Below are 122,920 nucleotides of genomic sequence, written 5' to 3'. Positions count from 1 at the left end.
GTAGGGAGGGGGACAATCAAAGCACAGCATAATCTACTTTTACTTTTCATGTCCTTTCGCTTCCTTGGCCTCTCTTCCCTTTTCGCCTGCTTTCTCTCAACTATTTAAAGATGTAAGAACACTTTAAACACAGTTTTCTAAAGTAGACAGGTAGATAAAAAGACAGGTAGGTAAAATAAAATAACAAGGCTCTCCAGAAACTGAAGAGACATTTTGGGAATAGGCTTACAAAATGTAGTGTGTAGGAGATTTGTTCTTAAAAAATGTATCTGCATAGATGAAAGGTAGAACTAAGACTAGGGGAAAAAAGACCAAAAAAAATTAATATTCATATAAAATGTTTACGATTAAAATGAAGCTATTTACTTCACACAGATGATTGTTTGCAATGATTTCCAATCATTCCCATACACATTGAGAATGAGCTTGCCGAGGTTTGTACATGGTAATAGTTTCAACATAGGTTAATTCCTTCAGCACTTGGAACTCAGAGCATCTCCATTTTGACAGAGTGCTAGTATACCTCCATCAGTAAAATCTTATTTTAAGAAGCTTTTTTAAACTTTATGTAATCAAAGGGATTACATAAAGCATGGATGTGTGCTTCCATCATGGCTTATTATTTATAAAACAGATCAGAAATTTTACATTACAAGAAATCCTAAACCTATTTATACCAATCTTCTCATTTCACTGCACAGTTATAGAACTGAAAAGTGTTAATACATCAGTGTCTTCTGAAGCTGTACCCATGACTTCATTTCCTGTGAAATATGTGGATACACAGTATGCCATTATGCTGTGACGACATAATTGTAATGACAAAACACTATAATTATGAGGTATATGGACCTCTAATTTGAGTCTAGATTTTTCACTGATCCAAAAAAATATTGGGAGGTTGCATCAGGTGATGCACATTGAACTGTAAGCACTTATGATGTTCCTGGTGCTTTACATTTCAGACAACAGGTATAGTGTGCAATCTTTAGGTTTAAAGTCAGCAGTACAACACAGCCTTGAATTTACTTGGTGTGCACCTCTACAGGAAAGGTTGCCTAGATTTGGCCAAAGAACCAGAAAGCACAAAAAATCAACCAAGTAACCAAGCAACCAAACAGAAACAACTTATTAAAATAAATGTAATATTTTATATCTGAGTGGATGAAGTACGGAAAGAACATGTCCTATTCAGCTCTCATAAATGAAAAGTTTCCAGCATGACCCAGGAAAGAATACAAAATGATCCTGTTACCTGTGCATCAGCCAGCATGATGTCCTTCAGCATGGGTTGACCCTTTGGCTCTCCGTTTTCCATCCTCACATAGTGGACCTGGTATCCTCGGATCTGGCCATGCTGCTTATTGGGTACAGGTGAGCGCCATGACACTTTAACAGCAGTAGAGTTGACAGCCTCTACCTCGACTTTGCGAGGAGGACCACTAGGAACTGGAACAACATCATTGGATAAAACAGAATTACAGGCACCTGTCCCACCCATGCAGAGTCTTTTCTTTTTCTTTCTTTCTTTCTTTCTTTCTTTCTTTTTTTTTTTTTTTTTTTTTTTTTTAAGGACAGACTCACTAAGATTTCTTTGAAGAATATAAATTGTTCAACAAATGAAAATGCTCAACCAATCTGCTCTACCTTTCAGTGAAAGATCAAAAACCATGACTGATGCAAAAAAATGGAAGAAAAAAGAGTATTAGAGAAATAGAAAAACATGTAAAAATGTACAAAAGCCAAGGAAGATGCTTTGAGAGTCAAAGCATTAAAGTACAAAGATATTTTAATCACTGAAATAATAATAAGTAAAAAAAAAAAAAAAAACGCAATAAAACACACAAAATATTTCCAAAAAAGCTTCCCTTGTTTTTGTTTGCTATTTCTTTGTTTGGACTCTTTCAGTAGTATAAAAAGAAGGTTGACAATAGGATGGTCTTCTGTCACTTTCATGCATGGAAGAAAAGAAAATGTATGCAGCATCAGTTTTCCAAGATTAAAAACAAAACTCAATTAAAAAAAAAAAAAGTCAAAACCAAACAAACAAAAAAGAAAAAAGAAAAAAGAAAAACCCTCACAGAACAAGAAAGAAGTTACAAAAATACCTGGAGAAAAGTTCATAGACATGTGTTTAAAAAAAAAAAAAACAACTACTACGTCAAGAATAATGCAGCAAGATTTTCCTGTGAGAATTATTTTTAGGTAGTAGTAGGAGAAAGAAGGATGTGTGCTCAAAGGGCAGCAGATTCACTTCATTCACAAAAATATATTTTCTCTTAATAAGTAAAAATCCCAAATACAAAAGTGATGTACAAAGGACAAGCCTTTGATTAAAACACTCAAATGGTGGTATTAGGAGTGGGAGAAAAAAAGAGGAGCAGAAAAAAGAACTGTTAGCCTACACAAAAGACAGTAGATCGATAGAGGTGCAACTGATGGAGTGGAGGCAACATACCATCTTCATCTGTCCGAATCAATACTGCTAAGCTCTCTGGGCCAGGTCCAACATCAGTGTGGGCAGTCACAGATATCCGGTACTCAGTCCATTTTTCCAGCTGTTCCAAAAGGTATTGGGTACTGTCCGAGGAAATTCCCAAAATTTCATGGGGCTTGACATCTTCTCCATCAATTCCAATGTACTTGATGGAGTATTCAGTGATAATGCCGTTCTGCTTTTCCACTGGTGGAGGTTTCCAACTTACCAAAATGCTAGTGGAGCTGGGACTTGTGCAACTAATGTCTTGAGGAGGAGCTGATGGCTCTAATTTCAGTAGTGGGTTAAAGGAGGATTTGAGTGAAAGGATAGGAGTGATTGAAAAAAAAAATGAACAAAAGAAAAAATAAAAATAAATAAAAGGCAACCAAATTAAAATAAAACTAAAAAAAATGTAGTAACTTAAAAAGCAAAATATTGAAGAATCATATGCACCTTGGCTTATTAATATGAGGAAACAGAAAATGAATAAATCAACCAAATGGTGAAAAGGATGTGGGGGAAATATATGAAAATGAAGCCTCAAAATAATATTACCTACCTGTAATTATAATTCTTCTTGAAATTAAACAAAAACGTGATACTTATGACTACAGACCTACCCTTGTAATAACTGCAGTTAGTGCAAGTTATAATTTAAATGTGTGACATATTCTTATTTCAAATTTGGACATTTTGACTCCAAGTGGATCTTCACTCTTTGAGAATATATATTTTTTTCTTTTAACGGAGTTCTAAAATACTTGCAGTAACTGCTAGAATTTACTCCAAAAACCACCAAGCATTTCTGTAGTCTCTCCATTCCCAAAAACAAACGATCACATTTTCAGCTTTCTTTTTATAACTGAGTCTGCCTAGAACAAGTCAACCACAAATAATGTTTAAATGGAAAGCATTTATTCAAACATTTATTGTAGCCAACTTACTGGAAGCATGCAGTCAATATAAGATGAAGAAAGTCTTATTCAAAGATTTACCTACCAGCAAAAAGTGACAGGCTTGTTGATTCTGACTGTAACTTGTACTTACCCTAGATCAGCTGTCAGTTTTATTTTTTTAACTCCTCTTGGAGACACCTTTGCTAGTAAAGAATTAAATCCTACCAGTAATATTGATAACTTTTACAGGAAAAAAAAAGAAAAAAAAAAAGGATCTACCCCCAAATACTATGTCAAGAAAACGGGAATTCAGTTTACAAAGAAGAGACTTACAACCAAAGTAGATTAGAAAAGTAAAAGATTCTGAACTTGTTCTTCACATGTTTTCAGTGGCACCAATCTTCCAGTGCAAAAATGCTCACCTTTGCTGACCTGTACTCAGAGGAGTCTGTCAGCTTATTTACCTTTTGCAAGCTCCAAAACATTTAAGCATGTATGCTAGTTCATGCTTTTACTGAGACAGTTCAGGCCTTGAAAGGTACCTATGCATTTATGAGCTTAGATGCACATGGACTTGCATATTGGACTTGCAATGTCCTTGCAATATCCTTTATTATTAAGCAAAATGTTTGGAGCATCAAAAAAAAAAGGGAGCCCTAGTTTAAATTCACTAGTGGAAGAAGAGCACATTCACTCTTGATGTTTTTCCTATTTCTGCCCTCCATTCTGTAAAGCAAAAAAACATCTTGGGTGCAAAATCTTTGCAACTTTTGAGACTGCTTTTTTTTTCCCCCATTTCTTAAGGTAAAAGAAGAAATAAATTTCTGGTACTTATTCTAGGCACATCAAACAAAATTAAAGGAATAGAGAAGGCCTAGGAGCCTGCTGTGACCTATTGCATTTACACATGTATCTTTTGGTTTCCCACAGTTCCTCTACAGGGATCAAAGACTTTCTACTCGGTATGGCACTTGGATTTCAACTGACTAGTGAAGGCAGATGGGGAGACAGAGCAGAATTATCTCATTTAGTTTTTTTTTAAGCTAATTTGGTAATCGAATAGTCAAAACAGACTGGTCTCTTTCTATCATGAATCTGTACTGGAAATAAAAGTGAAATACCCCTTAAGGATCTCACACAATAAGAAATAAATCCTTTTAGGATCTCGACCTGAAACCAAGATGAAAGGCCACAAAATAGTCTGGTGAATATTGGTAATGATCTGATAGAATTTTAATAATTTTTCATCCACTATAAGCTAAAAAATATAAAATATTGCAGTTACACAGCTGAGGATGTTCTGTAGCCTATAATGTGTAACCAATTTTATTAACGCTGTATATTCTTAAAACACTTTATATTAACACTGTATTCTTAAAATACACAGTTTTTAGCCTGCTGCATTTTTTTTCAGCAAAAAGAGTCTGCTTACATAACACCCAAATTAATTCTAATTTGCCACTGCTTTCACCCAAACTGACTGTCTCTGATCCTGAAAAAGTTGAGTCTAAAAAAGGCTCGACTAATTTCTCTTTCTACACAAACTTTCCAAATTTGTGTACTATCATCTGAAGACATAACTCTAAAAAAAAAAAAAAAAAAAAACACACAGAACACATTCTCACATTCCAGAAGGGTAAAATGGCAATTTAGGTACCCACAACCTTGGCCCCTAAATATTTCTTTCATATGCACAGTCTGAGTAATCTTAAGTAAGTATATTATAAAACAATAATTGTTATTAGTAACTGAGGTTCCCAGAAAAGATAGTCACCTTTTTTTTTTTTTTCCATCAAATTATCCAATTATTGAAACTAGATAATGAAAGTCAAGAGGGACATTGCCACTTCCTCTACAACCAATCTTGTGCTGTATATTAAGGTATTTTACGTTTATTCGGAATGACATGGAAAGGCTTTTGGAAGCCCATTTAGTTTTGGTCAAGCTAAAGCTTGACTGCACTCCTTCTCTAGTTATATGAATTTTTATTAATACATAACACTACTTAAAAATGTGATGCAATTACATCCATCAGACACTACAAACTAAAAAAATGTTAAGCATGTTAATTGAGAATCTGAATTTTTGTTTTGAATGATATTGCTTTAAGAAGAGTTCATTTAATTTTAAACAAATTAAGCCTTAAACTTACGTAGTGTAATGAAAATAGTTAAGAAAGCAGCTGTCATAACATGCCTATGCAAAATAATTACTAAAACTCAGAAGGAGTAGTCATTACTGAAGAACAATTTTAAGGATTTTTTTTGTACAGTCGGAAATCTTCATTGACCCAATTACAAAATGTTTGTATCACAAGCTTTGCTGCAGACATAACCTGTTGTTGCAGGAAACCTAGACATTGAACAGGGGAAATTTTAGGGATAGATGACTGTTACTTATACACATCTACCATGTGACAAACTATTATGGCATAAAAATAAAAGATAGTTTTGACAGCATAGTATTGTCTTGTTGGACACTGGCTTTTTACATACAAAGTCTCTTCCTGATGACCTGCAAGAGCTACTCATGTATTAAGCTGACCATAGCATATGTATAAAGTATATGTCTTAAGAGCCCTTTTGCTGTGCTAAGCATCACAAGTGCTGTATTTTGCAACATTTGGTCTTTTCCTCTGCTGTTTCTCCCCTGGGTTTCTGAGAGGCATCCCTTCGGCAAACAAAACAAAGCAGAATGAAGTTATCAGGGAAAGACACCTACTTGATTGCATGGTTCTGGCTGAGATTTCCGCTGTAGAAGCGCCCAGGCCTTGCGGAGAGCGGGCGGCTAGGCGGAATAAATACAGGCTGTTTGGCTTCAGTCCTTGTAGGCGGTAAGATGTGGCAGGCTCAGTGGAAACACGTTGCTAAAGGTTAAGCAATAAGACAACCGGATGTCTTGATTAATATTCTTGATTCTGAATTCTTTAGGTTCCCTATAGAAGAAATGCTGCTGACAGCCCCATTGATAAGAATCTAAGGTTGAAATTCAATAAAATGAACCATAACAGAAGAAAAATAAACCCCCAAATTAATACATTACTCATTATACCCTCTAAGAAACAATTTTTTGAACTAGACAGCTTAATAGGTGAAACTTACAGGCAGAAATACTTTGAGAGAGTAATAGCTGTGTAAAGCGTATAAAAGACTTTTCAAACACTAACACATGAATGAACAAATAGTTACCTCTGATGGCAGTGAAATACAGGACTTTATGACGTGAGTAGTCTTGGTAATCTTGAGTAAGTTTAGCCTATAGTTAAATTTGTGTTCAAAATCTTAAGAAGCAAGTTATTCTAAAGCACAAGACATCAATAAGTGCCTTCCTCTGTTTTGAAATACAGAATTTCCCAGACAGTGTTTCTGACAGTGCCTAAATGTACATGCCTGAAGCTGCCACAAGCTCAGGATCATTCGAACCATTAGCAATAATAACACAAGACTGCAGTAGAGTACTGACAATCTCCTGCTGCCACTACCAGTTTCCACTTTTGATGGCGTCGCTTAGTAATATCTTGCTTTTTCCTTTTTTTTAATATATATGCATACATATATATGTATATATTTATCTCTGTTTCCAGGTATTCATGGAGGAACAGCCTTTGAAAACCAGGATCATTACCATCTGAAACTGTGTGCAACTTCTACAAATGACTCCTTGCAGACAACCACCAAAGCTAACTTTGACAAAATACACGAAGTTTCCACCAGCTACTGGACATCAAGGGTATTTTTTGATGTCTACAAACTCCAAGTTTACCAATAGGCTGACTGCTCAATTTAACAAGCAGCTTAATATCAAAGTATTTATACTAAAGAAAGTAAATAAGAGATCAATTCTAAGCCACTGCAGCATTTAAAGTTTAACTCTTTTAAGAATTTAGGGTAATTTAAAAGATGTACAACATTTACCTCTTCCCCATGCTCCCCATCTTTGTAAACCAGTTCATAGCTGGAAATAGTATCAGAGCGTGGAGGCGTCCAAGAAAGTAATATACTTGTTTCAGACTCAGGTTCTGCTTTGAAGTTCAATGGCTGGCCAGGCACTAAGGAAAGAGTTGAACAGTATTGCCCATTGTTTATTTGTCCAGTATAACACATATTTTTCAAACTTCTGAAACTATTATCCAAATATTTCAGACAATAACAATTTTATTGAACACATTGAATATAAACAAATTGTTTAACTGAATTACAAATTAAATTATTCTGAACTCTGAGAAAATATATTTTTAATTTACACATTATGAATTACTAAGAATTTCAATTAAATATTTCAAACTAATTTTTGCACACATAATTGGAAAACAATTGAACAAAAGTCTGGAGAAGAATATCAGAAAGTTTAACCACTGTGTGAAATAGAAAATGCATTTGGATATATAGGTATATGTTGGAAATGAAAGTTTTAAAAAAGATGTAATGAAATAATAATAAAAAAACAGCATTCAAATCATTACATGTGTTTCCAAATGCAGAAATGGTTTGCTCAGTTTACGAGTAATTCAGGTACTATATACAGAAGTATCTCTTCACTAATGTTTTCACCAAGTAAGTGGCATGTTTCCATATTTTTGCTGAGAGATATGTTTATCAATATAGCTGACTTTCTAGTAACCTTTTCTAATTGCAATTACTGAAAATGAAACTTCGACTCTGACAGTCAAGGAAAATCTCTGTTGTTAAGTCTTGTGTAATGAGGTCACAGAGATTATCCAGACTAAATGCTACCCTCATTTACTTCTGTAAATCTACTGCAAATAATGAAGTTGACTAGGAAATGACAAGAAAATATATCCTGCCATTGGAATGTATAGAATCATTTTGGCACCCAAGTACTAAAATATTAGTTTCAGTTAATAGTGCTGTTGATAATGTATGAAACAGTCCTCTGTAGTACTTCTAGCTTTACTTCTAGAATAAAATGCACTATGTCTGATTTTTTTTCCATAAAGATAATGATGTAATATGATTCTTCACACATACTGAGAATAGGTGTCCTAAGTAGGATGTGATAATAATGACTGTTTCACAGTCACTGTGTAAGTATTCTTCTTTTGTAAACTAGCAGATTTAAAAATGACAGGGAGTGGAAAGTAAAAATAATACAACTTTGTAATTCTTCTCTTCCCCAGATTTTTATGTTCTACAAAGTGTCACTTTGAGTATTTCAGTACTCTTGTATATGTTTGCAGAGATTTGATATATAACATTTAAACATACAGATAACCTGTCAGCATGAGGTATACATTCAATCCATGGAAACCTGTCAACTCCCTACCATTCACTTGTATTTTTAACAGGACAGAATAGAAAAGGAAAGATGTAGGAGAAATGTTGCTTATTCTGGGGGAATGAGTGCAGGATAATAAGCAACCAAAGGCTGTCTTCACAGAAGGAAAAGGCGTAATTGAATATTTTTTTCTGAAAGAAAACCTGATGTAATAAAAGATCACTTCATGGGTTCTGCAAAATCTCAAAATGAAAAAGGTGACAATAAAAAGCACAGGAAACAACTACAGCAAATATCAACATAATTAATTCTAATGGAAAGACATTTAAGCCCATCCTTTTAAAATCAAATGGTTTTAAATTAACAAGGACAGACAAGGATAACTAAAATAATTTCCTAACTTTGAAATTGGTTCCAATACTACTAAGTCAAACTTTCACTCCACAAGTCCATAGCATACAGCTATACAAACGGATTTATTAGGTGAGCATTACAGGTTTTTAGATGAGCTGCTTTACAACTCTCCTGAAAAACACAGAAATTGATTTGCCTCAAATTGAACACAGTTCAAAGTAGATTTAGAGTTATACTGCAAGCTTTCCCAGGCTTAACAGTAAAATGTGGAGCCCAGAGGGCTATTTGGAAGTCTTCCATTGCCAAAGGTTTGTTCAACTTCATTGGTGTCTCATGAAACTCAAGAGGGTGCTTGAAGCTGTAGGATTTTATTTGCTTCATCTGATGATGTAATACGATAATACCGAATTGTTGAAAAAATACTTTGCTTCAGTGAGTATGATGAAGTAAGGGAAACAAAGAAGCTGAGCAACAAAGCTGTCATTGCAACACTACTTGGCCTGTAATCTACATAACACTTGCAAAATCTTCCGCTTCTTTTGGGGTTTTGTAAAAATAAGAAAGGAAAAGCAACAGCTCCTGTAAATTATGCAAGCTCCACAAAGAAAAAAAAAATCTCACATATGAAATAGCAGCTCGCAAGGACATGATAGATCAGAAAGAGGCCTCAGCAATTTGATAAAATCAGCACAGGTGTCTTAAGAAAGCCCTGAGACGTAAGAGCTTCTCATGCATCAAAAAGCATGCACAAGGACTTGCTTTTCTTCCTCAGGTTCAACCAGCTCTAGTGTACTTTGCTGCCTTATGTGAAACAGCACAATCAGAGACCCAGTGGAGGATCAGTCAGCAAGCTTGTCAGGTCAGAAGTGACACCAAATGGTGGGATAAAATGGAGGTCTCCACTGAACCAGGCCAGAGAGGGACAGAGATGCCTCTCTTTCCTCAGAGGGTGGCCAGCCCTGACAGGATAACTCCTGGAACAACTTGTTTTGCTTCCACAGGTGAGCCTGCTTTGGACATTGGTCTGGAGACCTCACAAGCTCCCTAGCAGCCTCAGTTGTGTTCTGTAGATCACAAGGTATGCCATCCATACATTACCTATAGATATATGAATTATGGGAGCTATGGCCAGTTAAGTGATCCATATGACTCTATGTTCATAAACAACTGTAATAATAAACTGGGCAGCAGATATAGACTACCAATCATAGTAGCCTCCTATTCACTATTATTTTAAAAAGTCAAATCAATAAATAATTGTACCTTCTCAAATAGTGTTTGCGATAAATACTATCTTGCAACAGATCCTAGTCTCCCCTGATATCCTACACCCACAGTTAGTTGGAAAAAAAAAAAAAAAAAAAGCGAAGGCATGTAAATCCAACAGAGAAGATGGGGAGGAGAAAATCATCACCTGATGAAAGATTCTCATTTTCACTAATACAGAAAAAAATATCTAGGGAAGCTGGAAAATCCATGCAAGCGGACCTAATAATCTTGTTGAAGCATTAAATAAATCACAATTTATTTTTCATTTCAGTGATATACATGGTCAACTCAGAATGGAATCCTTTTGCATGTATCTTTAGATACAATATTTCAGCACTGCCTTTTTGCCTTACAATCAGTATGCTCTGTAAACATACATTAAAATCCATAGCTTCACTGTGCAGCAAGTATCTTTTTTCTTATTTCATGCTTACAAACAAGACATAGCTTATGCAGCACACACAATAATTCATGATTACTGAGGGACAGAACAGAGTCCAGAATTATTCTTTTCAAACCTATATGCTAAATTCTACACATCTGCTTGCCTAGTCCTTCACATTCATTGCTTCACAACCAGAAACAAATGCAGAAAACTATATGATTGCTTGTCTTCATCATATATAAATAGCTCTATGTTCATCTTTGTTTCATGAGGCAAAATGGGATCATAAAATGGACTGAGGGTCATGTCTCTGTTCTGAGAGGAACAAGGTCATGACAGAAAAAACTGCAACTGAAGACTGAATGTGCTACAAATCTTGATTTTGTAAAAAGATATTCATACTTCTTGAAATACCAAATTCAGATAGAATACAATGAAAAATAAACTTGGATGATGTATTTGGGCACCCTCCTCTCCCTGTGACTTCTTGCTACAGAAATAATCAGATGAGTCTGGAGATTCTTGAGGCTTGCATTTCTGCACTATCAAACAGGAATGACAGGACTGAAAAAAAATAACTACACTACAGTTAAAATGTCTAAAAAGCATAGCACATTTTGTTAAAAATAACACAAAATCCAAGTCGTTTTTCCTTTCCTTTCCTTTCCTTTCCTTTCCTTTCCTTTCCTTTCCTTTCCTTTCCTTTCCTTTCCTTTCCTTTCCTTTCCTTTCCTTTCCTTTCCTTTCCTTTCCTTTCCTTTCCTTTCCTTTCCTTTCCTTTCCTTTCCTTTCCTTTCCTTTCCTTTCCTTCCCTTCCCTTCCCTTCCCTTCCCTTCCCTTCCCTTCCCTTCCCTTCCCTTGCCTTCCCTTCCCTTCCCTTCCCTTGCCTTGCCTTCCCTTGTCTTGTCTTGCCTTCCCTTCCCTTACCTTGCCTTCCCTTACCTTGCCTTCCCTTGCCTTGCCTTCCCTTTTCTTTTCCCTCTTCCTCTCCCTTTGCCTCTCCCTCTCCCTCTCTCTCCTCTCCCTCTCCCTCTCCTCTTCTTTCTTTCTAATATGTGTCAATAATAAGGGAGCTTACAAGAGTATAAAAGCTTTGGCCTTCTCAAAAGCTGAGTCAGCACTTCTTGTCTGAATGATTAGCAGACATAATGAAGAGAGCAAAAATAATTCCGCAGAGCACTTCAGTCATATGACTTACTATTACCGCACTGTAGTAATAGAGTTATTTTGAATTTATTACAAGCTGACCCCTTTCATACTGAAGTTCATGGTCAGAAATAATCTGTGATGCACATTTCCAACACTCATCAGCATATTTTCGAAACCAGAATTCAGTATACCTATTAATTCAATGCCTGTAGGCAGATACATTTTGTGTAAGAAAGAAGTCACCTTTTCCTTTTTTCTTTTTTTTTCCTTTTCACTACTTACTCACTGCATCAAAAAGGAGCAGAATGCAAATGTCAAAAAAAAAATACAAACCTCTAGAAATCTCTAGACTAAAGCATATAATAGAAAGAAGAAGGAAAGAGGTAGACAAGACTAAGTTGTGAAAGTGAGCAAGAGAAAAAGGGAGGTGAGGGACACACACACACACACACACACACAAATGCATTTAGCATTAAGAAGAAAAAGTAGTGAGTTAAAAAGCTTTCAGTGTAAAAATGATATTTAAAGAAGACAAAGCAACCTGCTAACTCAAGAAAAAAAAAAAAGATATTATATAAAAAAAAAATCCCATAGCTACATGTTCTTTTGGGTTCTAACCAGAAATAATAAAAAACTATACAGGTTAAGACATGTGTGAGGTTCTCAACATTGTCCTCATCATGCCATTTAAGTAAAATAAACACTGGAGTTCATTGCTTAACCCAAGTTATTTTGCTTCCAGTATAGGGGGCTATCAAAGACTGAAGGGGAACTCTGCCACTCCAAAAACATCCTCCTCCAGGGTCATCCCCAAACCAGCCCTATGCCAAATCATTTCCAGCTGCGCGTTCTCACCCTCTCCCATCCAGCGGCCTGCCTTCATGAAATGCTCAGCTGTGAGACGAGCCTCACCGTGGACTTCCAGACACGAGGCTTCCCTGTTCATGATTTCACGAAACATGTAGAAACGTGAGGCTAAGTAGATCTATAAAGCAGCTTCTATCCCATTGCTACCCATTCTTTTCCTCTGGATTTCTAATCTTCTTTCAGAACCCCTAGACCACTAACTCATTTCCTTTAGGCTAAGGCTCTGTTGACATATTCTGCAATATTTCTCGCTTTACCTTCATTTAAGAGACAGTCTAAGAGACATTTGACTTTCCCATTACTGTCCTTTTTCATTCTTTCAAAGGCTTAGGTTTTTATACCAAAATGGAATAAAATAACATAAAAACCCTCTGCTGCCAGTCCTCAGCCAGACCTTGGCTTAAAGTTAGCAGTGTGTTTATATTGCACTTTCTTGGTTTAAATATGCATATATTTACAGATGTACAGGTATATTCTAGATTTTTCTCTCTGTTTTTTTTTTTTCTCTTTCTCCATTAATCTAATTCCCTATAGAGTTTGGAATATCCTTGACTTTCCTTATTTCTGCCTAATCCAGGAAACTCAGGATAGAAACATATTCTCTAAATCATTAGAATAGCTATACTCTCTTTATGTATTGAAATTAAAATAATAAACTATAACCCCCAAACAGATTAAAGCTCAAGGATTTTTCTGACATATAAAGTATGTTACTTAGACAGTATCTGTAATGATCATACTGAGCAGAGAAAGGAAATGTGAGGAAATACCTAAAAAGTGCCCTGGGCAGCTGAAAAAAGGCCGAACAACAGAACTTTTGCTTTCTGTAGCCAAGTAAAAAAGGAATATTACAGTAAAGCTTATAGAGATACATCTTTATTCCAAAATCTGATGTTTGTGTGTCATTTCTCCTCAAAAACACACAGTGCTGGGCTCTGCCTCAGCAGGATCAGCTTCTTTGGCACAGGGCACAAAGTCACTCCGAAGTGCAGACTGAGTAACTGCAGCTTTGCTTTTCCAAAAGGCTCAGCTCTCTAGCTGGTTTTTGTGGCTGAATTTCTTGAAATGTGTTTTTATGGTTGAAAACCACTGCTGAAAACAGCAGAAAAAAAGGACACAGCTTTCACTTAAATAGAATACTGGGGAATACTGGGGATCAGGTTCTGAACATAAATTTGTATTTTTTAAATTTTGTTTGTTTTTGAAAAATGCTTACTTCCTCCCCAAATTGCATATTTCTAGTTTACATATTTATTTAGATATCTAACCTTGCTGTTCAACAGTTTTTGGCTGACCTGCAAAGTGAGATCACTCACACCATCTTTTCAAAAAAACTATTCTACTCTACTAAAAAAAAAAGTTTTTAAGAATAAAATTCTTAATTTGTATACTCTCTCGCTCCAAAAATCAGAGTAAACATAAGCAAGAAACCAAGCTAATGGTGGCTTTAAGTAACAACTGCCAATCAGATATATTGTATCTTAAATATAGATATCACATTCTACTATATATACACTCAAATATCCCAAAAGAAAGCATTGTTGTACCATATTTACTGATACATTTATTTCTGTTTAAATTTCATCAAAAGAAAAATAAAATCTTTGAATCATAACCTAATTAGTATCTCATTCCTTTTCTATTCTCTTACATATCTTTCCATTAAATCCTTTTGGTGAGAGACTTAAACCAAAATAATTTTATCCAGAGTAAGATTACAAGAAATCTAGAAGATGAAGGAATTTTATTCTGCAGTGTTCACTGAAAAGAAACTGTCATACTGAATGACTTATTCCCTAAGAGAAGATAGGGGAATTCCAGTTTTTGGTTTACATTCAGCACTATTTTTTAAAGATATCCTGAACTGGAGCATTTTCTTATCTTCCTTTATGTTATAATACTTTAAAAAATTTAATTCTTTCAAGCACTTAATAGCAGCATTTAAAAATACTTCATCTGCTAGTTTTTATAAACACAATCTCACATCAACTCTGCCAAGTCAACCCTGTGATGAAGTTAAAACACTTGCATTGAGAAACCCTCCCGTGTTGTCTTAATGTCTTGGGATTACTGCAGTAACCCAAAACAGAAGGGCATGTCTACCGGTGAGTCCTATAAATGTTTTAGCAGAGCTTTTCTGAAGGGATTAGGACAAGACACTTATCTTGGTCCAGCCCAACTGAGCCTCACTTTTTAAAACGTTTTTAAACTGCTCCATATTTCTCTGCAGAGGCCACTGACAAAGGTTCAAGGTTGTAAATTGGAGCACAGATGAAGAACTCACTAAATTGTGATCTTAGAAGACTTTTGAACATGGATTCAGAAAGAAAAGAGACAAACTAGTCTCTGATAAAGGATACAAAAGCCAAAATTAAAATACGGTACATATGTACACATATATGCATACAGGCACCATGTCAAGGAGCTCTTGAAAAATTAATTCAGTAACCACTCATTTAAGACACTGTGAAAGGCAACACTCAGACCTTTGTGTAACACACAAGCAAGGTAACAGTGGAATTTCTGTTATTCATTAAATGCATGCTAATATCGACTTTGAATCAACTGATTTGCATGCAGAAGTAAAAGCTGGATCCAGTATAACCGTATTCAGCTATACTTCAGCAACATACATATTTTTTACTGTATTTCTACAACAGGAACTTTCTAGTACTGACTGCAAGCACTATTATAAAATTTTGTTAGGCATCACTGGCCTACAGTAATACCTCATACACCTCTCTCTAAATCACTAGACAAAGGAAACTTTTATTCCTTACTGCTATAATAAAACATTTCCTGCAGTTTAGCTCCACCAGAATTTCTGGCTTTTGATTTCATAAAAATTCTCAGCAATGTATTTCACTATGCTTGCTAGCATTTGCTAATAAAACTAATTCATGGACCTAAAAGTCCTGTACAGAAACAAAGCAGCCCACCTGCAAACATAAATCAAAGAAATGGTTAGGTTGTTTTCTAAGCAGAATTGTTGTATACTCTTAGTAGGGTGGGGAAACTAGGATTTGATCAATAAATCAAAAATGTACAAAATTCCCGGTCTGAATGCACCCGAGGTCTCTATGCTTTCATGTTTTCTGTGTATTGATAGTTATGTGAACATGCAGCAGGACACAAATATTTTGATTTCCAAAACACAATTTACTAGAATAAGGTGGTAGAGGGGACAACCCACAATCTAAATAAAAAACAACACTGCAGAAAGACTTTAATGAAACCTGTGAAAAACTACTTAACTGGTGTACAACAGCACAGCCAAGCAGCAGCTGCAGCATTTGGGCACCTCAAGAACGACAGTTCCAAGAGAATACTATTGCTGCAGTTAAAGTTCTTGAGACTGATAAAAAATCAAAAGAGTGGAAAATTAAATGTGTGTGAGGAGGGATAAGGTCCTCTTGTCAAAGAAAACCTGTACTGTGTATTTGAGAAAAGGTGATGTGCAAAAGCAGCCCCAGGAAATTGTGGCTACTTCTGACAGCTAATCATTTCTGAACATTAGCAAACTCAAAACACAGCATTTCTGCATGTATTTAGGTTTTTTTTTTTCTCAAATTCTGTACACTGCTGGCTTACCTCCTGTTTGAGTGATGACTTGAATGTCACTAGAAAGCGGTCCATCCCCAACAGAAGTAAAGGCAAGAACCTTCACGGAGTATGTTTTCTGGGGCACTAGGTTGCCAATAGTGGTAATGTGGCTGTCGGCCACATTGTGTTTTGTCCAGCTGTTGACATGTTGAGTGGGGTCCATGGTGTAATAAACGCGGTAGCCTTGTATTTGTCCGTTAGGCTCCTCGGGTTCTTCCCACTGCACCAGAATGGTGGTAGAGCTCAGCATACGGGCTTGCACATTCCGTGGTGCACTTGAAGGTGCTTGCTCAGAGGTCCTGGTGGACACGGGCTCGCTGGGAGGACCTCGTCCAATGTTATTGACAGCAACCACCCGGAATTCGTACTCTGAATAAGGGCTTAGGCCAGCCACGCTGTAGCGTGTTGTGGCCACCCCATCAATTTCTTTATATGGCTCCTCAGAGTTTTTGGGTTTGTGTTGGATTATGTAGTAAGAGACTGGCTCCGGGTTTCCAGAATCCCAAGTCAAGGTTATGCTAGTTGCTGTGCTTTCTGTCACCATGGGAGTTCCAGGAGGTTTGGGTAAGGCTAAAGACAAACACCAAAAAATACAATCAGGACTACGTAATACCAATTATTACGCATTGAAACTTAAAAAAAAAAGAAAAAAAAAAAAGAAAAAAAAAGATTGAAATGGAGAGGAAGTGTTCCTTTATTTCCTTTATTTAGAATTTAAATTTTTCTTAGCACTCTTTCGGCAGTTGTGATTTATTCCAGAGGCCTATGAGAAGACCTTCTACAACAAAATGCTTCCATATAAATCCATGATACTGACTTTCACATGAGGTCTCTAGAGCATACACAGAAAAATGCCTTTACAGAGAGACAGTGCAGCACCACAGTGTGATTCTTGGATGTGTTTGGAGCACTTGTTTTCCAGTCACACAGTATATATTGTACTTAGACTCCCACCAGCCACAAAAACCAAATGACTGGTTTTCAGACTCTTGATGTTGACAGATATGTGAGATGGTCCTTCATTTACTTAAAATAAAGGCTAAAAGCTAAACACAAGTGAATGATGGAATGCTACAATTAATTTATTGATTAGCACTGTCTGAATCTTTTTTTCCTGGATATGCTAGTGATGGTCAGAATGATTACTTTCTTGATTTAAGAAGCACATAGTCTTTTCAGTGCAATATATTGACTCTGAATATGGAGAATGAATGAAAGATTGAAGCAAATCTCAGCATATACCTTTGACAGTTATCTGTGCTATTGCTTCTATAACACCAAGTGTAGACATAGCAACACAAGTATAGTTTGCCGACTGCCTGACATCATTAAGCTCAAGGACGTTCCTCCCTATTGGCATATCATCTTCAGGTGTCAAATCTTCTGCTCCTAGCATCCATTTCACATATGGCATTGGTGACCCCACCGCAACACAGGTGATATTTACACTCCCGCCAGGCATGATCTCATGATTGGTAGGGGGTATAGAGAACCTCGGTGGGACCCGTCGAACTGGAACAAAACACAGAAAAACGTAATAACATATACAAAAAGAGAAACTGAGTCTTGCATATAGACTACATGCAGTGTACAGACACAATTTAACATTTTAATGAATTATTATGATCTGCCAGAAAATATATATAAAAGAAATACATAACTAAACAAGAATATTGTCTGCACACGATGTGAATTATTCTATATTAACTTGAAGATATTACTAGGCACATTCACACAACAGCTGTTTCAGACCTATTAGGGCTCCACAGTTAACTAGCTATATACTAACAATACACAAACACCATGCAAAAGATACACACACACACACGCGCACACACACGCATGGGCGCGCGGGCACGCGCGCGCATACACACACACACACACATATATATGCATGTATTTCATAAGCGTATACATACATATATGCACAGAAAAAAACTGGAGGGTCAACAGCATGCTAGAGTTGAGTACCAAAACCAACTTCAATGCTGCGTACTTCCAGTTGATGTGAATAAATGTGCCAGGCCACATCGCCACATCACAGTCCTGGAACACATTGCCTACAGTACACTGAATGTGCAATTAGATTTGCTTTCAGACTCAAAAGTGGATGCAGCCTCAAGACCTCACACTAACACTGAAACAAACATAGAAAATATATATATATATAATTACACACAGATACAAATATATATATATATACATATATATACATATACATATATTTATATATATATGTAGTCACAGAAAAGGAACTAGACAAGGCCAGTACAAAGTACTGGATTTTTGTCATGCATGCAAGCAAATGGGAGAATTGACAGAGAACCATGCTGAGGAAAATGTTGGAGAGTAAAAATGGTGGGAAGAAAAGGAACTAAACTCAGAAAACATAATGGATGAGGAAAGAAAGCGTAAAAGAAGTGGAAATAGGATAGGCTGACAGAAACAGGAATTTAAGAGGAGGATAGAGTCTGAGGGAGAAGGAAATCAAATCAAGTTGAGGTGGTTAAAAAGCAACTGTTAGGCAAGGCCACTGGGAAAATAGCAGAACATTTAACACTCAGGATTCCACTGTGCTCACAATTAAGGAAAAGCAAAGTCAGCTATAAGGATCAATAATATCAGACATCTCTGCGTTGATAGTAAGGGGCAGCAGACCTTAAACACATAGCAGGACATTGCACTAACAGAATAGTTATTATTTAAGCAAACACAACACCGAGAAAATTACCAGGCAATAACAGATCAGTGTTCCTGCTTCAAATACTCTCAGTGGTGTGCGTGTGTGTGTGGGAGGCAAAGAGAGAGAGGTGGCTGAGAGAGGTAGGTTTGTATTTAGGCCTTTCATTGGAGAATGTACTTTAAACTGTATTTATTTGGGCTCAATAGAGGCTAATCATAGGCACGGCTTTAATTCAGCAAAAATAAAAGTAAAATAAAAGACTATGAGTGAGTAGAAAAAAAGAACAATAAACACCGTATTAGTCTGAAACCTTTCCAATGGGTTTAGTTAAATTTCTGTGATCTTCTATGGATTCAAAAGGGCTTACTGCGATGGCCTCATGAGTGAATGACAGGTAGAAAGGGAACAAGCAAAGAGCAAAACATGCCGTAAGCGGCCAATTCAGAGAGGCCACACAAAGCAAGCGGCAGGCAATGAGGAATTTGTTGTGTTGAACAGAATCCTTATAGACATAGGAGAGTTTAGTCTTCATGCTTGGGGTGTTTATAAAAGCGACTGCAAGAAACCATTCTTTGAGAAGCAGGCATCAGTATAAACAAGAAAATTAAAAGGGAAGAAAAAAGCAGGAACACTGACCAACTTTACCAGACACTAGTGTTAAAGCTAAAAAGGTTGCCATGCATCCAGGCTCATTCTCTCTTGTCATGCACAACAGTTAGATACTAGCACTCATCAAAAGCCATGAACAGGGCATTCTTCGCTTAAACGTAACATTAACTTAAAAAATGCCACAATGCTGCTACATTCATTTCATTTGTATTCTTTGTTATTGGTTTAATTAAGAGTTTTGTAAGGTGGGTAAAAAGTAAAAAACACACCAACCTTCTCGCAGCTCTGAGGGATGTAGGGGGTTTGATGCAGAACACAATGAAATGAGGAAAGGAGAAAAACAAGGGAAACACAGAGAGAGTAAAAAGGCCATATCAAGGCTTTCAACGGCTACTTGAACATCTCTACTCGTTCTAATTAAACCTTCCTACCTCATCTTGAAAAGTTAGCATTTTTTCCACAGCTACAACGGTGTTAGAAACAATAACTAGCATCATTTTGAAATTTTGCTTTGGATAAAAAGGTATGCATGCCTCATGCAGTACAGGAAAATCAGTACGTTGGAGAAGAAAAATAAAAAAAAAAAGGATCAAATAGCTTTCCAGGGATGTTGCAACGAAGAAACCTTTTTTATTTTTTATTTTTATTTATTTTTTATTTTTTATTTAGCCAAAAGACTTAGAACATACCAAACAGAACAAGCTGTTTGAAAAATGAGCTCTGACAAAAATTTCAAAATCAAGCTAGGTATTTTTGGTAAGCTCATCTACCCTACATTGCAATTTACAGCTGCTTATGTTTTCAGCCCTATTTCCCCCACCCATCCCTTTATATTGTAAACACACACACATATATGTATACATATGTATGTACGTATGTATGTATGCATATAGCTAACAAGTTACAGCCTTTATTGCACAGAAAAAATCTACAGCTGCTGGAAATACTGCCCGAAAGAAAGTCCTTCTTTCTATTTAAACCAAAGACATATTTTCATAAGTTAAAAAAATTAACCATTTCTACTACTTTACAGATGAAAGTAATTGCTTCCTTTTTAATCATGCCTGTTACACAGACAGCTCATTTTTTTAAAAGATATTGCCAATTAACCACTATTCTGACACATGCTACACTCACAAGTCTTACACTAAAGTTAATAAATATATATATATATACATACATATATATAAAGAAGATATAGAAAAGAAGAAAATACAGTCGTGCTCTGCATAAACGTTATTTTATAGTTAGAAGCTTGTCCTTTGCAATTAAGAAGCAGAGATCAGGTAGGCATACACCTCAATGCCTTGGGTTACACTCAGAGCTGATTAGTAGCACACCGAGCAGTCACCTCAGGAGTTTGAAAGAAAAGAAAAGAAAACAACAACAACAACAAAAAAAACAGTAACAGAAAATAAATGCAAAGCACATTCTAACCCAATGCAGGAAAAATAGAAGTCAAGATGTAAAAATATAAATATACTTACAAACCTTAACCCACAGGATAGACTGGACTCAAGAGTGCTTAAAAAAAGCAAAACAAATCCCAACCCTTTCTTCTACATTTTAAAATATATTTTGCTACTGACATATTTACCATGGCATTTGATTTTTACAGTGGTAACTGCACAGATCCTGAGAGTATCTTATCAGCCCTGAACCTGAATGAAACGTGGATGTCAGGGTTATGTCATTCCTACCTCTGACATATAGATTGGCAGGGGCAGAATAGCGTGTACCCGCACTGTTGGTTGCAACACATTCATATTTGCCTTGGTCAGATTCTTCACTGAGTTCAATTTGGAGAGCACCTGTATACATATAAAATACATTGCCAAAGAAACAGTCAGAGAAGGCTTTTTGTAACCATAACAATATACCGCTTAACAATATGAAAAGCTTGTATGCGAAGGTCCACTCAACGTCGGTTCACTTTCTTGCTAAGGTGCACAGACAGAAAATGATGCAATGAAAAAAACAAAGAGATTATTTTTTTCACATCATCAGTGCTAGCACAGGAAAACAATTTTCATTTGGCAAAACAACCCCTCTCTAAACAATACGTTCTTTCCTAGACCATTAAAATGAAGATGGGTGAGACTGCTTCAAGGAAGAATGGCTTTTAAATTAAACAAAAGAGATTAAGTATTTGGGTCATTATAGATTTTTGATTTTTATTTTATTGCTTTGATTTTGTAACAAAAGTAGTACAAAAGGTGGTACTCGCAAAAAAGCAGGACAGGCTTCAAGAACTCTTCTGCTGAAGAAAGCCAAAAATGTGCAGCAAGAACCAAAAAGGCTGCTTGAAGTGAAAAAAAGAAACCACATTAGTTATTTATAATTATCAAAATATTCTCTTAAAGAAACAAGACTCCCTTAAGACATGCAGATTGGTAAGAAAAGAAAGACAGTTTTCCACAACTTACAATCTTAAAGTACGCTTGCTGAAAAACAAAGAGCAGTTGAATTAGAAGATAAAAATGTTAAAAAGCATGGTCTATGCCAACAAGGAAGAACCAACCAACCACTGCTGTGGACCATAGAAGGGCCCCCCCCTCAGACACCCATCAAAATCCACAAGTGGGATTAGCAGTGTGGTGTCACAAAACCCAAAAAAAATACAAAACAAGAATTACAAAAGAAGTCAACATTTTTGCCAAAGTATCAAAAACCAACAATACCACATACCACCAAGAATTAGTCATCAACCTTTCAGTTCCAAAGCCTGTAGATTAGAAGTTCCAAAAATCCAGAGATGAGATAACTCCAAGAAAAAGAAAACCAAAAAAAAAAAAACAACAAAGGAGGAAAAAACATTTCTGCAATCTTGTAGGGGGGGAAACGGTTTTCAACTTTATGAAGTTAAAAGAAAAAAAAGCATTGAAGAAGAAAGAACAAAAACAAAAACCTTATTTGAAAGATAAGATAAAAAGAAGGTAATCCATGTTGTCTTCTGCATGTCTGCTACTGTTCTCCAGACCATCTTGGCTTTGGTCCAGGACAAGAACAGCTAAGGAAGAAAAAAAATGATCTTTTTTTGCTCCAGTTGGACAAAAAAAAAAAAGAAAAAGAGGAAGGAAAAAAAAGAAAAAAGAAAAAAAAAAAGAAGAAAAAGAAGAAAAAGAAGAAAAAGAAGAAGAAGAAGAAGAAAAAGAAAAAAGAGGGACAAATGGTACGCTGTGACTGGGCTATGGCCAGAAGACCAGGATATGCTTTCTTTGAAGCATATCACAAATTAAATTATCATTTCTTTATTTTTTTAATGAACAAACAAAAAAGGGAAAGGAAAGGGGATTGGGCAGAAAGAAAGGTCACAATATGAGAGTCACTGATCATAACCAAACTGGACAAAGGAAAAAAAAAATAAGATGATGAACATTTCTGTGTTTTTTTTTTTTTTTTCTAAAAAAAAAAAAAAACAGGACAAACATGAGATGGATGAAAGGACAGAAAGAATGAGTAAGATCATTCTGTGAACGTTAGTTCAGCACTCTTACCTCTTATTGGTGTACCACCTGGGTGGATAATATGAATGCAAATAAGATTAGAAAGAAGAAGCATTAGTACGAGAAGAAGGAGGCTAGGGCTTTGGAAGAAGAATCAAATTAGATTTACAGAATTAAATAAGGTCTTAAGAGAAACTTTTACTATACTGTTAAAACAGGAATATATTAGATAGTATTATCAGGTTATAAAAGCAAGTTGCATTGTACCACAAAGGGCAAAGGCTACAATTGGCTGCACTGCCATTCTCAGAGTAGCCTCTGAGCTCTTACGGGTTTGGTTATATTGGGTTAGATATATATTGAATATCCCTCAAGTACTTAAAGGAAACTTCACAATACTGTACTTATTACATAATTTGGGAAAATACTGGATATTCTATATTCTATTTAAATATATATATATATATAAAATCTATATATATATAGAAAGAGAGGATACACTGAAGGTTATCTGGAAACAAACACTGTAGTTTAGGCTGGATTATGGCATTTACTGTGCTACATCTATGTGATAAATGTGTATTGTCTCATCTAGGTGTTGCTAGTACTGATACGACAACATTTCTGTGGAGGTGTGCGTGTGCGCCACTAAAAGGATCTGGTGACTACACTGACTGTTAGTAAAATGCATGCCATGCATTTTAAGAATAATAATAGTAATCATAATATAATAATAATAATAATAATCTGAATATGGAAATTAGTGGGGTGAAGTGCGCTTCAGAACTAAGCACTTACCAATAGATTCTGGAGATTTAAATACGGAGAGAAGAAAGACAGCATAAAAATATTATTATATTCCTTATAATTTGGTACAAAGTTTTCAGTTAAAGCTTTATATACTAAATCACTATGTTACATGTGAAAAATTAATTCTTAATTTACATTAACAGAAGGTTAATTTACACAGTTCTGCTGACAACAAGCAAAGAGTCAGTTAACAAGACGATTTAACATCACAGGACAGGTCAAAAGCTGAGAATTTTGGGAAGACACGTGATTAAACAACTTAGATTCTACAATGATATCTACTACAATTGCCAAAGACAAAAGTTCATTATATCCCCATTATATTACTTAGGGATAAAGTTTAAGCTTTATAAATTTAGAGGCTTTTTGTTTTCATTTTTTGTTAATCTAAAGAGAGCAAAAGAATAAACTAGGGTGGGAGGAGAGTGAAAGGACTGCTAGGGAGGTCCAAGGGGCAAAGAGAAATAGAGCAGCAAAAGCTGGATTCTACACCAAAAGCAGGCTTCTGTAGATCCAGACAACATAGGATTTGTAAAGCTTTGCATGGGCGCGCACTACTGTGGCTAAATGTGTGGAAAAATGCTCAGCCAGAAAAACAAATAAAAACAAAAACAAAACAAATCTTAATTCCAAAGGTTACCCAAGAATTTCTTTTCCTTTTTTTTTTTTTTAATTTCCTTTTTTTTAAAAAAAAAAAAGATATAATTGTGCAGGGGAAAAAGTATTGTGTTTTATGTACTTGTGAGAGGAAAGAAGATGTGTCCAAACTGTCTAATCTTTGGTGGAGTCAAATGTGGAAAAGACAGCACAAAACACATTTAAAGTTTTAATTAAAGTGTCTAATATGCAGGTTTTGGTTTTGATGAACATAACCATTGGCACTCCTTGCAATATCTGAATGAAGTCCAATGTTGAAAGAAATTTGTTAAAAAAAATTAAAAGGAAAGAAGAAAGAAAGAGGAGAAAATGGATCTATCAAGTACTGCAAAAAGCAGTAAAGAAAAAAATTACCAAAAAGTACAGTCACAGCAGTGAGCAATGTGGAGTAAACAGAAGCTGCAAAACACACTGACAGACTCTAGAAAAGGCTATGACAACATCACAGACATGGACAACACACTCAGTAACACAGAAAAGAGAGGAGGAAGAGAAATTATTACCTATAAATAAAAAAAATTAAAAAGGAAAGAAGGAAAAGAAAGAAAAGGTGAGAGAGAACAACTCTGGGCGTTAGTGGAAACAGTAACAAGACCCTACCTGATCGTAACTGCTTGATGCGGCCGTTGTTGTTGCTTGTGTCGACAGGTAGGAAATCCTTGAACCAAGTTATTTCAGGATCAGGATTGCCACTGGCTGCACATAGCATAGTAGCTGTACGAGTCCGTTCAACCACCTTCAGCTGTGGACCCATATCAATGGTGGGGAAACCCCTGGGAATCTGATCCTCTGCAAAACAAATGCACGATTATGCAGGATTTCATTTTAGCTTTCTAGTGACTCCTGAAAAGCCTGCCTGCCTGACTGTTTATCGTGAAAACAACCCCTAGAAACAACCAATATTCAAAGAATTGAGGTAAAAACAGACCCTCAGGCAGTATTTTGGTCACTTACAGTGGTCCACATGTCGATACAAAATGAAAGCTCCATAAAACAAGCAGATTTTAGAATTACTTATACAAACTTTACAATTAGCTATAAAATGAATTGAAACAGCTTAGACTCTCCATATTGTGAATATTCATTTGATTTCCACTAAAACATTATTTTTTAACCAAGATGTTGCTTGGTAGTATGTGGAATAGTGTGAAAAATTCCCTTCTTCCTGTCAGATAAGCACAACAAGAAGCATGACGATGCATCTGGGATCTCGCCCAGAAATCAGCTAGTACTTTTGTTTTTTCACAAAATACCTATCTGTTGTTGGTCTTAACATTTAACATGTGTGTTACGGGCATCAATGACGGATAACAATGCTTTACAACCCCAGAGAAGTACTGTGAGTGTGAAAGTATTTCGAGTTTGCAAACCACTGAGATAACACAGACTTTGTGGCTATGCAAGTATCAAACTTCAGCGCTTTTAAGTCAATACAGTTATGTTAACCAAATCACTCTGTTACAGTCAAAAACACTTGTCCTAGTGTTGTCAATAGTGAAATATCACCTTGAGAAATACTGAACAACTGCAATTAGCCCTCTTAGAACCACTCATTCTAGCAGGTAAGACGAGAAGCACAGGAAGAGTTATTTCATGTCAACTTTCTTTGCATGGAAACTGCATGATCTTTATAAATAATGTCAGGGAAGTCTCCAGTTTTTTTGAAGAAGGTGTAGCAAGAAATTGTACCCAACTTGCTTTGCAGTCGCCAGGGACATAAACAGACTTAAAATAAATAAATAAAAATTGCTCTTGTATAGTCAGCCTAGCTCCCTGTAAGCCTGCTTTGCTCATCACAGCCAGTATCTCTACCAATCAGTGGTAAGTGTCAAATGCTTCACTAGCTATAGGCTCTTCTCAAATTAATGTACATTACAGATCCATTTATAAACACGAAGTCTTTACTTTGGGCAAAACTGACAAGATTTGACTTGTGACACAGATTAAGTGTTTAAATGCATTTTCACGACCTTTCGTTTCTTAGCTCCTAAAGAACACTCCTGAGTCCCTTTTGCAGATACACAAGTACACAACAAAGATAATCTATGTTGCATACTAATGAGATGGAGTAATAATGAGCTTTCTTTTCTTATTTTTAATAAGGGTAATTAAATTCCATCGGTCCCCCTTATGCATAGAACCTATTAGAATGAATGCTCTTCATTAAATTTTCATGAGAAATATCACAATGTAACAAATTCAAATACCCAGAACTGTTGTACTTTGACAGTTGTGGCTTATTTCCAATCTGGCTTTCAGGTATTTGGCAATAAAACCCAAAATTCAACGTAAAATGGACTGGGGAAAAAATGGAATTTCTAATTGGAATGCTTATCTCAGTGGATTTCATTTTTAAAATGTTAATTGCTTTTTTTCCCCCTAAATTTATTAGTGATTTGTATAAAACTGTCCTTACAGTTTCATGACACCAAGTTTGACAGATCACCAAACACACTGTGCAACAGAGTTGAGCATCATATCAATGAGCAACCGCCTCTCAGCCACAGTAATAGAGAAAATAAGTATCACAAATTTGTGATATATTGGTAGTTTTACGATTTTACACAAGGTGAAAAGAAAAATATTTTCTACTACTCACTAATAAGCTTATTAGGTTCTAAATTGCAGTATATACCACTGTTTCATATGAATATTCAGTTGTAGTGAATTAGTTTCTAATTCATCCACAATTTAAATCAGACTTGACCTCAACACCATTTGATACTGTCATTTTGAGAGGCCAGCAAAAGGCAGATTACTTTGTCCTTGTGCTTAGTGAGTCGGATATGTAAGCATATTTCGTTTAGAAAGACAGATACAATATGGCTTTATCTGAATCTGTTGGGCATTAGGTGTCTTACCATGAGTCACTATGAATGCTACATTTCTTTGTAGGTATTAAAGCTATTCTAGCATCATTTCCAATTGCTGGGAGAGCTCTATAAATTCAAAAAGCTACATGATCTAAACTATAGATTAAGGCAAAGACTGCTTACCCTTACAAGAGTATTATATGAAACTGTATTTCTTTGTTTTCTAATAGGGTTGTTCTTGGAAGGTATTTCTAAACCTCCTATTCATGCCTCAGTCTGTTTGCTCATATGTAGAAAAAAATTATCTGAGACTTTTACCTCTATTGCAAGTTATGTCGAAGTGCTTCCCTTCTCAGCTACAATTATGGACAAAGCACTTTAATCTCTATTGCCAAAACATAATTTAGTGTGACGTTGCACCTGGGTTAGAGCTCAACTTGCCTTCACCAAAATACAACATTATTTACACTAGTGGCTCAAACTCAACTTGTGCATAAGTAGTAATTTTGAAGATATGGCATTTTAGAATATCGTCATTTCAACTTAAATTAGGATGTATCAAAAAGAAGCGATACAAAAAAAGAAGACTTAGTTTAATTGGGTTTCTGTATTTTTCTTTGTTTTACCTGAAAATTCTGTTTTCAGCACAGATTTGTTCAATAACACACTATATGTTTTGCTGACAGTGTACAACTTAAAATTTTCACAAAAGGAAGTCTGCCCAGAGCTCCTTTTCTAGTGGCAAGTGCAAACATGGTATTCTCAATAATTGTAATTTCTGTAGCACAATTATTTTCTTTTCCTTCCCCCTCTCCTGTATTTCTACACTGCAATCACAAGATGACCCCATTCTGAAGGTTGTTATCTTGCCTGAAATCATGCACTAAAAGAACTAATATATTTTTCTATAGGACTGTTTTTAATGATTCCAATACCTAAGTGCACCAGCTACAGAGGATTCTCCTCCTCTTGGCCTACAGATTGTTCCCTTATCAGAGCTCCTCAGAAGAGGCAGTTATTAACAGTAAAAGGTAGCATCAGAAATAATCAGAAAATACTGAATTGAATCCAGCCATCATCTGACTACGTGTCCCTAAAGCAGAATCTATAAAGCATATACCTAGATGAATATGCTGTAAGATGTAGTCGAAAGGAGTAATTCTCACGTAGCATGTGTTTGAAAATAATGCATTATCTAACAGGAACCATCAAAAGTCAAGGGTATACTAAGATGTTAAGGAAGTTTCTTCACAGATTGTGTGAATCAAGGAAAAAGAAACAGCTTCCAATTTCATCACTGAAGATAGATAATTTCAAAATTTCAGGCCTTAAAAATACATGTCCAAAACTTCTCCAGGTACCTCAGGAGCCTTTGAAAAATCATTTTTTCCAAACTTCCCAATGGATATGGTTTTTTTAGATACCCTAGAAAATATTCTTATGAAAAAAATCAGGAGACAGTAAGGCTTAAAACCTGTGGTAGTAAAGGTAGAAGGAAAAAATAAATAAATAAAAGCAAGTCTTGAAACGCCTCTTTATCTTTAATCTACCCAGCCATATAACACTGGGCAAAGAAAGAGCAACACAACCAACTTTTCCCCATACTTATGACACAATGCTTTCCTGACATTTTGAATATTTTTTCCTGATCATGACTAGTCTGTGATGGAAATAGGAAGAGTGGCAGCTTTTAAAAACAGATTCAGCTTTAAAACCTTGATTTCTCTATGCCTACCTTGCTGATTGTCCCTGACAATCTGAGGAATTCAGAATGCTATGAGTATTTTTCTCACTTAAGATATATTTGTGCTTTGCCAGGAAGGCAAGGTAGTAACACCAGGGTATAGGTAGATGGTTGATAAGAAGCAATGGTTGATAGCAAAACAGATACATATCCTTCCCCATTAACTATGTGTACATGTTTCAGAATAGATGCACTGACCCATAGTTTAATCTGTGTAACTTAAGATAGTTCTGGACTGTATCCAGTATTTTACTGTGCCTTTCAAAAATGTTCCCTTATGTGAATCAATTACTCAAGATTCACTGATGGCTTTGCTACTGGCAAATTTTAGTCCTTCTGCAACTCATAGAATAAAAAGGCACACATGGAGTCTTCTCAGAATAAACTATAGATACTGAAGATAAATTGCTGCAATAAAGTTTATTATTTCAAAGAACAGTGTAAATAAAGCTTTTATTTTCACTATTCCAGATGGCAGCAGCATATAATTTGTCCTGTTTTGACATCATGACCATATTATTCAAAATCATTCTTCCTGCAATTTAACAGAGCACAGGATTGAAAACAGTAAAATAAAAAGGAGGGGGTGGGCGGGGATGAGAAGAGTAAAATCAAGATTTTGCAGCAAAGTTAGTATTCCGTACTACTGAGTTAGTATTCTGTGCTAGTATCGCACTAAATACGCATACAAATAAAATAAAAACTACAAATGAAGCAGTTTCTAATTATAAATAAGAGAGTAACTTGGATTGAAATGATTTAAAGAATCAGAAATTTGCCAGTTAATAAACATTATTCCTACTGAAATAATTTACAAAGTAAAATTCTGCCAAAAAAGAATAATTATGAACACACTATAAATTCTTTTTACGGGCTCTTCTGTTCAAAATTATTATATTCAGATGGATACTTTAACTTAGCTGTGCTTGCTATAAATAACTGCAAGAAGGTAATAATAACTGCACTAGAGGAAAAGGATAGGTATCCACAGGGATTTATCTTAAATTTCAAACAATTATATTACACAACTAAAGGAAATTGGATAGTGACAAGATGATCTGCTAACATTTGCCAGATATTCAACACAACACAAGTTGTCCACACCACCTGACTGAAACACATACATTAAAAAAAAAAAAAAAAAAAAGCTTCACATATTGAAGGGGTGGACCAAGCACTTTCGATGAAAAAGAAAACAATTTGTTTGATAGCTCTGTATGCAACTATCCCCCAAATTGCAAAATAATGTCTATATATAACAGAACACAGAGTCACTCAGACTGAATTAGCATTCGTATGAGTGTTGAGGCAGCAATTTCACATTGCATTAAGTCAGTTGACATTCACTGTTATTAGCATTTTGCCTTAAATAAGTCCTCTGTTTTAATAAATGAGTACATTGAGTCTTTGATATTAGTTATCTTTAGGAAGAATACAAAAATATAAAAGGAATTTGTACTTTCTTTTGCCAGTTCTCAACATGTGCTGAATTAAAGACTATGTAAGGCAAGCTCTTTTCTATGAGGCCTGTCTCTCATACCAATAGCTCTCATTTAACAATTAAACACTGAACAACAAGGATTAATATTTGGAAAGTCATAATTTAGGCTTCAACATAAGGTCTCACATTTGTGCTCAGCAGAAGTCTTGGTTTGCAGCAAAACATTATCACTAGAATGTTGTAAGCTCAAATTTGGGCAAGCCCGAACCTTTGGTTACCTCTGTATTGCTCACTGGGAAAAGAAAGGTGAATAGAAAAGGCGACATCTCAAAAGATGAAGAGAATTCTTCATCCTTCTTACGGGCCAGAGTTATGATAATGATAATGAAAAAAAAAAAAAAAAGAAGAAAAGGAAATAAAAAGCAGAGAAAATGTGAAGTAGTGTTTTAAGTGCATGGAATCATACATTTACAGAAAGATAATAGTAAATCTCCACACATACAGATATGGCATACAGCATGCCACATATTGTCATACAGAAATTCACAGAAATCCAACTACATGCATTTTGCATTGGAGAATAACATGTAAAAGCACAGCAAAGGAGAGTGATATAAATTTTCATGATTACCATTCCTAATTTGAGCCCTAGTTTCCAGACAGGGTTAGGATTAGGATTGCACTAAATCAGAGTTAAATTGGGGTTTGCCAAGAATGCGGATTAAGAGAGGGCATGATTGCTCTATCTAACCCAGTTTTTTTAACATACTAATATCTGCATTTTTATTTCCCTTTAATTTCATTTATACCAATAAAGGGGAAAAAATACAACAGTGTCATGACGGCAGCCTTGTCTATAATCTTAGATTTTTCCCACCACATAGATTTATGGTGCAGGTAAGTAGTGAGACCAGCAACATATTCATATGTGCATAAAGCCCTTTTCTCATGGCAATAGTTGGAATACGAAGTTTGGTCTAGAATACATATTCAAAAGGTATTTTTTTATTCTTCTTTTCTTTCTACTCAGTAATAGTCTACGTTAAAATACTGATATTAATAAATTCTTATAACAGCTTTTATTAGTAATTATATCAGATTGTTAAGCACTAACCAACAAATATCACACTAATGACATACTTATTAGAACTGAAAAAATAAAGAGCTAATACATGTTTTTTCTTGCTTCACCAAAGAGGATGATATAAAAAGTAAGAGATGTGTCTGGCAGAGGAGTTGTCTATTTCTCCTTCTTCTCTCTTCTTTTGAACTATATGCATTATCTATCTATCACAAACCTAAAAGAAGGATAAAGCAACCCAGGATAGTTGAATGGATTGGACTGCCTTAGGAGATTCTTGTGGTAACAGCTGGTGATTGCAGCCATATCTTCCACTGATTTTACACAGGTTTCAGATACAATGTATTATTAATTCTGTAATTTTATCGAATACTCTTCTGCAACCTAAATGCTTCATAGCCCAAACTGATAACTATAAACTATATTGACTGCATTAACATCACAGCTGCAAAATTCAAGTAGGTAGCAACGGAACTTTAGTGGAGAAACCATCCAATTTGCTTAAATCTTGTTTTCCTATTAGAATAATACTATCTTTCTGCATATCTGCTCCACGTCAAACTTGTGTATTTTGGAAAGAGAAAGATCTTCCTTTTGATAAGGAAAAGGGATAAAGGAAAAGGGAAAGATATCCCAGAATATCTCTAAGAGTTTCATCGCTTAGGAAAGAGAAATGAAGAATAAGGATGATGAAATTGTATCCCTTAAGCCTTAGTCAAAGATGCTGGGGTCATAAGCAGCAAGTTATTATGTAGGGCTATGCATTCCAAGTATTTTTTATGGAGTCTGGTATGACAATTCACCAATTCAGATATAGAGATTTAGATAGAACTGTAGTATTTCAATAAACAGCAAAAATAACGATAAAAGCCAATTGAAAACAAACAAACAAAACAGTTCTAATGCTAAAGAGAATGAGGAAAAAGAGAGATTAGATATATTTTCAAGCCAGACAAATAATACTGGAAAAGCTCAGCTGAAGTGGATGTCCTATAAAACTCAGTATTATTTAGCACTACACTAACAATACAAAATATTAAGTTTTTCTAACTGTAATGCAGCTTTCATTTCCACTGGACTGAAGAGCATATTTGAAATTTTTATAATGGTCCCCTGACCATAAATAGGTGACTCTGACACAAATATCAATACATACTTTAGAATGTATCACTCCATTCTCATTGTTTGGCTTGTTTTTTTCCACCACTGTGAGTGTTTTCTATAATTTAAGGAGATGTATGGATGAAGTAAGAAAGAGTAAGACAGCACTGCTATATCCTACATCATGCATTTCTAATATTTTTGATATAAAGACAAAATCCAAAATACTATCACTTGACAAAATACACAAAATCTTTGACTTTGTTGGAATTTTTAACAGGAGCAATAACTGCTGGACAACCGAATTTCTCTTTTTAACTCCTTTAGAGTGAGGCTCTTGCCATGACCTGGCCACTGGGGGAATGGGTGTACACTTGTCCTAACCCTCCACCCTTCTGAATATGAGACATAGATGTCTGTTATTTCTCTTTCTGTCTATGAAAACATTCCCTCTGTCCCACAGGTATCATGAAGATGCCTATGTAGCTGCAAGAGCTCAAGTTGGGCCCAAGAGAGCAAAATGAGAGAATGAGCCATAGCTGTATCAAGGAGGTGTCAAGATGAGGAAGTTGTAGGTATTTTCTTACATGAGAAACTAATCAATTTTCTTCTCCTCTAGAAGAGATGGACCTAAGAGCTTTCTGTGTAGAAAAAATTGCAAAATATTACTTAAAAAGCAAAAGTGCAACTCATGCTTTTTCACAATTCTCTGTCCAAGTTTGATAATTACTACTCTCTGATAAATATTCTTTATTGGTGATGGGAGTTATATAGAGATCCATCAGATCTTCACATAGTAGCTCACAGAATACCTGTGGCTTGAAATATGTTTTACATAACACCTGTTTTATATGGCATCCATTCTTAAAGCTTAGAGAAGAAAATGTATTAAAGGTTTTCTTCCCAGAGAAGACTCACGGAGTCATGATGTCACAACCATAATTCTGCACAAATAAATGTAAGTAATTACATCCTACTACAGATTAACAACATTTCCTGCCACCCAAATAAGAGCAGAATAATCAGCCTGAAATTTCTACCTGCAATTTTGCTGCTGCCAGAGTAAAGTAAATGGAAGCAGATTGGAATTTAACACATTTCACATTTAATAGGAAACACAGTTGTTGTAGATAATAATGTTTGTATTCTGTGTTATCGTGCACAGAAAAACATTCATTATCCAGGCATGCTTTCTAGCGGGAGAGTAAGTAAGTAAGTCCAGCAGAGGTCCACCTGCAGAGGGTGAGGGAGCAGTCAGGATACCACAGCTGCCCCTGCCTGATCCATGTGAACGGGAACTTGTGCTGGGAACCACAGAGCTGCTGTAGAGCTACAGCAAACTGCTTATGAGCAGGCTCAACAGGCACCCTGGAAGAGCAAGGGTGAGAGCAACACTGCAGACATGACTTTTGTATACTTATCTAGCAGCAACAGCTAACATTATTCATGGAACTGTAAATGCAGAATGATGAGGGGATAAATTTGTATCATGCCGAATGCAGAATAAAACAGGATTTACCCAGCTCTGCTATAATTCCCTTTCAATTTATTCTACTAATTGCAGCACAACATTATATTGCCAATAATCTGAGGCAAGGTCTTGACTTTTTCACGTGCCTTAAAGCAGAAAATTAACATGCACTGATATGAGAACATGAATCACTGGTGATGCTGGCAGTGGAACATCGGGATTCCCTAAGTACAAAAAAAAACTTTATGAAATACAGTACATAGAGGCTGAGATTTGCAACTGAAATACTTAAACCTAGGAAGAATAGTAGAATTAGGATCTGAAAGACAGACAACGATAAATCCTATTTCCTTTGTTTGAGAGTTTTAATCTTTTCTATTTAACAGTATTTCTGACTGTCTTTTTCTTTGTCAGCAAAGACTTAAAGACAGAAAAAAACAGCCTAAAGCAGAGAAAACACAAAGATAAATGCTTCATATTTCACGGTACTGCATGAGAATCATTCCTACATGATCCATACACTTTACAGTGCACAGTGTCACTGGATCTATTTGAAATAATAGCCTTCTTTTAACTGGAAGCATTATTTGAAAATTATTATTTTTAACAGGCATTCAGAATATGATGTGGAAAAAAATGATTTTTTAACTGTTCTACACTCTGAGATCAAGCTCACATCTATAAGCCCATCATAATTATTTAAAATACTAATGAAATTCAGTAGTACCTCTCAAAAATATAATGAAGTCAAAACCAGTGATGGGCAGCATAAAATGAAATTCATTACATTCTACATTCAGAGTGAATATCTTCTAACTATGAAAAAAAATATCTTCAACGATATCTATAAGCATTTGCTTAGGGCATATTAACTTGATTTAAGGAGAGGATAGGTAGGCGTCTCTTCTTCAAATTTTATTTTATTATTTTATTTTATTATTTTGCCACCAACTTTTATCTAGCTGATCAAACCTGATCATAACAATGATCATAACAAAGTTGAGACTTTTGTTTTTTCTCTTCTCTTTTTTTGCTTTTCTTTTTCTTTCTTTTTTTCTTTTGAAGTCCTGTCTCCAACTGAAAACGACCAACCGCTAATATAAGTATATGAAATCCTGTTGGTATAGTACCAACATGGACATAACGACCTGGCTATTCTGAACAGTTGAAGGTCGTGAACCTAGACAAGAGTGCTAGAGCAAAGCGCAAACAATTCTATGTGACTGCCACAAGAAGGAGGAGCGGACATGTCAGGTGGTACAATAACTATAGGAAGGATTAGAAGGAAAAAATTCATGTTAGAAAATATTTGCGGTTGTTGTGTGAAGTACTGATAATGAAATCAAACAGCTGTGGAGAGTCAACTCCTAGCTTCTAACTAACACAGGAGAACAGACTGAGCTTAGCATAGTATTGCATGTGTCAGGTACATAAAAAGTCAGTATAAGCACAAATAAACAACTTCCATGTCAACTCTGTGTACACGTGTTTCTATGTAATATGTTGTATGACATAGGTACAGATGAAGAATACCTTGAAAACAAAGACATCAGCGAGGGCTTTTGTTCCACAGAAACAAAAAGGTGGTTGACAAGGGAACAGGAGCTAGATTTGATTTCAACCATGGAACTGGTTTTATTAGTAATAAAAGTCATCATCAGTTTTGTAGCTAAATACAAAACTCATTTCTTTCATGGAAAAGAGACCAAACTATTTTTCTGTAGGCTAGAGTGTTATGAAGGAAGATTATTATGTTTTCCCTTTGAAAGAGTAGGGAGCATGGTAAATATTGAAGTAGCTAAGAATTCTTTCCGGAAGCTAAAAGAATGTATAGCAATAAAACCTTTACTTTGGTTGTATTTGTATTACCTCAAGATGACTTAAAAATGAAAATAAACATGCTAAAATCCATGCTAAAAGCTTCCACTTTTATTTTATTAATGCATTAAAATACCCCTTGACACAGATTTACAATGGAACTTGTTCTGAGTATTAACTCTAACAGCAAAAAAGAAATTATATTAAAAGCAAGTTGTGTGCTTTTTGTTTTTCAGTAACTTCCAGTTCCTTTGTCACATGAGGAAAACATCTTCCCAATCTAGAGCTAGGTTTGTTTTGCACTCTTGCTCTGCGTACCATGCCCTGAAATCAGCTTTCCTAGACTGTCTACACTGATACTTAAACACGTTCTGAAGAGGATGTTTCATAACTTCTAATATGACACATCCATGCTCTCCTATTATTTCAGAATACGATGAGGTATATGAACATAAACACTGTTATTTTCAATACTCTATCATAGCATCTAATTTCTCTGAACTCATCAACAAGTTACCTTAAAAGAGCAGAGCTTGGAAAAAAAAAAAAAAAAGGAAAGAAAAAAAACTCTTGATTTTTAGGCCTGGAAAATCTCTGTAGTTTTTCAATGCACAGGAATATCTTTCCCAAGTTTTATTAACAAATTATAAGCCCCAGATTTTTCCAAATAAATATGAAAGTTATTATATACTTTTTTTTTTGGTGTTTAGTAGCTGTTTGTGCACGTGTCAGGACCTGCCTCTAAGACCCTAAGGCCCTAACACCATGGCTGCAGATTTTCTTCACGGAAAACACCTGAAAAAAGAGTCTCAAAATTACTGTAAGTGCTTAGAAACTACTGTGAAGGAACCAGTGAATTCCTAGACCTCTTTTGCTAAGTTTTGTGAACAAACTTAGGCAATCCATCCTTCCAAAAAAGGATAAAAAAGTCTTTAGAAATGTGAACTTAATGCAAGAGATCAGAAACTATCAACGGTTGGAAAGTCACAAATGTCAGGTGCAAACTCAAGTATTACTTTCCCGAAGATTCTCAGTCAGGGAATACTGGATATTCAGCCTGCTGCTTATTTTAAAGAAATGTATGTCATAATGCTAAATAAGCATATGCATAACAAAAAAGCATGGCTAAAAAATAACTCAGTACAGTAAGGAAATTCAGTGATTTTCTTCTGAACTCTCAAACTTACAGGAGCTTTATAGAAGCTAGAAGCTATAGGAGCTTTATAGGAGCTGTTATAGGAGCTTTCAAAGATATCATTCTGCTTATCTTTTTACCTGGTGATTAAAGGTTGCTTTCGATGACAACAAAACTAAATTTAATGCCTAAGGCACAGAATAAACTTATCTATTAAAATGGAAAATGAGTAAAGTTATGTTATTATAGCATTTTTTTAATTTCATAATGAGTTACTTTTTCTGCGTCTTTTTTTATTGTATTTAATTTTGTCATGTGAAAGACAGAGAAGAGCATTCATGCATTATTTCTGAGCCTAAAAATCATCTGCTCCAAAATATTTCTAATGATATAATCAAAACACAATAGAAAAAGCTGCTTTAACAGCAGGTTTACATCATTTTATTAAGACTGCATAATGAAAAAAATAGGGAAAGAAAATCATTTTTTTTTTAATCTACGCATTTCAACTCAAATAGTCATATGAAGAATAATTTATTCCCTTACTGCCAGTACCTTTAAAACTTCTTCATGGATGAGATAGTTTATCTAACTTAAAGTAAGTAAGTAGTCTCATTGAGATAATTGATTGTAATGGAACAATTTATACACTTATGTATCTTGCTGAATCGACTGCCACATTTTCTAATTTAATTGCTATCTTATTCCAAAGGCTATTTCATGTCACGCTTTCCAACTACTCCAAAAGGATAATTTTACAAATATTTTGGCATTTTCTTCCCCCCTGCAAATGACAAATACTGCCTTCCTTTTACCTAATATATCAATGACAGCAACTTCCCTTTTGATTCATAAAATGCTGTTTAGATTTTGTGATAAGTACCAGAAAAATTCAGACATGTGGCCTCAAGAACATTTCATTCCCTCATGGAGCTTGGTAGAGCTCTTAAGTTTAGCACATACAATGTTGCAGAGAAGTAAATGACTATTTTATAATGTAATGAGCATAAAAAGGAAGTTATTTAATGTATGCTCATGTCACTGACCATCAGGCTTCTTTTGGCGGGGACAGGGAGCTGTCTGACGCAAGCAGGTTGCTAGAAAACCAAAAGAAAAGACAAAAACATAATTTTCAAGTTGCTGCTTAGGCAGTAGGAGTGGATGAACATGTAAATCCTGATTTAAAGTGTCATGGGATTTTATCACCCTTGCTGGTCAATCTCCCTCTTTCTGCAGCTCACAAGAGCACACCACGACAAACATCACAGAGCTTTAGCACTATGCTAAAGCATCTGCTGGATATTAGCTAAATGGGAAGACTGTCACTTACCATCACCACTTGCTTCAGTAGTGCAACCACAAGGCGGGAAAAGAGCAGACACCATCGGAAAGAGGCACTCAAGGCTCATCAGGGATTGAACTGGATAGATCGAGGGATTTAGAGGAAGTGGAGGAAGCTAGGCAAGAAGTAGAATTGCAACCCTGGACTTCAAGAGAGCCAATTTTGACGTTTTCAGGGAGCTCCTTGGAGGAATCCCCTGGGTCAGGGTCCTAGAAGGAAAGGGGGTCCAGGAGCATTGGCTAATACTGCAATACCACTTTTTCCAAGCTCAGGATTGGTGCATTCCTACAAGAATGAAGTTGAGCAAGGCGGGCAGGAGATATATGTGGATGGGCAAGGAGCTGTTAGGTAAACTTAATGAGAAAAAGAGCACATACATAATGTGGAAGAAGGGCCAGGCCACATGGGAAGAATATAGGAACCCTCTCAGAGAATGTAGGGATGCAACGAGGAAGGCCAAGGCACCTTTGGAATTAGAGTTAGTGAGAGATGTCAGGGACAACAGGGAGGGGTTCTACAAATACATCAGCAGCAAGAGGAAGACTAGGGGAAAAAAAAGAGCCTGCTGCTGAACAGTGGAGGGTGTATTGATAGCTGAAGATACAGAGAAGGCAGAGTTATTAAATGCCCTCTTTGCTTCTGTCTTTACTGCTAAGGTCAGTGCCCAAGAACCACAGAGCCGAGAGAGAACTGGGAGAGAGGACAACTTTCCACTGGTCGAGGAGGATTGGGTTAGGGATTATTTAGGCAAACTGGACATCCATAAATCTATGGGCCCGGATGGGATGCACCCAAGAGTGCTGAGGGAACTGGCAAGGATTATTGCTTAGGTGTTTTCCGTCATCTTTGAGAGGTCATGGAGAGCAGGCAAGGTTTTGGAGGACTGGAAGAAACCAGCATCACTCCAGTCTTCAAAAATGCAAAACAGGGAGGAGCCTGGAAACTACAGGCCAGTCAGTCTCACTTCCATCCCTGGAGAGGTGACGGAGCAGCTCATCCTAGAGACCATCTCTAGGGATGTGAAGGAAAAGAAAGTGATCAGAAGTCAGCATGGATTCACCAAGGGAAAGTCGTGTTTGATGAACCTTCTACAACGGGATGACTGGCTGGCTGGACAATGGGAGAGTCGTGGGTATTGTCTATCTTGACTTCAGCAAGGTTTTCGACACCGTCTCCCATAACATCCTCACAGGAAAGCTCCAGAAGTGTGGAGTGGACAGTGAGGTGGATTGAGGACTGGCTGGATGGCAGAGCCCAGAGGGTGGTGATAAATGGGGCCGGCTCTACTTGGAAGCCTGTGGCCGGTGGTGTCTCACAGGGATCAGTACTGGGCCCAGCGCTGTTCAACTTGTTCATCAGTGACTTGAATAAGGGCACAGAGTGCACCGTCAGCAAGTTTGCACATGATACCGAACTGGGTGAAGTGGCTGACACTCTTGAATGCTGTGCTGCTATTCAGAGAGACCTAGACAGGATGGAGAGTTAGGCAGAGAGGAATCTCATGAGGTTCAACAAGGACAAGTGCAGGGTCCTGCACCTGGGGAGGAATAATCCCAGGCACCAGGACAAACTAGAGGTTGACCTGTGGAAAGCAGCTCCACGGAGAGAGATTTGGTCTTGGCTGACAACAAGTTAACCAAGAGGCAGCAATTTGGCCTCATGGCCAAGAAGACCAATGGGATCCTGGCCTGCATGAGGAGGAGCGTTGCCAGCAGGTCGAGGAAGGGGATTCTGATCCTCTACTTAGCTCTGGTGAAGCTGCACCTGGAGTAGTGGGTGCAGTTCTGGGCTCCCCAGTACAAGAGGGATGTGGAGCTGCTAGAGAGGGTCCAGCATAGAGTGACAAAGACAATTAAGGGACTGGAGCATCTATCATATGAAGAAGGACTAAGTGAGCTGTGCCTGTTTAGTCTGGAGAAGAGAAGACTGAGAGGAAATCTCATCTATATGTATAAGTAGCTGAGAGGTGAATATAGGGAGGATGGGGTCAAAATCTTCTTTGTGGTGGCCAGTGATAGGACAAGGGGTAATAGGTACAATTTGGAACACAGGAAGTTCCACCTCCATATGAGGAAGAACTTCTTTCCTGTGAGCCCTGGAACAGGCTGCCCAGAGAGGTTGTGGAGTCTCCTTCTCTGGAGATCTTCCAAACCTGCCTGGATGCCACCCTGTGCCACATGCTCTGGGTGTGCCTGGCGGAGCAGCAGGGTTGGACTAGATGATCTCCAGAGGTCCCTTCCAACCTCAACCTTCTGTGATTCTGTGACTTTTACACTACAGTTCTCTATCCTTATCTCATGTCCCAAGCTGGAATAACTACTGCTCAGGAGGCACCTAGAGGTTGTGGACAAAACAGATTATGCCTGCATGGACCTGGTGGGACCTGGTGGCACCCTGGTCAGTGTGTAGTCTCACATGCCATGGCTGCTACCACGGACTCTGCCAGATAACTCCTCACCAGGTCTTCCACAGATGCTTTGACTACAAGCAGTTAGATGTTACTGGGACTACCTTTCCTGTGAGAGGTTACGACGTTGAAAGTAGAGGTTGTAGCTGGAGGATGTAGGAAAGTAGGCACACAACTACTTTCTTAGTTAGGAAGAGATGTTAAGTTAATAATTAATACAAAAAAAAAAAAAAAAAAAAAAAAAGCTTTCTATTCTTCCCTGGAGAAAATAATACTCATTAATGTTAATGGAAGTTACAGTGCATCAAAAGAGTAAAACCTAGAATGTTTTTTGGCACATTAAAAAAATATCGCATCTGCCTGCATGAACCCTTCACATGATATTAGGGCTCAATAAATTGTAGAGCAACTGTATTAATACTATTAGCTGTATTAGAATTCAGAGATAATTTGATTTTATTTTATTGCTCACTTTGCTGTTTTAGGTGATTTCTGTTTTTCCAGCTGTGAATAATTTTATTATAGTAAGTTTCTGTTTTATCCTAACACATTTTTCTCTGCAGGATAATAAATTATTTTTGTGACAGAAATCTCTTTCCTATAAAACTACAGAAATGAATGTTAGGAAGGTATTTATTTCAGTTTTATGCTTTGGTCTTGATATCTTTACTCTGGAGATAAAGTAGCGCTTAGAACCTTTTTTCCTTTCTATTTTTCCATTTCTTTCAGCAGAGGAGTTTTTCAGTCAGTGTTTAGTCTTCTGAAAAAGCCTGTCTCCTCAGAGAGTTGCATCTACTTGTCAATCTCTCAAAAGCAAAGATAAGAATTTTAAGTATACTCCTTTTGTTTTAGCAGCAAAGCTAACTCCATGCATCCCTTCTGCTGGGATATGAAAAATGCACTTGAGATGGCCGGTGGTCCATGCATGCAGTGGTGGTGCTCAGCTCCTCCATGTCTGTGGGTACATGTGTGCTGCCTAAGCACACCCCAGAGGAGCACTAGACTCTGGAATTTTTTTACTGAGGGTTACCAAGATGAATCCTTCTGTCCCGAAGGATTTCAGCCCTCAGAATTTTGTTGTTGCTTTAGCTCTGCTGGACAAACAGGCTTTTTGCAGCTACTGAACCATATTTGGTGGCAACACCATTCTTCCTGAGCGTGTCAATTCAATTTCCTTCACCTCAGCCTACCTTCAGAGGCCTTTGTGTGATGGACTCCTACTTCTGAGGCTCTTTAGACACTTACAGGTATATTGTATGATACACAAAACCACTCCCGTACTTTTCCCTTTTCCACAAAATGCTTCTTATGACAGCAAAGCTCTCTCATAATTTGGCACATACTAACTTACTACAACATAGATTTAGGGTAAAACTCTTAGAAGAATTAGAGCATGCACTTAGGGGAAGCACATCTGTAATACGACTCTGAATGGCAGATATTTCTACTCAAGCTAAGCATCTAGATATTACATCTGTCTGCAAGCACCATGATGTAACTGTGCTGAAGACATTCATGGGACATAAAAATTGTGGATCTAAACTCAGTTTGTTTCAGAGAAGCAAATGTAACATAGTACAGTCACTCCTCCACAGATATTAATAGTCATCTCATGCTTTCTGAGTTGAGTAAAAATATATCTTTCTTGTTTTAATTTTCTAACTTTTTTTTTTTTAAAAAAGGAGATAGGTAGGAATAAAACATTAGCAGGAGGAGCTGAAATCTATTTCTTTTTGTACACCTGTACTCTTTTCATTTCAGTGAATGGTTCTTAATAAACAGCTTGTTAACTGATATTCAGATACTTTCAATGAATACAAAATTTTCTTAACCCCATTCCCTCATTTCTAGAACCTATATTTTCCTTCCGAATTTTACTCACATCCATTCTAAGTTAGTAGTACATCTTTAGAAAAGTGAAAAACAAAAAGCTATCAGATGTAAGAAAAAAAAAAAAAAAGCAGCTTTGGAGCATATTCAGGTACTCATCATTATTCCTCAATTTGAAATTCAGAAATTAATTAGAAAGAAACAGATTCTGTAAACTTCTGTGGGACTGCTTTAAAGATTGACAATGATGAGCAAATACTGTTTTAGTAAGCAAATGACCAAGAATCTAATCAAACCTTGAGGTAAGTTTTAATAGAACAGTCAGTACAATCATGCAAAACATAATCAGAATTCAAGGCAAAGGACAACTTATGCATTACAAAATCCTTTTGGAATCCAGTAGATAGCTCTGTGTTTTCACAGACAGCTGGTCTATCCCAAAAAAACATATTCCATATTCTCTTTGTAATTACTGCTTATGCACATGAATTAAATGTGTTTTATTTTCACTGAAAGCACTTCTAAACCTTTCAACAATGTTCTCATTCAAAACATCAATGGAATCAGGGCTGTAGCATCTCAGTTTGTCCAAAGGTATAGAAGCTGACTTGATAAAAGTATTGCAATCAAAAAGTAAGAACACTTGGATTTCATAGTGTGAGGTACAATAGTTCAAGTACATGTGACTAATGACTCATCTACTTTAAAATCATCTCTAATTCTCACTTACTAGCTAAATTTGACACCACACTAAATGAATGTAGCCTGGACATAAGCTACTTGATCTCAGGGATTTTAGAAAACTTGTTCTTATAATTCCTATCTGCAACTTTACTACAACCTGTGACAATAGTGATTTTAGCAATAATCCCACCTCCAGTTAGTCACAGGCAATAGAGTTTCACTATGTTGGTCTCAGTACCTCCTGGCAGAAATGCAGCATATTGCATATTGCATTGCAAATGCAGCCTTGATTTTTTCTACGCAAACCATTGTTTTGCTTCCTGCTTAGTGATAGTAAAACACATCTAGAGAGGAAGGACAGGCAGGTCTGTAACAGACTGGACAAATTTGTTAAACATCTTCAACTTTTGGTTGTTAGATTTTATAACCCATTTCTATATTCACCAAGACCGAATTTAAACCCATTCTGTATGCGGAAAGAACATAAGTAACAATTTTCCGAACTGTGGCTCTAAGGATTGTGAAGGTCAGCTCTTCAGATGTTGTAGGAAGATGCTGGTGTGACGGTAATGTGTGTCCATACTCCCCGGAGATCACTCAGGCTTTCTGCTAGCAAGGCGGTTCAGTGTTCACAACATGCATGTGCTAAGCTGCCCTCCCCCTGACACAAATTCTGAGTTCTGCAGTCTGTGCTCCACGCTGAGATGTCAAGGCACTACTGTTAACTCACTTAAAACTAACGGTTGATGCCATTCTAACTCAAATCATTTTTCACTGTGTATTTATCTCACATCAGTGTCCTGCCACTGAAAGTTGTTCTAGCTTAGAGCATACATTAAAGGCTCTAAAATGCATGAGATTTGAAAAGCTCATGGCTTTAGATTAAATCTCTTCTGTGTATGTTTGATAGGGAGGGAGTTGGCTGGTTCGGAAAATCTCAATCCTCTATGATTAAAAGTATTGCGGAATCATAATGTTGTAGTGTGGAACTAGAAATGTTTTATTATTTTCCTTCTATAAGTGTTTTCTAAGGACTTGGCGTACAGAGCAAAAGTCTGTAAACCAACACTTTCTAAAACTTTCTAAAAACAAATATATTTTTTTCTCTGTACACAGTTGAGTATAATAAAACACCTCCCAGACAAACACCACCACCAAAGAGCAGAGCAACATCGTGCCTCTGAAACAAAAACAAAAATAATCCAAATAATTCAAAATTTCTTATGGACAGATTTGTAATGTTTTTAAGCGTAATAATTGAGATTATACATTTGTATTACAGCCCTAAAAGCAAGTAGGAAACTGACATATTCAAAACAACTAAGTGACAGCCTGTGTTCCATTTTTTCTCCCCATTATATATTAAACCATACATAGTAAAATTGAATGGGAAATATACTGCCAGTATTACAAAATGAAAATATTTCAAAGTTGCAGAAACTCCTATGCTATGTCTTGATCACTTAACCTCTTTGATCATATATTTACTGAGAAATTCTATTTCTCTGAAATTATGGATGGTTTTATTCCTCTCTAGATTCATCGGCAGGGTTTGAGAATTGAACCAGAATGGAATCACTGCATTCCCCCATCCTTACCAGCATTCAAGCATCACTACTCATGATAGCTGCTCCCTATTTTTAAGCTTGAAAATCCTAACTATGACTCTCTGCCATGTTTTACAATCAACTCTCTGGGATCATGAGACATACACATTCATATCCTCATGTTCAGACTACAGATAGAAGAGATATTTCAAACAAAAGACTCCTACAAAGATAAAGTGTCTTGTGCAATGACAATGAAAACAAACTCTTTCCTTATTCACAGTCCAAACACTTAAAGGCATTTCACATCTCCCCAGGCTGATCATATACTTAGCTATAGATGTATATAGAATAATTGATTTTCACATGTGAGATTTCAAATGATTTGGCTGCATTTTTTTATTCAGTGCGGGGAGGGGATTTTCTCTTAGTAGCTTCTGAAAAGGAGACAGTAAAATGGCAGCTGTTCTTAAAAAATATGGAAGGAGTAGAGCAGGGTTCCTTCATAACCACAGGTAATCTGAAAAAAGTTGTCAGGACTAATTTGTTTTTCCAGTTTCTTTATAAGAAACTATATTATGAGAAATACACGAACATATTTGCATGTATTTTAACCTTTAAATATATATGATGACATTAATGGTGAAGAAGTTTATGGTGGACTTTCTTAGCAACAGAAAGGGAACATTGGATTTTCAATTAAACACATAGTCATCAAGTCACAGAGAAGTGATTATATTTGTTTTCTCCATGGCTCCGGGAACACCAAATCACATCTCATTTTACTGCAACATATTGATGGAGTTCAGGTAATAGCAACAAAACTTACAAGACACTCGAATGAAATAACCCATTGTGCAAGTTTAGGTGAGTAAATATAAGAGCTCTCTTAGCAAATAATTAAAATAAATAGCACTCCAGGAGGAAAAGGATGTCCAGAAAAGGAGGACAAGGGATAAAATGAGGTTTTTCAATCAATCCTGAGCAGCATTAGAAAATAGTGTAAGCACTATCTGCTTACAAGTCTAACTTAGTTTGGGAATACTATATGCAAAAGAAGAGAAATAGAAGGGTAAAGGCAAAGACAAAAGTAACAACAGTATTTGTTCAGCTGTAGTATATATACTGAAGAATTGAAAAATGGGAAATAAATGATAAATGCCTATGCAAACTCAAAGCTCCTAGGTGAATTCTTAAGTTTGTTTTTTAGCTAGCCTGATATATGTAGTTCATCTATATAAACAGACCCAATTTCTTATTTTGATGTTTCTGGATATTTTATGCTTTTGCTTCACAATATACACATTCCTAACATCCTTGTAATCTAACCTCCAAATATCTTTGTTTAAAATATCCTTCAAAAGCATATTATGAATTTATAATTTATAATTACTAGGTTTTGGGGATATTCTTTCATTTGGATATTTTTGTTGTTGTTTTGTATCTGTAATTGCATATGGCATGATATGAGCAACCCAATGACGGGTATAAGCAAGAAACATTTCATTGTTTCAGTTCTGATGTCACGTTATGCTTCTTGGGCCATCTTGGGTGTTTATATGTAGTGAATATTTCATATCACTAGATGAAAACTGCATTTTATCTCTTCTAATGTAAAATCGTTGTAGCAAAAACAGTGTCATTGCATGTGCTTTTGCACTGTCCAGTACAATGGTGCTTCATTCTTGATTGGAAACATACAAAGCTATTGTAACACAAATAAAAGTATTAATAATATTTTCTGATGAAAATATTAGATAAATGTATGACAGCTGATGAGATCATATCATTCACTAAAGGGATTTTGAATCCTCTGTTCTTTTACTTATATAAAACCTGAGTGCTGTTTGTGATAATGGAACATTTTCATTCCTTCCACACTGCAGCAAATGCAAAATAATGACTTAATATATGATAAGAGTATCGCTAGAGAGAATAGTTCCATTTTGGTAAATAAATTACTTTGAGTTATCACATACCCCAAAGTAAATGGGCAGCTGCAACAGTTTTCAGCAAGCTATTAGTGTGCAAAGATAAAATGATGCACTTTTTGCTTAGACAAAAGCTTGGTACAATAGCCAAAACAGCTGATTCGTTAGATTCAAGACTTCATCCAGCCTGCCATGAAAAATATTTAGCCTTACCTTTCAAACAGAAAGATGAGAATCTGACACAATTTAAAAGGCTATTTCTGGGCTGTCAATCAGCAGGCCAAGGGATGAACACTGTATTTGCAAGTTATCGGGAACATGCCAAATGGAGACACAGAAATTAGACTGTTACATTACTCCATGAAATTTGGGTTGCAGAAATGCAGAAATACAGAAAGAATGAAAAACAACAATGAAAAAGAAAAAGGAAAAAAGGGACAGAGAAAGAAACAGAGAGTAAGAGAAAGAAAAGCAACTGGGTAGTATCTTAGTTTCTTTTTTCTTACTTGAATTGATGAATAAATAAATAAAAAAAACAATCTATTGAGGACAAGCATTCAAAGTTAGAAAAAGGAAAATGAACAGTTGCAATCAGTCATCCAGGACAGAGGCCATGTCTTTTCTTAAAAAAAACAATTTTAGTAATTTTTCAGCTAGGTATTGTTTATCAGTGGGTCGAGATGCAGTTTTCTTGATAAAAATAAAATTCTGCAACAGTATTTTCTCTATTTGGTTTTGATAGCTGTCCTTGGAGATCATAATACTGAATTTCAATTATACAGTCATTTTTGATGCTCTGTAAATATAGTCAAATATAATTGACTATTAGTGTGATGGAAGAAAGAATACTCAACCATATACACATCTGTAAATGTTTATCAGCTTGCAGAATCAAAGATACTGGAAATGGAAAGCACCAAATAGGTCAGTAGTATATTTCATTCAGGATTCTTCCCATTTTCTAATTTACTCTTCTTTTGTCACGCCAATTATGTTATGCCTGTGATCATACACATATACTCAGATCCTTGGCATTTCCTTACCCTGAAACTGCAACTGATGAGTGCAATAAAATTATTCTAATTAATGACCTGAGAATAAGCATCTATAGCAAGAAAAAAGGAAAAAAAAAAAGGGATTTATTTTGTCTGAAGCACTCTTTTGCAGTAGAACAGCTCCCCAGCCCTTAAGCTAAGGGAATATGGTCAAGCAAAAGGTTACATAGTGGGAATGTAGCTGCATTTTCTTTGTCTAATAATTCTAGTAAACATTTTATTTAACTCTTTTACTTACACTTTCCCCATTTTAGAGTAATTAAGTACTGATGTGTCTTCTTAGAATAATATTATGGAGAAGTTAATTAACTGAAGACTAATTCTAAAATAGAAGGTAGACGTTAAAATGGAAAGATGATCCATAAAATAAATGTTGTAAAACTAAATTGTCGATGATGTGAATTTTGAAGATTAAAAATTATCCAGAGAGAACTAAAGACTAAAACAATTCAATATTTGAAGTCATTCTGTTAAAACAACTTATCTGCCCTAAAAGAAATAGATTTGTTTAGATTATTTGATGTTTTTAATTGTTTAACTTTTGAATTGTAATAGTAAGTTTTTATACAAATTTCACCCACCTTCTTTCCTTCAGGAAACTAACATACCACGTATATGCATATCATTACTGTCTTCACTGATTTTGTATGTTACATTGCTTCTATCTCTTCTAATTAGAGAACAAAAATACTTTTTTCCCCAAAGCAAAACATGGACTAGCCTTCCAGAACTCATGTGTTTGGTAAAAAATTCTCAGAATCAAAACAGATAGCTATGTATTTAGGAAAATATACATTCACACTTCTATTTGTGTGAGGCAGGGGGTGCAAACATTTTTCTTCTCTAAAATCCAGCCCTAGCTATGAGCTTGTCTACACCATTGATAGGGCTAAAAGCTTTTCTTTCTCTCCCTCCCTTCTCACTCATTCTTTCCTTTGTTCTGTCTTTGTGACTGTCTGTATTTCATATAATAAAATATTAAGGAGACAAGAGTTTCAGGAAGGTTTCAACTGGAGTTGATACTGTTTTGAACAAGAACTGACAACAAAGTGAGTTCTAAGAGTACTCGGGCCCCAGCCCTAGTGGGGCTAACAGTGACTTTGAGTCATTACTACAAGGGAAAATAATAATAAAAATAGCAAAGGAATATCTATCACAACAACATTGTTCTTAATAACAGAAATAAAGATTCTAAGTTCTAAGACATAGACCCATCTAATCAGAAACTGCAGTGAAATTGCTCTCCTCTCCCTAAGGGAAAAAAACAATATTTACCCTGCTTTATCTTGAAAAAAAAAAGAGACAGCTTTCTTTTTACAACACCAGAACTATCACCTGTTGCATGACTTGAACTTCTGACTAAATAATCACAGAGGAAGCAGGATAACACCTGAGCTGAGGGATGAGCCCGTAAAGACAGCAAGGGTCAGCTTAGGAGAACAATGATGTACTTCAAAAGTTTCTTTATCCTAGAAAACATATCACTGTAAGACTTAAAACTCTAATTTGCAAGTTCTCTGATGAGATTACTTAAAAGGATGCCTTTTGGGCTAATCATACATTTCAAATGTAAATTTGTAGCTATGGATGGACCTACTTCCTTCAAAGAAAAATTAACAATAGTTTAGAGGACGGTCTCCATCTACAACTTTGCAGAAAGAAGTTGCACAGTATTTATATGATTTTCCGTATCCGACAGTGACTTTAGCCCGTATCCTACAGAATGACTTATTCATTTTTTAACACAAAATGCTTTGTCTTCTATGCCTCCTATGCAGTGCTCCTATGCTTTTTTATCTAATGTTTTTGTGTAAAGCACAGTGAAGTTTCTGGAAATTAATCTACACTTTTCCCTAATAAACAGTTGTTGACTATCATGGATTAAATCCACTAGGGGTCAACTGTTCTAGTCCAACAGTTTACTATATGTTTATCTAATCACTCCTATATAAGAGTAAACGTATTTGCCTTTTTTTATGTAGGCTTTATTCTATATTAAAGAGTCTATTTAAAATCAGATAGTGATACATGCATGACACAGAAAATAACTGATTTTTTAACATCTTTTCAGAATGTAATCATTTGTGGTGAAGGTAAGGCAATAGAGGAATATATAACTAGAAATGAATGGAAGTATTTGTCTAAGATTTAGTGAAGTATTTCATTATTTTTAAATTAGAAATGATAATGTGAAGAGGTGGGAGATTAGCAGTCTGGGATTTGAAAGGTTAATACTACAGTGAAAAGCGAGTTCTTTTCTCTTGAAGACCTTACTTCTATTCAGATTTGCCATAGACTTCTTCAGCAGAGGACAAACTATTCTTCTTAGTTTCTTCTTCTTCAAAAAAGAGATAAAACTCTTTCATCTCAGCATAGTATTGGAAAAGCTTTAAAATTATTGGAAAGCCCTTTTAGGTCACTGGTTGAAGATTCCATACAGTTTCAAAGCAATGACATTAATATAATTTTGGGGTCTACACACCAGGTAAAGCTCTGAGAGCTTCATTACACTATCTTCTTAATGAGTCTTCAGTGTTGACCTGGAGGAATCAGTTCAGTAGATGAGATGGCTGTTCAGATATGATTTGTGTTTGATCTTTGCAGAGCCAGCTAACACGAACTGGATTTTAAATAGTACCATTATGATTGCAGCTTCTGATAAGGGAACACCTGTCCATTAGAAATTGGAATGTGATTGCATTGCTAAATCAATTTTGCACAAACTACTGGCCATCCAGTTCAATAGTTATAGCTTCCCACTTGCCTGAGTCTAATTAGAACAAATGAACAAATTTAAAACTGAATTGTTCTCCATTTGTCTACATGTGGTAAGGAATTTACTTCAATTTGATGTCAGTGAAGTTGATGTTTGAATTTTAAGATTGTAAAATTTCTTACACTCCAACAGAACTGTCAATATGTTACTTGGTCTTCTAATTCATTTTCAAACAACAGCATTACATGAAAGTTAAAAAATATATCAAAAAAGGTTCAGTCAGAAGACCTAGATTTTATTTTGTATGGATTTCAAACATTTTTAAGAGTATTCAAAGCACAATCGCTTCTAAGACAGCTATAGAAGCTACACAATAGGAAAGACAACATGGTCTACAGCCTTCCTTCTTTCCTTCTATCCTTCTCTTCTTTGTCTTTTCTTTCCTCCCTCTCTTCCAGCTAAGAAGTCTGCATGTGATGGAAAAAATAATCTTTTCAGATTTCTGTATCTCAGATGAAGTAAGTAGACTAAGTGCACTAAATGTACAGAAATAATCAAATATTTATAGTTATAGAAAAAATCTTTACCATATTCAAGCAATAGTTCAATTCTGTTTGCTTAATTGATATTTCCCAAAGGACAACCAAAGTAAGTGAGTTTATTTGGTTTACATTTGATTTTGGTCTTTTGGTTTATTTGATTTTATGAACTACTGTTCATAAAGAAAAGTATCCAATAACGGAATAAGAGCACTGTTACTTGGTTAAGAAGACAAAAGGATTCTATGCATCAGCTCTTTCGTTGATCTCACTCAGATTAGACAGACGTAATGTATTCACACTAACTACTGACTAAGTGTATTTGTGTGGCTTTCCTTTAGCGCAATCTAAGGTTGTGTGCATGTGAGGGAACACTTGAGATTCTGCATTAATTTGTACATCTAGATGCACCTTTTAATCTCTGGATAATCTCCTCAAATCAGAATTTAGATTCAATTAGAAGGAGTACAAAGAATGCTATGCACCGTGAACTGTAATTACAGATAAATGCTGGTCATCTCTAATATTTCTGTCTTCACTTCTTCCCTATCAAGTCACACCTACCATCAACAAATAAGCTGACTTTTAATGAAACACTATCTGGGTATCCTTCTCATTATCATATTTTTATATCAATGCTTTCAAAATGGCAGACTCTTTTTTTTCTGCCTAGAGAGGGGAGAAAATGATGTTGATGACATAGGGAGTTGTATCTTTTATTCTAAGAAATTCTCAGATATCAATAATTTGCATATCATTTTGGAGAGTAAAACAGAAAATAAGAATCACAGATATATACATTCAGTAAAATGTGAGGCACGGTGTATGTTTCTACATCACTAGTATGTACACAAAACAATCAAATTTCCCTTAGGTTAGAAAAACAGGCTGAATACTAGCCACTGAGGATTTAAACAGCCTGAAATTATCCAGGAAATATATGGAATGCTTCATTGTTTTGTACATTAGATGAAAATAAAACAAAAATATTTGCTTGTCATTTAAAGTTTAAGCACAAGCTTTCAATTCTTGATATGTTTTCCTGTTCTTATTTTTCATTTATAATATAGTCACACCCAAAATGTGACTGGCAGAATTCCAAATGTTTTTTGGAACATTTGGAAAGTCCAAAAAAAGAAGCAGACTATGATTAGAATACCTTGTACAATTCCATTTTTTTTTAGTGTATGGATATCAAGAAATGATTTTAAATGCTGGGAGAAATAAGTATATATATATATACACACAAACATATACATGTACATATATATATGCGTACATCCATATATATACACATACATATATACATATTTTTTCCCTGAAATAAGGCAAAGGTATAGAAAAAAAAATGTTGATTAAAAGGTGCAAGATAAAATAAATTTTTAAAGCTTGTGTTATGATCAAGAGATCTCACATAAAATTGTCAAGCTTTGTCCTCTCCATATTTTTCTGTATATAAAATAAAGCACATCTATGACCAGTCGTCACTCAGAAACTTACTCTCCTAATCCTCTTCATCATCTTACTCTCCTAATCGTCTTGATCATAGAGGTGCTAACTACAGTGGAAAGATGTCTCTTCAGTGTCATATGGAAAAGGTGTGCAAGAACCTGTGAGGGTGCCTTTGTACCTTGCTGATCTAGGCTCTTTCACAAAGTCATCTTGAAATGGAAGAACCACATCTCTGAGGTAGGAAAGGATTGACAGCATAAGTGCAGCATAAGTTGTTGATAGCAGGTTAGCAGCTAAACTAAGCTACCAAACATTTTCTCTGGAAGGGAAGGTGATTGCAGATATATAAAAAAAATGAAATAGTTATTGAGCGATCTGGGGAAGTGCGTTTTTCTTTCCCACTACCAGTTCAGACAGATTCCATCAATATTTCCAGAAGACAGTACTAGATATGAAACCTGGCTCTGTTTATATGTCAGTGAGCTGCACATAAACACTGGCAGAAGCAGAGTTTTTGCTGAAGTTTGCCTGGATTTATTTGAACAACAAATGCTTAGTTGACAAGTCTGAATAGTGCCATGGAATATAAGTTCCAAGGCATATAAAACAGAAAATCCTAAAGCAAGCTGATACTTTTCAGCAACAGCTTTAGATAATGAAGTAGGAACTAATTCAGGGAAATCCTATGACCTATATAGCACAGGAGGCCAGGCTAAACAGTCCTAACAGTCCCTCATGGCTTTAAAAGCCATGAACTCGGGAGGACTGAGTCTCTGAAACTGATTCACTGTACAATTTATTGAAAGCACCTTGTCTCTTTTTCATAAGCAGAATGTTTCTTCCAGAGCTATTGCAGCAACACCAGAAACCAGTATCAAACATTTTTTAAACACTACTTTGCAAGTGATAAAATAGTTTATCACTGTCCATAAAAGACTGAAGAAAAAATCATGTTGTATTTTTCTGTAGTATATGATGCTATCTTTGATTTAGTAAATATCTTACCATTTGCTTGCTTTTACATACAAGTTGACAAAAAGAAACAGTCACTGACATTTCTACAGAAACTGTACAATCTGTTATAAACATCCACACAGTTTTCAACACAGATTTTAACACCATTCCCAACATCATATATAGATATTTGTAAAGAAACTACTACAAGACACACACTGTTATTCAAGCTGCAATAATGCGCCAGAAACCTACAGGACAATCAAATGTATTTTGATTTTCTGCTTCTTCTGCTTATTTCCAAATTATGACTGTATCTTTTCCTTCAGAAGGGAACACAATAGTAAGGAAACTCTTGGAGACAGGTCCTAAACCAGTATAAAAACCATCAGTCGAATGCACAGATGTAGGATAATTTCTATATGGGCCGCATACCATCAAGAAATGAGTTTAAGCTGAGGTTGGTAGACGCGAGTTCTGCAGGCAGTGTAGGCATAGGGAAGGTGGCCTCCAGGAGCAGGATCCTACAGGAACTGCCCATCATCAGATGATTGGCAGGTGAGCAGGAACCTGGTTGCCCATCTAGCCTTTTATCTCTCTACATTTTTAACAGGAGTTGGTAACACCAAGTCAGAAGCTGAAACAAGCAGGGTTTCTACATTTTAAGGCAAATTCTGTGAAGAGAGGGCCTTTCAGCTCAGCCAACCTCATAGAGTTCTATATGAGAATAATTCCTGGCAATTTGAAGAGATACCACTTAGTCTCCTGACAAACAAAGACTGGGAGCAAACCTCTCTTCTGGATTATTAATTCCACTTTCTTACTTTAGTAAGGAAATAGATCAAGGCATTTTTTTCATAAATTAACCAAACTCTACCTCAAAACAGATTAGGATTTTTGCCGGAACAGGCTGTTCCAAAATGGCCTTCCTCTGAATGTCAGAAATTTTGTCTTTCCAGTCTGTACTTACTCATGTAAAGCAATTGTTCCATGCCAACAATATTCTTTATATCAATAATCTCAATGGAGAATCTCCTATAAATGTCACTGCATAAGATGGACATGATTCCTTCATAAAATTAATCCAAGTAATAAAAGGAAAAAAGATAAGATAAAAAGTTAAAAAAAAAGAAAAAAAGAAAAAGAGGTTATGGTTGTCTATGTGGACGTCACTATACAGCAGCATGTGGTACGCAGGTATTAGAATCTCTACCATTGATATCAGTGTCAGGTAATCCTATACAACATAGAGCTGTCTTGAAAAGCAGCTTTCTGCACTGGAGTTACTGAAACAAATAAAAAGTGCCAACGGCTAAAACTACTTTTAAATATTTCAGCAGTAGAGCTAAATAAGATTGAGGACTCTAATCATAATACTATTCTTTTAACAAAAAAAGTTTTCGACAGGAAAGGATGCAGTAGTAAAACACATACACCTTATAGCTATAATATGCTGTAGAAAGCAAGATAAGATAATAAATATATTTTACGGAGGCAGATTTTATTAATAATAATAACATTTTTTCCTTTTTGCCAATAATAACCCTTAAGCAAAGCTCTTAAGTTTATTTCATAGCTATCATTATTTTTCAAATATCTTTTCATCATTTATAGTCTGTTTTTTTTTTCCTTTTAACTCAGTGTTGTGACGGAATCAATACCAATATGCTCTTAAAATATCTGTCTCTGACCTGTGTTTGTTTTAAGCTGTATCATTCATAATGGTGATCGATGAGTAATGCTATTCCTCTTTGTCCGCACAAAGCACACAGCATAAAAAGTGCATATATTTTATGCCCAAGGTCAGGAGAAAATTAATGGATAAGAGCTAGATAAAATGGAGTTCAAGCTGAATGGGCTGAGTGCTCTCTACAGGGTACAGCCAAGGCTGGCAGTACAAAGCCCATTATACTCAAACGCTCTTGAAGCATTTCAGAAGTGAAATTGTTTCCACAGGCTAATGCATAAAAGTACAAAGCTTTAACTTTTCTGTTTCAAAGATAGCCTACAGATATTGGGCAAGTGCTCCTATTCAGGATTTTACTTAGCATATTCCATTTATCAATCTTTACCTTAAGCCATAAACCCATTTGGTGTTTATGACTAAAGTCATACAAGCTACGTTTATTTGTCGTTAGCAAACTTTACTTCGCAGGCTTTCCAGTTCATTTTCTAACAAGTTCATTGTCAAAATAACTAGTAAATTGCAGAAGCTCTTTAAAGAAATGATACTTGAAATTTAATGAATTAAAGAACAGAATGATGACTAAATATGTTATTTTTCACTTACTGCAATAATACACTTTAGCAATTATGAAGTAACAACATAAATTGGTTCTTTTTTATGTAAAACAAAGCAAATCTAATTTTTATTTCAACTGGAAGAACTCAGGAGTGGAAGAAGGAATGATGAAAACAAAACTATGTTACAATTTCCTAACAAATTCTTTACTCTCGCAAATGCCGCTAACAAAGACTTTCCCTATGTCAGGAAAATGGCCTATATGAAGAGAATTCTTCAAAGACTTTGCAATTAATCTGAATGAAGACTTTGGGAATTCATACTCTTCTTACAAGAGCAGCAGAGCATAGATTCAGCAAAATGATCATTACAAACCAAATAACTTTTTTTTTTTTTTTGTCTTTTGAGCAAGAGTTTCTTGTACAAAGAACAATGCAAAAAAATCAGCACTGAGCACCAGATTACATAACAGATACACTTTGAAAGAGGCTGAATTTGAACAAACTGCTCTTTTCTTGTTGCTTGCATCAGTAGTTCTGTTGTCACTGGTATTCTGCTAAAAGCAATTTAGCTTCTGTTGTGAAGACAGGAATAGGAGGGCTTCTGAGAAAACCACTGTAACAGACTTATGTTCCTACATAAGCCACTATGTCAAAGTTGTAATGCCAAACTTTTAATTCCCTGATAATGAATAATAAAAGAAAGTCTGTTCAGAATCCTGCTAGAATTTTGTATATCATGGGATAAAACATTGTGAATGGAAAGTACAGGAAAAAAGCTGTGCAAATAGTAAGACTATGAGAACATTTGGGAAAAAGGCAATTCAACAGCGACAGAATAAAACTGTTTAAATATCTCAAAGGTTTTAGTAGGAAAAAAATACCAAGAAGAAAATAACAGTCTAAAATAATTTTTAAAAATCATGCAAGCAACAAAAATCAGCCTTTAAGCAGTAAATTTTCTATTGAGGTAGTTCAAACACCATCATCAGAGATTATAAGAAAAGTCATTTAACGACAGCCCCTCAGATATAACAACAAAAAGAAAAGCCCATTTTAACATAGGCAAAACATTAAATGGGGAACCTTTGAAGACTTTTTTCTGCACTAGCATACATGCAAGAAATTTGCATTTATTGCTGCACATCTCTACATGTCCTCCCAATTACAATTTAATTAACTTGAATCACAAATTTGCTGACTTTCAGTCCTTTCAAAATTTAATAATCAGTTCAGTCAAACCAGTTTAATCACAAATTAAACACCAAAAATAAATTTAAAAAATATAGATTTTTTAACACGGGAAGTAACATAACTCCAGTAAGCTGGAGCGAAAAAGTTATAGAAAATGACTGTGATTCTTCACTAGAAGTACAAATACCAGTTTATTACCATGTATTTGTTTATTGGATCTATCACTACAGAATCCTGTCTGAAACAACTGTATCCTTACTTGCTATTCACTTTCCAAAAGAATACATAATATATATATATAAAGAAAATTTTTTAAAAAGGAAAAAAACAGATTAACATGGTATTCTTTACTTAAAAAATACTTTCCAAAAGGCAAGATTTGAGATGAAATGGAAGAACGAACAATTTCTGCTGACATACTTGAAAAGTGTCAAAATTATAATCAGAAGTAAAAAATCAATAAGCATGTTTTAAGTATAGAATGGTCATATGATAATCACATCATACATGTCACTTCTCACTACACTCATATTCAGTTCAAATATTTTAGAATATTTCCATGCATCTCATGACTCCACAAATGCTGAGCAATAACCTAATCACTATTACATTTGCCTGCCTGCATCCAGTGCAAAAATTATACCTTTATATACCTGTTGGTGTAGTAGATTTTCAAATGTCTTCATTGTATTTGAGTGAATTTTGTTCTGTTTTGATGTTACTTCCTAAAATTCTGGAATATCCTTTAATTTCTTAAAAACAAAAAAATGAAGGCCAAAACAGAATCATACACTCATGTTTCCTTTCAACATAAATTTGTCTCACAGTGAATGTAAGTATTCTGTGATGCTGTTTTTTAAACAAAATATGTCCAGAAGGGCCCTATATCACAAAAATTAATTGGATTGTGATTAGTTCATAATCAGCTGTTTTCTTTATGTTACAGGCCTATTATTTTGCCACATTTTATTCATGCTGACCATGTAACAGTAATTGAAATAATTAGATCATGAATAAGAAAACATTATATTAGTTGATATTGGTTTTTATTTTTCTCTGAATATTTTTAATCTTCATAATTCTTTAATCTGAAAGGATGATTTTTTTTTTCTAATATATACTGTAAGAAGAGTGTCAAGCTGTTCTTCACTCTGGTAACAGTATCATGCTGCTCCCTCTTGCATATACATGACCTTTTTTAACAAAAACATGAGCCATAGGAAAACATGTTAGGCCACATTTAGATTTCTTAGAACAAACAGCTTTCTCCAAACTCCAAGGAAACCAATGAAGAGTCCTGCATTCACAATTTTAAGGACTTCTAAGTAAATTTTAAATCCTAATGGACATGGTCATTGCGTATATTTAAATTTCCTCATTTGGGAAATGTTCTTCTTACTCAATGAGGAGTCCAACGTGATAAATAAATACCCTGCTTTCCACTAGCTTTAGTGGTACACAGTTTTAAAGCTCTTTTTGTTGTTTTCTTTCTCCTCTAGCAACCTGCCTTTCTCCCTTGTCCTCAAGGCAGGGACAGCAAGTCAGACTGTGATCTGCATCATGTCACGGCAAGTGCCAAGATGACGTTGGCTGATCCTCATTAATTCACTCGAAGCAAAAATGCTAGCAAAGCTACACGTATATCGGTATTTTCTCCTTGATGTGCCAATTCACTCACACAGCAGAGGAACAAGCAGCCCTTGTGACCAGGTATAGAGGAACCGTAGGGCATCTGAACAGTTTCAGAGAGAGTTAAGTTATTTCCGCGCAAGTACTTAGAAATTATGTGGACTCCCCTCTTGGATGCAGGCAGCAGTAGAGGATGCACACTCTTTCTGCTGACAGCAACCCATCATGAAGCAGGTTCAAAATGCTTTCAGAAAACTGTAATTTAGGATGATAGAATTAATATGCACCCAAAGCAAGTCAATACATCCTAATTTCATGAGAGAATGTCATCAATAAAAAATGTATAATTCCTGCAAGTTAAAAAAGAAAGGAACGTTATACTGTATTATCATTTTTTTCTCATAATAAAAGGCAGTGTCCTTTGAGGAGAATAATAATTTACCAGCTTTGTACAGAAATTACTCTATTACTATAAAGGCTCATGGCAAGATTTTCATTAGGCTCTTTTTCTCTTCCTGTCTTCTCTTTTACAGTAAAGAGTCCTTTTCCCACTTCAGGCTTTGATCCCTCCCCAACAGCTGTTAAAGTCAATTACTTCCGAAGATATTTGTGCACCAATTTCACTTCAACAGTTCACTCCTGAACTTGATGCAAAAGAAGGAGACAAGTTAGAAGAGGAAATATTGCATATACAGGGCAAAAGTGGCTTATTTACACATGCATGAGTATAAAAATAAATATTTTCTACACAGATTATGGAAGGCCATCCAACTTTGAGCTTCAAGTCTTCTGACTGACCTGATCAGCCACAATTAAAATAAAACTAAGAGATCAAATGAGTTCATAATATTTCTAAGGTATTTTATATTACTCATGAAACATCTTAACTCCCTTTTCCTTCAGCTTGCAAACACAGACAGATCTCTGACCTTGACTCAAACACGATGACATTTCAACACCATATGCTTATATTACACACTTGACACACCTACTAGATATAAGATATGCCTTCCCTTGAGCTACAGGACACCGGTGGTCTATGGTCTTCTTGTCAAAAGGCTATTATACCAGCTATATATGAGTCCCTTCCATGCAGGCACATCCATTTATGCAAGACTGATTTCTACTTTCAAAACCCATACACTCTAATTTTTAAATGCCTCTTTTCTCCAAGTAGGCAAGGCAGAATAATAGAAAAATAACAGTACAAAAGCTAAACCATTCACACTAGCATCACTTTGATAAAATTTCTTCCAAAAGTGTCAGAGGAGCTCTCTGTGGTGGGTGTTCAACTATGCACTGGTATGCCATAAAGAGCAACTGCACAGTACCGTGGAGTCTTCTGTGTCAGCTGTCCTTCAAGAGGTCAATCCCTCAAAATAAGTAACAGGGATAGTATTATTAATCTCTAACAACTCCCCAACAACCATCTTTTTCATATGAGTAAGGAATCAGCTCCTCACAACTCATCACCTCACACCCATTCTTTACTGGATCTTTTCTTTTTAGTGCAGATTTGTTCTTACTATTGCATGTGATCTGAGCTAATGAAATTCGCGGTATTATCTTCACATGGAGCTACCAGTGATTGACACTGATCCCTGAAACTGTTTTCCCAAAGTAAAAGCAAATAGGCACTCAAACATTGTTTTACCAAAGAAAACTAAAAGTCAATTCTTCTTATGGCTTTCCAGAAATATGAAAAAAGTATAAATTGTCTCAGTTCTATCAATCCTATCACTGTACAAATTCTATCAACAAAATAATAAAAATATCAATAATAATAATCCTAAATAATAATAAATAAACTATGAAGTTACTATAACAATACTGATATAAATGAGCCCTATATATATCTGCCAAAATTTTAAGCATTATTTCCACTAAGATTATAGTATTTTCTTAATGTAGGAAAGCATAATAAATTCACCAAAAAAGTAGAGAAAATACATCCTTAAAATTTGCATATATAAAATCACTAAAGATTTTATCGTTAGGGTTAGTAGAGGGTGGGCAGACATGCGACTAGAAAGCCAATATTACTTTCTTGATATTTTGTTCAACTGCCAAAGTATAGGAGCAACATAAATTTAATTTTCATTGTATGCACCAAAGGATGGTAACACTGGCATTAATCTCCAGTTTCACAGGTGTTGCCATAGGCGCAAGCTTTCAGAGTTCAGTGTTACATGTGAAAGTCAATTTTCATACTAACTAAAAACCCACAAAAATCTTCCTAAATTTCAAAGTTGCAAAGGAGAATTCACGAATGTCATTTTTATGCTACAGTGTACATACAAAACAGTAAAAAAGCAACAAATAAAAGCAGTCCACCTGCCAGCTTAATTAATTTTTGAAAGTGATCATTTTTAGGAAAAAAAAGTGTTATTTTCACAAATTGATTGTTTTAATTCAATTCCGTTTGACTTTTGAAGAAGAACTCAAGCTTTAAAACATTTTGAAGTACAAAGAATATGGCATTTTAGTGGACATGAAACTGCATCACTTTGGAAATTTTTACACTATTCTGAATACAGTAGATAAATTCAGCAAGGTTTCTCCCAGTGGCCTATTCTTTGGATAGATTTTCATTAGTTACATACTCTGTTTTCATTTTTAGGCATCTACTTTTGAGTAGTAATGACCATTAAACTAGTATCTTGCATTATTCAATGATGATTAAATGTTTTCTAACAAAAAGCAAACAAAATATTGAGTAATATTTTTTGGAGTTGTTCTACTTCTGCTAAGGTCTTTAACGTTGCTTACTGATACATCTTATGACTACTTCATTTCAATTTTAAATGTTAGCTTGGAAGGAGGGTACTGAGATGATATTGCTACAATGCATGGTATGAAAAAGAAGAAAGCAGACCAAGTTTTGGTCTACACTATAACAGTTCACATTTTATAGCTTTCATTCAGGGGAACTCCGTTCATTACTCTTATATATACTATAACAAGGTATACACAGTGACAGAATCTGTCATTAGTTACGAGTGTGTAAGCCTACAAAAATTGCACTGCCTTTGAAAAAGTCATTCCAAAATTACAGCCTGGTAGAAGAATACAGAATCCTTTCTATGCTTGGATCATCCTATTTATTGCCCTCTTACACTATGTCTATCACAAAAATAACCAACACTTGGCAAGCGGTCTTGGAATTTGTTGTAACTGGTATGCTTCTGTTAACTTTAATGACTAGCTCCTGATTTACCGTGTTAATTCTAACACATATAAGACTTTTGCAATCCAGAGTAATTTTTGAGAAATCCATTGACTTGAATAACTTACTCCTGGTACAGTTAAACAATTAATTCAACTTACAATTTAAGAAAACTGAAATGAATTTTGTCACAAAAGTGAGAGAAGATGGAAAGGGTTTATATATTCAATCAACATTTGTGACATAGTTTTCATTTTCTTGCAGGTGATCATCAGGCATCTCAGCATTCAGATTGTGTTTCAAATAACATAAATTTAGAAGCACATTCTGCCTGACTGTCACGCCTTGATACTGTAGATTTTCATGCAGTTTAAACAAGAGCTATATTTTGCAGCTTTGTAACTTGAACTATGTGTAATAAATATTCTGGTATGTAAGCAATTATATTAGGCAGTACTACTGAAGTTTGTACTTTCATAAAATACGAGTTGTGCATAAGTCAACAGTGAATATTCCCTTTGTGTCATTAATAAAAAATATATGAATATATGAAAGATGTCTATAACAGAGATTAGCTTTAATTTAACATTGTTTCAAGTTAATCCAAGAATTGTCTATATATTGGGAGATGAAACATCTTCTGAGAAAGAAATCTTGAAAACACATGATGGATATTTGGTTTTTACTGATGGCCATTAGCAAAGCCAACAAAAGAAAATCCATCATGTTATATTTTAAATGATTCATAAAACTAGTAATATTTTAAGGAAAATACATGGGCTGGATTACCATCATTTAAAAAACAAGCAAGTAGGCTAGCAACACAATATATTACATTCAGTCATGCCTCATCAATCCGATTTAAAATAATGTTAAAATGAAAACCATTAAAACTGAAGGCCAGTATAAAAGCCCATTTTTATAAAATCTTAGGAGATAAAGCATAGTTCAAAGAAACCCATTTTAAAATCTGGGAGGAGACACAACAAGGCTTGAAGACTTTTTGGCTGATATCAGTACATATAGAAGTGCTTTTTCCTTGAAATATATGAGCAACCCCACTTCTGTTCTTCAAAGGAACAGGTCTCAGCCACATGTCAGTGCTTAGGTGAATAGTGAAGAGATTAATCTAATGTGAAAGATTTTGCTGAAAGTGCCTCTGCTTGCAAGCATTACAGCATTAAGGGTGGGAAGAAAAATCGGAGCAAAGAAAACTTCTCTCCAAATGATTCCTGCATTTTTGCCAGTCACCTAAGTGAAGATGGCTACCAAGCACACAGCACATGCAGCTCCAGCAGAGCTGGCTTGTTGAGACGCCAGGAACTCCAGCTCTCTCGTCTCTTCTGCGGACAGCAACCGCAGAGGCGGTGGCAGCACCAGGCACCGTGCTGTGCTGACCCTCGGGCTGCGAACGCTCTCCAGCTGTGACCCAGAAGTGTATTTGATTCATTTTCTCTATGCTGTGTGTTCTCCTGTGATGCAGTCACCTTTCTGTGGTGCATCATTTAGTTTGGACCAATGTGACATGTATCTGAAAGGGGATTTCATCTTCCTGATGTCTCTGGCAAGCAGTCTTGCCATACACATTGTCTCTTCCATGCAAAGAGCAACCAATGATAAGATCTAGCATGGTTCTATGACAGGGGATTTTAGCTAAATATATTTAATAAAAGTGACATCCATGATGTGGAAATTCAATTTTGGTAGTGTTGACAATGAAATCAAGCAGTATACATAAAAAAAAAAAATACATTAAAGACACAGAAAAAAATTTACGTAATGTACCACTGTAGCCAATAATAGAGTTAAGGCATTGCTGGTAACAGGCCTTAAATTGGGTTTGCAAGGGCTCAGCATTGAGGTTTGTCAGACTTGCTTTGCACAAGCTTGCCTCAGTCTGCCTGACGCTTTGTTTTCACTTGGTTTAGCAGTAACAGATTTTTTTCTTCTAACAGGTGACTGTCACTAACTTGGTTTCCTTTTGCTTATCTTTGCATGGTACAAGCACAGTTTATACTCAACACTATGTATAGAGTAGTAACAAGTAGCTATTCTGTACAGAATGATATATTTACGACTAACGTAATGATGAAGAGCAGAGAAATGCATGTCTGGGAGTCCTGAGAAGTGGAGAAGCCACACATGATTAGAAAAGAACAGATAGGGTCAGTGAGGAGAAAGGTTCCTGCACCGGATACCCCAGGGTTATAAAGAGTGAGCCTAAGCTCAGTCGAAGGAATTCTGACCTGTAGCTGGACAACATTGGTCTTGTGTGATAAATGAGAAAACAAAGCCTCATACTTACGTAAAAAGCAACATATATAGTAAAGAAAGATATATTATGAACTAGAAGCTGAAAAGAGAGCGAGGCGTAAAAAGTACATTAGCAAACACAAAAATGGTGCAAAACGAGTCCTAGAGTGAGAAATAACAATAATAGTAAAAAGAACATACGAGAAACAAAACTATGGCTATCAACATCAAAGTCCTCATTCAGGATGGTGAAAACTTACTGTGTACTCCTTCGTCATCCCTGCCTTGCCAGGTTGAAACCTTAAGACCCCCAGAGAAGCAGTGAAAAAGTAAATGTAGCAACAGGAAAAAGAGAGTGCATTGAAAAAGTTTGACTGGCTTGATTATTACTGAAAATTTGTCTATATATTATTTTCTTTCTTTTTCTGTAATAATTAACTTTGGGGGAATATTATACTCTTGGTTAAACTGCTGATTTCACTTACACACTAACAAGAAATTATTGGCATACAATGTATTTTTCACACATGATAAAACCATGAGTGTAACAGAAGGATATTTTTTGTGAAATGACAAAAGTCTGTAAATGAAGCTGAAAAAACAGATCTAGGAAAAGGTTAATAGAATCTACCTATATCTAAAATAAACTACCAAATCTTATAATCCTTTAAAATCCATTGTGTGAGGAAAAGCAAGTTCACTGAAAAAAAAATACACAGAAATATTCTGGATTGCATGGGAGTGAAAGGTCACAGTAAGACTTGTATTGATACATGTCTGTATGTTTCATTAACTTTGGTACCCCTTTCTCAGTAAAAAATGTAGAAGTGCTGCTGACAGTATAAAAACTTGAGAGATTCATGCATTTTCTGTGTTCCCCATACTTAAGTTATCTTTGACTTGTAAGTAAGGTTAATAATATCTACAAACAAAAAACTCTTTTACTGAAATCTCAGAATGAATCTCATTATGATGAAGTGTCCAGAGGGAAAATATGTGTCTGAATGGCTAAAGTTATTCTGACCTTCAAGAAAGAGGTTTGAAGTACAGATCAGAAATTCTGTAAAAATTCTGTACTTGGTAAACCAAAGTATAACCACGAGAAATCTATACTACAGGGGAATAACTCAACAGTAAATTAAATCAAGTAAGAAAAGAGCTCTTTACAGTTTCCAGCTACTTCTGCAGTCTATAAAAACACACTTCAGAATGAGCAAAGTAGCTCTTCTACGTGCTCTAACACCATCTGAGCCTAGAGATAACTTGACACCTATTCTGCAATTGATGCATACTGGAAAATATCAGAGAAAAATGTATTGATGAAAGTTATCTTTACCTCTCAGCAAACATTTTACTACCATATTCAGACTTTTCTAAAGGGATAAATTTCGTTTAGAAAACATAGAAGTATCTTATAATATCCTCTCCACTTCTCAGCAGCAGAGCTGCTTGCAAGATACCACAAATGATGGAAACAAATGAAATTTCCAGGGAAGACAATGGTGATAGCAAGAAACTATTTTTATATGCTTATAGAAATTTTATTTTATTTTATTTTATTTTATTTTATTTTATTTTATTTTATTTTATTTTATTTATTTTTTATTAGCTTGAATGCTATCTGTACAAGAATGGAAACAGACAAGAAGTAGCTGGCCAGTATGTAGGTTTTAGTCTCCAAAAGTTCTCAAGTGGATTTTAAATTTAGACTTTACTTCTGTTTCATACAACTACCTAGCACATATAAAGACCAGGCTCTGGTCATACATCTGTATATGAGATTTCTATGTGTAAAACTCTTGTCTAAGTACTACCATTCCAATTCCAGTGGCCTTAGCTGAAAATTTCCAGACTGGTTTATAAGCTGCCAACAGAAAATCTTGAAAGTAGCAGTTCTGAATGCTATTTTCAACACAGTTGTGTTGCTTTTTTGTGCCTCTCTTGTCTCCACATTCAGAGAACTGCTTAACCTCCTTTATAGGAAGTATATTTTCAATTAAACTACATTATTGAACCTAAAGTTAAAACATAACCAAAAATGTAATTGCATGAGAGAATAAGAGAGAAAGAACCTAAAGTGAACACATAAAAAAAAAAAAAATGCAATTGTATGGAAGAGAAAGAGAGAAAGAAACAGATTGATACTGAGAGATTGAGAGATTTTCCTGGATTGTAGCCACCAGTATTCTACTGAATTATAGAAACTACCAAAATTTATAAACCTAACTCGGAAATTGAAATTTTTGAACCTCCTCACAACATTGTATTTCAGTATGTCCATCAAGTTTGGCACTATTTAGGAAACTAGTACAACCTTACAAATCTGTCCCACTCTTACCTGCATAAATTAATTTCACATTGTTTAGATATATTATATTGTTCACAGCTGTTTTGAAGACTTTTATATCTGGTCAGCTACAAATACAGTGGAAAGAGTATAATGCAATCAGAAAAATAAATTCAGGACCTATCTAGATGGGGTATTTCAAAAAGCAAAAATAAACATTAATGTTAAAAATAACCATCATTCAATAATGACTGCATTTTTACATGTTTTCCATAACTCTTTTGTTTATAGAATGCATTCTAATGAGCCTACAGGATACTTATATTTTGAACTTTATTATGCATATTCAATCCAGAGAAGTCACTCAGGTTACAGCTATGCTGCTTATGCTCTCAGTAATGTGATCCTATCGCTCAAATTCTGAAACCTGAATTTTAGAAAACTACTACTGACACGAGGAAGATAAAAAAAACAAATGAATAGCTAATAAATATTTATGTTATTTATTTTTTTTGCTATTTATGTTATAGTTTTGCTTTTTTTTCTGCTTATTATTCTTTTATAATTCATTTGTTAATCCCTGTTGTTGAGCATACTTCACTTTTCAAGAAATTTGCCCTTTCTGTTCTTCATTCTTCTTCATTTGTTACCCTTTATATGAGGGTAAGGAAAAGCTAAAAAAGAACAACAAGAAAACACTAGGAAAATGGCTCACACTAAAGTGAGAAAAAAAAAAAAAGACATGCAGTGATTTTATTCATGCATGTAATCTCTGGCTTTTGCATACAATGAGATTCGTTCTCCAGTCTATTAATTAATTTCAGGAGTAACATGATGACTGGGTTAGAGCTAGTCAGTTTTCTCAACTGATGAGTCAAAAACTTAGAGGGCAAAGGCTGAAACAAAATATGGTGCATCATCAGCTACATTTTCAGTATGTATACCAACCTTGATTTGTTCAAATATTTAGTCAAAAAAAGGAAGACACAGTAATGTTTCTGATTTTCCTCATAGCACCTTTTACGTATACAATGAGAAAGAAGCACACCTTATTAAGAATCAGGGTATATCTGAGACACTTACCAAAAATTTCTAGGCTGCTAAAATTCTACAGCATTTTTGCTATAGAAGAAGATGGAGGCATAGTATGCCATATCTAAAATGGCATCATGATGTCATATCTTAAAATGCATCGCATAGCCACTAAAGCAGCTTTTGATTTTATGTTCTATTTGTTTTATTCTTCTCAAAGCTTCAAAGTTGTTCATATCTCAAAGCTTCATGCTGGGAAGATTCACAAACAATAATGAAAAGGTTGTTCTCAAAAAAGGCCATGAAATGTTTAATTTGTAAACTGTTGATAGTTTTTACAACTACTCTTGTGAGACAGCTGTTACTGTGAAATAGCCCTGTAATGATGAAAAGCTCCACTAATTACAGTTTCTAGCACATCATCTTAAAACTGAACTAAATTTGTAATAGCAAAGGCCAAATACAGAGTAAATATTTGTCCCTACCCCCCTTTTTTTTTTTTTTTTTTTTTTTAAGGAAAGAATTCTTTGAAGGTGCCTCACTGGCATTCCTGGCTGGAAGAAATACAGATGCTACCACTTGAATTTATGCATATGAAATAGCATAAATGCCTAAGCTAAAATAAAGTTAGACCCACTTGAATATCAGTTTGAAGCAAGTGACCTTCTCCATGTTAATTCAGCTACTTTTGTTCTTCATATTTCCAAATTTAGTGTCCATTTTTCCTACTATATATGAAAGTTTAATTAGCATTTTATAAATGTTACATTCCATTAATGGAAATAGGAGTTATCAGAGGATATTACATATACGTAATAATAATTTTTGGTAGTTCTTTTTCTGATACGTTACCTTAAAACTTCTTACTTAACATTAATTAGAACCAATGCATTTCCCGGTTAGGCCCACACATACACAGTAGTGTATAAAGAGAAACTCATCCTAACTGAAGTCAGGGGAAAGAAAATGTGCATATTCCACTGAGCACATAAACCACCTGCAATCTGCAAGCAGAGTGCCAGCACAGGGCCACCTCTGTGCTTTTTACAACTGACCGCATTCTTTGCCAAAATCTCTTACCGAACTATCATCTGCTCTACTTTAATTCCTACATTCCTGGTTTACAACATGATGTAATATTTAATGTTCAACAATCTTTCATAAAAAGTGACTTTTTTTGCCTCGAATGACTATTCAGGTGTTTTTTTCCTCATGTTAATAGATTCCAGCAATTATTTCTTCATATGCTATCTGCCTTGTATCTTCTTAGCTCAGTATTGACAACTGCAAATAAGGTATCAGTGCAAAAGATCTAGTAGACGTGCTCTCAACAGACATGCTTTTTTGTCTATTAAACAAACGGAGGAGCTCTAGGAGGAGCTTACATTCCTCACAGAAAGTTGTTAATAATTACCTGCTATAACAGTCTGATTCATAACTTAAAATTCAGTAAAAAAAGCTCTCCTAGATATCTCAGTCATACCCTGAATTCCTCAATGACTCTGTATTCTGGCTCCTCCATTATCTGATTTTAATCTGAAAATGTAAGCTTTCATTAGAAAATTATCTTTTTTTAATTATTGATTTTTAAAAGTTCAATAGAAAAATAGCTTTTCGGAAGAATGCCAAAATCTCTGTTTTGCCTTTAGTCACATACTTTGTCTATTTTCACAGCTCTGTTTCAAATGTTCTCTGATCACCATTTAGTCAGTATCAATAAATGAATTCTACCACCAATATTTCTAGAAGAATTTCTATGCTCCACACTGATGCTGATTTCTATGTTCTCCACACTACATTAAGAAATCTATCTGAATAGATCTGAAATCTATCTAATCTGAAGTGTCATATACATGACATTTCATTTTGTAGTACCTTCAGTGCCCCTATGAATTATGCTTAGAATTCTATTTTCCTTTCATTTTTATCCAACCTGTAGTAACTGCCAATTCTTTAATGTTATCTATATGTGTGTGTGATCATTGAAAAACACCACATCTTCTAACGTGACAGAACCTGCAGTACTGCTTCTTTCACCAATGTCTAATCTTGTCTACTCTTTTTCTTTATTGATTCTGTACAGATTTCAGAGCAAATTCCTAGTTCTACGTAAGAGGCAAGATCAGAGTTACATTGTAACTCTCTATAGAACCATGCTACATAAAACATTTCAAAATAATTGCTGAAAACAGATGCATTAAAATACAGAGATAGTAGAGAAAACTTTTTAATGTTAGCTTTAAGCAGTCAGCTAGGATAAGACAGAGTAAATGCTGCTGAATGTGAGAAAATAAATGATCTATCAAAATATTACTGTAAGTTAGGATTTGAGGATTTGACACATTAATTCAGCATACTACCCTGAATCAATGCCAGAAATTGAGGCTGCATAAAGAGTTTTAAAAGATCAGCATCACTGAAGCCATTCAGGTTAGGCTTGTTTATATCTTATTTCCTATTATCCTGTATCCTTTTCTTGACCAAGAGGGTAATATGTAGTATAATTTTTTTTTTACTCAATCATTGTTTTAACTATGATTTTAGCTCTTTTTTTCTTCCTCCTGAATTTCAATCAATGTAAAGTTTTAGTGGAACCACATCAAATAGAAAGACATGCCTTAGGTCACACAGATCACTTTGGTATCTCTGTTTTAAAATGTCAAAAAACAATGCTTTCTGCCCACTGCAGTACTAATGACATTTGTCTTCAAAAAAAAACTGCAAAAAAGATTCTCTAAGGGCCTTGCAGACTTTGAAACTTTATGACAAACCAATTCGAATACCCCCAAGAATAATTAACTTTTCCCTGAACTGATCTGAGATAGGCAAACAAACAAACAATAATTACCCAACTCACAAGTTCTCCTATTTACCTAATGTATTGCCTTCTTAAAAAAAGAAAGAAAGAAAGAAAGAAAGAAAGAAAGAAAGAAAGAAAGAAAGAAAGAAAGAAAGAAAGAAAGAAAGAAAGAAAGAAAGAAAGAAAGAAAGAAGACAACAACCAGAACCACTAAAATGTAATAAAATGTAGTAGGTAGTAGCTGGCTAGTAGCTGCCAAAAATATGGTTTATTTTCAGCTCATGTGACTGCAGTCATGATACAGCAGAAGACAGGGAACAGGAAAAAAAGTGCAAACAAACTAGAGAAATAAATTTTTGACTCTCCTTCTAAAAGTATGAAATACATCTTCAAAAATGCAGGGTTCAGTGTTATTCCAAGCATGTTGTCACCAGAACAGAACAGCAACCAGTTTACCAAGAGGAATGGTTATTTGCCATTAAAACCAGTCTTGGATGACTTTCAAGGGCCTTGTAAGGTTTTGGCATCTGATACGTTGGCACCGGCTAAACAGCCCTTGAAGCTACGGCACATGTCCATTTTCCAGTTCTTGGATGAAACAAGCTATTTGGAACTTGTTGTGAGAACATCAAGATCAGACAATTGACTGCGGCAGGGAGGATGCAGTTTGGATTGATAGAGACATGTCCAAATGCTCCTCTCATTTGAGAATTCTTAAGTATAGGGCACAGGTATGATAATAATACTTCCTCACTTCTCCTAACCCCCATAATTCAGTGTTAAAAATGCACCATTTCAACAGCAGAATGGGATAGATGGAACAAAGTCAAGCCTGGCAGAAATCTGGGCAGACTTCTGTATGATTATTTTTGAAAAGAGTACTGAGAACACGTACCAAGAATAGACTGGGGAAGGACAGAGAGAAACAGATAAAGACTGGCAGAGTAATATTGTTAAATAATAAATATATGCTCACTCAAAGAATGACATCTTTGTTAATAAATCAGAAGACAGGCTGATTTAAAGGGTTTCTGGATGCTATAATGGCCTCTAAGCACTGCCTCCACCATTTCATTCCTGCTGAATTATATGGGAAATCTTTGGAAGAAACACATGGTAATTTTACTGTGTAGAACAAGAAAAATGTAGAATTGAAATGCTCTTTGTGCTGCCTAGTAAAACCACATTCAATCTACCACAGAAAATTAGAGGATGATCAGTTACTCTTTAACCAGTTAGATACATCTACCACCTAATTCTATTTCTTTTTGACTTCTGTTTAAGTTGTAGGGTGACCAGCAGAGAATTCTCCTTCTTGAGATGGTGCAGAAGAGTTAATCCTGTTCAAATCCAGGGGGATTTACTTCCTAGAAATGTCTATTGATTCAGAATGGGAGAAGATTTAAGGCCATCAGGTTGATGAAGTACACTTCAGAGTTAATATACATAGTCTCCAAAGTAAACAGATAATGTAAGTAAACAGAAATGATGATCACCAGAGTTTAAATGAGATTAGGGCATAAAGAATCCTGCACAGCAGAGACAGAAGGAAAGGAAATTTGAAATATCAGGTTATTGTCAGATGACCAGATGTAACATGGTATCAAAAGACTTTCTTGTATAAAATATGAAGTTGGGGGGCAGGCAAGACCTCCAATATAAGAAGGGAGACTCATTTCCACTAATAGCTTAAGATATCTTAGTGAACTTTTTAAAAGTCCATCTATAATGAACTGGGGAAGGATACTGGTATGCTCATTTACTAAATAATTCCAGAAATTTTTATCTAAGTATTTACTAAGATGTTACTATTGGATTTTAAATTCTTAAAAGGGTATGATTCCTTACTAGAACAGCCTGTCAAAATTTACAGCTTCCACAAATTATTCTGAAAATATAGCAGATCCACTCAAATTAATTTATCATAAAAAGGACGAAATGACTTACATTTTAGATAAAAATTATCAATTCAAAGATGATTTTCACTGTGATTATATTATAGACTGTTGCTGATACCAATCTGTGATTCTGCTTTTTGTATGGGAATTGAAAAAATGAAGAGAATACTCACAGTAGCTAAGAAATAATTTAAAGAGATACACTTTTTCTCTGCTGTTCCGCACACTTAACATGTTAGGGAAATCCACAAAGACCATCACTACACTTTGACTTTGGAAATTCTGATGGAAATGTTTTATAAAATGTTAAAGTAAAGCTTTTGTCTTCTGTTTATTATGTTTTTCTACTAGTACTTTAACAGTACTATTCAATACTATGGCTAGACAACACTTTCAGAGCAACTACTGTAAAAAGTAGAACTCTGCTTATATTACTGGACAAGTACATATGTCTTACCACAAGTTTCAATAAAACTTGTTAAATGTTTTAATGTGCTTATATATTTATTTTCATCTGAAAGTTGTGTTCTCTAACCAGGAATGTCAGTTATGAAGTGGAAATTTTTAAAAGTGCTTCTTATTTGTTGATAAATGATTATTCCAAATTAGGCAAAAGCACAATGATGGCACAAAAGATGCAATGTTCATTCTCTCAACACTGAATCAAATCTTGGATCAGTTGGTTAGTGAATCTTCTGTTCTTCCAAATGAGTAGAATTTGTAGAATTTACCAAAGCATCCTTTTTCTTCCTTTTTTTTTTCTCCCTCAGGAACACTTAAAAATACATTTTTATGTAAATATAAAAACACATCTAATTTAAGACTTAGCTACAAATTATCAGGCTAATAGATGTGCATTTAATGACGGTAATCTCTTCTGGGAGCAAACTTTATGATCAAATCTGTAAAGCACACCTCATAGCAGTTTAAGCAAACCTAAGTAATTTGAACGTGGAAAATATCATATGAAGTATAACAATGCGCAACATTCTCCTTTTTTTTTAGCAGCTGGTGCTTATCCATTGTTTTGCGGTCCCTTTCCACAGAAGAAATTTATAAGGCAAAAATATCTATAAACTCACTTTCACTTCCCTCCTCTCTCTTCCCCCCCCCCATCTTTTCTTTTCTTGATTATCTTATTTCCTTATCTTAGAATATGTGTAAACTTGCCTTACAGTGCCTTAAATAAAACATGTTACTCCAACTGATAAGCTTCCTTGGATGACATTTATAGAAACAAATGACTATAAATGTAAATCTACATATAAAAATGCAAATACTATCATTGGGAACTCTCTCTATATATTTGGGACATAATCAAGGAGATTTTCATTACATGGAAGAAATTATTCATCCCTTCTGATATGTACTTTATTTCTAAGCTTGTTGTCTCTCAAAATAATGTAATACATTTTTTACAAGATGGAGAAAGCACTTAAGTAGGTCTAAATCTTGTTTGTCAGAGAGCAAATAAAAATTTCAGCTTAAAGCTTGGAGGAAGGAGTGGGCACATGAAAGGTTATTACAGTCAATGAAGCCTATGCCTAACTCTGGACTCACCAGGTACAGAAAGATAATATGTGCATATGTGTATCATATTCAACTTCATAAGTTGAATACCTTTCCTGCACAGTAAAGACTATGGAGAAAGCAAAAAAGTCTAATAATTGATTTCTTATGTCTTGCTTGTACATCAAAACGCAATTACCTACAGATCTATGACAGATCAAAGGCAGATTCCCTGAGATGCTACGACAGAAAAGAAGTTACCTGAAAAAGTTTGTACTCTGAATATTTCTTCTACTTTTGTCTTCAAAACTCTTCTTCTTACCTTGATTTTCTTATATGGAGTATGGTTATACCCTAACCTTCCTTTGCCTGATATTGTCTATCATTAAAGGCTAGGCTTTCAAAAGCAGAAAATGTCCTTGGATGTGTAACAGCTACTGACTTCCTTCAAAGTGACTTAGATTTAAAAAAAAGACAAAAAAAGAAGTCCTCTGTACTTCTATTATGCTATGTACAGTATTCCAGTTTCTTTATAACTATGTGTTCCACAGAAAACTATATATATTTTTTTAATGCTTAATCATAATGCCTTTGTAGAATTAAGTTGATTTTGAAGCAGTAATATATTTCCAAATCATGCTGTATCTATATATTAATACAATAACTTCAAATCACTCCTTGTTCCTTTTTGAAATGAATGTCAAAACAATTGCCACAATAAAATAGGATGGCATGCTTTTGCTGAGATTTGCATTTTAATTAATGAAGTCTAGCAAGGGGAAAGAGCACTGGGCATCGCCAAAGACAGAGCCAGCAGCAGCTCCCCTGGCTTCACAGCCTCTTCTGCTGTGCCAGATCCACCTCAAACACCTTGGTCAAGCCTCCACAGAACTTCCTTTTGTTCATCAATTGTCTTTTCTGTATTTTGGGCTCCACATCTGGATGCACTCAGCAGGGTGCCTTGGTCCACTTGGCTGCATCACTACTCACGCAATGCAGGGTGCTGTTGCCTTTCTTTGCTGAAACCCTTGTCCACATTTGGCTACAGAAGGCAAGGCTGTTTCCCACCTCAACCATATGTCTAGTTAAGATCTATAAAGGCCTTAATACAGTTATCCTTTTTCCTAAGTGTACAATAAATTAAAATTCTTGGTTATTTAGGAACAGTTTGTCCTAAAGCAAAATTTACATTGTGCAAGTTAGCTGTGGCTTCCAACTCAAAACAGTTAAAAATAATACTGTTGATAAGATGTATTTTCTTTTGGAAATGTTTCTGGAAATAACCTGGGAAGCTGTCAAATTCTTGTTTTTCCTAGGCATTGTAAGAAATCTCTTCTGTCAACCTCTTCTTCAGAAACATTTTATTAGAAATAATATGTCTCAGCAGATATTAAAACAATGACATTGAGTCATTAACATAGAGTTTTTTAGTATGGCTTATTATCTTACAATTTAATATTTATGTAGGCTAAAAGTGCCACTGATAATTTGGCTTAATTATTAGCCTACTTTTTACTGGAATTAAGAATTTTTTTGTGTTTGTTTGGTTTTTTTTTTCTTGTCCTCAAATACACTTATTTAATGTTGTTAGTACAAAAAGACAGAAACTATTGGTTAACTCTTTTTGTTATATCTGGTACATATAATTTTAAAAGCTGTCTTTCCACAGGTGTACATTAAGAACATAACGGCACTCATTCTGTGCAAAGCAAAGAAACACTTATCTTCAGTTAAATGTTAAATGTTCAGTTTCTGTCAATGGCTAATATCTGATGCAGATGAAAGACAGCATGTATATCATGACTTTTCCATAGCATATTATCCCAGCTTCCAGGGATTTGCACCTCAGGGACATGTTATATTTGTGGATATCTGCCCCACTGTGGCAAAGAAGGAACAATTCTGTGCTCTGCTGTTTTCTCCTTTTTCTATCAGAGTTATATAACACTGCATCTTCAAATTGCGCCTCTCCTGCTCTGTTAAAATAGGAGGAAGTTCAGGTACTAACTGTCTGGAATAGAATCAAGAAGACACTTTGCAAATGAGGTTCAGTCAGCCTCCACAGATGTTTAACACGCATAACCTTTACCAAATCTCACATCTACTAATTCATATGAGGTATTAAAATCCTTTTAGAAGGGCTGCTCACTGACCCACTCAGTTAAGATATGCTTGCCTTGATAGAAATAAATGTATGTGAAATGAGAATGGGCAGAATTTTAAAAAATAGTGCCAAAATAAGTGGCAATAAAATAAATGAAAAAAGAAATCATGTATTTGTGATACCATTTGCAATGGATGGTTTTCCAGTTCCCATTCTGCATTACAAATGCATGCTTATATTGCCAAATTTCATGAAAATGAGCAACACAGCCATTTAAAAGACATCAAATAAACATACTTTTTATTACAGGGAAATGCAAATATCAAGTCTTAACAAGTAAATCTAGGGTCTGTAATTCTAAAACAGCAGTAACAATAACCTCAGGGTATGCTTTCAATTTGTGGTTGACTTTATGAGAAGCAACTGTTATTTCTGTGTGGCACTTCAATGAGTCAGAAGCAGCTCACTCCAGTTAAAACAGTGGCACTCTTGCAGTGCTCACGATGCAAAGTCACTGATTATTAGTTTGTCCAACTGCACTACCTATCACACTGTCCTTGCAACAATGCTTTTAAGCTATTTAAAATTTGTATGTCCGTGTTACATAAACGTCTCTTAGGAAGATTAAACCTAAGAGGGAATACCAGTTACCCTATGACAAAATTTAGTAAGTAGGAAAGTCCTAGTAGATTTCTTCCAAACTTAGGTAATTATTTTCAAAGTTTTTTAAGAGACAACTAAGTATGCCTGTCTGCGGCAGCCTTTCCAGGTCCATATCGAAAAACAGAATGTTATCCCCAGAGGAGTTCGTGTTAAACCAGAATTACTCTAGCAATACAGATTTGAATGAAAATGCCATAATCCAAACGTTCTGAATTGCACAAATTCCAGTTCCCCTCTCAGGCAAAACCTTGCTTCACAATGAAAAAGATTCTATAATATTTGATAATATTAATTATTATTCTAGCCAAAAGCCTGATATGCATTAGTTTATCCATCATATAATGGCGTAAGTTGTTGAAAGTCTTAAGAACCTTCTATTCAACACTCTTATACAATACAGCTATGGTTCTCCAGCTCTCTGATTTTTTTTATCCTATCATAAAAAGAAAGATGCCTTTCTCCAAAATCCCCATAATCCAAACTGTATGATGTGCTGAGAGTGACAGGCCTACTGCAAGTCTGCAGTGGAAAACTTTGTCTCCCTGCTATTTAAAAACACTGTTTCAGCCCTTTCCATTTAGTGTTGGTCACAGAGGAATGCCAAAACTCTGCAGAACTCTGGGCAAGAAGAATGTCTGCAGGTTAAGTGGAACAGTTAAACATCTCAGAAAATACCCACACACTTGTTTCTGACTAACAAAATTTACTATAATGCATGTAATGATAAGAGAGGTCAAATTAATACAAGTCAATTCCATTAGCAGCCAAACTGAACAAACAAGAGCGAGGCTCAAGCACTTAATGGAGTGTGGTATCCATTCATAAATACCATGCCGTGCTGTAAAACAACATGGCCAAGAATAGAAGATACGTCTCCCCAGCTACAGTAATTAGTTCTGCCATTAATCACCCTGCTTGTACTGGCCTTCTCAATAATAAAAATAGTTGACTATAGCAGTTGCCCAGACCACATGTGATGTTATTTGGTGCTGTTGATAGGATTCCGTCACATTTTGAAAGCATGAGCTGGTAACAATTTCTTCAAGAAAACTTAAGACTTCACATAAAGCAAGGATTGTGACAGCCATCCCCTTCTAGATTTACGTTTACTATGTGGAATGAACAAAAGAGAAACTTTTCAATTAGTTTGCTTAGAGTTCACTATTCTCATTTGTCTTTAGGTATTTTACCTAATCCATTCAAATTGCAATTTACAGTACCTGTAAAAATACTGTTTCAAATTTACTTCTTGAAAAATAAAACTTCTAGGAGAAATAAAATATAATTTCCTTAAATGAAATAAACACTTATTGTAAACTATTTAGGACTTGGCTGAACTTAGAGGAGAGCTACCCTCCACTGTTAGGTTCTACTGCCGGGGTTTCTTTGCATCTTGCTCAGCCACTTCCCATGATTGTGCAAGTCTCTGAAAGAGGTTAAAAGGAAAGGTTTCCAGGGACCTTTAGTGTAGATAATAATATATAACTTAATAGATGGTCTTCTCATCAAAAAAATCCTGGAAGTATATTACTGTAATATCAAGAAAAATTACAACTTAAATAAAAGAAATTAATTATCAGTTATTCATTAAAACTCACAAAAAGAAAAAGCTTGATAGAAGCATATGCAGTAACCAAAAGTCTCTTGTACTCACTGTGATCATTCTGTCAAAGTGAATAGAAAATTACTGAAAATTAACAAACAATTGATACGTTGCTCAAATTACATACTGGCTCTGAGGTAGGAGAAGCTGAGTTTGCAGGGCATAAACTGAACCTTAAGATATGACCACTTATATTGCACGATTAAAAAATCCTTGCTGTTCTATGTGCAGAAACGAAAATACTGGAGGAGCTTCCTATTACAAATAGTTTTGTTAAATAAAATATACTAATACTTTGAACTTAAAAACAGTAGGAAATATCACAGTGCCACACAAATCCTAAATTATTTAAGCTTTCCTATGGACAATTAGACTAAATCTTCAGTGTTTAATGGGAAAGAAGTTTAAACAACTTATTCCAATTCCTATTACTAGCAAAAAGAAGGATGTCAAATATTCAAATTCATCGAAATAAATCTTTATTTAATTTAGACTGGAGAAAAGGGAGAGGAAATACTGAATTCCTTCTCCAGTACAAGACAAAAAACGGCTGCCAAAATCCAGCATATTATTTCTAAAAATAAACATTTCCACATTTTTATACTGCACAATTTATATATTTTGTCTAATCTCCAAATCTCTATTAGTTCCTTCTTTGTTCATTTATCCAACCTGTAGGTTCACGCTTTCTATTTACAGCCAAATCAGTATTATACACCCCACCTTTTCCCTAAGGTACAGTACATGCTGCAAATTTTGCCATAATAGTTCTGTATGCCTGTGGCATGATGATATGATATCTCTAACTGACATAACTGTTCCAGGAAAAAAAAAAATCTATTCTTATTAGCAAGACTTTACTGTAGTTGGAACAAGTCACTTATTGCTCAGGGCTGGAATGAACAGTGTTCCCAGGATTTTTAGGTAGAGATACAATAGCAAATCATTCCTCACTTACAGAAGCTATCCTCTGTGTACTTTACAACAGGGTAATAAAACTGGTAATTTCCAAATTACATATTTTAAATTCCCAAGTATGATTTGTTCTTTCGGTATATTGTATTCTTACTTCATTAAAACTTATTTAAAAGTTACATGTGAAGATATATGTACTTAAATAACATACACAACAAAGATATCTGAATTCAAAACAAATGAAAAAACCCTTAAGTGGAAAACAATGCACATAAAACAGAGCAGACATCTTTTTGCATTTCCTGCCCCCTTGCCAAAAAAAAAAAAAAAAACAGAAACTACTTATCTCTAATCTTGTCTTATCTCTTACTTCGCTACTTCATGTTCCCTTAACCAACAGCCTCTATCATGATTCATGCTTATAAATTTTCTTTTTTATTCATAAGGTTAATTTTGCAGGGCACAAGAATTATGCTAGTTGTCACACACAGGCATCAAACCTGAATATGTAAAATTTGGTGATCTCTATCCAAATCTAACTACCTACTCAGTCACTTTATTTTAAATCTTAAAAATTGAAAACATAAGAGAAATGCAAAGTTGCAGTAAAATGATGATATTACTATTATATTGTCATGGTAGGTAGGTAGTAGCCAAATAGCAAGGGCAATTTAATTTTAATGTGAATAGATAGCATTATGCTGAGACATAATGACCAATAATCTCATTTCATCTTTACCTGTGCTGTCAGAGGCCTGGATGCCTTGCTGGGAGGCTGGCTAGCTTCCTGCTAGCATTTTTGTTAAATAATGCTACCTACCACCATTGCTTTCTAGGATGACTGTTGTCAATCACTTCACAGATTTCTGTACTCCTCATTCTTGCCAGCTGCTTGACAGGTATCCTTACTCTCCTGATTGATAGGTTTTTATTTATTTATTTAGCCTCAAAACTGTGATCTTAAGAACTTAAATCTTTTTTTAAACAACAAACAGCATTCACTGATGGCACTTGCTGTTAGATACAGGTATAGCAGAGAGGTACTGAACATAGTTAGATTTACCTAATATACAGTGTTGCATTCACAGCCAAGAATCCACAGCTTCCCTTATTTCCAGCATGTCAGGAAGTGCTTCATAAAATCTACCAGAAGTCTATCTTAAATCGCTCTTCCTAATTTTAACTAATAATCTTTTAAACCATTAAAAAAATCCTATATTTCTAACATCAAAGTTTATAGCTGATATTGTTCATTAAAATAATTTGTACAGGAATTGTAATAACAAATCCCTTTCATTAAGTGAACCATTATGGGTTGCAGACACCTCTGCAAAGGACAGCACAGTGCATTGCCCAAAAAAATGCACAGTGATTCAGTGATTTATGGAGTAAATGCGCATTTTCCCCATTCTGTCTGCAAGTGGGTGGATTAGATGTCTTCTAACACTGGTATAGACCCATTAATAAGAAAAAGCTTATGTGAATTTTGAAAATATCACAGAAATGTTTGCCTTGAATGTCTTGAATTTCATCTTAAAACTTGTCCTCATGCTACAGATGGGAGGGAGTGGATGGTGCAATTTCAGTCCATTCTTAGCATCAGCAATCCTTCATCTGTGAACCGTTTTTAATGGTTATGATGTATTAATACAAGGTGAAGAGATCTGTTGCTCACACATAGTGTATATAGTGAACAAGTGACTCTATAAGTAGCTTACTGCATATGCAACCTCTTGAAATGAGAACAAACAGGAAAATTGTTCCTTGTTAATTTTATGTGGGATGACCTTCTAATCAGGATATGCTTTTTTGCTCACTGCTTTCTAAGTCCATCTCTCTATGAAGGAACTAGGTAATTTCTGACTATTAGTTGGACAGTCCCACCTCCTTCTTCTGAAGAAAGGGCATGGGTGTCAAAAGTTGCAGAAATATCCAACAATAGAATGAAAGCCTGCTACTTAGGCAACACTGGTCTGTGCCACTACGGTCATTTAAGCTTTTCACATGTTCATAACTACCCGGTGAATTAATGATCTAAGCTCTAAAAATACGGACATATTATTGGTTGGTGAGAAGACAGGTGATCTACCATGCTGCTTGAGAAGGATTCTTGAATATTCATGTTTTTTAAGGCAAGTAGGATAAAAGTTGTTCACAGTGCTTACTGGAAGGTTCTTAAGCACCAGGACTGATGAAGCAATCTGCAAGCATGGATAGGTTTTGGGAGCCAAGGAAATCCAATGAGGCAGTAAGAGAAGGTGCCGTTTGGGAGCTACTGCGCTCCCAGTACTTTGACTGCTCAGTCTAGGGTAAAACAGCAACGGTCCCTTGGCATCTGGAAGGCTGCTCTTCTTTTGGCACTTGGGCTGTCACACATGGCTAGAGTCCATACGAGCAACCTCAGCATCATGATTCTTCTTGTTCTGCTGGGAAATAAGAAGTATCTGGCCACTGACCTAATTAAGTAAGTGATCTTCTGTACAGAATAAAAGCTAAGTAGCCACTTTTCCAATATTCAGCTTTAGGAGCAAATCCTATATGATATGGATACATATGCCTTGTGAAAACCTAGTGGAAATAAGCAAGGAAATGTATTTCCAGGACAACCTTCTCATAATAGACTCCTCTCTAGTAAAAGGCAAGGAATCTTGCTAATAATCCTATCAGTAAAAAAGGTTTCTTGACCAGATTGCAGAAAATAAAGAATTCACTCATGATTCCTCATTGGCAAATGAGGGGAGGATCATATTACCATCAAGGGTCTCCCAGCAGGCATGCTGAATTAATGAAAAAGCCACACCTTCACTCAGTAAAATTTAACTTATTTTTCTTACTAGTCTTTCAGAAATGAAACTTGACCAAAAGTTGACCTTCTCCTTTTGCATCAATAAGCATCGGCTTTGCATAATAATGGAAGGGAATTTCCTCTCCTCTGGATAAATGGATTGATGAATGGATAGAATAGCTGAGGTTCAGTCACTTTCCCAGAAAAGGATGTTGATGCTTGATGCACTGCTTTAAACATCAGTTCACACATAGTGCTTACATGGTCTCAGAGAAGGGAAGCATTCAATTCTAATGAAAAACAGGGTATTGCTTGGAAAAAAAAAAAAAAAAAAAAAAAAAAAAAAAGGAAAGGAAAGGAAAGGAAAAAAGAACAAAAGATGTGGAGATATGGATAGGTGGAAGGAAGTATATACCTGGGAAAAAATTCCCTTTTCACTCTATTAAATTATACTACAAGATTTTCCCTCAGAGTGACACTGTGAGGAGCCTTGCAGGACAACTGTGACTGTCCTATTATAATTTGTGCATGCACTTGACAAAAGTAAGTTTTTAAAATCACCAGCCCAAAATTAAACTTCTAAATTTCTACTAATCGTTGTTAAGGCAGATAAAGAAATGAACCCTCCTTTCACCACTCAGCCCTTGTTCTGTATATCATCTTTGTCTTAGCAATAGCTTTCTTATGAAACAAAATAATAAATCAGCTGTTATTTTCCTTGATGGTAAACTCAAAAAACAAACAAACAAACAAACAAACAAACAACAACAAAAAAACCCACTCAAAATAGTACACCATTTTAGTTGGCTTCAAGTTTCACCACTACTGCCACCTAATGCTTGAAAGCTAGATGTAATTATGACAGTATCCAAAAATCCATGTTGTGTAAAATAGTTAATAAGGTTTCTAATATATTCAGCTTTCCTCTTTTTCAATGAAACATGATCATTTCACTGTTTATTTTAAGCAGACACTAAATCATGAATCAGTATTAATATTATGAAATTATGAAAATGAAAAAAAATCGAGTAACACATACTGAAAATGTAAAACTAATCTCTAAAGATTACTTTACAATGCTTAAGTACTGTCCTGGTGTTATTCCAAAATATTTAATCTCTCATTAGACTAAGGAAATGTTAGCAGTGTGCATGATTTAATTATACTTCTGCAAACCACATTGGAAGAATATAGGAACACTGTTGGAGAATGCAGGGATGCGATGAGGATGGCCAAGGCCTGCTTGGAATTAGAGTCAAGAGATGAGGGCAACAGGAAGAGCTTCTGTAAATACATCAGCAAGAGGAAGATTAGGGAAAATGTTAGAAAAGGGAGGGTGCCTTGGAGACAGATGATGCACAGAAGGAAGAGTCACTAAGTACCTTCTTTGCTTCTGTCTTTACTGCTAAGGCCAGTCCCCATGAAATAACCAGGAGAGAGGAGGACTTTCTGCCCGTTTAGCCTAGATAAGACTGAGAGAAGATCTGACCAATATATATAAGTACCTGATGCAGGGAGCATGGGGCCAAACTCTTCTTGGCGGTAGCCAGTGACAGGACAAGGGATAATGGGGACAAGTTGAAACACAGGAAACTCCATCTCCATGTGAGGAACAACTATCATTACTGTGAGGGTGCCAGAGCCCTGGAACAAGCTGCCCAGAGAGGCTGTGGAGTCTCCTTCTCTAGAGATCTTCCAAACCCACCTGGATGCCACCCTGTGCCACGTGCTCTGGGTGTCCCTGCTGGAGCTGGGGGGTTGGACTAGATGATCTCTAGAGGTCCCTGCCAACCTCAGACATTCTGTGAGTCTGTGAAACTTGATATTTTGTTTTTGTGGACTTCTGTGATCACATAGGCATTTTAGATGAAATACCTAGAGACTTCTTTTTAAGATAAAAAAAAAAAAAAAAACTGTAGTCCTACAAGATCAAACCCCATAACCGTATAAAATTTCAATCACTAAAATAATGTAATTATTTTTTAAGCTTATGAAAAACACATTTTCTGAACAACTAGAGATGACTAGACTATTGGAAGGTTGTGTTTGTCCCTAGTGTGTTTTATAGACAAAAGTAAATTAAACTGAGTTACTCCAGATTTATTGAAAACAGAATGTTTTGAAAACATGAAACGTTTTTTTTTTTTTTTTTTTTCAGAAAACAGAATCTAGCCTTCTGTCCATGCTTTCTCACCCTTTCCAGATCAATAAATCAACTAATTATCACTACCTCTCTACAAAGCAAAAGTAGATGGATCTTGTCGGTTTCAGAATCTATGCACATCTATATTAACTCTTGAAGATGAAAGCATCATCCATTCAGTCATTCAGTCTCAATCTTTCCTTCTGTTCTTTCCTCTAACATAATCATACACCCTTAATCAGGTTTTTAGTTCTACTTTATTTCCATTTTTAATGTAAAAATCCAGCCTTATAACATCTTTTACCAACTGATGTTCCACTCTTATCGACATTATTTCTGACGCAATACCACTTTTATCCACATAATTTTCTTTTATGAATGGCTGAATTCTGAATGTTGATGAAACATATATCTACGGTAAGGCCAGAGAGATTCTTGAAAGGGCTGAAATTCTGCTGCAACCAATCAATATATTTAGAATACATAAAATTAGGCTGTAAAATTATCCTTAAATTTATTTAAGGATATCTACTTACACAGCCACTTAGATTTAGGCAACTACTCAGACATACAAAAAAATCTCACATTAAAATGTATCTTAAGACCTATTCCTCTGCTGAGGAATTTATGTAAGAAACCAGATTTTCAAAGCATTTGAATATATGACTCAGAGATAAGTGTTCTGTGCCTACTGGAGAACTTACCAATAAACCTAGATTTAGGTATCTAGGCTGGAAAGATATGAATAGATATAATGCCTACATATTTTTGGTTTTGTTTGCTTTTGTGGATGTGACATTTTGCAAGGAAAAAAAAAAAAAAAAAAACACCACTAAGAATTGGGATGATCTGAAGTCCAAAGAAGAAAACAGTTTTCCCGCTTCCACATACTCTAAATGCAGTCTGTGATATGAAACATGCCACAGCAACAAATGATTGCTTTGGGATTTATTAATAGTTTTCTGAAGCTGGCATCATCTTGCGATAAATCAATTTTAGAGTGACAAGCATTTTTTTACAATAAAATGATGGCAACTTTTCAGCCTCTCAATTCACTTTCCTTGAAAGTCATTTTGCTGTAGGTGTAATGAAGAGGATTCCCCAGATAGTCTTCTTCCTTATCTGTACAGCCAAACACAAATAAATCTATTTGTGAACATTAAGATAAAGGTTGTGTATATAGATTCTCATATCTTAGAAGTTGTGCTGATAATGCCATTTAAGACAAGATGATATATTTTATTAAAATACATTTCATGCCTCATGAAATCATGGCAATGCAACACTTTAAACAATGGAATATATGGAAGCCAAGAAGATCTTTGAACCCGGATATAAAAAATGCAGTTATAAAAAGAACGCTTTATAACTGCCATTTCTAGCAGCTTACATGAGTTTTCTTATATACAGAAGCCTTTCAGTAACAAAGAAGGTTCTTAGTGATTCCAGGATCTTCTTCAGATGAACTGTTACTGAAAAGCAATGAGTATCTGAATGAGCACAAAAATTTAAAAGTCTATTTCATGTTGAGGCAGAAAAACTAAATTGAAAATTAGGCTATTTGTGAAACTAAATGCTTAACACTCTCCCTTACATATCTTTTTATATTGCTGCTTAAAATAACGGTTGCTTAGAAAAGTTAAGCACTGTGCAGGCTGTATCTCCTAAAAGATGTCCATGATGTCCTGCCATAAATCAGGGTTCAGATGCATTGGTGGTCCTATCTCAAGCTGAAAAGCTTGTTGGAATGCTTTCACTTGGAAAGTTACCTCATTAATCTGTTTTGCTTTTGGCATCTTAAGCATGCACTAACACCGTACTTCACAAGAGGCAATCAATATAAAAAAGTGGTAAAATGCTACTATTACTAGGCAACTATTAAAATTCTAGCAGATTGTTATAGTACCTTTATAGTAAATCATTTTAATGCAATAATTTAAGACACAGGGAAATTTTCAAATAATGATTTATCTATTTGTAAGTGAAGACAAACTCCATTTGCTACTGGGTGATGACTTATAAATGTATCTTTGCTACAAAAAAATGCGGAACTGTGGCAAACCAGCTGCAGAACTTTGCGTCAGTTTATAGCAGGCACTGAAATACCTGATGTGATACATATCATAATAGGATTTAATATCATACATAAGCCTGAGAGTATTCATAAAAGCTTCTTTGCCCCCCACATGGAGCCACTTCAAACCCAGTTGCTTCAGTCTCCTATCCAATACTGATGGAAAGGAATTTCTTTTTCATTGTATCAACTAGAAGTCATTGCTTCAGATTTGTTTTCACTATCAAAAAAACACAACGTTTTGGTTTAACATAATTGATTTTTAGATTCTTTTTTGATGTATTTATGTTTGCTGAAAACATTTTAAATATTTGTTTGTACTTTTTTGCTTGCTTCCTATGTTAAATCCTAGAAAATTAATAATTATTTTAATGCATATTATTTTATGAACTATTAGCAGATCACACAAATAAGCTGTAGCCTTACATAAGCTTTCTTTAATTTGTAAATTACTTCTTCAGGTTACATGAGGAAGCATTCTTACAAGATTTTTTTTATATTTGGAGATTAGCACATAATGAATAAAGTAGATTTAATTTTGTTGTCATTCAGTACACTAGTATCAAATACATCCTACATTTAAGCAAACACTTATATCGCCTAAGCATTGTATTTAACAAGACATTTATATTCATATTTATCCATTAATTCTGAAAACTGAAGGTAGACCTACTGTATGCATATTCCTTTCCAGAAACCAGCTTGTTTTTTTTTATGTTATACAAGGTATCCTATAGTCATATATGTTTAGGTAAGAATTAAAATGAAACCTATAAAGATGCTAAGATCACTGGTTTCCTTACACCAGATATATGACATTATTAAGCTACTGCTTGAGCTGTGATCATATCATCTTGTTATACAGATCTTTAAAATTACGCTTCTTTATCAAAATAAAAACCGAAAAAAAAATACTACTGACTTTTATTTTTCACATTGCTCAATAATGACAACTATATTGCTGATACACATTTTAAGCGTACTTTATAGTGAGTGGACATAATGGTATATATGTTCAAGTTGCATGCAAACTTAAAGACACAAATAACTAAAGTAAGAAACATTTTCTGATGTCATTTGGCTTTGATGAAGACAGTGTTTTATGCTGACAAATAATGAAAGCTTGTGTAATCTTAAGTCCTTATATCGAACTAAAGGAACTCTACCCCAAGACAAAAGGGTTAAATATAAAAGCTAACTAGCTAACTATAGATACATATACATGTGCACACAAAGGTATACACATATATATGTATCTAACTATACACTTACACATATGTATGTATGCATGTTTTCCTATGTACATGGGGGTTTTCTAAGCCAAACTAACTTTTACTTATTTTTATGTCAGATAAAATAGAAAAAACAAAAATGCAATTTATAAGTAGAAAACAACTCAAATTTTAGACTGCAACGTTATTTTTTTAAAAAAGGGTAGAAACAGGAAAAAGTCATCATCATTCACATATGCGCACACATATTTGTGCTGCAAAATATCAAAATCACAGCATAGAAATTTGAAAAACTATCCTAACTGAGAACAGTTAGCAGCTGTGCACAAAGTTAATCCTCTGACTTTTCTTGTAATGGCAATTCATAATACCAAGTCTGCATGCTGTTCATATATGGGTCAGAGTTTTTGAGGAACTAGACCACTGCACATAGCAGCTCAGGACTCTTCAGGATATTTCATTTTAAGTTTGATTAGAATAGATCCTTACACGTCTTAATACTGATCTGTAAGGAGAGACTTGCAGCAGAAACTTTTTTCCTCCCTCTGCTAACTCATCTCTAGTTGTTCTCTGTGACATTTGCTCATGACAGATTTCTGATGATTTGGGGATAACTAAGAAAAGGGGATGGAACATCAGAGGCAACCATCATTCAAGCACCTACATATTTTAAAACTGATCTGTTTAGGATGACTTGGTTTGCATTTTCGAAGTGTTAGACATATCCCTGTTTTCAAAAATAATTATAACACTATACGAAGCCATTAGATACTAGAATATGAATACTCAGATGGGGGTCATGCTAAAATTAGTCACTGAGCTCTTGTCTGAAAGTATTTAACAGGTGTACATTCTTAGCAAAAACAGTCTGGTAAAGAATTCATTCAAGCTAAATAGGACTGTTGTGTTTTTGTCCAGTATTATTTCAGTTCCTCCTCTTAGATCACAACAACTGTCAGACATCTATTTATGAACAGGAATATATAGGTTTCTTTTTTTCTTTTTTTTTTTTTTATTTTTCTATACACATGCACACACATACAGACACACATTCCATATCTATACCTATCTATCTCTCTGTCTATCTATAAATATATATGTATACACAAAAGAATAAATAAGAAATAGTCCCTCCAGATGGTAGATTTTAAATCATAGTGCTCTATGTTAGGAATTAATTCTTTTACACTGCTCCTAATATTTCAAAACTAGATTGATCTTGTGGAAGGTACATATATGCAAGAAGAAAATCTTTTATTGTGCAACGTTGGGGGAAAAAAAAAAAAAGTATTTGATTAGGCTGGATGAAATTCAGGAACAGGTGAAATTCACTGAAGAATGAAAGTGAGGAAAGTGAACCCTTATGAAGAGATAACTGTAGCCAGTATAACTAATTAGCTAAGAACAAAAAGAAACTTTCTCTCTATTTATTGAGCAAATAAACCCGAACAATCAATCATGTTAAAATAATCTGTAAGGAAATAAGACACTTGAAAGAAACTTCTTGAGAGGAGAATATTGCTTATAAGAAAGGAAGTTGGCACAAATTCCTCAAAAATACTGTGATGACTATAGATACCTTTTTGAGAACTTTTAGAAGGTTTTTAAGTCTAGCAAACTATGCTTAGTTTTCTGAAGTAACTAATCATCTCTGGAAGACTTGATTACAAGGATTTACATCTAAGCACTATCAACATATCTGGTATTGCAGTTTTATTTGTTTCTTTCAAGTCACTGCCATATTTTTCAAAACAAGTTTGTTAATGTGTACCTACAGATTTATACTAACTGTGGCAGGTACTTCATAATAAAATATTGGACTTAAAAGGGGAAAATTTATAACACCACACCTGAAAATCCCTAAGGAAAAAAAGAAGTGTGAACAACCTAATCACTGATTAGGGGAAAAATTACTCGACAAATTTTGTGTCTACAGAGATGACTGAAACTATGAAAAGCATTATCTATAAAAAAATCTGAAGCTCTTGGCAAAACTTTTCAGCTAGTCAATCTACGACTGTTATTCAATATTCTTCATTTATTTTATATGATTATCCTACTCCCTTTTTTATACAGACGAGCAATTTGTTGTTTCAGATTTTACTGCATGGAAGGCAAATGTCTTTGTTTGCCCTGTGACTAAAGAAAATATTTCAAAATAATGTATAATATTGCATTTAAATATTTCTATTGCTCAACTATTTTATAAGCAAATCCAGGTAATCCATATTCTATACTAAAACTGCCTGTAAGTTTTACATACATTGGCCACCTCTCCTTGTACTTCACTCTTGCAAAGACTCCTTTTATGCGATTGTCAAGCAGACATGATTGTATTTCTTAATCTTTATTGCACAGTTCCTCTGCAGAGACTTTATTATATAAACTTCAAAGAACCACTTGCACTGTAGAAAAAACAGTGTTCATCTTTGGAAAGAGGCATTAACAAGATATTTTGTAATGAACATGCTAATTATGGTCACAAGTTGTAACACAGTCTGTTGAATTGAAAATTGTGAAAGTTTTTTGAAAAAAAAAATCATTCTTCAAAGTTCTTCTCATGCCACGTGTGCTTCAGATAAATATGTCTTCACCACGTATGCAATTTTCACGTATGTACTTTCTTACCTTCATTGTTTTCTATTTATTCAGCTTACAAGGGTTCTACTAGCCACCCCACTAGCAAAAATCATTGCAATTATAAAGTCAGGTAAATGTCATTACAGTTGGTTTACACAGCTCCAGTTGGAATACAGCATTTTTTTTTCTACTGTGCAGCTAATGAACACTAATCTTTCATCCCATTGGTCTACAAAATGGGAGGCAAATCACAGCTTTACATCTGTGCTACTCCATTTGTTTAATTTACATGTCCCAAAAGATAATGGTCCCAGAAGTCAGATTACTTCAAAAAACAGTAATAGTCCTTCTCTTTTACCCCTTATGGGTACAGTAAGAAAGCAGAAATTAACATATATTATCACAGAATCTATTACTGACAGCAGGAATTGAAAGTGTTCAGTGCCTCATTTCCTTTTTCTTTTTTTCTTAATGATCTAGAAATGTTCTGTACTTTTGGGGGTCTTATAAAAGCATTTCCCTCACACTTCTCTATGTGTATCCATGGATAGGGAAACACTGTTCAGTAAATATTTCATTCTTTATTGCATGTTTGACACTAAATCAATCATTAAAATATATATATGTGTATATATATACATATATAGAAAGTATTATCTGCCCTAAGCGCTGCCCACGGAAATTTTACTTCCATTCTTACATTCATATACAGTTTTTTGTTACAAAGATGGTGCATGTCAATATTTGTTACAATACACAATACAATCAACAATAATGGAGAAAATAGTAGGCTGAGAAAATACGCTGTTTTGAGCTTAAATGCCTTACTTATGTAGTGCTCTCTACTTTGCAGACAAAGAGAAAAAAAGTGGCTGCATAACATAAATAGGTTTTCTGGTTTACTGCACTTGTTCTACGATCCTGTAAAATACTGCAGTCCTCTAAAATGCTAAAACAATGCAGTTGGAAGTTGAAGCTGAGTTTGCCGAGATTTTCGTAGACCATGCAGAACTTTGTCACAGCACAATAATCAAAAAATAATGTAAAAATGGACAAAAAAGGACGCCTGCAATTTGGAAATATGGAAGTGTTTTTGATTTCTCTATCATTAGCAGTGGAAGGAGATGACTACTTTTCTCTGCTCTGAACAATTCATACTCTTGCACATGTTACTTGCAGGTTATTTTGTCTATATCCACAAAAAAATCTGTGATCCACTATTTGGAAGACTAAAGAACAGCATAGGGTGTTTTTAACCAGATATGAACTGTCAAGAGAAGGAAAGCAGCTCCATGGTGCCAACAAAGAGCCAGTGCCTTTCCCTCTCTACTGAATATGATAATTTTGAATGAATGAATCAAAGCACTATTCCACTGACACAATTTTCAGAATAGATTTTCAAGACAAAGAAATGCAAAGTTCTTTGTACCACAGAAGCAACAAGAAGCAACACACTGTGGTTTTAGACACAGACTCTGGAAGAAAACTTCCAGACTGCACTACTTGCTGAGTACATGTTTAATGTAGGGATGCAAATGGTCTAGGTCTTTAACACTGAAGTACCTTTTGTCCCGAAAATCAAAAGAAAAAGTCAAGGTATTTATACCTCCTTCTACTTTAATCCTGCCAAAAATGCATTATGGTGTCCTGTTATTCCGGTTCCAAGTTTCTCTGATGTGTCATTTCAACCTCTAGTCTTGATACATTCATAAGCCTCTTACCCCTTTTAGAATAAATGCATAAATATAATCTTGGGCCCAAAGCACATTCAGTGGGTTAGAAAACACAGCAATGATGCTGGCTGGAAACATACATATAGATATATTGAAAGCATATAGGCATATTCATATATGTATATATTGTATAAATACATATCAATGAATAAATTCATTTAGATTTTATGCCTTTAATTATACTATTTTTAATATAATTTGAATTATATTTAATCTATCTCATTTGTAAAATTTTAAACTGACAACTATTAAAATTCACTTTTTGTTTACCATTCATTTGCATATTCTTATTTGCTATGCATTTTTTAAAAAATAGCATTGTGCTATTTGAATAAGAAACACATAGTAAACTTCATATATCTCTTAAAAGAAATTGATTGAATAAGCCACGAAGGTAGGAAAAAAAAAAGATAACATTTTTATAAATCCTTTATCCTTTACGATATTTATTGCCCTGAGAGAGATGGGGATTGTTTTTCCTTTCTTACAAAATCCAAAGTGAGAATAGTTGCTTTAGGATTGTAGCTTTTGAAACAGAGGCACAAATATTTAAAGAATTTAAAATGTGTAGTAAAAACATTTTAAGAATTCATGTATTCTATAGACAGAGAATACTTATTCACCTAAGTTTTCCATTTGTGTTTTGCTTTTTCCTCCTCCCTTTTCCCATCTCCCTTAACACATTGAACTTGCAAGGCTCTGTGAAATGTGGTTTTAACACAGAAGTTGTGATTATTTCTTTTCAGTTAAAAATGTAAAATGAACAAACTTACCTTAGGAAGTTAAGAATAAATGTGTCATGCTATTAAAATACAAGCTAAACTATCAATCTTTACACTGCATTGGCTAGACCAGGAAGAACTTTTGAAATATTTGCTTAAAATGTTTGCTTACACCTTGAAGAAAAAATGTGTAAGCATACAATATAAGTGATATAAGTAGCTTGCTCTAAATGCAACCTCCTGTTTTACATTTCTCACTTTGTTTAGATTAAATGATAGCTTCTATTCTTCAGTCTACTCCTGTAGATTCTTCAGCATCATTTGGCATTATCATTTTATAGTCAAAGTCAGAAACATAGTTAACATATTTTCAACTTCATGAAGAAGTTCATATTTAATAGCATTAGGACTGTAGCAGAGCTCATTAAAAAAGGAAAAAAAAAAAAAAAAAAAAAGTACTTACTGTCCTGGATGCAGAAAAACCCTGCTTTCACAATCATATAATACTTTCAACTCAAAAAAAAAAAAAAAAAAAAAAAAAAAGGAGTAAAAAAGGTTTATGCTTATAAAGGACTTACCACGTAAAACAGTGAGTCTTGTGGACACACTTATTTCACCGACACTATTGGAAGCAACACATTCATAAATAGCCTCATCTCGTGGAGTCCGCAGTGGTTGTATTCTAAGAACTGATCCAGATCCATCGTCAAACTCTATTACCTATTGAAGGAAACAACAGCTGTCACAGATGTTGTTACAAAGGCCTACCCCTGAGTTGATCTGTATCTGAACAATGAACCATCAGTACGTGTGATATCAAAGCCAGAGTCATTTTTCCGATGGTAAATAATGGCAAATTCAACACAGATGTTTAGGTGGCAATGTCAGCTAACATATTGCTATTCAGTTTCCACTCTAAGATAGTTTCAAGAAAGATTAGGACCAAAAAAGACACCAACAACAAGGGTTGCAAGAAAATAGCTTCTTAATGCCTCTTGCCTCTTGCTTTTTATCCTGAAGCTTACCAGCAGTCCCCCTTTTTTCACTCTACTTCAACACTTTACCTTCATATGCCAGTGACATTTATTTTAATTGCTGCAGGCTACACTCATGCTTACCACAGAGCAGAGTTCACTCAGTTCAGCTATGCGTTTAGCCCTTAGGACATACTTTTATCCAAAAATGTACAATAAAGCACATGACCAGTTAAAAGATTAAACAATAAAAATATACTTTGTGGTTTCACTTTTAAATTGTAGTATTTACACAAGAAATGCCCACTTTCCTATATGAAAATGGACCTTTTTTCTTGTTCTGCAATTTACACAGTCCACCCTGCCCAAACATACTTCCTGCTTTATATTAAAATAATAAAACAGATCAGTACTTCCATCAGTTAGAAGGCACTAACTTAGAAAGCATACCTTCTGATATCGATGTGATTCTTTTTTACAAGACAATATTTGGCCATAATTTATCCATATACTGGCAAAGGATGTGCAGAATTAATTTAATATACATGTGCTTGTGCATGTTTGTGTGAGTGTCTAATTTAAACAGATTTAAACTATTCATATCTCTACACTCACTGAGACTGAAAGAGAGAGTACAGGATTTGGGAAGTATGACTATATGCACTTTACCTCCATATACAAATTGTAATAATTGTGTGTTTTCTTCTTACGAGTGGGAGAGGTCTAAATGGAAGTAACACAATAACCTGTTTTTCTGGTCAGAAATTGGTTCCACAGCCCACAGGCTGATTTTTTTTTCTTTGTTCCTTAAGCAAAGCTATTTTCCTGAACAGATATACACAACACAAAGATCTACATCTACATGCATTAAATTGTTACTGTTCCATTCTGAATGTTATGCAGCTGTAAGACTTATTCTGTGAGCAAGACCATTCCATCATTCCATTCCCTCTTCCCATTTCAAATACATGAATGGGTCACTGCAAAGAGGGAAGGAATAAATTATTTGTTCCTCTGCTACTAGCAAAACAATTATCACATAATTCTAGTTCCATCAGGAAAAGAGATTCTGGTTGGATAGAGCAAAAAAGTTTTTAATGTCAAGGTTCACGAAACTGCAAGGCACTGTCCTTCTTTATAAAAACAAACATACAACTCCCAGAATCCCTGCAGAAGCAGATAGCTTTAGATGGATCCTTAGGGTCCATTCTAGCTTTATTTACTATGCTTTTATAAAGATCAGTGACCACATAAACCATTTTTAATGTCCTGCATCACCAAGTAGTGAAGCACAGAGACACATAGAAGATACTAATCTGAGAGAATAGGAAAAGAAATGTAACAAATTATTTACCTACTGCTGCACTTGACAATTTTGGATTTTTATTTCATTTCCCAAATATTCCCTATGCATACTCTGAATTTCATTTCTACTGTTGATTTAGTCACTATTTACAGATTCTATAGCAGGAATTAATGATCTTATTTGGCTGGAAAAGGAAGCTGCTTAAAATTTTGATGTTCTCTGTACTTTACTTTGATGCTTTGTAAGTAAGTACTCTGCTCACTGTTTATAATAAATGTAATAAAATACATTGTGTTCTGTATTTCTTTGAAATACATTCCATCCTACTTGACTGCAGAGCTTGTTCAGCATTACACTGAGGAGATTTTGAAAACATTTTATATTAAACTTTTACAGTTATTCAAATATTTTTATGGAAATAAATTCACAGTGTTTTTACTTATTCTCTCTAAAACCAGGTACACAGAAAACAAAACATGAAGCAACTAAAACACCACACTCTGCAAAACAAAGCTGAATCAACACAGTAAACATGTACATGCCCAATCTTCCATTGTTTGCAGCTGACCTTGATTGAAATTTTTGTGACCAGAATGGGAAAAGCTGTGCAGAGTTTATGTTAAAATTCTGATTTTCTCTCCTCTATCCAATTACAGCTCTGCAAGGTGCAAATCATCCTTGGCTCTAGCACCCAATTATATTTATGCCTTTATTTCTCATAATGTATTAAGCATACTTCCATAGAACTATCCTGGCTAGTGAACATATGGACGGTTTCTGTTCACTACCAGAACAACAACTACTGTTTTAAAATATTTTTTTAACAGAAAGAAATACAAAATCTAGTCTATACCAGAAATACAAATCTATTCTTCTCACTCATGACTAGTCTTAAAGTCCAGGGCAAACTATCCTCTGAAGAACTACTGAAAATGAGCACAGACCAATTCTACAGTGAACTTTTTATATGTATATCTTAGTTCATTTGCTATTAAGTGAATTAGTCCACTTAATAAGGAGTAGTCATTTGCCAAACACTTATTTTTCTCCTGCAAAAGTGTCTTGACATTGAAAATACACTGAGAAGAAAAATGGTCAAAATTACACGTGGTTAATCCCATTTTTGGTATCCCTCTTACATGCTTTCTCCCATTTTGTCCTTTTTGTTCATTCAGGTCCGATGTCAGTCAATATTTGTTCTTAATTGTTCCTGCAGCTAAAAGGGTCTTTGAACAGATATCTTCACTATTTCCTTTAATGGTCATGGAGGTAGAGGAAACAGCTTTCTCTAAGGCCTTTTCCAAGGCTATGGTTGAGAAAAGAATCAAAAGCAAACTAGTTTTACACATCCCCTTCAGCAGCAGGAACTCTAATGTCCCTCTTGTATCTCTGCAATAGTGGCAAGCAGCTGTGGCAGCAGAAGCAGCAGCAGCCCAGGTCTGTGTTGAGCGCAGACTGTCACAAGAGAAGGTGTTTTACTCTCTGGAGACAGCAATTACTGCTCAAATAATTTTCCTTCATCTCCTTCATGGAAAAGATAGAAAGCTGAACAGAAGCATGCAAAGGATTCCCAGTTGGATCATGCTGATTTAGAAAAGGGAGGCAGCAATAGCTCTCTCTTTCATGGTGCTATGCACAACCAGTTTGCAAAACAAAATCTTCACAAGGCTGCTCCTGCTATATTATTCCCGATAGTCATAGCTATTTTGCTTAATCACTAATAGCAAAGCACACATACTGGGATTAGAAGCAAGGTTAGAATTAATGTTTTTCAGAGGAACAGAACAATGGACCTAATACCTCAAATCTCTGATTGCTGACTTTCTTTCCCTTTTTGTTCCAGACAATTTTAGGTCTTGGGTCTCCTGTAGCTTGACAGATAAATGAGGCGACTCCTCCAGAGACCCCTGTCTGGTCAACGGGAGTTCTTGTAAACTTCGGTGGTGCTGAAACAGAAAAATAAAAAAAAAGTTAATTTGAGTAGTAGACATGGGAAAAAAAAAAAAGTCAAGATTTAAAAATGAGAGAGGAAATGTTTCTCCAGTGATGGGATTCACCTGCAAGAAAAGATGTTAAAAATAACTAAAGGTCAGGAAAGCACAGATTTTACTAGTGAAATTTATATTTAAACAGAAGTGCAATAGCATCAGAACAACAAGATCACACATTATATTTTAACACCATTATAAATTAAAAAAATGAATTTGTCTTGTGTTGCAAAATGCGCTCATCAATCAGCTTAAATAAGATCATGATTCATGACTTGATGTTATGATCACAGAATGTCATGAAAGCAGACTTCCCACCTTTGAGCCACTAAAATCAGTGACATTTAGAAGAAAGTATTTGCAAGTTTGTGCTAGTGGGTGTAAAAATTAAGGTATTGCAAGTCAGAGCAGAGGGGACTTCAACAGAAGAAGGATTTATACTTGCCCAAAGTTTCACATATACACCTGTTCTCTTCCAAATATTCTATTGTCAGAAAGAAGTAGAGAAAAAGATATTCAACTATTGCAGGAACAAGAAAGGAGACTGAACAGGAAAAAAAAAAAACACTAATAGAAAAGAAATATTCGTTTTTTTTTCTCTTCTTCTCCTTTTTTTTTACAATGTTATTGAACTTCATTTATTAGTCTTTAGGTGAAACACAACTATCAATTACACCAAGAAAAGGTATCTCCTGATGAGTAATATAAAAATCTATGAAATTATGTTTAAGAGTTCATGAATGCAATTATATCATTCTCTTACTCAGGCTTTTAAAAATGCAAAATATTTGAGCTGCTGGTATATTAAAAAGCAGGCTACAAGTATGCATGTAACAATACAAAAAATACTGAAATCACTTTAAATGTCAAGAAATATGGTGTGGCCGTTATCATAATCAAACATTCAACTTGATGTATACTGACAAATTACATGCAAGAAGATGTGGATTGTCCTAGGTGTATGAAACAAATTCAGTCTTTTTACTCTGTGACATGACAGAAAGAAAACTAATTTTCAAAAATGTATTAAAAATACAATCCTTCTGAAAATTCCCCTACCATTTTCCTTAGCAGAGATGTCAGGCAAAATAATTATTCCCCGTGCTCAACTTTTCTCAGTGCTCCAGCATGCTTGAACCCATTCACTACTGTTTCGACAACTGGGCACTACCAGCCACAGTGCCAAAATAAGAACAATTGCACGTCTCAACACTGCAAAATGATGTGCCCCTTCTGTCATGAGCAATTCATGGCAGAATGTCATGAGGAATTCTCTGATGGCAGAAAATCTCCAAATTCACACTGAAAAAAAAATAAGAGTTACAGTAAACGAAGTAAAAATTCTTTGCCATGTCACAGGCTTTTATGCCTTGACCACAGAAAAGACAGAAATATATCTTGATGAAGGGCATCTGGGTTTCACCAGAACTGCTAGCTCTGAATCCTTTCCTCTGAATGTATTAAATTAGCACTCTTATATGTAAAAAGACATGACTGAACCTGATATGTTGATATTCTGTGGCACAAGTTGTGATTGCGCGTCATCAAGTGAAAAGTGACGCTTTGTCACTCTCTTTATATTCTTTCTGACATACTGCAATTCCATGTTGAACCTCAAACCAATGAAAGGAAAACACTGCACGGGCAAAGTCCACCAGCACACAGTAAGTCTGCAGAGTAGATCACAGACAACTTTTAAACCCTAAATATGTATGCCACACTGATATAGTCAATGACTGGCACATCAGTAAAGATAGCTATTTCCTTAGAGACAAGGTTTGTTTTTCAAAATTTGCCAGATTTGTCATGCACTCGAAGAGTCAAGGAGGAAATGTGATTCATTTAAGGACCACACTGTGCATTCGCATGCAGGATTATGTTAAACTATCCCTATAAAAAAAGAAGAATATTCTACCTTTGGGATTTATACTATTGCTAAGCACCATCCTGTGAATGGTGGTGGCACGCTTTTACTGATTTAAAGTAAGTAGCAGTGATTTAAAAAAAAAAAAAAAGGAGATAAAGAAAGAAGAAGAGGAAGCGAAAGAGGCAGAGAGAAGTGAAGGGGAATCCTTTCCTGTGCATCAGACATCTAGAGACAAATTCCCCATTATTGCAGTTCTGGTTACCAAATAGTTCACATGGCAAGACACATAAACTTAGCATTTTCCTTAAAGCTTGACATGTGTTAGAGCCCAAACTAGTTTTTCCAAAACAGTCTGGCCAGAGCTGGGCTCAGTGTAATGAAAAAGGACTATAACTGATAGACCTATTAAAAAAATTATTGACCAGTTTCTAAAGATTGGGTTTGCAGAAATAGGGCTGAAAAATTAACCTGACTTTTGTAAATAGGAGGACATTTTTTTTTGCTAATCCTTGTTTTTTTTTTTTTTTTTTTCCTGGAGTGACAACTAGTAAATAAGTTGCCTATAAACTAGCAGCACTATAAAGAAGCAGAGGCAAAAGATGAGAATACTTGTCATGTAATGATGTAATGATGTAATTCCCAAATTACTGACATTTTTCAACAAAAGTGCTCTGAGGTAACACTTCATGATGACAGTATTAACTGCATTAAAAAAGATATTTCAATTTCCAGTGCAGAAAGAAATGGTGATATTCTTTGTGTCTCATTCAGAATCCAATACGGTTGGGAAAAATAGGGTTACGAAGCTGGTCAAATTTTCATTTTACATAAGCAGTCCCTCTAAGAAACCAATGGCACAATGGTACACTAGTTTCTAATGTGAAAGAAACACTTTTATCACTAAGGTTTCATAGAGTATGAGAGAAGTTAGATTATTTTAGTTGAAAATGTAGAAGTATTAAACATATAAGATATGGAGAAACAGAAATGTCAATGCAGTCCTGGACAATTCACACATTTTACTGCATAGAAAAGACTGGCTTTATCAGGTCATCACTACATTTGCAGAATAAAATTTAATTGGACAAACCAGTTAAATTCTCTGCTTTACTGCAACTGCACAAGAAGGATAATATCTGCATGTTCAACAGGTGTTGTGAGGATTAACTCATTTACGGCCAGGAGGCACTCAGACTGTCGATGGTGAGCCACGTGGATAGGCTGCTATCTTTCGATCCATCATTTTAACACACTCATCTCATCACATACTAAGTGACTGACGATCATCAGTGTAATACAGTGAATACATGAAATCACACCTGGATAGAACCAGAATTAAAAAGTAGGACTTGTTGCCATTACCTTTATAAAGGTTCTTAATTAAAGTTTGACACAAATTATCTCCACAATTAATGCTGTTGGTTTTGTGACATTGATTCTGACCTAAGCTGCTGGGTACTCTGATAGCAAATAAAATTACACTGCACACACAGTTCTGCTTATTAACATGAGGGCAGTGCTGATTGAAAACTGACAACTATTTCTAATTTCCCTGAACGACTGCAGTGCAGAGTCCAACAAAAACTCTCTCCAGCACACTTCATTAAGCACAGCAACATATCTGCATGGGAACCTTCCAGTGCAATTAATTCTGCCAAAAAAAATCATACGCAATAGGTTATCAACTATCGTATGACAGCTTACTTCAGCTTTTTTCAAACTCTAATTGGTCACTTCAATGTTTCAATAAAGTGGCAATTAAAATTACAGAAGTGTAATTAAAATAACGAAAGTAAAATTCAGTGCAAATTTGCTGAAACCAGCACCTCCTATTTCTGAGTGTATTTGAACTTTTATGTTGATATCACCAAAACTGCAATAATATTGATCGTTAAACACAAAAGCCATAGTTAGATCTTGTTGTTGTTATTTTAGCTTATTTATTTATCAGTATCTCCCCAGATAACTATTTTTATTTTGTATATTGATAATCAAAAAAAAAGGTAGAAGAGAAGAGAAGATTTCCACAGACCTTCACATCCAGGGCCTGAAGGTTTCCACCCTTTGTGTTTCCTATACATTTCTTGCTGGGACTATGGAGAAGGTGAGGTAATGGCAACTGAACTATTACTAATTAGAGGATGACATAAGAATAGAAATGGAATTTATTGGTAGCTCACCTTAAATATACTGGGCTTTAAGTTGTTTCAGTTTAAGCTCAGCTGCTGCTTCACAGGCAGCCAAACTGTCCCTTCAATGGACAGGAACTTCTGAAATAGTTTACCACTATCAGGGAGTAAGTTATCCTTTATTTATATATATATATATATATGTATATTGCAACTATGGAAAATATACATAACTGAATTGGATCCAAAGTTGTCCAAGTATTGTTTGCATAAGATATCTTTTCCACTTCACTTTTTTTTTTTCCGTAAGTTCCGTAACATAAGATTGCTTTAAAAGCAAGAGCAGCACAAGGTCTGCAACACAAATATAACAAGCTCATCATGTGGGCCTACTGGACAAGGTTCACAGAGATGTAGGCTTTTACGTGTTTTTGTTTCAAGTCTCTCTATTTGCTTGAAATGAAAGGCCTTAGAGTACCATAATTCAACTTATGTTTAAACTTCAGCACATTCTTGAAAGAGTTTTGATCTTTCGGAAACCAGAATAAAAGTTTCCAAACTTCATATCCTATCACATCGCTTGTCGAGTATCATAGCAAGTATGAAGGAAGTAACAAAGACCTGAGAAAAACTTAATGTAACTTGAAGTATGGTCAGATGTTCTTTCCAAATCATTTGCTTTTTAGGAATTTAACACAAATGATTACAACTTACATTATAGTATCTTCTTGTGTCTGGTTGTAAAGGCCAAATTTTATAGTCATGAAAGCTGAAAGATGATACCCTTTCAACTGTTTCCATCAAACGTTTTTAACATTACATTCGAAAATGAAAGTTTATCATAAAATAAACAATTTACTTAGTCTGGGAGATGTCCATGTGTCTATAAACACTTTTGAATAGTGGGCACAGGCACAAGAAACATCATCACGTGGTACAGACTCCCTACATATTTGGTTTAGTGACACCAACTTTCTTTTCTGTATATGACTGGCTCTAACTTGATTATAAATTCCAAAGTCATTCTTCCCATTCACAAATGTACAAAATTCCTATATCTATTTAAAAAGATACACACTTTATTCCCTTTATGTCTCAGTTTGTAATACTTGCTTCCTTTCACTAACTTATCAGGAACTGTGTAAATATGCTAAGAGTCCCTAAACTGGTTTATGTCCACCAAAGATGGAGTTTCTTGTCTTGAAAAGCAAAATGAAATTATGATAAAGATAAAAGAACACGCAAATGTTGCATATAAGCTCAGCCCAATACTGTATAGATACATTACGAATTACACAAGAGTTATTGTTCTTACCACAATTCCTTTAGGAGTTATTATACTAAAAAAGCTATTACACGTATGCACAATATTTAATAAAAAAGCTTTTTGAGCTCATTTATTTTTTTAAAAGGAATATTCAAAGCAGACTCATTTACAGTATTCACTGCTAATTTACTCATTAATCATGATTTGTGACATCAGTTACGTTGATCATTGTTACAAGCAATTACTTTGCCTTAAGTGTAACTTGCACTTAAAATGTACCTGAAAATTGACTAACAGAATAGTAACAGAGTCAATTATCTTTTTATTTCTAAAAGGATAAGCAAGAATTCACACTCATAAAACTTCCACAAGAAATCCCAGAGTTATATATTGGTGCGTATTTAGGATTTCTGGTGGTCATGCATAAGTCGATGAAAGTTTCCTACTTTTTACCATAAACATCTTAAAACAGCATCCTCCTCAGTCCTTCAACACTATCTTTTCTAGTGATATCCTATGCTGGGCAGCTGCATACACATTATCTTGTGAATGAAAATTATCATTTTTTGCCTTTTAACTATTAAATGCAATAAAGATATGTCACCTCATTCCAGGTAAGGACCTTAGTTTACAAAAAAAAGTCATGTAGAAACATATTGTTTCCCAAAATCCCAGATGAAGATATTAAAGTCTCTTCACTTTACACATTCCATAAAACCCCCGTAAAAACAAGGTAAATACAAAATTTACAACATAATTACATGTGCTTCCCACCTTCTTTCTGCTTTTTTTTGTATCTTTTTAGAAACAAAAAGATTCAGAACAAAATACTATGTCAAAATGTCATTACTCTTTTCTTCTTCTTTTTACTAGCCATCTTCAAATGCTCAGCATCCTATGAGTCAGAACGTGCACTCTCCACAAATTCAGTAACAGCTCAAAAAAGATTGTCACTTCCTGATCTCTAAAGGAAAGTATTAAAACTAAAGCCTGTCTTCATGTTTTAAGTTTTCTGCAATGCACAGCATCAGGTTACCAGGCTGTCCAGAGTCTGTTCTTGCCCAAAATACAAAATGGAATGACACACTTGCAAGGCAGGCCTTACAACTAGAATAGGTAGGTTACATTTTTCCAAAAGGTCTAATGTTAAAATAGCACGTTCCTAATTTGTATCCCTGGGCTGTACAGACCTTAGTACCAGCTCATTTCATTGTGGATTATGCATGCTTTTCTAGGCACAGACATTATCTGAGCCCCAGGGACATGGGAGGAATCCAAAGCAACACAGACAGCAGCAGACATTTATTTGCCAACTAACATTATCCCTGTACCTCACTGCCATACTCATTTATAGCTTTTATTATTAAATGAGGAAACAGAAGTTTTCTCAAACATCAAGAAACTACATGAAAGACCCGTAAAAAAAAAAAATAATAATAATACTATTGACCAATATGTTTATACTCTAGTTAGGACTAAGTTGCAAAATTTCTTGCTGTGCCTTCTCTATTAAAACCGTTGCAAGAAACATCAGAACAACTTAAGTTGATTTCATTACAAATTATTAGGACACTTAGTGGGGAACTAAATCCAACCAAAAATTACTGTCTCGCAGAGAGCTACTGTTGTGAGCACAAAGGGAAGCCGGGGCTGATGGATCCCAGAGTCAACAACCCCACGGCCCAAGCAAACTCGCAGGCTTCCAATGCCAGATATAAACCCATTCCAGCTGCCCTGTTTCCTCTTGCCCCCATGCCCCTAGGTATTCACACAGTTTTATGTGACAGTGCTGAGTACCCATTACCTCCATTGTATGATTACAAGCTTTAATCTTATTTTAAATAACACAGAAAAAATTAAACAATTTTTCAAAATTGAGTCCGATTCTGCTCTTCTGCTTCTTCTGTCTGATTCTGCCTTTTATATAACAAATACGTTTTAAGGAAACAGTTCTTCTTTAAATTTGTGTAAGACTGCTGTTTCTAGTATCTGATTAACCATCATCAAAAGTTTTAATTATCATACTAATGGGAGGTAATATTACGGCTCCGCTAAATGCACACAAGGGCAAGAACTTACTTCTTCTCTTTCCTTGCCTGTATGAAACACACACAATGCACATTACAAATTCAAATGAAATGCACACATGCCTTTAAGTTATATAGTAGCAGGTAAGTTCAAATGCACAAAAGAAAACAACACAGATACAGGCTTGCGTGTGTAAATCATATTAATCACATAAATTATATATAAACGTGGGTGTGGCTTAATCTACCTGAATTAAAAAGAGAAACTTGCTAGTTAATCCAGTACTAAGTCTTCATCCAGTAGCAAATGAAAAGCGTAAAGCCTTTTAAATCTAAAAGGTTAGTGACGTGCACCACTTCATCCCTTTGGAGCGTTGCATAACCTTGTCATATTCACTAATGCAATGAAGGAAATTCCGCTTCAAAGCTCTCTACTGCTCCTTTTTCAAATTTTAATGTCTGCAGACTGCATATGAATTATTTGGTAACTGAGAGCTGACACTACTCTTTAATGTGTAAAGCAAAAACAGTGGATCTTAAAATACCAGGCAAGTTGATCTCTTCCTGAGAAGTCCCTCTTTAAGAAAAAAGGAAGAGTAACAACAGTCCACACGGACAGGTTTCCAACAGTGACTGAGAATATCTGGGTTATTCCTAGAGAGATAGCTTTTACCATTATTTCAGTCTTTACTAAATAAATAAATAAATGCAGGTATCAACATTAGAAAGAATAAAAATTGGGTCAGTTTAACCTCTGAATGGAGATACCAGTCAATTTCTGTTTATAAAAACAGAACAAAATGTAAATGTGGCCATTTATATGCAGGATGGGTTGCCAGTTAGTGACTGTGAAAGCTAAATCACCTATCTAATGATAAGACTGCCTCAAAGAGAAAAGAAAGCATTGAATTTTACATACCTGACAAGATTCTGCATTTCTGCTTTATAAGGCACTCATATAAACAAATCATTAAAACTACCATTCAGACAAAACTGAAGTTAAAAATTTCTTCCTATGGACTGATCAACTGGGTTGAGCAATTTACTTCCATCTAAACATCTTTTTTTTTTTCCATCACTGTACAGCAGAGGGGAAATTCTCCTAATCTTATGCGTAACATGCCTGTATGGGTGAAGTGTCTTAGTATTTTTCACTTACACTGAGATCATCCTTAATTCAAACCTGTCTAAAGTAGAAACAAGAAACACTTGTATATATGTATCACTTAACAAAGTTTATAAGGGCACATGTGATGATAGAATTTATCCAATCTTTCTACTGAAGTTGCCAAATCCAAATTACTCTCCTTCTCCACTTCTATATTCAGTTATGATAAGGGAGCCTAGCTTAGGGATAAAACCCTCAAAAAATACTAGTTCCTAATCCTCATATCCTACAGAAAAGACTGAAGACAAGGTCTAGTCAAACATATATCAATACATGTGTTTGCCCTACCAGCAGTACTCTGAGAGCTATGCCGTGTTCTCAGCTAGAGAGCACTTGCGCTGTACTAAGAGACTGCTTGGTATGGGCTACTGTGTGACACATAACTGGTAGATAAGCACATATCCATAAACTAGGTCAGAAGACTCTATACAGGTGTTACAAAAGATCCACTGACTAAAGGTCTCAGAGGATTACAGACCTCTACCTTGCTTACATGGTCAATGAAGAGAACAGTACAGTTGGCATAGTACAATTAGCCTGCTGCAGGATGCGGCTGTGCAAATATAGGCATGATATAAGCCATGTATAAGCACAGCAATGTATAAGCATTGATTAGAGTGTATTTACACCATCAGTGTTTTTGGCACTATGCTTTCAATACTATACCAGTGTCCTACTGTGTACAGCACCTACTCTAGATCCTACAAGCATTTTTTTTTGTCAGTACAAAGTATATGCATTGTCAACATGAAAAAATACTATGCTTAAAGTATAGCTTTTTCACTAAAACAGCATTTCCTCTGTGAACCTCTTCCACAGGAGGTATACAGAACAAAGTTGAAATATATTATACTATGCTAAGAACTAGAATCTCCTCTAAGTGTGTACACAACCTAGTTAAAATTAGCTCAAAAAATTAAATGAAATACCACAAGCATAACTAAAATATACCTACTGTCACAACAATATAAAAAACTCCCAAAACTTAATTATTACAAGTCCATTTCTATTCTAACTGATATAGATGAATGCACTTCGTACAATGCTGTTCTGTTGTAATCTACTATCTAACACCTCTGAAAAGCACAATTCTCTGTTATCTTAAGATTCTGTGACATTGTACTTGTTTTACAAAAAATGCACTAGTATTTCTTTTCCTTAAGTGATCTTAATATAATTTTCAGTGACTAAAAATGCGTCTAAATACACAATACTAATTCATGGTGCAATGCCTATCTTACACCTATCACACCTATCAAATCTTTACTCCTCTCTTTTTAACATAAAGAAAAAGAAATATAAAACACTATAACACTTCAAGGAACTCACATTAAGCCAAGGATGTCACAAAAGGGGATAAAATAACAAGCTGGGAGTCTCATGTCTGGCCAGATAACAGGAGTAAAAGGAAATTTCATCCAAGCATTTACTGGCTTATTTGGCCACTAAATATAAAGCTTTCTAGTGACTTAGTTAAAAAAAAGGCCAGAAATTGCTCTCTCTCATTCGTAAAGAATGAGAATAGTGTCAAAGAGTTAAAATCACTGCCAAGTGAATTTTATTAATGTCGTATAGATGGATTATGATGAGCCTCACTTCCCTTTGGTCATCTCCTCTAGATGGATGTCACTGGCTGATTTACAGCCAACTCCCACTTGAGAGAATTATCAGTGTCTCAGACTTTTCTCCTCCTGTTTCCTCTGTGTTTTGGTCTATAGTTATCCAGAGACCAAGCCTCAGCGACCACTGGAATAACCTAGAGCAGTCCAGGTGTTCACCCAAGAGAGGCTGTGAAGGCCATGCTGAGCTAATTACCAGCTTTATTCTGTGCCTTACCCATGAAGGGCTCCATTTTTTTCCAATGAAGGACTCACCATGAACTGAAAGCATGCAAGTATACAACTGAAAGATGCAGATACATGGATAACTTTAAGCAGAGACAGAAATGCCATTTTTCAAGTTAGTGATTTGACATTAAATGTCTTAAAATCATTCTATGATTTCGTCCATTCTACTGTTTTAATGTGTGCCTCATACTTTAGAAGACTATAAAAGCTTTCAATAATTTTTAAGACATAATGAAGCCTCTCTTACTTAAAAATCTAATTTATATGTATGCTCTGCAATACAGATTTTTACCCTGCAAGCTCCATCAGGATTGGAAAGGGCAATCAATTCCCATCTCTCAAGTAAAAGTACCAGTTAATAAAACATAAATACCAATAAGGTTTGCATTTTTCCTTTTATTTTACAGGCAAATATATTCTTCCTAAATGCTAGGTAAGCAGAAAGTTGTATCAGTTCTAGTTATGATTACTGCCTCAGCTCATACCTAAATATTAAGAAGATTCAGAAAACTAATTTGCCGGTGTCTGGCTTCATGAGATGAAACTGGAAACCAGAAGAAGTGACAGTTGGCTACCGGACAGATTAGGAGGCAGAGAGCCAAAATTCTGCAATGCTAATCCTGTCTCTGCTAATTGTTTGTTGCATGGTTTCAGGCAAATTATTTAACCTCCATGTCTCAATTCCTTTACTTAGATATTTTGCAAAAGCATATGGAGAATTATTACAGTAGTTACTATGTTTACAAAGTTTAAGCAAAGACTTGTGCTCATGCATATTATGATAGCCCTAAGTACTTAAAACAAGGAAGACAATTTTACTCAACTGAAGAAAAAAATAAAAAAAACCACTAAATTCTTTAGTGTGTCAGTGAAAATAGCAGCTACTTGGTAATTTTATTAGTCTTTTAAAATTACATTCCTCTGTGTATGAGTATTGCAAAATGTTAGGATAATTAACAATCTTTAAGGAAATCAGTCTACATTGCACACCCGTACTGAGCAAGAACTGTTCATCCTGTTACTAAAACGTATCTACTGAAGGTAATTTTCTTCTATGTTATTTCAATTTAATTTGGAAAATACATTGCCCTGCATCATAATTCATATTCAAAAGTGTATAGTTAAAATTATACATGCTCATTTACATTTATTCATTGTTTTAATTGTGCAGTCATGTTTGATGGTAATATAGCTTTATTTAAATATGTATAGATATACATATTATGCGCATGTTCAGAAATTAATACTTTAGGCAAACTGTTTTTTTACATATCAGAGTTCTGCAGCATCTTATAAGTGTACTGTAAAAAAAAAAAAAAAAAAAAAATGAATTCCTTAAGAGAGCTAGGAATCCTAGGTTTGCATATGGAGCCTTCTGTATAAAGTAAGTCAATTAAAAATATCTTTTCTCAAATAAAATTGAAATTATTGACACTAATTCATATGAGACACGCTCTGCGAGTTGGAGCACAAAGAAAATACTTCGTGAATTGAAAAGGAATATAGAAGTTGGCCTCATGTATACAAACACAGAGGGAATGTGAAGATTAGGGCTGAGGAAACACAGGAATAAGGAACAAACCAAAATTCATTTTGATTCATTTCATGAAAAGTCTATAGGACAAAAGGAAATACAAAGGCAAATACTGGTCAAATGATGCAGAAGGTTATCCAAAATCAAGATGTATTTCAAATCTATTAAAAATTAAGTGCAAAATTCCAAAGGTCTAACGAAAATTTGTATAAGAATACATATCCAGTAAGTCACAAAAGTTTGCTAAAAATGAAAAATGTTTGAAAGCTTTCACTTTAGTTTGTATATGAGTTGCACGTAACTGAGCCTGGGAAGGTTGCAATTTATTCTTTTTATTCCCTAACATGCAATGCACTATATATAATACTAGTAGAGCTTCTTGAATGAATTGCTGTATTGTACATAAATCACAAGAATCAATTACTCTGCGCTTTGTTACTTCACTAATGCCTTTAAAAAGGCAGTTTCCAGAGGTTCAATAAGTTTGCATATCACTGTTTCAAAAGCTGGCACACACATGTGGGAAAAAAATCTAATTAAAGTCATCAATAATTATTTAGCAGTTGTACTTCTAAGTACCAAACTGCTCTCTCAATATAGACAACTTTCAAAGAAAATTGCAGGACATGCAAAGTCTTTGAAGTTTTTTTGTTGTCATTATTCTTAAAAGAGTTCTTCAGAGTAACAGTACAACAAAATAATGGAATACAGCATACCAAAGCAAAAAGAATTTAGGAAAAAGAAGCACAATAAATTTATATTTAACTTCTTATTGACGAGGACAGAACACAGAAAAGGAAATCCCTTGTATGAGAAGTATTTTTTTTTCCTGTGATTGGTGATAAGCCCAGCAATAGAGCTAGCAAAAATGCAAAAAAAATAAAATTTATTGTCTTTTATTCCTCCTCAATAGGCAGTTGCATGGTATGTTCATATGTACACTTTATCATTCTGTAACATGACATCAGAGCATACAACAGGTCATTTGCTGAGTTTGTTTAATTAGATCTTACATTGGGATACATGAACACATTAGTTTCACAATATTGGGGGAAAAGCTGGCTTAGGAACTCCAGCCTGTGACATTCAATTTGACATCAAATGTTGAATAAACTTATTAACTCATAAACTTATTATGAGAAGTTCCTATGCGACTTCCTTCCTGTAGCGTCTAACCAGTAGGGCAGCACATCCCTTGTTCTATAGAGAGTGAGAAGTATATTTGTGTTAGTACGTCCAGAGAATTAAGATAGGAGTATCATGAAAACAGGACTTGCTCATTCCTCAACACAACTACAAATTACAAAAGTAATGAAATATCAAATCTTTTCATTTCTCACAAGCAAAATCACATCAGCTCCATATTGCCTAACTCCCTGCTTCAGGTTTCACTTATACAATGACTAATCGCCATTGTTAATCTCTGAAGTGTACATCTTTCTACAGCAGAACTTGCTGTAGAACACTGAACTTGCTATACTACCTAAAAGTCATGTTTCTTTTACAATTCACTAGCATGTTTTTCCCTTTGTGTTGCTACCATGTGGAGCTGAATTTCTGTCTAACTGATCCCCATCTGAAGATTCCTCTTTCCTCCTAGATCTGTGAATCTTAGTGCTCTCTTAGCCCTTATTTCTTTAGCTTTCTGATCATGTTCCCACAAATGTTTCCACCATGCCCTCCATTTTTTCTTCTCTTGTTTATAGGTAATTTCTATGCATCGCAGTAAAGGAGTATGAAATTAGTGCAGTGCCTAAAGCATTTCACTATTAAAAGTTGACTAAATAATTTTAATTATCAAACATTACAAATAGAATAAATATCGGATAACGCACTGCAGAGCCAACAATAGCAATTGTCTGCATTATTTTTATTAGAAAATATTTGTGCTTTTTTTTCACATTTTGTTTCACTGTGACCCCTTGAGGACTGATTAAATTGACATCTTGTTTAAGAGAAATAAAAACTGAATGCAAGTCATGCAGGTTTGCAGAATTTCATATGAATGAACAATGAAGAATATGTAACATGCATGGAGTTACCTTCAATGTCCAGACATTAACAAGTAGATACTTTCTTGGCAAGAACTGAATGCTTAAGTAGTGATTGTTATAAAAATTTAACTCCCGGGTACGGTACAAGTGTGAAAGAGTGGAAGAAAACCAACCTTGGGCATTTTATGGATGTAATTCCTTGTACCTGCTACAGATCTGCCTTTTTTACTACCATTTTTAACTTCTGTTGTAACAGTGAAGCTATTGGTTTTTTAAAAAACTGTGGGCCACAGTCTGAAATTTTGCTGTGCACTACAAACCACAAAATCCTGGGATCTCAGAAATCAGCAATCCTGTACAGGGCCATGCTATAGTGTTGGACTTCTATGACTGTGAATTACTCCAGTTATTGTACTGGTCCGGTTTTTGAGGACAAGCATCTACAAAATTTCCTAAAATTTCTTAAAATATGCTCAGCAAATGAAGAACGTTGAAGGGAAAGCACAGTAAACACAACACACATCTACACTTACACCATTTTACAAGTACAGATTCTGAAAAACACTTCTATGTGAACAGCAATATTGGTATCATGTTTGAACAAATATGCAAATAAACTTATTTTAAAGATCCCTATGGATAGGTATTCTTTAAAGACTGACTGGACTATTTTGAAAATAATTTTGTTCTATCTGTTAGAAAGTTTACTCCATTATCAGTTCATGTTAGGCTTCAAAGACAGGTTTGCCACATTTGATACATCTCTAATTAAGTAAAATCTCCCCACCCTCTTTGAAAATGAGTAAAAATGATACCATATATGGATACAGCATTTTATTAAATGAGTTGGCTAAATGATTCACTGATCTTGGTGTTCAAGCTGCAGTCACATCAATGACATTGCTTGAGTTTACACAACTTTCTGAGCCCACTACTTTTAAATTCTTTTTGAGCATGGAGGAGCACACATTTACAGCACTGTGATAAGGCGTAACTTACAGAGTTCTAACAATAATTGACGTTTGCAAGCTTATTTCATCATGCACTAATCTGGAAAAACAGTGCTGATGGCACAGAAGTTGGATGAATAGCTATAAACTGGTACACTTCACACCTTCATTCCAGCAAACTGGTAAGATAACAAGTAACTGTAGCCAAGCTGTATCAGTTGGCTAGCAGTTACCACCTCAATGAAAGGAGAACATAGAACATATTTCACAAGCAGTGAAATAATTGCTCTGGATGACTAGTAGTCACACAACACAGCTCAAGAAATTCAGTAAATGAATGACAGTCTAAAAAGTTCTTATGCGTAAGCATTTATCTAGATTTCTATCACTTCACATTAAATAGTTTTATGATGTTTGATTGGAGACTTGTAGATTTTTTTAAGTGCTAAAAATGCTTCAACATCACTTTGAAAAAATTTAGTTCATTCATATTTAAGAATGGATACTACTCTTGCTCATTGACTCCTACTTCATTCCAAAGGTGCACACAGGTCAATTATGAGAGAAGAGATCTATTTTTTCATAGTGTTACTAATTGTTTAATTATTCTAAGTCTTCATTTTTAATTAGCCCTAATTACTCTTACTTGTGATTAATGTTTTGATCTGTCTTCAGAAGGAAACAGATATATGAATTAGCAGAAGAAAAAAAGAGCTATAAAAATGTCAAACATATGCATTATTTATTGAACCCAGTTTTGGAGGGTAAGGTATTGATGAGAGGGCAGAGCTGTTTTTCAGCAATGAAATATATCGTTCTGTTTTTATAAATCCAGTAAGTGTCAGTCTGATCTTACAGATTAAACATTTATACTGAAGTGATTTTTTCCTGCCAGGAAAGAGTTTTCCCTGTTAAATGACACCAAGATCACAGCAGATGTTCTTATATAGGTAAACTCCATTTCTGTACTGGATCATACTTTGTACCACTTCATGCCTTTGTGTTTCAAGATGCCCATAGACATCCACTATACTTTACTCAACTGTTTATTGTCTGATAGCATCAATCTCTTTAAGGAAGTGAGGATATGATCTTACTCCCAGTCATCTTGGTATAAATCACAATAATTCCAATGAAATAATGCTAACAAATGCTAACACAGGAGTAAAATGAAAATGCAGTGTTTGAACATTTCTATAATAATCTATTTCTTTTCTTTTTAGCCTATAGAGTCCAAATAAATAAGTTACTGTACTTTTGTTATTGCTGTTCAGTAGATTTGTTTGTGAAAGTTAATTATATGATAAGATACGCTGTGGTTATTACTGTCAGAAAATGTATGAGTACGTTTATTAATTCAAAGTGTTTCATTAAAATAAAGTGCATTAACTACAGAGCTGAACAATTATTTTCTTCTAATTATTATTGCACAATGATTTTGGCATTCCTAAGTACTTTTTTTCCCCCCAGAATGCATACCAATGTGTTTATCACTATTAGCATATGCAGCCAGTGCATTCAAAATTATTAGTGTATAAACCATATAAACATATGCATAAAACACTAAAGAGAAAGAATACAAGTACTGTATCTTCTGACATGCACATTCAGGTTCTTCCTCCAATCTATGTATTATTTAATACAACAGCACAGAAGAAACAACAGTGTAGATATACCAAGCAATATTTTTATACTAAAAGCACATTAAAAATAAGGAATCAAAAATAGGAAATACTGAATTTAAAGCTGCTGTGAATAACCTCAGTTCTACTGTGGGCATGTTAGTCACTGCAACAATGTCTTTGAAATTAAAACATTATCTTGCCCTTGTTTACTTAGTCACTTTTTATTTTGTACTGAACTGTCTTCTGTCCAAATAACGTCTTTTTACATGTCACTGGTGTTGAAAAAACTGCATTTATGAAGTGAAAGAACAGAACATTCACATGTCATATTTTTGATCATGGAGAAGGTAAAAAAACAAAGAATACTAACAAGTTGCCATCAAAAGAATAACAATACTAACTTCATTCATAAGGGTACAAAGAAAGCCAAAGAAAAGTCCCAAAAGAAAGCATGGGGAAAGGAAAGAGCCTTTAAAACTCAATGCTATAATTAAAAGTGTAGTGAGGAAACAAAATACCAAGACAAAAAGATATTTGGAAAATATCAAACAAGAAAATCTATAATAACTATATAAGTTAAGGGGTAGGAGTAAAAATGACCATAAGCAAATTAGAATTAATGTGCTTTCCTGTCATAAAGCCCTGTCATTATAGTACTCTCTTAGAATTCCTACAGTAAAATGAAAAACAGGTTTTATTCCCTTACAGAAGAGACATTCTTCTGGGATCCAGTATAGAATATCTGTAAAGCATTCAAAATTTACGAATATGGAACTCAAGAAGGTAACTTTCCATAGCTTGACTTATGTTTTGCCATGTGTCCCCATATCCTGTAGCACTGGCATCTTTCAAAGGCCCACTTCAGGTTTTACTTTTGGCAGTTCCCTGATTTATTTAACATAAAGCTTCCCAAAACAGTGAGATACAGTGTTTTTATAGCAGATAGCTTACTAACAGTCCTGAATTTTAGTAGATGGCAAGAGGGAAAGCTCTGTGTAAAATGCTCTATCATGCAGGAATGCAAACTCAGAATTATTATTATTAAGCTCTTACAAAATAATACTTGTTTCTGCCCCTTCCAAGTTATAAGGACTCTTTTGCTGAGGTGCAGCAGCAGCATAATGCCATTGCCATCTAGGATCACCTAAGTCAGCATAGCACATCAGCCTGCCAGCAGAAGACAGCCAACAGCTCTGCCACTGCCTTGCTACAAGCAGGACTACCCAAACCGCAGGAGTACCAGCTTCCCTTCCAGGCTATGCAGAACACAGTTGCCCCTTCCACATCTCCAGTCTGTGACTCTGGTCCCCTTTTGCATCCATTCTTCCCTTACTATCTCTTCTGCTGAGGCTATGACTGTTTCACACTTCTGACAGCTAATCCAGCTCTTCCTTTTGGCAACTTTACAAACTCCTCTTTCTAATGAAGTTCCTCCCTCTCCATCGTCCATAATTTTCTACTATTCATCCACATTCCTAGCTCTTGCTTCTTATTTCTTCTTATTTCTTTACTCACCTACAGTCTGCTATTGCCTACCTCCCATTCCAGCCTCCTGCAATTAATCTGTCCTTCTACTTTTCCAGAATTCAGTGTATTACACTTCCTTCAGGAATATATTTGTTTAACATAAAACTGTAATCAAAACTACTTCATTATTGTGAAAATATATGATCAATCATTTACCTTCAAATTAATTCTACTGGTAGCAGCTTTTCTCTCACATTTTAGTATCTGAAAACAAGCTCTCTGAAATTTCTGAAATTAATAAATTGACATTTACCTTTTTTATTTTTTTGTAAATATTACCTTGTTCCCTTTATTGTCCCAAAGCAAGAATTAATGCCCGCTTAAAGAATGACCTAATTAAAAACACACAATTTTGGTATCCTTTGTATCTGTGATATCATAAGCAACAGAGATCTTAGTAATGTGGCCGGCTAGCAGAGCCAGACAAGCTGTCTCCACCACATATTATATTTATCAATTGTTACATTCTTATCTACTCATATTCCACTTACTTTAAGCTCTAGTGGTGAGAATATATGAGATGAAGTTACAGGTGACAAGCCCACTCTTTTTTTTTTTTTCTTCTATTAACACAGCAGTAGGATGATGTTTAATCACAGAATTACATAATCATGGACTGGTTGAAGTGGGAAAAGATCTCTGGAGACCATTTAGTCCAAACCCCTCCTCAGAAGGGTCACCCAGGGCATGCTGCCCAGGATCCTGTCCAGATGGCTTTTGAGTATCTCCCAGCATGAAGCTTCTACAGCCTTTCTGGGCAACCTGTTCCCATGCTCAGTGAAAGTTTTTCCTTATGTTCAGACAAACCTTTCTGCGTTTCAGTTTGTGCCTGCTTGTCTTATAGCTGAGCACCAATGAGAAGAGTCTGGCAGCATCCTCTGGCAGACAGTCCCCCTTTCAGGTACCTACAGACACTGGGATGATCCTCCCTCAGGCTTCTCTTCCCCAGGCTGAACAGCCCCAGCTCTCTCCATCTTTATTCACAGGGAAGATGTTCCAGTCCCTTAATCAGTTTAACAGTCCTTTGCTGGAATTGCTCCAGCGGCTTCATGTCTCAACCTGCTGGCAAAGCCCTGCCTAATGCCACATAAAATATCTTCCCAGCCACAAGGGCACATTTCTGGCTCAAGGTCATCTTGGTGTTCTCCGGGACTCCTGGGTCCTTCTCTGCAGCCTGTCCTCGTTCTTGGGGTTACTCCTCCCCAGGGGCAGGACCCTGCACTTGTCCTTGTTGAGCTCCATGAGGTTCCTCACCGCCTACCTCTGCAGCCTATCCAGGTCCCTCTAAAGGGCAACAGCCCTCCGGTGCATCAACCACTCCTCTCAGCTTTGTGTCATCTGCAAAATTGCTGACAGTACACTCAGCCATCCAGGTTACTAATCTATAAATTGCACAGCAGTGGGTCCAGTATTGACCCCTGGAGGGCACTGATAGTTACAGACTTGTCAGTCTAAACTTTGGACCACTTATCCTACAGCCCTTTGATTTCTACCATTCAGAAAGTCCCAATTCACCTCACAGCCCTCTCATACAGTCCACACTTCCTGAGCCTGTCTGTGAGGATATTACAAGAAACAGTGTCAAAAGCCACACTTAAGTCACAGGAGACGGCATTTACTGCCCTCCACTCCTCTACCCACCCAGCCATTCTATCACAGAAAGGTGTCAGGTTGGTTAAGCAGGATTCCTCCTTGCTGAATCCACTGCTGATCAATTTCTTTTCTCTCATATGTTTAAAGACAATATTCAGGATGAGCCGCTCCACCATCTTTACCAGGATTGAAGTGAGGCTGACTGGCTTGTAGTTTCCTGGGTTTTCCTTCTTGTCCTTTTTGAAGGACAGGGACAGTGCCTTTCTACCTGTCTTCAGGCACCTTTTTTGTTCCCCCTTTCCTTTCCAAGATGGTTGAGAGAGGTCTAGCAATGACGTTCACCAGCTCCCTCACAATTTCCCACTTGTGCATACATCCCACAAATGATGAAGCCTATGGACTTGGCGATGTCAAGTTTGCTTAAATGATCTCTAATCTGATTCTTCTCAAAAAAGAGAAAGTCTTTCTCCAGAAAGTATTGTGGATAGCATCTTGTAGCATTATGCATTATTTCAAAGGCAACTCTAGTTTACTGTTTTGTATTAAATGATACAAGATAGAAGCAATGAGTATCTTTCTCATTCACATTCATAGCAGACAATCAAAGCTTGTCTGCTTTCATTTTAAAATCTTGTTGGGTCAAATAGTTCAATCTGTCAAACAAAAATGAAATACTTTGCGGAGTTATTTATTTTAAGCTTCAGCTACTAGGTAGGCAACAGCTTATATGTCTTTACTGGCTGCACAGCATGAAACATTTGCCTGTTCAGGTCCAGAAAGAGGGTAAGTACAAGTTACACACTAGCAAAATAAAAAGATAAGGTAAAGAAGTCTTGCAAACCTGTTCAGAATTACATGTTCTTCAGATTTTCCTGGGTATTGGAACTCTAAGCATCTAAATTTCAGAGATATTTTTTGTTGTTTTTTTTGGTACGGTCTGGGTAGTTCTGTCTGAAGTGTACTATGTATACAAGATTACATTGTATCACAGACTAACAAAAGAGTTTATATTTAAAAGACAAATTTGGTCACAAACCTAAATGATAAATCCAATTAAAAAAAAAATCTAGGAAACCATCCTCATTAAAACAGTGATTCTCAGTTGCAGCACTGGGTTATACTAGAGGCTCTGCCACTGGCAAAAAACAAAACAAAAATCCCAAAAAAAACCTACCCAAATACAAAGCACTTCTAGCTTTTTGAAATTAAGATTTCAAATGTGATTTCCATAGCTACCAAGAAAATTTAGCAGATGATTGTTTACACGTCTTGAATTTGTAATATATTAGTAATTTTAAAATCAAACAAACAAAAAAACAGTTTTAAGATTGCATAATCTTCCTGTTCCAGTTCTGTCAAGTAATAAAAAAGCGCTCATGTTGGAATTATTTCTTTCAAAGAAATGTAAGAAATAATATTCAAATGTGCAAACACAGCACACAATGCCAACACCCATCAATCTTTTTTCTTGATTTCAATAATATTTGAGTTGTTAAAGTCACAATCTGAATAGATGATAACTTACAATCGTTAGAGCATAATTAAAATAACCCATATGGAAGTGCAGTATCTCTGTTTTCTGAATTATCTGTCATCAACTGAACAGACAGAAAACATTCCCTAAAGAATAGAAGATAACAATGTATAATGAAATCACTACCGCTATTTAATTGATATGGCACATTATGAACTATTTTCTTTTGTCAATATTTGTTTGGTTATCTCCGAACAGGAATACTCTATTGAGACAGTGTTGAAATGCAAAACATTCACATACTAGAGAGGCAGTGATACTCATGATCAGTAAAGGCTGGTACACATAAAAATATAAATATTACACATGGCACAATCCCGAATTTTCAATGCATTCTTCCTCTGACTGCCGGAAAAGTAAATAAAAGCAAGAGTCAAATTAAATACACATTTTTGATTAAAAATAAATAAATAAGTATGCAGAAGGGTCAAGGTTCAGAACCCCCTTCTTCAGCCAGAACACCTTTTCATTAAAATATGTCCATTAAAAATACAGTGACTCTCTAAAGAAGACGCTACCCAGCAGTCCCAAAGTCTAGCCTAAGGGATATCAGAGAAGTGTAGAGATAGCCAGAACCCCTGACAATGTAATACATTCCTCAAAACATGGGGTATCCACTTGTCTAATTTCTGTACAAAATTACTGCAACTACTTATTGTGACTACTAAGAGTTATTTGTATCACAGGGAGCAGCAGCCTGCTCTACATTTTAAAGTCAAATTTATGTGTTTCAAAACAGGGATGAAAGGCAGTACAGGAATTACTAAAAATGTAGATCTTACAACTACTGTTATGAGGCTAAATGCTGTTCCACTGCTTCACTTGTGAAACCAAAGATATAATAGGCCTATAAGCTAAAAGCTATATATGTCAATATTTCTTAACATGCACCTGCAATTAGAATCAATCTCATTAATAGCTCTTTTATAAAAGCATTTAGCTTGTTAAAACATAAGGTGTCTGGTTCTCCTGGGCCACTTTAGAATGGTGGTAGATTTAGAAATAAGAAAATGGTATCCACTTTAGCAAGGAAAAAAAAATAGTTCAAAATAAACAACACCACATTGTTGCCTATTTTATTTTTACAGATTAAACAATGAAGAAAATACAACAGAATTCTTCTAGTACTGAAGGATGCAAAAATGTGTAACTCTAATCATTTTCTAAATTCATCAGATTTTTCCACCATGATCTCTGGATGAAATCATTCCTACCGGCATCTGCTAATAAAGCAAAATACTTCTCACTAAAGATATGTAAATGTCTATATGAAACAGATAAAAATGTCACTTCCCCCATTTTTCTTCCTTATGTAATTATCTTGACCTAGAAAATTTATTAGTGGCTAATGAAAACAAATAGGACAGACAGGCAACTTTGCAAGTGAAACACAATCAACTTACAAAGCTTCAAAATGTATGTTGCAATTTAAAATCTACCTATAGACACATACATATATACATAATAAATTATAAACACAGCAAATAAATACTCTGAGATACACCGAGCTAGACAAATGCTAGTACCTGCAGAAAAAGACTATGCGTCCTCTCTCCAGATAATAAATTCAAATCCTAACCACATAAAGAACATTACCTACACCCCATGGTTGCCTACAGTTGTCTGTATAAAATCAGTAATTATATCAGTGCAGTCCTTAGTTACATTATTAATTTCAAGAACCAACGATCACCGTGAACCATATATGTTACCTATACGATCACAGATGAGGGACTACAATACAGATGGAGAAGAGACAAGAATCTTTATTTGAAGATCTTCTGAGATGATAAAATAATACCAGTTTGAAATATGGTATTTCAGTCAGAAGAATCATCAGTTCAACCATAAAATAATGACACTAGTAGTAATTATGATGAGATAGAGAAGACTCAAGCAAATCTTTCTTTCTGTTTTTTAATATTGGTAGCCTTCAGGGACAAAACATTAATTTATAATGCTAAGTTTGATGCAAGTTCACGAGGGGAAAATGAAAGTAAGAACTGTATTATTTCAAAAGATAAGATTTGGTGCACATATCATGACAATAACGCTTTGTGTCAATGCATCAACAAATCTTTAATCAAACAACATAAGCAAGGAATATGTATATTCCATTTCAAAATCACTATTTGCAGTTGTGAAGGTTTTCTTATGGTGAGTGATACTATTTGAAATGTTCAGATAAGACTTCCAGCGCCTCTAGCACAGAATTCAATGGTGAATCTTACCACTAGGAACTAGATTAGATGTATGATAATATTTACTAAGTCAAGCTGGATTTAGGTCGGGAACAGGAGATCTGCTTACTGTACCAAATATACTTTTGGGTTGCTTTAATTCTAATCCAATTAAAGCAATTGCGCTTCGACTAAAAACATATTGGCTACCTGGATTTTCATGTAACATTTAAATGTAGTGTGTTTCTTTGTATTTTTTTTTCTTGTAGGACTCTATTCATTACCATTATGGGCTTCCATTATTATTATTATTATTTCTTTTTACAAGAAATAATTTTCTCTCTTTGATGGAGAGAAGCAATAGCAAGTTGTAATAAATTTCCCTAAAATAAATGCAAAATGATTATTATTCTTTAAACAGAAACATTCAAGTGACTCCATTTTTCTTGTTTATGTACACTGCTACTCTGAATCTCCACAACTGTAATTTGTCTTCTTAAAATACAGACTGTCAGTATTTTAAACACAATAAGACAATGACTGTGAGCATGTTAACTCATGCTGACTTACGGCAACTATATTTTATTATTGTCTGATAACAGCAATTAACTTTCATGACTTCTGTGATCAAGTCTTAATGTTTTTGTTTGTTTGTTTCTGGTTACTTAGTTGATTTGCATTCTTCTTCAGACATTCAGGCTGAAGTAAGGATGGAATTAATTCAACATCCCATAAGAATTCAAAACATGATCAACAGATGATCAACAATATTCACACTGAATTTTGTGATTTTTAATGAAGAATTCTGAAGCCCAGTTCTGAAGTACAATATTAGGTATGAACGCATTTCAATAGATGCAAATACCTGCATTGCTTTAAAGGCAGTATCCTTCTGTTACTGCTAAGTCTGTGTGTGAAATGCACTGCCTTTTCCAAAGAGTTAGTTAGCTTACTTGAGAGTAAAGAAACATGATCTTGAAAATAAATATTGCTGGCTGATCACATATTTCAGGAAAAGGAGAAACAGCAACATTATCATGCTAATCCTCGTGGGAATCCAGCTTTGTTTTGATCATTGCTGTGCTTGTCTTTGTCCTTGGTATGTTCTCCTTTCATGCATGCTGCGCTTTCCTCGCTCACTGCATTAATCACTGTCTGCAGTTGGTATGATTTAGCTGTGGTTCTACTTAGAGTATCACAAACTGCTCAAAATTACAACAGCAGAATAATAATTTGAATTAAATGGAGTTTAATAATATGGAAAAATCCTTGCAAAGTCTAAATCTTAAATTCCAATGTGTTAAAACTTACATAATTCCAAATACTCTGTAAGTCACTTTTATAAGATGTCTGTTGAGAATAATTGCACTATTGAACTTAGAGTGCTTGCCTTGATAGGCTATGCACTCATCTTATAATAATATTTCATTATTTTACCATTAATCCCTATTTATATTTTTGATTAAACTTCCCTGGTACCATGTATGACTAAACAGGCCATGCTAACTGCTGATATAATTTCTAAAAGAAAAGCCATTAATTACCATTGTATAAAATGAAATGATATTTTTTCCCTTAAATTCAACATGCCCTTGTCAGATTGCTTATTAAATAAAAAGAAAAAACAATACGCAAATGGAACCGCTCCCCCACAAATTCTCTCAAACTGTACATGCAACTCTACACTGAGGTTAAAGTGTCTATGATCAATGAATCTCTCTCTTCACTCTCACACTGTTTGTTTCTTTCTTTAACATACAGGCTAAAAAATCTAGTGGAACTATTCAAAATAAAGTAACTAATAAAAGTCAAATTGCTTTAAATTAAAAAAAAAACTCTAACAGAGTCTCACAAATGAAGTTATTTCTGAGGTCTCTACCTAAGAGACACCTAAGGTAGGGAGAGGGTCTAAGACAGACTACCCATTGCAGCACCAAAACTATTGGATTAATCCCACAACAAGATGAGTCACTTCTTTATGCATACAGGGTACCTCTCCCCACTGGATAATACAAGAGAGCAAGTTCTCCTTGATAATTCTTCAAATAGAAAATGAACATTTTAATTTATGAAAGGCTACACAATTTGGTAGGAGGGGTTTTTGGAATGCATGAGTCTGAAGAGAACTAATTTAGGACCTCAAGCATCAGGGCACTATTTAATGTGTTTTGTACTAACTGAATGGTAGACTAAATCGCAGGATCTCTCTCACGTGCTGGCGCTTAATGGAAGATGGATGTACGGGGTATGAACAGCTGCTCCTTCCTCGACTCTGCTACCATATACTGATCACACTACAAGTGAGAACAGATGCTCTTTCTCCCAACTACATCAGCAGTTTAAATTGTAAACAGCAATATTTCCATTTATTGGCTCTGTCCTCAAATATCTAAGAGGTCACTTCAGTTTTGAAGCACACTGAGTAAAAACATAGGAAAATCACATAAGCGGGGTTACAAATTTAATTTTGAATCTCTTCTCCTCTTCCTGTTGGACTTTATGAACACTGACAAACTACATGAGTGACCAACGTCTGCTCAGTAGAGTACATTGACAATGAGGCTCAGTCCTTGAAATGCAGGTAAGATTTTATTAGCCATAAAATGCGTATCTGGCATCAAAGAAGTACTAAACGTCATTGCCACACTGTCCAGCAACAGTCGTAGATTTATGCTTACATTGCTCCTGAAAGCCTTGACTAATGATTTGATAGTTGTTTTAGTTCTCTGAGTTGTCCTCAGGATTATATAACTACACTATTCAGAACAGTAGTTTAATTTTACTGTACTCGGTGGACAATTAATATGTATATGCTAAGACAGCTATAAACACCAACTTTTTTAACATCAGAAGCATATGTTGCTAGATGAGAAATATAATTAGTGTACTGTAAATACAGCTTCAGTAGTAGTTATTCGCCAAGATTGTGGTTACTTAGTGACCTTTGTTTCCAATAATTGTAAAGACAGCTCTAAAACTTGACCTGAACTCATAAAAACTATATCTGCATCTGAAATTTAAAAGTAAAAGCATTCCACATCTATGAAGATAAAGGCATATAAATACAGCAAGTGACTAGAAAAGTGAAAAAAAAAATTATTTCAAAGATGAGATAGAAGCAGAAAGTGTATATATGAAAAAAAAAAATTAATAAGTTTGATAACCTGCATCTTCCTTCATATTCTCTTTTCAGTTAGGAAGAGGTTTTGAGGGTAAGTGAACACAAAAAAGATCTCTATACCCAAGGTCAATAACTTTGTACAAAAGGTTCTTAAAAATATTTTTTTTAAAAAACCCTACAGGTGTGAAACTCTTGGTTTTTGTTTCCTTATAATGTACAAAGA

At 35.0% G+C, this 122,920-nt stretch overlaps 1 protein-coding gene across 1 annotated transcript; it reads right to left on the bottom strand.

Moving 5' to 3' along the window:
* Positions 1–1,255: 1,255 nt before the first annotated feature.
* On the bottom strand, positions 1,256–96,305 carry LOC148591415 (receptor-type tyrosine-protein phosphatase delta-like; the record flags this gene model as incomplete). The annotated part of the gene is made up of 11 exons (XM_088537615.1): positions 1,256–1,449; positions 2,459–2,764; positions 6,097–6,241; positions 7,290–7,423; positions 16,226–16,807; positions 17,480–17,749; positions 21,230–21,340; positions 23,027–23,044; positions 25,043–25,231; positions 92,645–92,786; positions 96,147–96,305. Coding segments are annotated over 11 exons (2,250 nt in total), but the record flags the coding sequence as incomplete, so codon positions are not given.
* Between the last annotated feature and the right edge of the window lie 26,615 nt (positions 96,306–122,920).

This window comes from Tinamus guttatus, unplaced genomic scaffold (assembly GCF_059628265.1).
Source record: "Tinamus guttatus ecotype Peru unplaced genomic scaffold, ASM5962826v1 Tinamus_guttatus_pri_ptg000826l, whole genome shotgun sequence".
Lineage (NCBI taxonomy): Eukaryota > Metazoa > Chordata > Aves > Tinamiformes > Tinamidae > Tinamus > Tinamus guttatus.
Note: the sequence above shows the minus strand (reverse complement) of the source record. Positions and strands in the feature narration are given on the sequence as shown.